Here is a 144,179-nt window from a genome sequence, read left to right as displayed (position 1 = left end):
TGCATTGCATTGCTAAAGAAAACTGTTGTTATTGTTACGTATCTGCAAATCTTCACCAACCGAATCTTATCGAATGCGTTTCTCAGCAACCGATCGTGAGGTGGTTTGCATTCCTGTCCCCTTTTTTAGTACATGTCACTTTCTCACTTCTTTCCTTACTAAAAAACAATGTTTGTGGTTTTCCCGCTGCAGGGTTCGACGCTTACAGACGCATGCTCCTCCCTGCTTATGGAACTAAACTCCACTGCGTCATCTGTTTCTTTTCCACCACAGCTTGGTTTGAATTTTCCAACCCCAACATAACTCGCGACGGGGAAGGAGAAAAAGTTAGTTGCTGAAAAGTATAACCATTATCACAAAACGGGAACCATCGACCAAGGGCTACGCGGGGAAACTGTCCCGGTCGTGGAGATGCTCCACCTCGACCCAACGATCAGGATTGGCTGTAGTGGAAAAAGTGTACTGATAACTTCATAAAATAAACAAGCAGAAACTGAATTTCCATTCATTTGTTCCACCGTAACACCAGGCACGGTGATGGTTTGTATCTGAAACGGGGTCTGACGATTGAGAGCAGGCTTATTGCAACCAGAAGCATGGTTTTATATTTTTGTTTCCTGACCGTTCCCCTGCGCAGCGACGTTGCGCTCTATAGAAAGACAATGTTTTTATTCCTTTTGCTCCTATTTTTATACCGGATCCAACTGGAAATACAGTAGCAAGTTGCGATCGGTGGATTATTTATTCTTCTCGACTTTATACCTTTTCTCCTCGTTCCATTTTTCCACCCCACGATGCTTATACCTTGATGGTTTGTACGGGTAGAAGAAACCCAAGCACAATTGACACAATGTGTATTCTGCCTGTAGGACGTTTGTGCCGGAGCATCGAGCAGAAGGTAAAAATGTCGCACCATTTTTGTTGTTGTTTTTTGTTGTGCAAAAAAAAACGCGTTCGAGTTCTACAAGCCCTTCTTCGTTCGCGTCCGTTTTCGGGTCCGAGTTACATTCGGTGGTGCATTTTTACGATTCTGACTGGTGGTCCCGAAGGCACGGTTCGGTATTACAAAATTCTACCTTCCCCTGAGTCCTCATGGCAAGATGTGGAAAATAAGAATTGACGTGCAACGTTGAGCTGGGTGGAAAGGATCACCGAGTATCGCTTTCCAAACGCTTACCGGAGCATTCAATTGAAGCAATTTGATGATTGGAGAGTAAGGAATAGGAGAAAAGAGCACAAGACTAAGAAAAAAAAAACATCTGCACCGTTGCCGTTGGGCAACTCTGGGGCAGCTTTTGTGGAGTCGACTTTTATTTAAGCTCGCATGGTTCGTTTTTAAAGAGCGCTTATTCTTCGATTTCTGCGCTGGAACATAAAGAAATACTGATATTATACAGATCAATCGAAGCCATTGTGAAACTGGAAGCGCACGAACCGCGCGATACTCTCTGTGCGCGGTGTAATGTTTGACGCTGGTCCAAACGCAAGCAGACGTCCGGTGGCGGGCGGATTTGCTTTGAAAGCTTTCATAATAGGTACTTGCTGGCATTCCTTTATTACACATCCCGAACCGATGTGCGGCCCTGTTACGGTAGCGAGGGGATTCTCTCGGGCATTAACTGCTGGGGACTGCTTTTCGGAGGCAGATTGTGCTGGCAATCACAATGATTTCTCCTGGGAGCAATAGTTAGGAGATCGTGGCTTTTGGTGACTCCACCTGTGATGTATAATATCGCTTTGCTTGCAGACACATGTTGGAATTCTGTTGAAGCGATGGGAGTAGCATGTTTTTATTGATGTTTTTGCTGTTAAATTGTTATCATCAGCAAAGGAGTAATTGAAAAAAACGGAAGACTTTCTCTTGTATATTGGGGAACACACGAACATATTTTAGTTTTTGAACATTTTATTATCATAAAGTCACGTTATCATAAAGTCAAAATATGTACCACATCGCTCAGAACATTAATAGATTAAACACAGACAATTAAAATACGATTTAAATTATGTTATGTAAAGAACTAATTCGCAATAGTGAAAAATAGAATTTTCAGCATGGAAGCCAAACTACATTACAATCAAAATATCCAAATAAATTTCCGAGTACAGTTTTCGAGCTCGTTAAACGACACCGGATAACTTTATCATAAAATCATTTATAAGAAAAAAATACATCATTGTGTGCGCCATACTCTTTATCTACGTATGATCATTGCCTTCCACTATATATGTCATTGTAACACAAAATGGCTACAATGTTCCGACGTCCTGTAAGAATCCCCCAGTTCTGATTGGTATTGTCACGTACAGTAGCCTCATGCCCGGCATGCGTCGATAATGCTGTTTGCCATAAACCAAAAGTCTATAATCTTGTAAGTACAACAATATATCGAATAGTATTTATGGCACGCTACACGACTTTCTGCCGTTCGGCCGGACGGTCTGATTCGGTTATATCGGTACCGCTAACACAGTACCCCGCTAAGCATACACACAAATCGACATGACACAAAACGGAAAGCACTACGTACACACACACACACACACACAAAAACAGGGCTTGCGACGATACCGTCCTCCGCAATAAGATGGGTACGCCCAGGAGGAACTCCACCAGTGTACGATACTCTCGGGGCAAGTAATATCCTCATTTTTATTCAATCGTCTTATCTCGGAGTCTGGTAATGGTCCGTGCTGATCCCTACACTCTATTTCTTTCTTCCCTTTCTGGTGGGTCCTGGTGTTGTGAGCGAAGAATGCAAGGTAAACATGCAAACTCCCGCACATACACAACCACAAGGAAACATCATCCCCCAAAGGTAGATTTTTTTTTCCACAGCTTCTGCCACACCACACAAGGTTCGATTTTCACTTTAACAGAAGCATTCGGTGACGTTGACTTCGACTCAAATCATCCCGATGCGACTCCAGCGGGAGTATAGAAAAGCATACGAAGAAGACCGAACCAAGCTGATGAACTTCGAACAGGCATAGAAAAGTCACCGGAGAACGGAATAGGAATGTCTCACGTACCGTCCTGTTGGTGATGTCCTTTGAATGTTCTTATTTTCTTATCCCAAGAAAGTAACTGCAAGCCGCAGGCCATGGGTAGCAGAGTAATGTTGAGTTGTTCGTGTTGTTACCAAGATGGCAACATGAGAAGACACACAACATGGTCCGCTTTTGTTGACGTCCTTTGGAAAAGGGACATTACGAGAAAGATGGCAATACTGGACCTGTGTTGCGAGAAGTCTCGCATATATTCAATTCCATTCGGAGGCACAAAACCCTAACAACAAACACACCTAACGGCGTGTGAATGTGTTCGCCGAAGTGAAAGAATGTAAATAACATAGCGAAAATTCTTGCACCACTTTTGCACGTTGCTTTTCCTTTGGAAATGCGAGCATATTCCACCAAACCACCGGCGAGCGAAGTTGAATTGGAAAACCACTAGACTATGACTATTTCTCACCACCCTCAAACCTTCTCACCTGAGCGTCCAACTGCGGTAGATTTATTGCGAAATATATTTCATAAATGGAGGAATTTCACTCGCCATCGCCAGCTCGATATGGTGGTCGGTCGGTTGCTAATAGAAACAGACAGCACTTCTTTACCGGCACCGAGGCAGGCTTATGGGTTGCTAGGTTACGCCACGGTGTAAAAGCCCTGCTGGCTTAACAATTGATAGTGTCGCGGTTTTGGTATTTGAAAAATGTTTCCCTTCCAGCGCTGCGATGTTCAGTGGTGAGTTGTAGAGGGAGAACAGAAAATACTAAGCTTGAGAATTACTAAGCGTGTATTGGGTGTACTTCCATTCCGCTGCTGAGTAAGTGTAGAAATAAAATAAAATTATTAATGATTCTCCTATTGTTTCGCCGGGTCCATCGTTTGAGCTAATGGAATTGCTGCACAGGTGAAGAAACAGCGCCGAGTTAGCCAAGCGATGGCGTCTCGGTGATCATTTTTCACCGGTTCATTGCTTATGTGAAGTTACTTTTCTTTAACTTTCTTTCTGCATAAATTTGTACGGTGCAAAAAAGGGTATGACCGGTGTCTTCGGAAGGCAGGGGCTTCTGCCGGTGGCATTGCATAAAAACAGCAATTTTTCACCAGTTGGAGGCTGCACAGTGGGAAAATGTTGGACAAAGTTTTGATCAAATAGTTTGTAATGAACTGAGACAATTCCATGTGATTACTTTATCAAATGAAAAACGTATAAGTCTGGCATATTGTCCTACGAAAAATTATATTCATTACAAACATAAACTTATAATAAGTATTTCAAGTCTCATATTATCCCACTGTTCAGAGGATACGAAAAAACATCTTTTTAATAAATTTGCACCACCCCGTTGCCGAACTAAACCATCGAGCACCGTATGCTTGGAACGCCAACGCCATTTGCAAATTGAACCATTACCGAGCAAATGCGGGCAATGATGAAACTTTTCGAGGACAGTTTTTCCGCATTCCACGCCGGTTTTCATATCATCGTGCTTCAGTTGTGTGTGCGTGTGTGTGTGTGTGTTTCATTTTTTGTTGAACAATTTTTAACATTCCATTTCAACCTTCCCACAGGCGTCATTCTGCTCGATCTTCAGGGACCAGTGTTTTTGAGCGAACCACCGTACAAGGTAGAATTCTCCAACAACTCTGGCGGCCTCATCGACTGCACCGGACATGGTAGCCCTCCACCAGATGTAAGTACTACGATTGCTTGTGTCTTTTGTTATGTTTCCCCTTCATCAGTGATCAGCGGAAAGCTTTTAAGATTTGTTGGCGTTTCTTTTACTTATAGTTTATGCTTTGCCCGTTCCTCCGTCCTTAAAGTTGAAAGTCTCCTTTATCATGTTATTCCCTTTCTTGTGACCCCAACTTAGATAAGCTAGCAGAGCGAAGTGAATGGTCGATCAATTTCGGTACGGCATCACATTTTCCAGCGCGCTACGGTTGATTTATGATTTTCTACGCTGCGATATTAAATCATTTTACAATTGATTGCAGTGCGGAAGAACGGGTAGCGCGAGAAGCACCGGATCGTGCGGTAGGCTTTCGCATGGCCGCTTTTACGTTAGCATTCCGAGAAACGTCTCATCGTTGAATTGCTTACGGGCCCTTTGATGGTATCATCATTTTTGGTGAATTGGTGTGAATGTGCCCTTGCCCGCCAGATATATCAAATGTAATGGTGAAATATTAGATAGCATCAAATAGATGGCACAAAATGTAACGGCACGGTGAAATGAAATATTTTCCGGTCCAGTTTGGCTTTGGTGTAGTTTTCAGGCTGAGCTAGGCTTCATTTTGAATAGAAATTGGATGCTTTGAAGAGTGTAGAGTTAGTGGGAAAACAATTAACTTAATATCTGGTACAAGGTTATTTATGCTTGCACGATGCGACATTACAAATTGCAATCTTACATTATTTATTAACCAATCTCTACAGAACATAACAGTGCTGCAAAGAAATAATATGCCAATTGTAACAATTTACCTGGTACACTATAGCTTGTGAATATACATCACTCACTTACAAAGGAACTATTAACAATAATTGTTGATTAGTAAGGTACAATAGGTTTGCTATCATCTTGTTAATTTATGGAAAATTCAATTGAACACTTGAATTAGCTGTTTGTTGTACATCGAAGTTTCCCAGTAAATTGTTACCATTCTGTACATGTTACGTTTGAGAATAATTAATGCTTGGCATTAATTAAACCTACTTAAAATTTATTATATCATAAAGAACACAGATGCATTCTTTTCATGGAGGCGCATGGTTGCTTTTCATTTGCAAATGGAGACGCCTAGTAGCTTGCAAAGTTAAATGGCTATTTCCAAAAAAAAAACAAACCCTTTGCTGTTGGAATGTTTTCCACGAATCAATTCATTTTTATGGCTTTAACTAAAGGCTTTTTCTGGAAGGCTTTCTCCAACGAAGCATGAACATAATCTTTTAAAGAAGGATTAAACTCAATAAGTATTTTAATTAAAATTCATAGAAACGCACCTCGAAGATAACCGGAAAGGTCATCCGAGCACGTCTTACAAAACGGAAATAGTTCGTGCATGAAGTTAGTAGTGCAATGAGCAAAAAGAAAAATGATTCATACAAATACACACAAAAGTCACGGCTAACTAATGCTGTAACTCTAATTTACTCTCCAACCCGCTACGGCGCGTCTTTGTGTAACGCCTCGGTGTGGGACAAAGGAAATCGAACCTTACCAATAGCGAGCAGGCATTTTCCACCCGGCTCGGTGAGGATTACTCGTCAGTGCAAATGACTGCTGCGAGTACGTGCATACAACGGCGTGGTCCCATCGGCAACGGGTGATGAAGTTTGCCTTCGTCGATTTTTCTTTCCATTTCCCAAGACCGGGATCGTTGGCTGGAGAGGGACGCAAGCAAAACCTGCACATCCTTTTAATCCTTCGATTGATTGACGACAATAATTTCCTATTAATTTTCTTCTCATCGCTTTCGTCGCACGTGTTCGTTGCCTTGTCTTCCTTCCTGTTCCGTCCCTGTAATTGTCATCACGCTTTGTTTTCGTATACCGTGCGGTGTGGGGAGAAAAATGGAGGAAAACTCCATCGTATCCTTTTCCAGAGATTTTTTCTTCAGCCACCACAGCGTTGCGGTGCTGACGTGAGGAAATCGATTCTGAAGAGGATGCTGCTGGTGTGGGAAGAAATGGGCCGGATAGGGAAGTGATGTAAGCAATGGAAAATGTGTTCCACCAAAGCAAAACCACAAGACGAAACCCTTCGTTCATCTTCATTGAAAGTCGCTTCCAATTTCAATCGGCTGGATGCGGGTGGGGATGTGGAAGAACGAAAACGTGGGACCAAGAGAAGGTTCAGGATGCTTTAAGGGAAGGAAAAACTTCAACTTCTCTACCACCGCTTGAGATTGGTTGCGTGGTTGGCGTGAAGGTCTCAGAAGAAGCCTGGACCGCGTTGCGTAATTGTTGAATTGAAATCTCCCATCGTTTCCATGCATTTGTTCACGCTTTTCAGGACGTTGCTACCGGGGCACGTTTTGGTCTTCACATGATCGCGAAGCGAAGCAAACGGAGGATTATTTCATTTCATTCGATGGGAAAAGCAAAATACGTGCAAAAAAAAAAAACAATCATAAAAACAATACACCAACAACGATTTTGTCCCTCTTTCCAGAGTGTGGACAGGAATGTGGTCTTCAGATGTGTAAATCTTTCAGCCTTTTCCCTTTTGGTTTGGATTTGGTTCTTTTTCTTGTTTCGCTCATATACACGCATACACACACACACACACACACAGAAGCTTTTGCACCGTGCAACATGTGCCGGGAGCGATTAAAGGACGTGGCTTTCGGGAAACGGATTTTAGTCACGCAATCATAACCCAACCTTGCGGTGAGTCGGATTACGGGACGGGACCAAATTCAGGCATCGCATCGAAAAATATCATCATAACCATAAACGATCATGCTACCGCCGGTTTGCGTTTCCTTTTACGGGACAACCCATTTCCCAACCGTTACCCCCTGCACCATAATGGGTTTTGGATCACTTTTTATCCAGCAGGAGAGGGGAAAGAAAGAAAGAAAACTGCTAACAAAACGATACGACGCTTCCTTTTCGGGTGAAGGTGCTTGCTGTCTTTGTTTTTGACTTTGTTTTTTTTTTGCTTTTTTATTAGCAGCAACGTAACGCATTTCTTCTGTTTTCGCATCAGAAGGAAACGATCATTGACTCCATCGTTGTGCACGCCGGTCTTCGACTATCGTTTCCATGTACATGTTTGCAAACACGATTGGCAATTCTGATTAATCTTATTTGAAACGTGCCGGATTAGAAATCATTAGCGAGTGTCACGGCCGTCATTAATGTTACGGCAGGATCAACAAAATCATTACGCCCCACCATGGTCTGCCGGTTCCGTCGTGAGCATAATCTGCTCAATCGAGGAAATTAGAAGGCTACGGCCGATTGGATGGAACAAGAAGAAGTTCTCAAGAAGTATATGGCATTTGTATGATTTTCGTTCATTTTGGTAAATGTTTGTAGCATATACGATCAAGAGAGTTGGATTGTTATGTGTTGTAGTGGTGTAGTTTTTTAGATCACTTTAAAGAAAGCTTGTAAAACATTTCGTTTTTTATATTGTTGTAATGATTAAGAGTGTACAAATAATTAATTGGATACTCCTAATCGATAACAAAACAAAATTATTTTATCAAAACCAAATTTCCTCTAATCTATATTATATTTAATGCTTAAGATTAGTCTTATTTAAGAATTGCAAAACATTCGACAATGTATTGTGCTAGAGCCTGATATCTTTTATTTTAAAAAAAAATGTTTCAATTGTTATGATTTAATTTCACTGGTCTTGACGTATTTGTGCACTTTGAACCATCCATTTACGAACCATGTTATGAAACCGACTGTGCTAAATCCGTATTCGTATCAAGTGGGCATTAAATGGTTGTTCACATTCCCTCAAATTTACCCAAGTGCTCTTATGTCCCGACAGTACACATACTGTGCATTTGAAATCCAACGGCAGCTTAACACCGTTATCCTTCGATTCTGCGACATATTCTCTTTAAACAGCTATCATATCCAGAAATCGTTTGTCTAGACCAGAACCCCATCACCCTGACCCCCCATCGGGAAGGGTCATTCACTCCCGAATTCCAGTTCCCCTCCTGCCAGCCTGTCACCTTTTCCTTCCGGATATGCTCATCAATTTTTCACTTTACCGTACGGACGGACAAACTCAAACAATGTTTCTCATTCGATTCTGTGTTTTTTGCTTCTTTCTCTTTGCATTTTTCCTTCAGGTCGAGTGGTCGGTAGCGACCACCAACCACGAGCTGGTCTACACGCTGCCGAACGGAAGTCTGATTTTTTATCCATTTTCTGCGGACAAATTTCGTCACGAAGTTCACTCCACAGTGTATAGGTAAGTTGACGTGTGCGCCATTTTCCATTTTCGGTACAGTACGGTAAATGGGGTTTCCTTTTTTCTGCCCAGTATCCATTCGTTGGCTTTTCTTCGTTGACAATTCTTGCGCTATACCGGGCCTGCGGATGATAGCTCACCGCTGGAAGTGTTTTCCCTTCCCGGTTGCACTATTTCGCACCTCCTGGCAATCCTTCGGCTTATCCACCCTTCACGAGAAGAGGTTTCAATGGTTGCCAGCAAAGACCATTACAATTATGTTCTTTCTCTGGCTTTTTTTCTCTCGCCACGTTGATTTCTGCCCTTGTTTCCCCTTACGATAGCAATATGCAAATGTCAGCTGCATAAGGCCCCGTGACCGGCTATGAACATGCTGATGATGATGATGATGATGATGACGGCGATGCTATCACACAGACCTTCTCCAAAACGTGCCCACAATGTTGGGACAGGCTGCTCCGGTAGCTATTAAAAAATGCAAAAAGAAGAGAATGGAACTAGTGGGCAAGGTTGAAAGAAGAACGTTTGTTTCCGTGGCCAGGGTCCGCTCCCGGATTTATGCTTCGACAGTCGCGAAGTAAAACGAGCGGAAAACGCCCTAGAAGAAGATCAACCGACGAACCCGAAAAAAAGACGCCAAGAAAACGCTCTCTCGCTTCAAAAGAAATCTCCCGTGCGTCACCTGAACATGACAATGGCTGGACGACCACCGGGGAGGAAGATTTGTCCCCCTCGCTACTTCACGTTCCGCTACTTCCTCGGTGCTCATTTCGGTGTCCTTTCATGCCTGCGTTATGGTTAGCCGGTTGGATTCCTACAGAAATTCCGCTTCTGCTTAAGGATTTATGTGATATTTCTTCGAATGCTTCACGCACACCACTGTTCCACCCGCTTATTCCTAGAGTCCCGAAGAGTAAACGCGCGGGACGATGAATTCCTTTGTCTGATTTGCCATCATTATCGTCATTTGTTATGTGTTTTCTTTCGTGGGAAGCTTTTTTTTGTGTCCACGTGCCAGTATCAGATGCGGGACTGGTGCAATATTGTTTGTCCTTGTTCCGTTGCCTGAGGTTACTGAGAGATTTTAGGGAAAAGCCACCGATTTACGGCTCATACATAAATACGCGACGCGTACAGAAGCAAGCACTGCGCTTGGAACGAAAGGCTCTCTCTCTACATTACTGCAGGACAGTAACAAACGGTTGTAAATTGTTGTTGGTGAAAAGAACCCGTGCTTGGTGGTTGTTGTAAAAGTTTGCTAATGGTAATGTCAGCAAGTGAACGTGAGATGTAAGCTTGCTAAAGTTATGTATAAAAGAAACGAACAATTTATGACAATGTTGGTATGTATTGATCTTGTTTGTATCACTTTTTGTTCCTTCGTGGTTCGAGTTCCAGCTGCAAAAGCTAGAGCCATTTCTAGATTGTGATCAAATTGATCCGAATTTTATACAGGTAGATATAGAGTTCGTTCAGTTTGTCTCTCGAGAAATCGTTGAAAAGAATCTATTGCGGCTGTTAACATGTAGGGAAGTTTTCAGATCGACATCGGCACAATCTAGTTTAATTTGAAACATATCGCTTAAGCTTTGCTTATTGACTCCGTGCACCTTGTAAACCTTTTTAATTATCTCAAGTGGCATATCGAAGCAGCTCGACCATCCCTAAACGTCAGAGAAGTACCGCTTGATTCCAATAGAGGGCGGTAACAATCGAAGGATATACACGAGGGATTCAGAAGCAAAGTATTTCTTCTTCAACGAGAAACAACTGAATCCATCACTTTATGCGGCAATAAATGCGAACAACTTTACATGAAATTATGATAAGTTAAGTTGTGCTTTTCCATCACCCAAAAATCCGAGAAGGCATTGTACAAAATTAAAAAGAAGCTACACGTCTTTTCGTATTATCCATCTTACGAATAATAGACTTCAACATGAGTGAAAACCTGCTCTGATACTTGGAAAGATAATCCATGCTTATAAAATCCGCTTCTATAATCCACCATTTTAAGGTACAAAAAATAATCATCATCTGCTTGCCACATCCAGTGAAGCGGACATGAAGACTTAGGCGTGTTTGTTTTCGATCTGTCTCTTGGAGGTATAATAAAAAAGGCAAATGTTCGTAACACTCGCACTCAAAAGCTACCCTATATTCTTGAGTGGCTTGAGCAGATCTTACTTTTCGAAGAGATTTTAATTAAAATCGACCCTATAATTTATCGCATCCACGTGGTATTATTTCGCGTGCTCTCGACGCCTAAATGTAGGCAATTGTTAGGCAGAGATAGCTTTTTTGTGTCTGGTTTTCTGACAGTTTATCCCGACCCGCACAGACAGGCGCAAACCTTGTAAAGGAATGTAATAAACAGTTTTCACTTGAGATAGAAAGCAGATCGTGCAGATGAGACGTGTTGTTCCGTTAATGAATTAGGCAATGATTGCTCATCGATAGCTGGTCATGTTTGGTACAGAGCTACACCATCATCAACATCATCATCAGCACTTTCCAAGGCGTTCACAGGGACAGGTGTTGGTGTACGATCCCTGTCCACCTTTAATAACTTTAACCGATTTCCGTTCGCTCGTTAGGCAGAAATAATAATGTACTTGTGTTCGGTGGCTCTGCGTTACCGGGTAAGCTTCCCACATTGCCATAAAAACCGCAATGACCAACCAGCATCCAGAGTGAGAGGGAAAGAGAGTGTATGAAAGAATCGTAGAGAATATTGCTACTCCTGCTTTGTGGTTGACGGTGGATCAAAGGAAAAGAAGAAATACTGGGAAAAGATCCTTACCTTCGCAAGGCACAAGCTGACCTGCCTGTTCGCTTCGTTTGCCCGGGGATGCTTTTAAAGTTTTTAATTAAATTCCAACCGATCCGATAACTGATTGTGCTTTTGTAGTTTTACATCGTGGTTGCAGAGGTTGTATCGTGTCTCTTTTATTCTCTGTTGGACATTTTCACCACCACAACAGCGCTCGCTTCGGTCGGAAAGTAAATCATGCTCCGTTTTCTTTTACTTTCAGATGTAAATTAAAAAACTTAGTCGGTACTATCTTAAGCCGGGAGGTGCATGTTAAAGGAGGTAAGTAATGTAACCGCAGAAAAGAGCGACAAATGCGGCGAAACCTTGTTAGTCCTGCAGAGTAAACGGTTTTCCCAAGTACTCGATGACTTAACGCGATGGGCTTGTTTAAAACATGTTTCATGAAATGACATTTGTAGTGTACGTTGCTTTCGTTTTAACTATGTCATAAGAGGCTTAAAATCAACATTCGAAAAATTAAATCCTCTCTATACTAATTATTTGAAGCTAGGCCATTGACAGTGTTTCCCTCATTGTTTGACCCATTTTTGACAGTTTTTTCCTGGTGGGCTTAATTCTATGGGTGAGGTTTTTTTTCTTGTTCACTCCTCCCACAGTTATACCACAGCGAGAGTTACTTCTGGAAAACTTTTACCTAATTAAGGGACGGCTTCATTAGCGCGGTCGAGTCGAGAGTTGGCAAACAATTTTCAGCTTCAAACCATTTTTTTTCCTCCCACTCAGTTGGGCGATCGTCCGTTTCATTCGTTTCGTTGTTTTGTGGGACGGTTTTTAACAGTGAATAATTTTATTTTTACTCTTCCTGGTAGTTTGTCGTGCTTTAGGGGATTGTGATACTGCCACCACTTGTTCACTCTTCCAGTGTAAATGGACGAAAGGCATCAATGAACACATCTGTGGCGAAAAACCCAGCTCCTCCATGAACTCCGAGATTATTTAGCAAAATTTATTAGAACAACGAAGCACCATTGAGTATTCAGATCGATGCAAAAACAAACCTACGCACGCCGTAGTAGTGCCACAGAAGCGTTTATATTACAGGGGAAAAAATGCCAAACTCGCCTCAAATGTGTATGATGACTGGAAACACTCACTAACAACTGAGGATATGCTAATTGGATGAAAGTTTGTTTGATGAACGAGCGTTGAGTGATTAACTTTTCGAAGTTTTCATGCGGCTGCGTGGCGGTGTGCTGAGAGCTCTTTCACAAAAGTACACCTCCAGGTCTGATTTTTTAACATTTCAACTAAATATCTTTTTGCGAGGGAGCTTATAGCGCAATTTGCATAATAACTTTTAGTGGAAAGGAAAATTACATAAATTGGGGTAAATTAAAATTATTTTTCCATTAGACGATGCTGGTGTTTGTGCTGGTTGTTGCTATTAAAAATAATGTTTTACAATCAGTTTGATGAAGTATGCAAATGTAAACTTTATAAGACAATTGCCTAATTTTAGGTGTTCCCATTTTCATTCAAAAAATTGTAGTATTTCACTAATCATAATCCATTTTTGCCAAGTGTAGAACCATTTTTAGACAGTTATGTTATGTTATATTTTATGTTCGTGCACAATCAATAATTGACAATCTGCAGGAGCACATTGAAACTGTCTCACAGTTAAGATTTATCATTTTAGCTCACTAATTAATTTTTATTGCAATTTCAATCAAAAGAATCCCTTTTTCAAATCGAACCAGCTCTTCTTCATCGATTAACGAATGAAGTGTGTACACAGCATAAATACAATCCGATGTAAGACACTTTTCAACGGTACTGCATTAACTGTCTACGTTCATCGTTTTCCACGAATAATGGTTGTCCGCCCCCGTACATCCAAACGCACCTCGAAAAACAAAGGAAAGCAGTGTAATCCGCAAACACCACAAACAACATTTCGTCCTCCTAACGAGCGCCACTCTTGCACTTACCGATTGCGGGCAATCCTTTTCTATCAGTTGCTTATTTAATTATCGTATCCAGCGTTCCGCACCGGCGAAAGACAAGAAAACTTTCGTTCGCGCAGAAAGCAGCTCCCCGGGTTGGTGGATCGATGGGAGGATCGATGGGAACATACCACCCGGACGGGGAGCTGTGCGGTTGCGAAAGAAACAGTCCGACAATGCTGAATAATTCACGAGACTGTGCGAACTGGAAAGGATGAATGAACATTGCTGTTGTAAGTACACAGCGAATCGGGACGCGGGTTGCGGCGGGTGGGTTTAGAGACAGTGAAAGCTGGATGGAGGAACAACAATGGCTATGCTTGGCAAAACACTTGCGGCTACAGTAACACAAGACGACGAAATAATGTTGCGATACGCGTATTTTCCAGCGATAATTAAAATCAGTTTGGCCGCACTGCTCTCTTTTCCGTTCAATCGTTAGCCCAGTTTCGGCAATGTTGAGTTTATTATCTCTAGCTTATGAAGAGTTATTTGTGTACTAACCACCAGCTGAAAATTTTGTTTATTTAGGCATGTCTTCGAGAAAATACGTCACTTGTAGCAGAATGAAATATAGGTCACATATCTAGGGGCGTTTTAAAATTATGCTAAGAATAAATCTGAATTGAAATCGAAAGAAACGGCTCACGAAAGCAAAGCGCAAATGATCACATTCGTCGCCATCTGGTATGGATGCTTAATGGATCCTTTATGACGATCTCACCATACGAAAAAGAATGAGATCAAGCTAGGGTTTAAGCTACGTATGCGTTCTTTTCATATGATGCCATACGACAACAAACTCCCGCTTTGGACCATTGAAATGCATTCGGATTATCGTAATTGCTGTTCATTATGCTTGCGCTATCTTTTCACCACATCGTTTACTTTTAGCACCACACGTTCTCGTTCTTCTTAAGCTGTAAAATGAGAAAAAAGGGCCCGGAACGCACGATCGCGTTCGTTTGTATAGCGCTTATTTCTATTTCCCCACTGTGACGGCACCGTGAAAAGGATGTGACAATGATGTGAATATATGTGGGGAACGTGCTGCGTTTAGAGAGCTTTTTTTTGTCACGCCCCACCACAGTTTTCTTCCGCTCGCGATTCACCGCACGAAGCACACCTGGAACAGGAAATTTATGTTAACTTGGAGTGCGTTGCCCTGCGTTTCCACACCAAAGCCATCGGCAAACGGGTGCGAACAACGGACAAATGCCATTTCCGCTCGGTGGCCATTTTGTATCGTACACGTACACGACCCGGAACGATTAAAAGGAATCGTAACACCCTGTGCGAGTAAAAAAAAACCTCCCGAAGCTCTTTAACTGCCCACCGGGTGAAGGGAAAATTCATTTTCCAAATAGAAACGCCATATAAAAACTTTTATGTTTCGTTGGAATTTTTATTGAACCAGCCACGAAAGCTTAGCAAACGCATTAAAATGTCAAACTCACCCAACGCCCCTGGCTCCCCATGGAGAGGCCTGCCACTGCTGTATGACCCCAATGGTAGTCAGTAATTATTTTACACGACACACTGTTGTGTGCTTGTGCCGGTGTAATGTAATGGAAAAATGTCAACCTAATCTGTTGATGAAGATTAGCTACAAACGCAGGGGAACTTGCAGAACCATCAACACAAAAAACTAGCTCCAAATGTCCTCACCTTATCTGTGGGGTACATCTTTCCACCATGAAGCGCATGGAGCGCTCAAAGAGAAAATTTAAGTAAAAGAAACTGTCACACTTTGTGTCGTTTGGCGATGGACAAGAGGCAACGCTTTCACCGACTGTCTTAACAGTTATTAATACCGTCGCGTTCTTTACACAGTGCGCCTAAAACAACAGCCGTTTTGGTTGAAAGTGTGGCAATTCGTTTTCACGAGCAAACACAATTTAGTTCTTATCGGCAAACGTTGCTCCAGACGAGGCGCCCGTGTCTAACGAGCAATCTGAGGTTTTAGGGCGAATTTTTACCAGTCTCGAGTGAACGGCTACCGTTAAAGAGCAGCCAGTCTCCGAATGGTCCCAAATAGAGCAGCGCATCCATTTTCGGTAGCCGTCAGTACGAAACCCGTCTTCAATTCCGTCGACGCTGACGGACAGTCGGATTGGTACTCGGAATGGATTGATAGGCTTCCATTAGGGTTAATGGTGATAGTAACGGGCAACCAGATGGATGCCGGATTATGTAACGAGCTGTGTAATGGTTCGAGGCCGAGTTCCTTTCCCTTTCGGGTCGCAGGAGCAAGTGGGCAGTGGCGGGTGAACTTGAAACAAGTCAAGATAGTTGAATTCCGTGTTCTACCGGTATATTGATTTTTCATCTCAGCAAAAGGGATCGTTGCGTGTGGTAGTGTCGGCATGGGTGGCATGGTCCCTTGATGGGCAGATAACATAAGGTAAAGTACCATTGACTGGGAAAAGGCGTTGAGTGCGTTTAATTATCGTTCCAACAAATGAGAGTGTCTCGATTGAAGGCTTTGTTTGCAGTAGTTTTGTCACCGGTTCATTTGTGCATGGGACATTTCATTGTAACATTGCTCCCGGCAAATGAGCAGCTCTGCCTAATCTCCCTGGTTGCGTGTCTGCAAGGAAATTAAATGTTAGCCTTAAGCTTCAACTTAATGTTTGGTAATTCAAGAAAAAGCTTACGATATTAACTACCAACATAGGATACAAAATTCTTAAACGGATCTTCCATTGTTATGTGTCTTTGCATTTATGCTTCAATGGTTTGCTTCGTTTAATAGATTTGATTATTATTTCTTGTAGCCCCCATGGCAGAAGTTGATATATTACATCATCTACTATTGTAAACTGGGCAAACTACACTTGAGGTTTGTAATTCAAATTTTTTATTGCAGTTTTACAACTTTATAAATTAATAATAAATCAGACCAGTTTCTTGAAAATAATACGAATTACTATTCCTTTAAATTATATACCCGAAACAGAGCTTTTGAGGATTTTAGAATTTTTTTTTTGAGGATTTTAGAATTTTTTTTTTGAGGATTTTTTTTTTTGAGGATAAATGTATATTATATATTATTTATATACCAATTTTTTACAACATATGAAGTTGATCTGCCTGAATAATTCAAGTTTTTTTTAAGGTGCATCAATTTAAAAATCGAAAAACATAAAAACTCTATCAATGCGGCTTTTTCTTAAAAGCGCTGCTCTTAAAACGTTAACAAACAAACGATAAAACTAGAAGCTTTCGGCATCGCTTTGGGATTTGTTATTTCACTTTAATCAAATCCTCTACATCGCGTCGAGATGAGCTTTGTTTGTACACAACTACATCGAGCCGAAAAATCTCATCTATTTTCTTGAGTGAAATTGAATAGAAAATATCATTTCTCTGCGTGTGTCTGTGGAAGGTTTGTCTTTTGACCGCATCAAACACTGCACCACGAGTGTGGAACTGGTGTACGGTGGATATGGATTTACGGTTTGGCAACTAGCTTCCGCTATTCACTACCGAAGGCCACCATGTTTTTTTTTTGGGGTAGCTCGAAGCGGAACTTGAAGCTACACAAAACTTTACCATCACCATTGCCACCCAACCACGCGCACGGAAGGATGGTGGATATATATATGGATTTATATATATTTCTCCTTTTGCTGCCCTTCACGCTGTCATCCCGATGCCACCGAAACCAAGTATGTCCAGGGTGATGTGCAAGCACCAACAACAACAACGTCCATCCCAGACCGTGGCTCGGAACGTGTAACGATTTTTTATGATAACATTGCACCATAAATTATGCCTTTTTATGTGTTTATTATGGTTTACGTACTTTTAAAAGCATCGCATCGTGAAAGTGTATCTGTAACAGTGCTGGTGCCGTTACTGGTTGCAAAAACAAAAACAAAAAGAAAGCGACGAAAAATTACACGAAGGATAAAATAAACCCCAAGCTCGACAAAAGCGAAGTTAAACACTAACTCCAGAACGAAAGTCTACCGTCGTCCTGATGAAGGCAGACCCAGCGCGAGCACTAAACTCAAGCAGGAAAGTCGGCCGTATAATGTGCAGCAGCGCACTAAAGTCAAGTCGTGACGAGCCGGTCGGAAGATGATACAAAATGGTCACCGTCCCAGTCTCGCCATCTTTGTTATCGCCCGTGCGATACGGAGTGCTGGGCGTCTCCATTTGGTTGAGCTTTCGAGTTAGTATCGCAAGCGTGGAAAAGCTTCCTCCTTCGGCACCGGGTGTTACCACCCGATCTTTTGGACACTGTGCTCCTATCGTCTACGGCACCGTTCAGTGCTAGCGGGAAGAAAGTAAAGACTAGCAAAAGTGATGCCGGTTCCGTGTGGATGTTTAAAACGGAAAAGAAACCCCCGTCTCAGCGGCTCGCTTGCCGGCGCAGTTGGAATTGACTTTTATTGTGAAAGTTCTACTAGCAGCACAACAACGGCCGGCAGCACTGAATGAGTGTGCGAGTGGGCAGCCGAAAAAGTTACGCACCAGCACTGATCTTCCATCCGGAATGACTTATTTTTCCGCTATTTCGAATGACAGCGAATGAAAATGCCACGGGGTGGGTGATTTTTTTTGTTTTGTTTCATTTTCTACGCAAGAAACGGTGTTGGAGCCGATGTGTAAAATACGATGGGCAGAACAACAGTGACAGCGTCCACCATCAGTTGGACGGGCTTGCAGTCAATGAGGGTGGTGTGGTGTTAGGAAAGCTTTTAAAAATTTTACACTCGAATTTCTTCCGCACGCAAGATTATTGCTTTATCTTTTTTAGTGCGTTAGCTGAGCAAAACAAGAGGGAAAACGAGAGGGGAAGGATGCGGTAGAGGTGGTGGCCGGATTACGAGCTGCACTTTGGAGTTGCTATTAACATAAAACCAAAATTTTTATGCCTCTTCCTTTCAGCTCTTCTTTTACACCCCTATAAGCGACATTATGCAAATGTTAAGGAAGTTTAGAATTATCTTTGCCCTTCCGAGTGACAAATTGAGCCCTCGAATCATTTTGTGGTAACTAGGAATGGTAACTGTTTGTTGTAATTTAAACAAACACTATATAGAACGGAAATTGGGAAAAGGACGTGTCCTTTAATCGAATTTTTAAAGCCCTACCGTTCGATATCAGCATTTCTAAATCTCGTTCCGTGTCCTGTTACCAATCAAACCTAGCCAAGCTCCTTTGATCGCTCCAGCCCGGATTATTTCACATGATACCCATTTATTTTCCAATCACTGCACCGATTTCGAACTTCTCGCTCACACGCCCGCTGCACGCTTGCCTATTTCACTTCCCACACGGCACGGTCTGTCTAGCTTTATCATTTCATGGTTGTGGCAAAAGTCATCATCGTTTATTTGTGTCGTAATAAAGTAGCGAACGATCCCCTTTCCCTCACTTCCCTGTGCTTAAAGCGTGACACTTGTTTTTGCTATAAAAATTGCACATTTATAAGTACGCTGGCGTTCGCCAGCGTACACCGTTGGCCCGAAACCAAAAAACCATATGGGATCGTTCTATCACACATTGCCGGGAAAGGAGCCACAAAGAAAAACATACACCGAATGGAGTGAAATAAAATTGAAGACACCAGGACATAAAAGAAAAGAACCATCCCAAACTCACTCCTCACAGTTCACGGGGCGGGTTGACATTGAGTGTGTCGCAAATAAAACACGTACTTACGCGCACCGGAGACGCAATCTGACCCGGTCTGGTGAGAAGAAAAAGAAGCCAGCAGCCGTTTGTCGTGTTGCGTTAGTGACACTGAAACGTCCGGTCGGCCCACGGTGACGATCGGTCGTAAGGTTAGATACCGTCAGCAAATAAACTTCACGATAAAACCAGTGGGTTGTTTTTTGAGGATATTTCAAATGGTGAAATGGTGCTTGGAATCGAATAGACGCGTGAGAGATGGTTGAACATCGCTGCATTCAGATGTCTCGACTCGATTGGGAGTGTTTTGATGGCACACTAGTACCGAGCTTTACTATTGCAATCAGATCAACACATTCTATAACCGTGGAAATGTTATGAAACAAGAAAACAAAAGATCAATTTTGGCAGTTCCTTCGTTAACTATCAAGAAATTCAATCTAAAACTCTGCTGATACGAATTAAAACTGAACCATGATGATGATTTGATTCCTAAATTCTTCTGATTTGTTTGTTGATTGACTGTCGGCCATTTGCTTTCGCTCATTCCGATCCAAAAACATGCCCCACGCACGTGACGAATCAATGAAGATCAGTAAAACATCAACCAACCAACGCAGTGGTGATGTGCAAGCGGGGTCACACGGTGGTCACTTGAACAGCGCAACAACAAAAAAAAAGCATAAACAGCCCGGAAGATATCAACTTCAGTGGTTCCCTCGTCAACCTGTCCCCCACAATTTCACTACTCTCAATGGTCACCTGTTTTGTGCACCCCGTGCCAGAAGAAGATGGGTTTTGCCTTGATTGCTTCTGTCATGATTTCGGACCGAATGTGCCAGGGCTCCAAGCATCCGTGTTAAGGTTAGTTTGGCGAATGGCGGAGATTTTCTTCCCTGACGGACGTACATCAAAAGCGACTCTGCTCTGGACACGAGGGCACGTTTGTTGAAATAACGAATTTAGCAACGGACACGTTTTCTCCTCCACAGTGAGGCTTGTTTATGGTTGAAAAATGAAACACATACACTCTGGACCGGCATCGGAAAGCATGCCAGTTTTATGGTGTTGACCGACGTCGAACGACTGGAGGGATGGTTTAGAAATACCGCTATCAAGTCCTGCTGGAAGATGATATTGGACGGAAAATAAATTTTGTGTTGCGTTACGTTGCGAGCAGGAAGCAAGGTTAAGTTGATTTTATACTCTTATTGTATAAGAGCTTAACTTGCTAATTGCTCATGACTTGAATGAAATTAATGTGCGCTGTTATTATAAAGTACCAAACTACACGATATCATAATTTTATTTTAAATTTCATTTTCCTACACATTCACACCGTTAACGCTGCTTACGAACATCACCTCTAATCGGCAACAAATCATTGCAATTGAAGCTGATATGAGCCTGATTGCTGACAGTATGCTCACCAACCGATATAACACTTCCGCATAAGACTTCCTGTTACAACACTGCGGCCTGCGTACCATCTGAGGCGTGACATGCAGCTTAAAAATAATCACCTTCCTGTACGTTACCGGGCGGTAGGCGCGTCCAACAAGGCACCAAACAGAACGACGCAGCATTTTGACAAGTTTGAAATGGTCCAATTTTGGCGGTAACAGCGTTGAAAAGAATCATCGTTCCGTTTCACCACCGCCACCGGTGGAGGATTTGTCTGCTTTTTTTTGTTCTTCCTCTACCAAGAGACTTTCTTTCACCGGCTTACCGGTGTACAAACCGTAACCTTCCGAAACGGCACCACAGCTCCGGGTTCGGGTTGGATGCTGCAATATGCTAATGGTTTCGCTTGCGACAGCACAGCATGGGGTGCTATGCTGGGGGGACATTTTTTGTTGTAGCGATGATGGCTCCGCCGTGCTCCGCTCAACGCGGTACGCCTGTCAGTGCAAATGACAGCACATATTCCCTAACGAGCAAGAAGGCAAACCGACTTCGCACTGTCGTCGACATTGACAGTGAAAGAAAAAAAGAAACGGTTGGGCCGAAACTTGACGCTGAAGCTTTGTTGGTTTGTCCGGCCGGAGATTTTTTGTTTGGTTTGTCTCACAAAAGCGAAAGAAAAACTCACATGGTAAAGTGAAACAAACACTCACAGGAGCTAGGGGGTTTTTTTTTTGTTGGGTTTGATACGCATTTTGCTGTCGGACGGAACAAAATGTCTCCGGGAAAAATCGGTCTTCTGTATCGTCCCAAGAGCTGGCAAGTTTGTTCGTAATTTTCCACAATGTTGCATAAAACTGTGCCTTTCGTGTGTGTGTGCGAGTGTTTGGAGCACATCAGCCTCGAAAAAGAAACGTCCGCGGCGAAAGTACCAGAATTTAATTAATTTTCACACAACATTTCCTCGATTGGATTATACAACGAGCGGCACTAACAGTTCCTGCTCTGCTTGTCGACTGTCGGCAAGCCAATCATTGTCAATTGCAACCGAGCAAGCGATGACTATTTTAAGGCCGGCGACGTTTCTTCCGACAGTACGGATACGAGCTACTGGACAGTAGGCGGATTGCAACTTCCACCCATGTGTTCAACCCCTTCGAAACATCGTCACCGAAAGCACCGAAATCCCATTTTCCATTGTGACACGCCTAAACTAGCTCCCGGCAAGCGAGTGGAAAATGGAACGGTTTTCGATTAGTAAGTGAAGGGTCTATTCCAGCCACCCACCAACACTACGCGCTTCACGAATTTGCTTACACGTTCTCGGCAAATGGGCACTCACACAAACACACTACTTTTCCTTCGAACCGGCAAAAGACACTCGCACACCGACAGTCTCTCATTAGCTGTTTCGCGTCGTTTGCCCGCTTTGCTGGCGGTTTGTAAGCGATCGTACCGAGTTCTATGATTTTCTGTGTAACCCGACGCGTGGAAATGTAGTGGAAAATTGGAACGCGTTCTGTTTTGCCGGGTTCGGTTGAGCTCGGAGAACTCTGAAAACACCGCACCAAAATTAACTTCCATCCACATCCCGCAAAGGTCGAAGATATGTCGGTTGTTTCCTTTATGGGTACGGAGCGGTATGCTTCACGTTGGGTGTGTTGGGTGCGCAGCAAACGGCACTTCAGCTCCACAAAAACACACGTGCCATCAGTCGGAAAATTCCGTACCAAATTGTATCATTTCAAGTAACGCAAACATGGCCACCCGGAAGGAGAAAGATTCAACCGTACTGTCACTAATTAGCTGCACTGCTAGTTGAAGGTTTGCAATTATTGTTTACTTTCAAGCGCACGTACAAAGAAAATTGTGCTAAGCCGGCGGCTTGACACGAAACATAACCGTGCACTGATTGATGACGATAGTTTAATTTAGTTTGTGATTTTATCAAGCTTTTGCTTCACATCTATACAAATGTTAAGTTGTTTGAAGTATCAGCCGTATAGAAACGCTCATTCTTCTATTCATCATTGCTTTGGGCAACATGGAGACGCGTGGTGTTTTGTATGAAATGAAGCAAAGATGAATTATGCAAAAAACCTTGATGATTCATGTGTGAAATAAACAAAACACAACCACACAACTCCTCAAACAATCTACAAAACTTGCTGGAAAATTATTCCCCTTTTTTGTTTCAAAACAAGGACGCCTTGCTGGAAGCATCTGGGGTTTACCTTTAGACAATCAACACCCATATCGAAGTACTTCCGCTTGGCCCGTCCAATATGCTTACGCCAAAAAATGATGTTGCTTCAGCCAGCCCACGCCACACAGCAATGAGATTATTATTTCACGCTTACTTACCACCTGTGAGAATTTCCAGCGATTATCTTCGATAAAATATGCGCCATGATGATGCTGGGCGAAAAGGAAAACTTTTCCACCGTACATTTCCTGCTTCCCATCTTCTTTGACTCCCCACTGTATGGGCGTGCGGGAATGCGTACACTTTTCATAAACAAGCATAAAATGTTACTTTCTTTTACTAAACGGGAGGTGAAACAAAAAAACAACACAACCAAACAGCATGAAAGTTCTTCCGTTGCCGTAGCAGCGTGTTCTCCACTCACCGGTGTAAGCGTGCATAATTTATTGTCGCAGAATGTTTGATGACTACATTTTACGTTTCGTATGTGTATTTGTGTGAGTGTTTGTGTGTAAAACGCAACAAAAAACAACAACAAAAATGGGAAAAGGATCCTTTTTTCCTGGCCAAGAATTGGTACTTATGGCAAACTTCATTCACTCCCACGTCGTATACTCGGGCACAAAATGAGAGTGTGTGTCATTTGTAAATGATGAGCCAAACGAACATTTGTGTTTCTTAAACTTTTTTTTCCGAATGCCAATAAAACGAGAACCCAAACACAAGGAGTCGAGAATGAAAATGAAAGCAAACGGCTTCTCTCGGTCAAAGCGTGGGTCATGGTGACAGCTTTTCGCATTCCACACGCACACACAAAAAAAAAACAACATCCTACACCCAGTTCCAGTTCCAGGTGAGCAACTCCGGTCGGCTTTTACACTTTCGTCCATTCTAGTCCCCAGTTTGGTTGTATCTCCTGGGGGCGTAAAACTCTCTCCGGAAGTGGTTTAGCTGATGCAAAACGGCAAAAATCGGCCGGCCCAGCGTCAGGCGATAGTGAAATCATTCCTCTAAATTGAATTTGAGATCAGGTGCCTTTCGGGCGTAGAATAGCCCAATCGAGAAGATGATGCTCTCGAACCGGGACCGGCACCAGGCTGGAAGTCAGGAAAGGAAAGGTTGCGAACAAGTAATGAACAACGCAGTATAATGATGACCTTTTTTTTACCAGACCCGTTTGCTGTAGCTCATTTTCTCTTGCACTCTCCCATTCTGTCTTAGCCACCGTGCCAGTCGAGGGGTATCTTTTATAAAACCCACTACCACGATCCTACGGTTGGGGAGGTGGGTCCATTACTTACTTGTTGGGACGAGAAAAATTTGTTCAAAAGGCAAGTGAAAACGACAGCCATCAAAAAACCATCAAACGACAAATGGAAAAGTGCTGAAGCTAATTATTGCAAATTGCTATTGAGTGAGTCGGTAAATCATGCCACAGCTTTTTACTTTACGATGCAAATGGCGAAATTCACAATTGATTTAATGTCACACTTTGCAATCACATGATGTTAAGGTTAATGAGAATGTTTAAACAATGTCGATAAAAGGAGTTTTTTTACGTAAATATCAACATTACCATTAAGAATTGTATAGCTACAGAAACAAGGTTTTATAATACGGAATAAACTTTTAACCAATGGTTTTCTTCTTTTTAATATTTTGTTTCAATTCATCGTACAGAAACCCAAACTTTGTCGTCAGAAACGACTACGGATGGCACGACACGCATAAAGTAAGCCCATATCTTTTACATTCACTCCACTAACGGGTGACATATGATCACCCATTTGTTGGACAAACAATGACAACCCCTATCCTAGCTTCCCCAACTAACTGAGACTCCTATCAAATGAAGCTCACTGGTGAATATTTCCTGATGCGGTGATTAACATCGTTAGAGTCTCGAATTTCATCCACTAGAGGTTTCGTGTTTTATTAATTATGTTACTTTTATATAATTTATTTTATGTACGTATAAAAAAAATATAAAAAGCAATAAACATTAATCCACAGTCGTAATTTGTCAAGTACCAGAAACAAAACCTGATACACGAACGTATCCAACATCTCTTGGATCTTTAAAATGTTACTAAACTGACAACATTTAAAGACAAATAGCCCCAACCATACGACAGCACAGAATCTCATTTATCGTTCTTAAAATGATTGAGCAACTCACCAACTGCAACTCACGTAATGTAGCCCCACACCGACGTGTATATAAACGCTCCCCGTCTGGTAGCGACTTATCAACATCAACCACGGAAACCAATCTCTAATCTACCCTGCAATATACCGCACGTTTACCAGCACTCGTACCGTGTGCGTGAGCTGCGTGATATCATTCGTGGCTCGATACAGGGCCACTCAATCTTAGAACTAATTACAACCATCCTGCCCGGGCTGCGGGTGCGTCGTCCGCCCCTCCTCGGCGGCGTTTCCATCTTGAACGACTAACGTTGGTTTAGTAAGTTTGCCACGACGGTAGGCAAACATACCAGTCCATTGCGCCCGATCGAAAATGGAGAACAGACGGGGATGTAGCACACCGCAACGATCGCACATGTAGCTGCGGGCACGTTTTTGTAAGGCAATTAAAATTACGGCAGGACGGAAATTCGTTTCCAATTTACGTCGGGTTTTTCTATTTACTAACGTTGCAACCGACTTCCCGCCGTCGTCGTTTACTACTTGCTCGATGGTGAAGCTAAAACTATCGTTTCGTTATCGAATCGTAGCGCAGCGCACAGTACCGACGCACGAAAACCCGGCACTGATGGAAAGCGGAACTAATTAAATGGAAATATTCATAAAATTAATTGCCCTCCCTCCGTTCGCACCTGCTCTTTTGCGGGAGTGAAAAAGAAGCGAACAAGGATAACCAAAGCCCTCTGTCTAGTGTGCACGGTATTCGCGCTGCGAAGAATGCAATTCTAAAGTGCAATTTATTGCATCGTTTCTTTGGCTTCTCATACCGTCTCGGCCATATGCACGAAGCAACGCTTCGCCACAATCGTTAGCTTTTGCGATGCATTAAACTAGACGTACGGGGACCCAACCGGCTTCGGATCCGGTGTTTAATTTGTTATACTGTATTTAAAGTACATTATCCCGCAGCACTAAACGGGTGCATCCAATGGGCGCCCATTGAAATGAAACTTCCGATTTAGCGAGCGTAACGAAGAGTTGGGCACGGCATGGGACGGAATTATTTAGCAAGCCGTTCTGGGAACGATCCCTCCCAAGGTTAGGCTCCCCGGAGGATGTGTGCATGTGTGGTGTGTGGTGTGCCCGTTTTTATTCACCGGATTTCACACGCAAGCACGGAACAGCACAGTCTCTGCGAAGGATAACAGGACGGATTTCCTCAGCGTAATGAATTCAGCGGCATTCCAACGAGCGCCGAATGCCATTAAAATGCCGACAACGAGCAACCGTGAGCGTAAAAACCGGTGGTACGATTCACCACAAACAACCCGCTGCTCCTTCTCAACAGTTTTTTTCGTGCGAAAGAAAGAATTTTCACTAAAAAGAAATGCTCAGAAAGAATAATGAAGCCAGAAGGATGCGTTTTCCAGCCGACCACAATCCGATCTTTGTGGGGTTTTTTTTCTTTCCTTTCAACAAAAGACATCCTCAGACTTTTGTTTTTGTTGCTTCCGATTTTCTCAACGACTAGCACTACTAGCCCAATCCGGCACACACAAAATGTTGCCGAAGGAAATAAAAGTTCCACTGGTGGAGCTGGAATCCACCCATTTGCTGCGGCCATCCGGCAGACTGCGTGGTGCACATGGTGCGCACAATGGAGTGCCATGTTTTTTGTTACTTTATTTCCTTGCTGCACAATAAAATAACCATCAAATGACAGACGATTTGAATTAGTAATTCTCTAGTTGGTAAGCATTGCATGCTGTATGGAGATTTTAGCTGTATTTTTGCTATTCTACTAACTGTCCTCTTCAATCCGATACTATTTTTATTGGCTTTTGAATTTAGAAGACGAGTAATAGCAATTGCAAATTGCATGAGTTAACTGCACCCTTCTTGGAGAAAATGTTAATGTATAAGTAATGTAGAAAATGTTTTTGAATGGTTTTATCTAGCCAGGGTGAAAATATGAAAAAGCATTCAACACAACCATTCCCATCGTTCATACCAGAATTTTTAATTCGCAACCTTAACCATTCCAGTGTATTTGTTTAATGTATCTTTAACAAGTATCGTCAGATCGCATAGATCCGAGAATTTTGAATAACTGTTTTGGATTCAATAATTGATTACAAATTGGTACACTAGTTGAACCATTTCCAAGTTAATTTAGTGTTTTTCTTTTGGGCAAAAGTTTCAGCACTGTCAAAGATAAAATTTTGATTGACGAATTGCATAAGTTTAGGCGTTTCATCTATATACAGTGGTGAAATCTGAGTTTAACTAACACATTGCAATGTTTTAGTTAATTTTTTTATCAGCTTTTATTTGTTGCATTTCTTGTTAAATGCATTATATTGAATATTTATTTTATTGTTCAAATATAGCTCTTTAAAATTTAACTCTGATGTCACAATGATTACGTTGACCCACGCATACACTGGGAACATGGGCAAAGTCTTATTCGAGACATATAATTAGCTCAACCACAGCTTGGGTATCACTCTAAGCCTAAACCTTTGGAAAACACAGGTGGAAAAACCTTTTCTGCGGTCTACCAACTATAATGACAGCCCTGACCCTCTTCTCAGCACAGTAAGCCGCCCTTTGCTGGCAAAAAAGCTTTTCAGTTGAAAATAAGTTGCTTTTATCATACTGTTTGCGGCAGACATCCGGCAGTCTCAGCTTGCAACCCTCAGTCAGCACCAACATCGGAGGTATAAATTTCAATTTCATCTCCTCGGAGCAACCATTCTTTATAGGCGCACACGGGTTCGTAACCTTTGCTACCGGGGGAACCCATACAACCCTACGTAAACCCATCAAAAATAATACATTGTGTCATATAATTTGTATGAAAAAGGGGGCGGTGGCGAAAGAATAAACACTCGGATGCGTGCCTGGCCGACCTCGTATTAGGTTGTCATCGTTACAATGCAAGTGTAATGGCGTTTTCGCTCTGCACAGCGGAATTGTTCTTCTCCGAGGAAGACCTCCCAACGACAGGGTTTTTTGTTGCTGTTGTTGTTTGGACCGTGCATCGATTGATGTTTTCGCCGAATGCTCTCCACTCTGAAGCAAGATTCGATCTTTTCGTGTTCGGTTCGGTTCAACGGTGCCGTTGTGTGCGCTATTACCAGCAAGTTCCGGTTCGATGACGATAAATACATTGACGAACCGGTTTGGAAAGTGGGGGGGTTGTCAAGCAATCGGGAAATTTGAGTTGGTGACCGTCTTTGTGGCAGCGCTTAGTGACAGATGCCGCAAGAAGGCTGTACAGAAGAAGTCAAACCACCCTGAACTGTACACCACAAGGGGTGGAATCACATTTTTTATTAACAACGCGCTTCTTATTTCGTACGCCAAGTTTATGTCGGCATGAGGTTTCACTTTTCCTCTATTGGGACTCTTTTTGGATTTTGCTTCCGAGGGTTTGCATTTTTCCCTTCGAGCAGGAATGGCGGGTTGGCTTTGGATGAGCGCTTGCTACCTAGACGACTGAGAAGAAATGTTGAACCGAAGCAAGATGTTTCTTGCATCAAACTATGAAAGAATAGTACCAAATCACGGAAAAAGATACTGATGATGAATATTTCACATCGCAACCGACGTAGTTCCATGCTGGCAGTGCACTGTGACAAACCCACAGGACCGGAATTCAGCACACAGATACCGACCGGGCCTGAACAAACGAACAGCAGAAAAGACCACCAGAATGCCAGATAATTGAAGCAAAGGAAAGAATAGGCTTCCGAAGCAGGGGCGGCAAGGACGGTGCAAGTAAACGGGGAGAATGCTCAGAAATACAAAAAGAAAACCTGTGTCCCCATCGTCGCACGGAAAGGCTGGAAGGATTTTCTTATCCTTCGGTATCCAAATTTCTTTCCCATCGGCCGGCTCTAGACACTGCCACCCAATGGAAAGCATTGTTTCGTGTGAAAGCGGATGCAGCCAAGCACAAATTCTCATCACTGCCGGAAGTTGTTTAATCATCGCCCCATTCATCCTCTCAATAATGATCTCATTAGGCGCGAAAGAGTTGAGCGGTCGTGTCTTTCGGGAATGTGGTCCGGGTGGGATTTTTTATTTGCTTTTTAGAAACCCCTTTTTGTCCCCGCTAGTAATCAGTTCAGTGATACTGTGGGATGTTGGTGACGAGAAGCTGCTGAGCTCGTTTCATCAGCCAGTTGTTAACAAACGGAGTTGTGGAAAAACGATTACTTTGCATACATTCAGGAGTTAAAGGATTTACATTTTAGCAAACACTTTAAACAATACGATGCTCTACGAAATTTGCTCTTTTCGATGCGTTAACTGACCGCTCAACCTATCAACAATAGGCAGACGGCTCCTTTATAAGTGCTTCACCCAAATGTGCATGCATTGTGCATGCTTTGGTGCATCGACTAATTGGCTATTTCTTTTGTAAAGTCTCATGTACCTGTGTGAAAAAGCTCACCGAAGCAATGCTTATCCTCACACACCCTATTCCTGGGGTAAACCCTTTCAAAAGCCCATACCAGATTGAGGAACCTTTACCATTTTTTCATGTAAAGCTTCCTTCTCCCACAACAGTAAATGCAAAGTGATAACGGAAACATGAAATGATTGTATGCTGCTGCTGCTGATATGTCGAGAAGCTAAAGCGTATACTCTTTTCCAGTTGTAAAAAGATCCCTTCTGACTGCTAGCTTCCTCGTTAGTCGGACACTGTCATAGTCTTTGCTGTATAACTTACGGTTTGTGTGGCACACAACGCTGAATGTACCGTCGGAGCCAAGGTCTCCCGTGGCTAATGTTTCGTCCATTTTCCGGTTGGTAGTATGGCTACACGAATCTGAACACGACAGGGAAAGTACAATTAATGAAAAAAAAGCTGGCAGAAAAATATTAAATCTCATCCCGGGACTAGAAAGTAAAACATACGTCTGCAGGCGTCCTACTGTTTGTGTCCCTGTTGAAGGTTGTTAATTTGCCCGCACAATCCGTGAATGTGCTGTTTCTTTCCGTCTGTTGTTTTTTCTCCTTTTTATACGTTTACATTTCTGGGCAGCGTCGTTAAGTGATATCACTGTGAATGATAGTGTTGAAAGCAGCTGTTGTTATTTGCGTTGGCTGTTACGATTTTGAGAACGTGTTGAATATGCTAAAACTTGTTTATATTTCTTGTAAACAGCTAGATCGCTTTGCTAATTGAAAGTAGTAAAATAGGTTTCAAAAAGCACAATTGAATACTAACGCAAAACTAAAACAATGTTTTAAGATTGCATACAATGAAGGGTCACTATTCGCCTAAAGTTATGCAAATAATACCAAGGAGCCTTCGAGCAGTAAATTCAAAACAGTATATTTTAGTTTCTATTAAAACTACCAAAAAATTAGATAATGAAATAATTTCCTTCGATCGATTTTTTTTTTAGTTTTTAGTAAAACGATCAGCGTGTGGTTGTGTGGTTATCATGCTTCTTCTATCACCATTTAACGTTTTACCCACCATCGACAAATTGAATTTACTTTCACAAAGAGATTATCAGTGAAATTAGAATGAAATGCTCAACATATCAATCACCTACGATGGTGCTGTTTAATCAAATTTACAAGATAAGACAGGTCATAAAAATGGTTATAAATTTATTATTGTCTGCATTTCAATTACACCACGAAAACCTCTCGGTTAGTTCATTAATCCCGCAAGAAACGCCGCCCAATAACCCTGAACACTTGGGCCCAGCATTATGGAGTGAAAAATCGCAAATCATTTGTATTCTTCCGTGTGACACCATTGAAAGCTGTCGAATCTGCCAATTCATCGCCATTCTGTCGGTCTGTTTGTCGCTTGCGCTTCGCACAAACGGACGCACGCCGTGAAAGGAAAGCACTTCTTGGAACCGTTCGCGTAGGCCCGCTCGAAACCATGTGGCGCTATATATTTTAATTCCACCCAAAAGGCAGCTCAGCGGGGAGACGCGTTACGCGGCTCACTGCCGGATGATTAATTAAGCCGCTTTGTGATTACGCCTAAGTAATTTCGCCCGAATTACCTAACGAACTGTTTCGGTTTCGCTTTGTATCATCCAAACCGGGGCACATGCACCGTAGCATGGACGAAAAAAGCGAAGATGCCCCAAAAACACAAACAGCTTTCGAAGTGCGGGAGCATTTTTTTCCCCTGCGGATCGAGGCACACCCAGTCGCTCACTGTCCACATTCATTTGCTTCAACATCCGCTTTCAGCCGGTGTCGGTTTTGCCCAAGAGACCAGTTGAGAGACGCCGTGACAGCAACATTCTAACGGATCATTTGAGAAATGTTACTGTCATCTCCGTTTCATTCTCGGCCCTTTTGCTTTGCGAGGAAGCGCCGGAGACATTTAGTTTCGTTTTCTGGCACCAGCTTTTTTGTGGCCATCGTTGTTGCTATGCTAGATCCCTTGGGTTTGTAAAGAGCAGAGTTTTGCTCTACAGAAAAATACCATTCGAATATATGGTGGCTATTGTTTTTGCTAGCAAAAATACACCGAGTGGCCGCTCTAGTGCGGATCAGACAGACGAATGGTTATGCTTTGTGCCTCTCTTTCGTACGTCCGGTTGTATGTTTGATCGTGCTGGATTAAGGAGGTTTTGCGAGCAGTTGTGAAAAACGATTGCATAATGAAAACAAAGCAAAAAACAATTCCAAAAATTATCGTTAAGGCTACAAAAAACCTAGTTTATCTCTGGTGTGAACATTCTATCTTCTTGCCTCCTGTTGTTTTTTTGTTCACAGCTAGAACAAAAACGAAACATTTCAGCATTTATTTTTTTCCCGCCATTCGATGACCTCCAGCTCAGGAGCCACAAAGGATTCCTCAAAGCCAGCGATTAACATGCCTCGGACAGGAAACGTGAACAGATATAAAGCGTTCGGAATCATCACCAAACTCTTGGGTGAAAAGGGAGAGAGAAAAAAAAAACGATACATAAACATTCAATGCAGCAAAGAAATAAATCACTCGCACGTATTCTTGGATGCTAGTTGCGTGCTTTCATCGATTAATTTAAGCTTCTTTGCCCTTTGGGAGCGCCCTTTCCCCGGTTGCGGAATGCTACGAAGCTATTTTTTTTCGCTTGTTATAAAGTATTCATAATTCAACAAGTCGAAATGTCAATTACATGCCACATTCTAGCAGAAAAAAGTTCTTGCGTGTGTGTTAACAATTCTTGGAGATTGAAACTTACGTTAGCTTGGGATATATTTAATGATTAATCAATTTGGACCATAGTTTTGACTCTGCCTTTTCTTAACGACACTTTATGACTTTTTCAGTCTTGTTTTTACTGGCAGAATGACTTGCCTTTTGGCACTATATATTCAAAGGCACAGTTATTAAATAGCATTTAAATTTACAGCATAAGTTCGTATTTTTTACAATAAATTAGCTTATATATTATCTTATTTTCATATACATATAAAATTATATATACGAATATATAGTTAGAAATCTTAAACAATATGTTTTTGGAAACCAGTCACAACTTCTTCACCTACCTATTCTGTAACACGATTTACATAACTTTGGGCGTTACGTTCAGGGGTTTAGCCTGCTCTGCATAATGAATTCGCCTAAAAGTATGCAATATGTTTGACAGAAACAATATGGCTATGCAAAACAGAACGTCCAACTATTTGGTTTCCTTTTTTGCTCGTTTCTTTTCAAAAGCAACATTACACGAGTATGCTTAACTAGCCCGTGGACATCTTTAAGGGTTCTACTGGATTGAATTGTACAACAGTAAAATTTGTCCATATTTTTAGTTTCACTGAAACGTGCATCACGTATTTGTGCTTTTGCTGGCTCTATTAAAATATAAACTTGCACTTCAAGGAAACATAATTTAAAACTTATCATCCTGTGTGGGTTGAAAATTTTTGAAACACCATACGGCCCCAGACGCGTACAGAGTGACCGTTTTTATGCATCCGACAAACACCACGTCAATTGCAAAGGCAACCAAACTTTCAGAAGTGTCATTCGTAGGTTTGTTTGATGAACATTGAAAGTTGTACAGCCGTCTGGGGAGTCATTCGCATCGTGAAACGAACGTTCGGTGTGGTCAACTCCCATTCGACTACCAACGCTCCTTCTTTCCGTCGTGTACATCCTAATGCGAACGTCAATTAGGAAGTGAAAGCATCAGTACCTAAGTGAACATAAGCCAGTATGCTTGAAATTCAGTTACACTTTTGCCCGCATAAAACGTTTACTCGTTCCCATCCCGTGAAAGGTGACAGTAAAAATCGATTCCCCGGAACAGTTTGATAAACAAGACTCGACAACAGATTTTCAGCCCACGGCTGATTTTCGTAAGATTATCTGACTCGCTCAGGACTCATTGTAGGTGATGACACAAAAGGCAAAGGCAGCTTGAAAGCCCCACCAAAGGGCAAAAAAGATTTCGATGGCAAGATAACAGTGAGGCAGGATACGAAATGAGCTCCCGGTTGCTGCTGCACGTCGGTACTATTTAGCGAAGCGAGGGCAACAAGCACACCTTTCTATTGTACCGTGGTGATATGGGGACAAAAAGGCACCTTTGCAACGAAAGAGCAAACTAAGCGGTTCTAGTTCTGTGTAATTTCGGCCCAACTGCAAATCCTTTGCTAACAAACAGCAGAAAAAAAAATCGCAGGAAGCCCGGTAAGGGATATGAAAAATACAACGGAAAATCCGGACGCGACAAACATTGAAATGAGTTTCATTGTTTCATTATTTGCCTTCCGGACCTACCTGCGCGCAGCACAGCAGACATCTTCCTAAAAAAAGGAACAGAAGTTCTCTTCAAAAGAGATGACAAACCGCTCCACTGATGCTCCCGGAAAAGCGATCGTAATCGGAAGATCACTCAGCAGAACCGAAAACAAACAGCTTCCTCCATCAGCGCAGCAAATAGACCGGATGCAGGTGCGTTTGCCGTGAGCACGAAAGGATGATAAAGTATTATGAGAAAGGTTTAGGCCAAACTGAAATGGGGAGGGGGGACCTGTCCGTGACAATGCAGAATGAAAATGGGCATCGGCTCTTTTATTCGGTAACAACGTAAAACAAAAAATCTTCCAGCAAATCGTGCCTCGTTTTCGGTGATGGGGTTTCGGGTGGTTAATAAAGCCGCCAGCGAAAGTTTGATGCGCCGACCGGCGGACCCCGGTTAGGGACACGGACAAAGTGTCACCTCCGGGTGAATCGGGTGTTACTTAATACCACCTACTAGGAAGCGTCCAAGCGTGAAGCGGCAAAAAAAAGGGAAGGAATAGCCCAGGAAGCACACAAAGGAAATGGATAAAACAGATGATTAATGGTTCGCCAGGTACACCGCACAGCACAGCGGTAAATCTCTTCTTTAGCGTCTGTCGTTAGTTCTGAAGTGCCGTTTATGTTCCTTCGTCCTGCATCCTCCTATCCCACAACCATAATTGACGCATAATGTTTCCCCCCCGGGGAGGAAAGGTTGGTTTGGACAAACCTGTGCGAAACCGACGCATAACGCAACGGCAATAAAAGAACAATTTTGTCCCGTAATTCAAACATTACTACGCTTTGCTTTTTCGATTCGTTTCATACGCAAGCTAAAATGACATTACATTCCAAGTACTTATATCGTCTGATTATGCTTTTTAAAAACACGATCTCTCAGAATGCATCAATGTTGAACGATGAAATGATGTTAATTCATGATAATCCAATTATAAAATGCCGTGCTTTGATAGCAATCGCTTGTAGTCCCAGCTCTTGGAATTGTTGTGCGCAGATGCTCAACAAGCGCATTGGATGTCATTTTCCAGCAGAATCATTTTCCTTCCTGTTTGCCGTGTCAAATATAAGGGGCAGTTCATTTGAACTATTTTTACCGTGCTCTTTTGCATGCTGTTGGAAAATTCCATTACAATACAATTCACTGATGAGCTGTTTTTTTCCAGCAGATGGCGCTTCTTTTAACTAGCGATGTTTTGAGACGCTATAAACGAGTGTTCGTAACAAGTTTTTTTCTTTGTGTTATCAATCTTTTCGATCATTCTAGGCCCAGCATGCCAAAATACTTCCCCATGTTTTGCATTTGTATCATAACGATAAATGATATCAGTGATATGCATGTGAATCTCCGATTATTCTTCCTAAACAGAGAAAGAATAGAAAATAATTGCCCTCAATCCTATAGTGCTAATAGACCCTTGTTGTATGAACCTTGACGGTTCTCCATCCACCTAGCATCTGTCGTTGCTCATGAGAATTCAATAATGTTAGATATACTTGGTCAGAATACTGCTGTCACTTACACTAGCTCATACGTATGGCGTATGGAGTAAGATGGCTTTAAACAAAAAATTCAATTTTCCTCATCACTTATTAATTCAAACGTGAAAATGCGCCTGAAAAGACACCGTTTAATTTTTCATACCATTTGTAAGCCACCTTTCATCCATCACCATCATAAAACTCGCCAGCCTAACACAGTCATATTCGTAGTCCATTGACCGTGAAATGACGCTATTCGGAACCGATTGCTCCCACCGCACCTTATCAATTGCAGCAGCCAGCTCGTGTCTGAATGATTTGTCCAATTTAAATGTTTGCTTTCCCAACGCCCGCTGCACTGCACACGGGAGGTGTGCGCAATCTGTCCGGGAGACTCCGAACCAAGTACGCAAACCACCTCGGGGACTATAAATTCGGAAGGATGGGCAAATAAGTTCCACCATTAGGGTGCTAAAAACCAATCGTGGATAACGGGCGGTTGTTTTTTTCTCTTCTCCCTCCCACTCTCGGGTGCCAATCCGCGAACTGAAAGCTGCGAATCCGGCACAATGTCCAGATGCTCGGGAAAAGTAACGCAATTTGCTTCATGAATACATTATAAACAATTTACATATAAATTTTGCACAGTCAACCGAGCTTTCGGGTGGTTGGGCGCCTTTTTTTTTTTTTTTGGTGCAGGTACTGGGTCGGATCGGGGAGCTGGCATTCAGTTTGATAAAGTTTTTCCGGCTGGGGTAAGCGGGAGCAGCATTTACTTGTACTCCATTCATTCGGTTAGTTACGGATACCAGCGGTCTGCGACAATGCTCCCCGTCCCAATGTCTCGGGAGACAAAGGCTTTCCCGGGCGTTCTTCAGGATGAGGGTACCTTTTTATTTTTGGTTCATTTTCAAACAGGAAGGTTGTTTGAAGTTGATTGTTTGGTTTCATTCCGGTTGGACGATGATGGTTGGAAGGTGGGTTACGCTGGTGGAGCAAACAAGTGCAGTTTTTAGGACGGAATAAGAGGTACATGTTGAAATGTTTTGCTTTTGCAGCGGCAGGCCGAAACCGAAATCCAAAAAGAAGAACCGTTCATGGCCGGTTCGTTTTGAAACATGTTTTTTTTTTGTACACTCGTACTCTAGCTCCATCCTAGCCCGCAAGCAACGTTTCCCATAGCACGCACACAGGAGTTTAGAGCTGCTGCTTTCAGAATTGAATTTCCCCAGAGTATCGTAGTGTGGCAGCAGGGTGGGAAGATGGCAGAATGGGACGGAGATCCGTACACGGATTTTCCATTCATTAGCATTTGCAATAAGTTAAAAACTCGGTGTGCCGAACGTGGACAGCAGCACGTACGACCGCATCTTCCATATCTGCCCGCACGGAGTACCGTGTGCGAGAGTGGCTGTATAAGGAAATGTGCCAGATTAAGCGCTCCGTTGACGACGTCAAAGTTTGTCAGCATCTTTCACACTCGGAAATTCCTCCTACAGCGTTAGTCAAACTGTCTTCGGTGATGACTGTGACAAACTCTGATGAAATGATGGATTTTTTGTTGCAAAAAAAAAACACCCGGGAAATGTCGAAACATTAGCTCCGTTCCTCTGTTACCGTTGGGATAGGCAGGAAGTAGCATGCAAATCTGCACCCACTATACGGCACCATGTTGATAATCCTCAAAGCTCACAATTCACGAGCTTCCAGACGTACGAGGTTCTGGAAGTTTGTGCGCGTTTGATGAAGTTGTGAAAATTTTCGCAACAAGCCAGTTTCGTCAAACGGCAGCATTAAGCCTAGGCTCCTATAATCGTCTACCGTAATCAAAGAGTTGGGTGAGTGATGGCTTCAACAGGCCCACCTTCCGTGCCGTGTTGACAACGCCAAGCCGCACTGTCCGTGGCATGGCATCAGCACCACTCATCGCATCTCATCGTCAGCATTCGACGATCGTCCCGGTTTGCCGGGAGTAGTCGAAGTTACGCCACCACGTTCGTGATTACGTCGACGATCTCGGCGAGCCCGGCGAGATAGTCAAAATGGATAAAGTTTGTCATAGTAGTTCCGTAGTTCCCAACGCTTGCGGTACTCGGACGGGCGGTGCGGAAGCTACACCGGAGAAACCAGAAGATGATGGTGTTGAAGATATTTACTCAAAGTTACCACTTGCTTCGCCTCTAAGCTCCTGGTAACGGGTAAGCTTTATCCTCCGAGCTGGTCTTATCTGTTTCTTTTCTGGTCTGGTTTACGTTATTCCTTCTCTTACTGACGACCGTACGTCACGGGAACTCCAGTGAGACTTCACCATCAAAGCAAACGAAGGGAATAGTGGTGAAGCTACTCATAAGGCGCAACTTCAAAACTGTTGTAAGGTTCCACCGCAACGGATCCTGTTACACGAAAGCAGAGACATATTTTTCTGCAGACGGTTTCCCTCCCCCTTTAACCCTAGGCTCCCTCACTCTCGCTCTGTCCGGATGGTGAAAGTTTGTACCTCGAATCTCCCATCCTTAAGACTTTCTCCTTCTGCTACTGCTGGAGTCGCTTGGGAAAGTTTACCCAACGGTAGTCCCACCGACGTTCGACCAGATCTGCACAGGCGCACGCACGGTAACTACCCTGGTGCCTGACGATGTGGATGTTACGAGACCATAAATTTGCTCCGTAAAACTGAATAAACAAAGTGAAGTGAGTCTTTGCCATGGAGCGTCACCGGTTCCGACAGGGCTTTGGAGGTTTGAATGTTTCCATGTTCCGTTTTGCTCACACATTCTTTCATCTCTGTCTTATCGCTACTTATGCCGGTTGAAGCAGCCGGATGACAGGACAAGAAATTATCTCCGGCCGGTACAACAGCCACCGACGGCCCTGCCGATAGTTCGCTTTCATCTTGCAGTCTGCCGCCGGTTGGGGTAAGAAGGAAAGTTTTATTCAGCTGCTGTCGCTTTGCGTTTTACATGAGTTGAATAATTAAATTTTAATCCGGAAGTACAAATTCTCGTGCACAAACACACCCGCACTGTGCACTTAGAGACGCTGGACTTGGGGGTTGCAAGCGTACCAAGGCTTACAGTGTGTTTGCTCGATGCGTCAACGCTGGGTGACAAATAAACAGTGGCCACTCTGCCATTTCTGTAGCCCGGCTTCGGTTCGAACCGTCGGTCCGGTACTTAACATCGTACCAATCGTATCATTAGCCAACCCCTTCTAGATGAACGCACACGGAACCAAGCTCCAGTATTTTCACTTCTCAGACACCGGTGATGTTTGTGCATCCCAATTCCTGAAAGGCTAGGCACGGAAACGATTTTATCAGGCGCTTATGTTGCTTTATCGGTTGAGTTTGCGAAAGAAAATGAAAGAATATTGAGCAAAAAAAAAAAACACACACACAAACTTCTCTCATACTGGGCACCTAAACCCTCAGGTTCGGGCATGATCTTCGCTACGCAGGCAGTCCAATTCCAAGTTTCGCTTATCAGATTAAGGTTTTGTTGACAAAGTGTTTGATGTAGAAAAACATACACAATCCAACACCGGTTCCGGGATTTCGTACTTTTCGAACGAAAGAAACGGGATGTAAGCGGACTTACCCAACGAACGTGCACGTACGTCGGTTGAGGCAAAAGCACACCCCATGTGTTGGATCGTTTAACCCACCATTCCATTCCTGTAGTTCACCAATAGCTCATCCAATTCTAATAGTGATGATGATGATCTAGTGAGCTGTCTGCATCCTTCTTCCCTCGTTTCGCTTCTTTCGGCAGAAACTTTCAGATAGCCATATCACGTCCACAATCACACATCCACACATGCTTGGCCAAGCACGAAGCGAGACATGCGTGATGGTGAAAGTTCCCAGGGCAACCTTACCGTCCGCTTGCACAGAAGGCAAAAAGTTTTCCGTTCTTACCCCACTAATCGGATAAGCATTAACCGTTTTTATTGATGGGTTCTCTGATTAAGCGATAAACTAATTCATTTAAGATCTTCGTTTTTCCGGTTCGGGGCACGCACAGTACGTGGAAAAAATCGGAAGGAAAACTTTGCTACGCCAACTAATCCTTTCGCTCCGCTTTGGTCTCTGTTTTTCAGACCTGCTAGTGCGGTTTGCTATAATTTGTAGATCATCTCTTCGGTGTTTCTATGATGCTTGGTGCATGGTTGGGAGAAAAACAAGCTTTCTTACCGCGTTCCGAATTACCTGCTGGATTTACCCGATGCACGAAAAACACCGAACGAGCACCTATTTGTTTTTCCTGCTGATTGCATTCCGTTTGTTTAATCGAGAGTGAAGAAGCAAATATGTGAAAGAGAAGATGGTAGTGTACATGTTTTCCTTATGCTGATGAAATTTAAATACGCTCAAGCTGTTGTCGAGAGTATTGCAAAAATTAAGCAACCGTTGTACAATTTTATTTTTGTTCTGAAACAACCCCTTTGTGGAATGCATAATGCACAATACACGAGCACATTTATGAGCTGATCAAATTCAAAAGACTTTGTGCCTGAGCCCTTTAGCCCATACCACGCCTGGAAACAAACCTCTTCATTATGTACCGATCGAGCAGGAGGACTTTTCACCATCCCGAAACTTTCACCACTGTCATAAGTCTTTGCCGATTACATCTACCGCACGCTGCTGCACACGATGAAACGTTCGCCCTTCGGGTAGACCTCGCTTCAGACTCATTTAAACTTTTCCTCCAGTCGCTGGACAAAAGCGATGGACCCGATTGCAGCAATCAGTTGATTGCGGCTTACCCCGGTCCAGTGGGATGTGAGCATCATGCATCCACAACTGGGAACATCATCGCGTCTGGGTAGACATACACGTGGAAAGTTACTTTGAAAGTTTGCGAATAAGTCTGATGCAGGAGTGCATAGGTTAGCCGGAAGCGTTTTGTGAGGCTGGTTGGGAAGATTTGCTTTCATTCGCTTTTTCAAATGCTACCCAGGTCCGTTCGGTTGGGAGATCATTTTCAGAACGGTTGGCAGGTAAGATTAATGATCGGAACTGTTAGCTAAATGAGTGAAAGGGCTTACGTACTGTGGAGTTACAAGTGAGTGCATCTGATGCATACACTTAATTGAAATGATTCACTGCTATGCACTGAGCACAAAGGATATCTTTCAAACTTCCCATCATTAGAACCTCAAGCTTGCTCGTAACGATTCCTGCTAGATGGCGCTAGCTGTTTCACTAAGCGCACAGTAGCTGTCAACGATTCAAATCTACAATTCAAAAGTATTATACTTTAAAACACAGCGAAACGAACCCCCATTCCGGTTACTATTCAAGCATCTCTTACCATGCTTAAAAAAGAGAGCAGTTATCAAACAGCATAGAAGCGCTATTCGTACTATCTATTCCCAACGCCATTACTGTGTATCGTTAGCGGCACAGAGCATCAGCTAGCTACCATGGGGAAAGAAAATTTAATTTCACACTCGATTTGAGTAGGTTAATGGTGTGATTTGTGTTTCGAAATAAAATTACGATTACGAACTTTTTGCCCGAAAGAAGCAAAACTTCGGGCGCGTACAGCAGCGCAGAAGTCACAAGGGGAAAAGAACAACCTCGGCTCTGTCCCGCTCCAAGCAGTAACAGTGTGCCTTAAGCTGTCACGTTGTGTCCCGATCGAGACGGCCTTGTCCTTGTAACAAATACACTTCCGCAGTTAATTGTTGCGCTGTTCTGAAATTGTGTACGAGGGCGTAATGCTTTATTGTACACGTTTCTTCAACACTAACACCGTCCATTCGATGGCCAATGCACACATTTTATCGTAACGTTTACTTTAATGTTCCAACCTGTACGGTACCGGTACCAATGGATTGTTCTTTTTTTGTACTGTTAAATAATTACATTTTTTTCACATCTCTCTCCTCTTCCTTTCAACTCCACAGTTGTGAACCAAAAATACAACATTCAGGTGCACGACGAGTATGTGATGTCGGGTAATACGGCCGTTTTGAAGTGTCAGGTGAGTGTCAGATATATTGGATCGTATCGTTTTATCGCGCTGTAAAAGGGCAGCGTTCTTTTTTTTTTGTTCAGCAAATTAAGTTTTATGAACTCAATATGGTCCTTCATTTGGGTGCATTCGGCATAAAAAAGTATATCTAAAAATAAAACGAATCAATGGAACAAAATGGCAGATTCTCGTGGAACAATTTTGCGCTATTGCAAGCTTTCCGTGTTTGAAAGTGGTGGAAAAAATGCTTTCCCATTTTTTTTCCCGGAAGGAAACCATCGTACAACAGCCATCGGTGTATGTATTTCTACTGCCCGAATCAATGATAGCTTCGCGGAAGGTTCGATTAAATCGGGCTGCTGTTAAAGCTTTTGAGATTGAGCCCGAATTAATAAATTGGTTACCATTCTTTCCGTGTCGTACATTGTTGATTTCCACTGTTCGTTTGATGAAGTATTTGTTGAGTTAATATTTACAGGAAGAGATAACAATACTGTTCCAATCATTATTATCACCAGCTCAACAAAGGAGCTTTATGAACAATTTAAACAATTACACCGTTCGTGGGATTTGAAATTTTAGCCCTTTGAGTACGCTAGATTTTCCTATCGATGATACATTATTTTATTTCAGTATTTCATCAGATATTTTTATGTCCGGCCCATGATAACGCTGAGCTATGTATCAATCACACCCCGTTCACGTTATCAAGCGGACGCGATCCGTCTCCTTGACAGCTTCGGGGACTTTAAAGGAGCTGTACTGTTAGTCCAACAAACCGGCCTCCAGGAAGCATATTTTTCATCAACCAAGTGGTTCTAATTTATTCTTCATCCTGTGACAACCTCCGATATTTCTTCCGATATCAAGATCTACTACAGAGCTCGGTACGTTGATTTTACGCATAAAAACAGAGGAGACAACATTGTGGTAGTAAAATTAGCTACTGGGTTCATCTTTGGCCCAAAAAGCCTACACCGGTGTGTGCGTGTTTAAGCGCTCCTCCACCTTCTCGACACCGCGCCTCTAGAGCCCCTACCGGTCGCCCCTTTGGTGCCGAATGTGAGGAAATTGAATGAAAACTGAGAACCATTCATCATTTTCACCATGTCGAGGCCATTTAGGCGTTGACTGGATCGGCTAGAAACGGCTACCTCCACACCAGTGGCACTTGGTCGGAGATGGACAGTGCGACAGCTTACGAAGTGTCTGATGATTTATGATGTTGCTGTCGCCCCCCATTTACCCCACTAGGGCGCACTCGCCGTCCCGCTCCGTCGGTATGTCTTGGGGAAATAAATATTCATCACAAGCCGTCGTTGGTCATCCATTCTGCGCCAGGCTGGCCCAAAAGTCCTGCTTTGCTAGTCGCGTTCCAGCATCCAGCATTCTTCGCCAGAGGACACCACACGGTGCTCCTTCCCAAACCGGGGTCAAGCCGCCCGGTTTTGTTGCCCGTTCGACATTTGACCGGTTGTCGGTTGACATTTGTTATGACAGACCGAAACATCACGATAGTCACCGAAAGCTGTATCCGAAGTGCGCTTTCTGTTGCAGCAAACTTCATCTGCATGAACTTCACTTTGTCAGCAGCTTTGGCGGCAGCTGCACTTTGCAGAATAGCACATAGACCAAATGCAGCTACACAAAAAAAAGAACAAGCGAGCCCAAGTACGACAACGCAATTTATGAGTGACATTTTGGAAAACTGTTTCTTTACCTTGCTTCTTGTTCACCCGCTTGAGCTCGCCGGTGCCGAATGACCTTTTTTTTTTGTTAGGAAACGTTGCTAACGGACCATTCACACGGCAGATAACATTCCTTGCTACCGTTCGCACGTTTGGTCGCCCGACCCGGGTACGCCCGGCACGGATGTCACGTTTCATAATGCTGTAATTTACATAATTTCATCACGTCTCAAGGATAGGTAATATAAATTTCATCACAAACCTGTCAAGGTCCGTGGTCCGTGGATGGTTCCCTCTGCGTATTGGCGGAATGGAATGGAGCAGCACGCGTCCGGGAAGTTAAGCATCGTTTGACGTCTGCTCATTTCGTTCAATTCTCCATTTCTTAGGAATGATGAACCAACGACTTGATGATGCCCATTTTGCAGAGAAAAAAGTGCCAATTCAAGGCTTAAGCGGTACGCATTATGATCGGGGTGAAAGGTATATTAATTAATTTTCGGCAACGATTCTGGGTACAAGACGATGAAATTGTTATTTAAACAAATAATGAGTGAAAATGTTGTCTGTTTCGAGGCACTAACCAGTTATGATTTTATTGTGAATAGTGTTCCGGGACTTCCAATTAATGACACACCTTGTTTGCTCTAGTAATAAGAACATAAACAACAAGTCAATAATTACTTTTGTAATAGTAATCTTAACCATTTTAAATGTTTAATCATCATCCCTCATTTCCGCCTCTTTGAAACTCGCCCGACGCAAAAAGAATCATCTACTGCCGCGAAATTCGAGTCACTTAATTCTGAAAACTTGCTTCTAATTATTATTTCAACCACGATCAGCTTCCCACCGTGCCAACCGTTACATAAATTCTTGAAAATTACACTTACCGCTCGTATTTGCGATAAGCGCTGCTAACGGCAACTCGGATGAATATTAAATTTTGCGTAAAACATCACTTCACGGAACAATCCAGCACCGAGAACTTTAGACGCACCGAAACCGATCGATTGTGGGTGCGAAACCATTGGAAAGCAATAATGGCCATTAGGAGATGAGATTGATGGTGGAATGCCAACGATGATTGCAATGAATTATGGCTTCCAGGCCGTTTACTTTGCGTTGCGTATTTGAGATTGTTGCAGCGGTGGCAAACAATGGCAGTGGGAAGGGACATTCGGTAATTTAGAATTTGAACTCAGCTATCGATCGATCGATAATATTTACAGAAATAGTTTTGCTGCGAGTATATTTAAATACTACCGCACGGTACCGTGCATCGATCGATTTAAATCTGTTAATTGTCAAACTAACATTACGCGTGGCAAACCGTACAACTTACCACACGGAAACTAGTTTTCGAAACCCGATGGTATGCTGTCCGTTTTTATCACCACTCGTAACGACATCCCCATTAGCAGCAGGAAGTGGCGTGTTAACCGCAAAATTGCTTCATAATTAAATTTCCCCACCAGGGCCGGCGCTATCCAACGGTCCACATTCCACCGTGTTACAAACTCACGAACAAACAACACATGCACACGCTGAAGGGGTGGCGCGGTTGGAACTGTGTTCGATTCCCTATCGATCGTTACACATTCGCGCACGGCTGGTGCCTGGTGGCCGGAAGCATTTTCAAGATGACCGCAAAACCCATCAAGATGGCAGGAAACCCACTATTTCGCCCCCCATACCATCGCGTCTGTACCAGGGTTTCCCCGTTCGCGAAATACAATTAGTGCAATTAAAACGTTTTTCACCACTCGGTGCCCGTGGTGATCGGGAAAAACCAGACGGTCACACACTCGGGCGCTTATCGGTGGCTGCTGTTGAAGGATAGGAGCTTGAAATTGCGTGTATTTTCCAGTTGGAGTTTGATTTCATTGCGAGCAAAAACGATGAAGAAAAAAAGCACTAAAGCCCTCCAAACGCCTGGAGAAAGATGTCGGAGATCAGCCGAACTGTGTTGCTATAGCAACCCTTGGGGGGTTTTAGATTAATATGCCATCAGCAACAGTTTACCCAAAAAAAAATATATATATAAACACATCAAACATAACACAAGATCATAGGTGCCGTTTGAAAACTTACTGCGCAGCCTCAACAGCAGGTGATACCATCCCAATTTCCTATTTATTTGGAAAAACTATTATAAACTCGTGAAGTTCGTAGAACAGTTAGTACTTGGAGGGATAAATGGACCCATTTTACACCTCACAACCACAATGCGTATCCGATGCTACTACCCACACCACCACCAAACATTCCTTCGACCACCTGAAACACCCATCGCACGCAACAGTTCCAGAAACACGTGTTTGTGCGGTGAAAGTTTTTCTCGGAAAAACAACCCACATCCCACACCGGTTACTTCGCTCCACAAATAGGCACACACGGAGCAAAGCGTTCCACGCGCGGGTTAAAACGGTGCGGTTCGTGATTGTTTTGCCAGAGACAGGGAAATTAAGTTTTCCCTTCCCTGGTTCGCTACTCTTCCCCGGTGTGCCATTTACTGCACAACCACTGCCACCATCATCGTCGTCATCGTGTTTCCGTTTCCGCTACAGTCAACTGGAATTTCGATCACGATTAAGATTTAGCTACTGCACGAACGGGAAAAGTGTGTCTGTGCGAGAAACATTGTACTGATGGTAAGACTTACAGCAGGTTTACAAGAGCTTCAGCGTGTATGTTGAGGATAAATTGTGCGGAATGTCTTGGTGATGGAAATATTTCCTGTCTCCCTTCGTATGATCTAATACACGTGGAGTAATTTTGCGTAATTAAATGTGATGTTATTTGCGGTGTAGCATCCCGCTGAACCGTGTCGATCGTGCGCGATGCGTGCGACAGACGACATACTCATGTCACTGCAAACAATTATTAAAATATTATTAATTTCCCATGAAAACGAACACGATGGTTCTGTACGCTGCAAGCTTAACATCTTGTTTAACCAAATAATTCATTTGTCTCCGACGAAACCATCCCGAAAGGAGTGTATTGAAATGATTTTTGTTTGTTTTGTTCTTTTTAATTGATTGCAGGTGCCAAGCTACATACAAGACTACGTGGTTGTGACGGCCTGGGTACAAGACTCGGGCGTCCATCTTTACCCGAACACGGACATCGGCGGCAAATACATCGTCCTGTCGAATGGCGATCTGTACATCAACAATGCCGGCGCAACCGATGCGTACAAAACGTACTCATGCAGAACTGTAAATAGACTAACAGGTAAAAAATTTCCGGCGAATCTTGTTGATACATTATTTAAAAGATATTACAACTAATTTTATATTTAAAAATAATTGTAATTTATTGGAACCATGTCGTGGTGATTATCATGTCGAGCAGGTCAGGTCGGTCAATAGGAACGATACTGGGCGCCTCCATTGCATTGTGTCGATTCAGGGGTTTTCTACTTTTGAGAAGAACCCTGTATACCCCCAAATGTATGCAATAAACGTTTGACGCATAAAAATAGTTCCTGTTGCATGACCCTTGAAGGATTGAATCATTTTCATACACTAAATTTAACCAATAATTGGTAGCTAATGCAACGACATACTGATTATTAAACTATGTTTTAATCATTTCAATCCGAATTATTTCAAAAGTTTTAAAAGTGAAAGGCCTACTATGAGCCGGACATTTCAACATTACATGGCTTGCGATGTAATTTTAGAAATTTTCCGTTGCAACATTTATTCACTCCACCAAAACGTGCAAGGTAGTAAATATATCCGCTGTTCTCCTTCCTTTTCGTAACCGGCAAACGTGTGCCGCAGCATTCCATTTCACCACGCAGGATAAAAATATCTTATTTCGCTCGTGCAGCAAGAAACCCCATTGTCCTGTGTCGTACAGGCGCACACGGTTACCCGCTGCTTGATATGCATAACTTGCCGACGAGTGGCGTTCGTTCCGAGCATTCGAGCATTGCAGTCACGTAGCGTCCATTACCGAGCGACAGTAATTACCGCCGCAAGCCAAGCAGAAATCGATCTGCGAAAAGGCACCAACCGGACCAGTGTTGCAGCGGCGCGTTGGTGTGCCCCGGTGTGACCTAGTGGATAAGCGTATATGGAGGCAGGCTAACCAAACAGAACAATGTGCATACTTGAACGCGAAAAACTAAAGAAAGAATGTGAGCGGAATTGTAAAAGAAACGCTCCAGCTTGGAAACAATATGGTGCAATGTGTGGGTTGCAGAACAATAAAAAAGGATCCGAATCTCATGAGTTTCCACGCTTTGTATCGCATTACAATCGAAAATCCTTCAAGATCTACCCATTCTATCTACCCCGTTACGTCCGATCGATCGTGCCGGGTGCGGGCACGGAGAACTGTGGTTTTGTTCGGTTGCTACTTGCCAAAGTAATGCTTGCCGCTACTGATGTGCAACGTGTACCGGCAATGGTTTCACTGCTTAAGGGATATTCCCTTCTATCCCACCGATGCCACGCGTACACTACTTTGCGCGAGAATGTTTTGACCAAGTGGTTGAAATGGTTTGCTTAAAAGCTACCAAAGCAATCGTTCCACATCGCTGAGTGGTAAATGGAATTTCATTTTCACGGCACCGACAGACGGTGGTAGCAAATATGCAGTCTGCTCGTAGCACGCAGCAATGCATAGCAATGTGCTGCAATTGCATCAAAAGATGCCACAGCAACACTAACACTCGAGCACCGAGCTTTTCGAGCAGTTAAATGCGCCCAGGTAGGGATTAAATTCTGTAAGCAACCCAGAGAAAGTCCTCACGTTTGCCGATGCTCACCACAGATACAATGGAGATAGCGTTTTTTTTTTCATCTCCCCATTCCGAAAATAGATCATTTACTTCTAATTAAAATGTTGATGGCATAATGTTTTTCGGTGCTGTGGGCTCCAGGGTAGTGGGGAAAACAAACTTCAAAGGAAATTAACAGGAACCGCACTGCAGTGTAATGGCTAGTTTTATATTGCAATTTGTGTTACTATCAATTCTAACCACATAGGTGCTTTCGTCTTTCTTCTTTTCTCATTTCCCGGTACAGGTGAAATACAAATTTCAACATATCCAGGTCGAGTGATAGTGACCGAACCGAAAGGATTAGTACAACCTAGAATTAACGTGGAGAAACACTCACTCAAGCACGTGGTAGTGAACGCGCCCGTTACCCTGCCCTGTGTCGCCCAGGGCCATCCAGTACCGACGTACCGGTGGTTCAAGGAGGTAAAGGACCAAATCATGCCGCTGCAACTGAACGAACGCATCAGCATCGTGTCGGCGGGTTTGCTCAAGATCGCGAAAGCACGGCTCGAGGACAGCGGGAAGTACCTGTGCTGGGTGAACAATACTGCCGGCGAGGAAACGATCCAGGTGTCGTTGACGGTGACGGCACCGCTAACCGCCCATCTGCAACCGCAGGTGCAGACGGTCGACGTGGGCAAGGATGCTCAGTTCCAGTGCATCATATCCGGATTTCCGGCCCACGAGGTGCTGTGGATGCACAACGGTAAGCCGATCGTGCGGGACAGCCGGATCGAGATCTATACCGACGTGCCCCGGATAGTGATAAAGAATGTGCAGAAGGAGGATCAGGGCATGTACCAATGCTTCGTCGCCAATGAGTGGGAGCAGATTCAATCGACGGCCGAGTTGCAGCTTGGTGGTAAGCCAATTTTTAAATAAAAGTTACTAACCGACATAGGAGATGTTAACTCGCAATAGCTCGCTTAGACTTCTGTAATATGAAAAATGATCCAAATAGGACTTGAGGCCGTGTTGAATCTTAGACCTTCTTAGAACTACAAAAAGTCGACATAGTCGACATAGCCGTTATGTCGTCAAGTTTTGCCGAGGACAAGGCACATCATTGGTTTTCATCTTACACCGAGCTAATTCGTATCCTGTTAAAGCGCATTTTCAAGAATAGTGCAATAAATTATTAGCCTTACTGAAAAAACGGCTAAATATCCCAGATGTCAGGCTTTAATAAGCATAAACTCAAACAGAAAATGACGCTCATGCTTTTGAAATTCATGTTCCAAAACAGCACCGACTTTTATCTTCAAACTCATCAGAAAACTGTGTCAGATATGAAGAAAAATTGCATCAAGCTCACGATGCACCACTGCACGAAGGTGCACAAGAAAAAACCTTACTCTGTGCCAGGAAAGAATATTCATCACGCATCATCCATAATTAGGACAGGGAACATTATACCCCTGTTTCCTTTTCGACCATTCACCTCCCATTGCACTGTGAGCTCTTCGCAGAGGGAGAGAGAAAGAAAAAAAAATCGAAGGCATACAAAACACACTCTTTTGATCATTCTACAGAGGAAAAGCAACCCCTCGAGTAAGTACTTAGCGTTCCTACATTCTACCTTCCAGATGCTACCCCTGAGTTGCTGTACTGGTTCTCGGAACAGACGCTACAACCAGGACCGACCGTATCGCTCAAGTGCGTGGGCACTGGCAACCCGCCGCCGCAGTTCACTTGGAAGCTAGATGGATTTCCGGTAAGTAGGGAGTATGATAGTGCCGGTACCGATTGCCCACTTCTACGCCCGCCCTATTCCGACGCGTAGGAAGGAAAATTGAAACGAAACTTAATGGAGGTATAATACAAAAAACAAAAAAAACGTACGCATGCCACACTTCTGCACTTCACAGATTCCCGATAGTCCCCGGTTTGTCGTCGGCCAGTACGTCACCATCCACGACGACGTCATCAGTCACGTCAACATTTCCAATGTGAAGGAAGAGGACGGTGGCGAGTACACGTGCGTGGCGCAAAACAGCATAGGAAAGTAAGTAGTGACACGGTTTCGAGCATTCTAGCAGTCTTCCAGGTTGTAGTTGTGGATATTGCGGGAACTGGCTTATGTTTGCTAAACTCCCCGAAGGGTTGCTTGGATCCACGGTTTTGCATGGTGATGAAAAATGCATGACACAATCTGTGCCAATCGGTGGCTCCGGGGACACAATGTTTGGATGTGACCGATTGCAGAGATTAGTACCTCTTGGCTCATCTCCTTCTTTCATTCCAATCCACCCAAAACCAGAGTGTCACACAGTGCCAAAGTGAACATCTACGGGCTTCCATACATACGCGAGATGCCAAAAATAACGGGCGTGTCGGGGCACGATCTCATCATCAAGTGTCCAGTGGCCGGCTACCCGATCGACAAGATACACTGGGAGCGTGATGGACAAACGCTTCCGATAAACCGACGCCAGCGGGCGTACAACAACGGTACACTCATCATCGAGCAGCTACAGCTGGCAGAGGATGCCGGCACGTACACCTGCATGGCACAGAACAAACAGAAGCAGACGGCACGGCGAAACGTCGAGATACAGGTGATTGTACCGCCGAAAATCATGCCGATCCAGGCAATGACGAATATGCTGCGCGAGGGTATGCGTGCCGCCATCTCGTGCCAAATATTGGAAGGTGACCTGCCGGTAAACTTCCGCTGGGAACGTAATGGGAAACCGGTGCTCGGTACCGGTAACGAGGTGATCCGTCGGTTAGACGAGTACAGCACGAGTCTCGTGATCGAACACATTACGTCGGAATATTCGGGGAACTACACGTGCATCGCAAGCAACGTGGCAGGGAGCGAGAGCTTTACGGTGCCACTTACCGTGAACGTTCCACCGAAGTGGATTCTAGAGCCGAAAGATTCGAGTGCCCAGGCTGGGCAGGATGTGGCACTGCATTGTCAGGCCGGTGGACATCCGCAGCCCACCGTAACGTGGAAGAAAGCGATCGGTAACACACCGGGAGAGTACAAGGATTTTCTGTACGAGCCGAACGTTTCGCTGCACACTAACGGGACGCTACAGTTCCGCAAGATTGCCAAAGACTCGCAGGGCCACTTTCTGTGCGAGGCGAAGAATTCCATCGGTACCGGTGTTAGTAAGGTTATTTTCCTTAAAGTTAATGGTAAGTATATCGGTAGTTGATTGGTTGTTGTCTTATTCCGCTAACGCGGCATGTCTATCTGCAATTCCAGTGCCTGCTCATTTTACCACCAAAAACAAACAAATAACCTCCCCGCGAAACAAACAAATCCACATCCAGTGCAACGTGCAGGGTGACAATCCCATTGACATCAAGTGGAAGATGCAAAGTTCCCAACAGCAGCTAGACGAATCGCTCGACAATCGATACAACATCCGGGAACAGGTGCTGGACGATGGGATGGTCTCGGAACTGGGTATCTCCCACACCTATCGGCAGGACACCGGCGTCTACATCTGCCAGGCGTCCAACGCTTTCGGTCAGGATGAGATGTCGATCCATCTGGTAATCCAGGAAGTGCCGGAAGCACCAAAGAACCTGCGCATTAACTCGCAACAGTCGCGCACACTGCAGCTCTCCTGGAGCCAACCGTTCGCCGGCAATAGTCCGATCGAGAAGTACAATGTCGAGTACAAGCTGGTGACGGAACCGTGGCAATCAGCGGAACACATCACGGTTGCCGGTACGCAAACAGTTATCACACTGCAAAATCTTAAGCCAGCCAAAGCGTACCATTTGCGTATATCGGCCGAGAATAAGCTCGGCGCTTCCGAGTACTCGGAAGTGATCCAGGTGACTACGCTGGAGGAAGTACCTTCGGGACCGCCGCTCAACATCAAGGGTGAACCGAAGAGTTCCACCGAAATCTTTCTCTCCTGGGAAGCTCCCGACCGGGATCAGTGGAACGGGAATCTGCTGGGCTATTACGTTGGCTACCAGGTGGCAGCTAATCCGAACGAACGTGAGATAAACCCGACGCAGGGCTTGAACTTCAAGACGGTCGAAGTGCGTAGCCACTTTGGTGGCGAGACAACGCTGCAGAACCTAAACAAGTGCACCAATTACAACATAGTCGTGCAGGCGTACACTAGCCAGGGTAGTGGACCGCCGAGCAAAGAGATCTCGCTGGGTACTCTCGAGGATGTACCGTCCAGTGCACCGGACAGTCCGAAGTGTGACGTGCTCAGTTCGACCTCCATCTACATCACCTGGTCACCGCCGCCGGTTGACGGACAGAACGGCAAGATACGAGGTTACAAAGTTTCCTACATCGAAATGGATGATCTTTATGGTGAGTGTCTAGTGGTGGAGTAGTAGGTAGTAGTGACGCAGGCTACTGTAACCTCCATTCTATCTTACAGAGAAGGAACCGTACACATCGAAAACGAACAACCAATATCTAACCCTGGAGAACTTAAAGAAGTTCACCAATTACACGTTTTGGGTGCTGGCATTCACTAAAGTAGGAGATGGTGTGCGGACTAATCCGTTTCACTGCATCACTCAAGAGGACGGTACGTTGGGCTCCGGTGTGTCAAATGGATCTGCATTTAATCCAACTTCACCACTTTTACGTTTCTTGCAGTTCCAAGTGCCCCGAGTGCACTGAAGGCGGTCCCATCATCCAGCACCAAGATCATCATCTCTTGGTTACCACCGGCCCACCGGAACGGTCTTATCACTGGCTACACCTTCTACATGTCACTGGTGGATGGTGGTCGTGACGAGGGAACTCACAAACGCTCGTTGGTGCCGTACGCCGAGAGTCACGAGACGGTACGGTTGCAAGAACACGCCACCTACCAGTTTTGGCTCACCGCCTCTACGAAGGTGGGCGAGGGTGAAAAGTCCGAGGTGATCACGGTACCGCCGAACAACAAAGTGCCCGCCAGGATCGTTTCCTTTAGCCAAGAGATCGTAACACCCTGGAAGGAAACATTGATTCTGCCCTGTCGGAAAGTTGGTGTGCCAGCGCCGGTCACCATCTGGCGGCAGGACGATCAACCGATGGATACTGGGACGCGCAAGCTGATCGCAAAGAACGGTACACTGTACATCAAGGACTGCCAGCACTCGGATGCGGGCAACTACACGTGCAGCGTAGAAAACACCTGGGGCCGGGATGAGATCGTGTATCGGATTCGAATTCGTGTGCCACCGGATCCACCTACCCTAACGATCGTCAACACGTACACCGACAGTCTGCTGCTGGAGTGGACCGACAATCGGAACGGAGGTTCGCCCGTGCTTGGGTACGTCATCAACTACAAGCGTGAGAACGGTGACTGGGAGGAGTTGCAGATTGACTCCAAAACCAACACACATCTGCTGGTGAACCTTTGGTGCGGTACGCGCTACCAACTGTACATCACCGCGTACAACAAGATCGGTACCGGGTTGCCGTGTGACATCGTCCATTCGCACACGAAAGGACTGTCACCGGTGCAGCCGAAACATTCGCAAATGATCACCAACAATTCGACTAGCGTGACCTGTTGGCTCGATTCCTGGGGTGATGGTGGTTGTGGCATACTGCATTTCTCCATCGAGAACCGGCTGTACGGTCGGTCGCAGTGGAACATGATCGCTAGCCACGTGGAAGCTACGGAGCGCATATTTACCGTGACCGAACTGCAACCGGCCACAAAGTACCAGTTGCGCGTTACGGCCTACAATAATGCGGGGGCAACGATGGCCATTTACAACTATACGACACTCACCGCACAGGGAGGTAAGCCGGATGCGGATGTGAAGTACGTTGTGAAGTGTTCTAATTCCAACTCCATCCCCGTTTTCCTAGTGATGGTGTATCCGGACATAACTAACCCAGTGTCGCCACACATGGGGGAGAATCCGTTCTATGCCAACTTTAAGGTCATCTTACCACTTTGCCTATCGATTTTGATACTGTTTGCCCTTGTCGCTGCGGCGCTTCTGATACGCAAGAGAAGTAAGAACGGAGGCCGGAAGACATTGAACCGATCCACTAACTCTGACTTCTACTCTCGAAACACACACAGAGCTCCAGAACCAGAACCGCATCCCGTCAACGTCAATGTCGGAGTCACCGTCTATCGCCAACATCCAGAACAAGCACAACCGGGACCAGCAGTATCTGGCGGTGCGGGCTCAGCAGGCAAGCCGTAACAGTAATTCCGTTGACTCGGGCAGCTATAAAGCCGAGGGAAATGGTAATCGTTATTCTTTTCTCTGTGTGTGTGTGCCGCTAACATCACCTCGATCCCACATGTCCTTCGCGAGTTCCTTTCCCTACAGCTGTGTCCCTCTAGCGGGAAACGATTGAAACCCTCACCTCATACTGACCCGTGCGGTTTCTTCTCCGTTGCAGAGTATATTGAAGACATTTGCCCGTATGCAACCTTTCAGCTGAACAAGCAAACGTACAGCGAAAGTTCATACAGTGGAAATGTCTACAGTGGACCATATCACTCGGTAAGAGGATCATTTGTGTATCATGATGTTAAAACCGAAAGCTATCATGTAAGTTTAATTTCTATGCCATCTCGCTTTTAGTCTTCCGCAACATCGTTTTCCTTTTTCGTTCGAATAATCATAAAACGACAGAGCGCACACATTCAACCACCCAGCAACCGATCGACCTCACCCGTTATGGTTTACTGGCGTTTTTTTTTCTCCATTCATTCCATCCATTTCCTGTCATTGTCCCATCACCGTGTCGACCGTCCATTTGCTTCCCGTTGCGCTCTCATCTCATCTCTGTGTTCATTCTATCTTCTAGCCAAAGCGATTGTGTTCGTTATAGTGTACGCATTCTTCATCTCATGATTCGTCGTCTTCACCATACGTCGTTGGCCATACGAACTGCTTGGCCTTGACTTCTTGCCTTGACTTTTTGGAAAGTAGTACATTCCCGGGTTTGCTCACGAATCCAACCCGTACAGCTCTTATAAGCCTTCTGCTCATTACACATCCACATTCACTAGTGCTAGGCGCTATGTTTTGCCAAGATTTGCTCTCACCTTCAACGATATTGATGCACTGCATCGCCTTCTTCTTGGCCGATTTCATTACGCCTCGTTCCATTCCCATCGATCGTACGATCATATCATCTCACATCAAATTGGCACTAGTTTAATTTCGCTTTCATTTAATCTCGCCCTACGTTCATCTCACACCGTTCACTGTGTTGCGACCGTCTGCATTCATGTGCGAGGCGAGCACGCAGAACCGAACCGAGAAAATCAAATGTCCCAAATGGTGTTTTTTTTTTCTTTTTCTCTTTCTTTCTATCTCTTCTCTTCTCTTTCTTTCTCTTTCTCTCTTTTTTCTCTGTATGTTGGTAATATGAAATTGCAATAAAACATAACGAAAAACTATGCCCATCCACAAATCAACCCCCCTGAATATCCCTCGCTCTCGATCGGCTTCGATAAATGATACACTTCGCCGTCGTGCTGTCGTTCCCGGTTTTGTTCCGTTCCGTTCCGTCTTAACGATACGTCTCTTCCCGTTTTTCCAAACAAATGACCTGCGCCCGCACGTGTTTCACCCCTCATTTCGCTGGAACACGTCCTCGATTGTGTCCTGCCTGCGGACGAACCGAAATGAACCAATTGAAACTGTATTATTCGAACTGATCAACAATGCCAAAAACCAAAAACCATCGAACATTTGTTACGAACCCAAATCGAATCGAACAAATCCAAACACACAAAAAAAAAAACAAACCATCAACGTTCGGTAGAACAAAGAGCCCGAGTACACGAAAGTGCGCAGAAAGGGCGGATCTCGGCTCCGAGATCCGGCCACCTCGGAACCAATAGGTGAGTACGCTCGCACCGATAACCGTTTGATGTTTGCTCGCTGTCTTGCTCCATAAAGCCGACCATTTCTAGATATAAATCAATTTATAGAATCAGACAATCCCGGATCCACAGATTCCGAAGTTAGGAAGATACTAACACTTCATATACCGATTACAGAATATGATACACTCGGTTCCGAATCTGACAACGATATTGCCTCGCGCTCCAATCAGTCCAACTACCGTCACCATCGTGGTACGTATGCAAAACGCGTGTTCCGTTCACCGTTCGTTTCTGTTTTTGTTCTATTCGTTATCCGTTTTCCACTTTCCCCCATCCCCCTCCCACCACCCCCTTCTGTCCCCGGTACCCACCCTCCCGCCTGGCCTGGCCGGTTCCAAATTTACACGCGTGTTTTAATTTCCAGCAACGGTGCTCCGTAACATTGGCAAACTGTCCGAAAATCGCGCTGTGTTTACAATTGTTGTTGAACGTGACGCATTGTAAGGAATGCCCTGTTATTCAACCAACAATGAGCAAACCAATGTTGAAGATGGTTTCAAAATTCTGTTAACTGTATTATTATTTTTTTCATATATATATGAAATAATATCCACGCGCAAATGCTTCATTTTCGCTTTATCACTCACACAAACACGCTCTTTCTCTCTCTCTCTTTCTCTCTTTCTCTTTCTCTCTCTATTTTCTTATCTTCTTCATCGTTGAATTATGATTTACATTGGCTTTGTTTCATTATGTTTGTTTGTTTCCAAACTGTTTGGTGTGCATTGGTATGGTTCGTTTACCATTTCTATGATTTACTTTACAATCTTTCTTTTGATTGCTTTTTGCCTCAACTTTATGCTATAAACTTTTGTTTGTTTTTATTCGTTCCCTTTTTTATTGTTTCGTATTTCTACTCTGTGTTTTTTTTTTATTTCTTTCATAAAATAATCTATCCTGCACAGACACGCAAGACGAAACGTCTTCATCTTCCGAAAATTCTCCCTCGAGCATATCGAGGAAATCTAAACCACCCTATCCACCGAGAAAGTCTGCCAAAGCACAGTCGCAAAACCTACCGAAGCGGCACGTGCGTAGCTCTAGCGGGTACTCTAGCCACAACGAAGAAACTACTTTCAGGTAAGCGGCAATTCATCCTTCGGCCAATCAATTTTGTCATATTGCTGTGCCATTATCTTTACTTTCTGTTACCGTTTTATCCCTTCCACGATTACACAGTATATCGAACTATCCGAACTACTCCGATCATATAACACCGCCGGCCCGGTTTTCGGACCTGCTCGGCCGGGACGCAACGCTGGCCGTGTCGTCCGTTAACCCATCCAGCTTGGGCAGTGCGACGGAGATCGGCAGCAATGTGGTGGGCAAAAAGTCGAGCAACCATTCGCCCCGACCGCGCGCCAACCAGAAGCTGCAACGGGAAGCGTTTCAGATCAATGTGTAAAGCCGGCCAAGCGTCATACTGCCGCAGTACAACGAACGTACGACGAACATCCCGAACACGCTACATCTTCCATCTACAGTCGGTCACCAGCCAAAAAAAAAAACGACTGCGCCAGATGTGCACACCACTGTTCGCATTAGCATTAGCGTAAGGAAACTCGGACTAAAATTAGCTGAACTACATCAACAACACACATCCTGGAGACCTACTGTTACTGTTCCCCTTAACAACAACAACAACAAAAAATGCCAAAATGAACAACGTTTTGATCACCAGCCAACCTTGGAAAATGAGTGTTTTATACGTATATTTTTATAGCATATTAACAAACTTCTGCGCGTAAGGTACATAAAACACCCAAACATACACACCTCAGACCGAGCCGCTAATCAACCATGCATCACTAGCGTTCATTTTGCTTTGCCACCAAACGTAAATAGTCCACAACCAAGTCAAAACAGCAAACCTACAGAGTACGAGAATTGAATATACAAACAGCGAGGAAGAACACACTAGCGCAAGGAGCACACAGCGACGAAAAAACGATTCCAAACTGATAGTATAATTGGTAGTGAATGAGAGACTAACCGATGAGACCAGTCTAGCACAAAGTAAAACTAAACAGCCAAACGAAATATGATAGGAAAACGAAAACATGGAGCAAAACCCGTGTAAGAAACAAATGACATACGTATATAGGAAAATCCCCAAACTAGATAGTATTGTTGGAAGAAGGATAAACAAAAATCGCAACAACGCAGAACAAATTGATTAGAACTTAAAACCGATCATACACAGCCAAGCATTTAGCTCTCAAAGAGTTATGTAGACTAGTGAAAGGGAAGCCGGATGTCCTATGCACAGACTCTCTTCACCGATTGGCTCATTATCCACACACTTCATTGCGCAGTGTTACGTTTGTGAAACTTGTCCAATAGTTTACTACGCAATGTGTTCCGCTACTAAATACCGAACCAAACGTCTCCGTAAGTTACAGTTTCTGCGTACCGCAACCATTAACTCTGGCGCGTTCGTCGGTCGATCGAACAGTTTTACAGGGTTTCTCAACGCGCAATGTGGCGCGTTACGTTGAACGCTTCGGCCCAAAATCTTCCTTAATATAATGCCATATATAAGGTGACCGGAAAAGGGTCGCGCTTGTTATGAAAAGCACTCGTTATGAATTGGAAATTAAATGAGATTCTTGAAAAGAAAAGGTTACACGCCCAAAAACAACCCATGTGCACATGTTTTCAAACAAACTATGAAGAAGGGAATGAAATTGCTGTGTAAAGTTTAGCTAAAGTTTTCAACTAAACCTTCACCGTAATGATGAATAAGAGAATCTATCTCTGTATTACAATAGCTTAAATGTTTTTGTTTTAATTCTTGCCTGTAATCATAATTGACTTTTTGTACCATGTTCAATGTACATATTGGAACTAACGTTTACTAAGGAAATGCACGAAACCCAACATAGCGAAACAAGCGAACAAGAGCACGATACATGAAAGACTTAGTTGCTTCTCGATTTAATTGTCACAAATGGCATAAAGTGGCTTTGGTTAAATTAATTGTCTTATCTACCATTTTAGCAGTGCCTTGTACCACAAACACATGACAGCTGACTTGTTGCACTTGGGCAAATATGGAGTTTTCGCTACTTTTTCTTCCTGCCAACAATTGAATAAGGAGGCAAAATGTTTGGGCTGATTGGCATTTCAAAGCTTCAATCAAGCTTAACGCATTCTCACCTGTTTCGGAACATTTTTCTAGCATCGAAAACGAATAGTTTCTTGTCGGGTTTTGAATCCTCACATGTGCAACTCACTTAACTTTCTTTTTTTTAATAAAGCTTCTTAACATATATAAATAACATCTTCATCTTCACTCCAAGCATTAGTTCCCTGGAACTGACAACTGACAACATAAAACATTAATAATCCATCTACAAACAGTAAACCTGTACTCAAGAAGATACACCGCACAAACCCACTACTCGGAAACTAACATATCCCGATGAGATGAACTGAAATTCCAGTCACATATTACATTTTTGTTACAATTTCTCGTCCCTTTCGACTGTTTCTCCCTATCCGGATAGCTTCCTTTTTGCTTTCATAACCAAACCAGCAAAGAAACAATGGCTACACAGCGGGTGTTGTAGTTGCATGAAGTAAAAACAAATAATATTGAACCTCTAACTCCAACACACCCATGACATATAACTATTACAACAAATGCAAACTCCAAAAGCAGACAACCGCAAGCCTAGCGTATCTGTGCGGGTTGTAACCCACTAGCCAGTAAGTGTTTTGTCATGTTTGCAGTGATCGACCAGAGAGAGAGAGAGAGAGAGAGAGAGAGAGAGAGAGAGAGAGATACAGACAGTTAGTAGATAAAGCTAGCAGCAAATTGGCTACGCAACAAATGTCGGTTCGTGTATGCAAAACTAGGCTAAACAAAGTAAATGACAACAATGAGACAATATCGAATGAACCCATTCCAGGTGTGTAGCGCGTAAAACATGTAAAACGGAACGACTGTTTTGAAAGATCTGTTTGTTAAGTTGCTAAACATTTTCCGTTTTTAATCGATCGATACGATAAGATACATGTTATATTTGTATATAAATATATTTATAGAACGAAAGGTGAGGAATGAAACATTAAACACTGGGGAACGCTCGTAGTAGGAACAGCAAAGGGCACTAAGAGATAGACCTTCAAGTCTGCGATTAGTTCTTTGGAAGGATTTGGTTCCATTAACATTACGCAAAACAGAAAACGCAAACATTACAATAAACAGATTGCCAACCTCAGCGAGAGACTCTTCTACACCGAACTACAATATTGCAAACTAACCAAAAGAAGCAAAACAAAAAACTAAGGAGAACGAACATATTAAAAAGAATGCCATTGATTTTTTTTTCTTCTGCCATCTACATGACACATCAGCATATAGCCAAACGACAACGTACCATTAGCCCCTTCCGGCGGAACTGCTTGCGATCATCACAACACATCCACGAATCATGCTATGTTATTTGAAATGGGCAAACGAAAAAGGAAACATCTTTCATGTACATCTTTTGCAATGATTAAACAAACCATTATGTAAAATAAACGCATAAAAAAAACGATCGCAGACGAAACTATTGAACGAATCGAAAATACACCACAACCAAACAAACGAAAGCTATATGTCGTGGCATTTTGAGGGCAGAATGATGGGAAACAATTTAAGGAATCGATTTTAAATGGATGCATGTCGGAACGTAAACGAAACTACAAAGAAACAATAGATCGAATATCAGTCTACAAAGGAAAATGATCAAATAAAGCACGATTTAAAAACATGATAAATAAGAACATTTTAATGTGTTTTCTTTCCCTGCTGGAATATGGACCCTTGACTGGTATCGTGTATTAGTTAAATTTTTCAATATATATTTTTCTTTTCCATTGCACATTATCTAACAATGCTCACAGGTTTGCTTCTTCACTTCTAGCAGTCAGCAACAGGAAGGGGAAAAGGAAAGATGTATTAGAAGAAGTAGAAAGGATGCACCGATAGCTTAAAAGTTAACACTAATAACACACCATTGATGTACACTCCACTGTGAACCAAATCTTTCTTCTTCGCTCTCAAAACAAAACATAAATCAAATACACACCCGTATTTCACTGGAAGGGACTGATGTAACGCGAAGGTAGTTGGGTTTCACTGTGCGACCATCTCGCTGCCTTTTTCGCGCTTCGTAACGTGCTGTGATGAACTCGTGAAATATTTCAACGTTCAAATTGAAATGTTTCACCAAGCATCAAAGCACCGCGAAAACCGTGATTTTACCGTTCGTCTGTTTGTTTGCTTGCTTGCTATTGTTTCTTTACTTTTGTCCTATCTGTCTCTGCTGCAAACGTGGAGCAGGCACAATAAAACCGAATGCTAATGTGAGAATCTTTGTGTTACCCTGGAAAACAAGTGAAAACTGGCAGTACCATTGCTCCGGTTCCCTTCACAACCATTCCCACAGCAGTAGCAGTAACTTGCGCCTGTACAGCACACCAATGGAAAACCCATCATGTCGTATTTTACAATCTACGCGACACCTATCACCCTCACATAATGCGTTCAAGATATGTTCGACAGTTTCGACCAGATTCTGGTCGGAAGCGGGAAATTTATCGTTTTCACTACTCAACCGCTGACCGACCTAGCTACAACAGCTTACATCCGAAATTATTTCGGGTTAAAATTTTCGCATTGTGCCCCTGCGACTGCTTAAATATTTCTACTCTCTCCGCTTAAACTTCTCGTAAAGCTGTACCGGTACCCTTAACGCAGCACACGAGCACGAAGGAAATAAGAAACATAATGCATGCGTGTGGTTTTTTTTTGTGTACATAAGTACACATACATATATAACAACATCTAGATCTCTTAAATTCTAACAAAAAAAATATATAAACATTATAAACCAACCAAGCCTATCCTGTTCAAGATTCTAATACATGATCGGTTTTGCTTTACATTGGTCAACAACATATCCGGTGAAACGCTTAAGGAACTTTGGATATTCTTTCTTATAGATAGCTCGCAGCACGGTCGCTGGGGCCCAGCCGCCAGGATTTACTGTTTAGAGACGAGAGGAAAAGAAAAGACACACAACATTAGTTGCTAATATGAACCAAGAGCTTCTAAAATATGCCAAATATATGCTTTACCGGTGGAGCAGTAGGTAATTTTGCAGGTCAGATCATCTCGCGTTGCCGTTTTGCTGTCCTTGCCCGGTGTCAGGTAAGTTTGGCAAACTAATATCACCGTTAGATAGATTCGTACACATTTGCCTTGGTTTGCGGGCTGAAAAATAAAGCAATCATAAGCTCATATTAGTGACAAGCGAAGAAAATCAAAAGGAAGACATCAAGGTGATAATAGGCACTTGGGAACCAAATATCCTATCCACGATATGTGATTGCTAAAACATCATGTCACGTTAAGGTCAAATAGAGAATGATACTTTAAACTAACAGATCATATCAAACTGTAACACATCCTACCGTAATGATAGGCTTTTTATATAACGACACGTATGTGCAAAGATAAAATCGAAAAACTCTACGGAAGAGTGCACAAGATACGCGCACCAGATAACAAAAACAAAAACCTCCCACCAAGCGAGCAATGTGACACACAAATAGCGCACATTAACACTCGCATGTTACGTGGCAATTAATGCATGTAACGGGCCCAAACTTACCAACCACTGACTCCCCCCATACCTCAACAACCACTTACCGGATACTCTTCGTTCTGATTGGAATGATTGCACACGATCCACACATCGTTCGCACCGGTGTCCACGTTATCGGTGATGCGGCGCATATGCGACCAGAACAGTGCATCCCGCTGGCTGGCGGGCCAGATGCGTTTGTACGTCTGCAGAAAGACGAACGTGTCGGGTGCAACGTTATCCACGATCTGCACATCCTCCAGTGTCGTTTCCCAATCGTTCCGGTACGCCGGATCGAAGAAGTAATGGCACATTTCCCGGGCAGTAACACCCTTCACCACGTGGCAGGATTTTAGCGGATCGATCACCATACCGTCCACCTCCTCTTCGCGCCGGTACATCTTCATCTCGCCCTCGTCGGCAAACAGCTGCCAACCGTTCCCATCCTCACCGACACCTTGCCGCGCTTGCGTCAGTTGCTCGGTGCAGATTCGATCAATTTCTGGCCAAAGCTTGTGGCTCTTCGCTTGTGCACCGGTACCGAAATCTTCCGACAGCTGCGGTATCTCATCCTCCGCTTCTGCGTTCGGGCTGTGCAACGAACTCACGTTGCTTATCTGTGACTGTGGTGGATCAGGGAATGGGAAATGAAAACGAAAACATTAGCATCTCGTCATGACTATTTCCAACTCAACCATGTTTTTTTTTGCATTACCTGTTGCGATTGGTACTTCAGCCGCACTCGCAGCTGACGATCTTCCTCGATCTTGTCGAGCCCAGTTTCGACCGCGTCGAAGAATTCATCCTCGGGGATAGTTGAATGCGGTCCTTCCTATGTGAGGCAAATGGATAAGATACACACATTGTTAGTAAATTTTAGGCAGAGCGTAGAAAACGCTAACTATGAACTGATATTCGCACATGGCGTTTAACTATTTTGCTGGTTGAAACACTGACTAATTGAACAATAGAAAAACTGGGGAAAAGAAAAATTTCTCAACACTCTACGAACATACCCTAACAAGCATCTCTCTATCTCTTGTTACCCGTCTACGCAATGAGTCACCCTGTAAGCAAACGTTTGTCGGATCTAATTGTTTAATCATATCGACGCATCTGCCATTCTTTACACAGTGAGTCTCGGGTCGCAAGAAGAAATGATACCGCGAATTAAACATTCTCCACACAATGCCGCCCAGGCTCGTGCGAAGCGCGAAAAGAATGTTTCCTTTTTTGGGTTTCGTTCAAAACCAAAGCAGCATTTCTATTTCATCCCGAGCTATTATTCTGAGACGAAGCGAAAATATTAATGCATTAATCACTGGTGCTTTCATAACCGTCGGACAAACTCGCGGTGACGACATCGTTCGCCCAAGCATGGGCAGGGTCGTGGACGGCGCGCGTCATTGGCAACGTGGCGAACATAGGTGGAATATTAAACGTTAAGCGCACCAACTACTTCAAACATAGACAAGATGACGCTCGATGAAAAAAAAACGATTTCTTTTACGTTGAATGCTAGTATATCCAAGGAACCGGAGTTATTTAACACGAATCCTGAGCTTCAAGGTTTCCATCACATCACCCTGTCAATCAGTTAGCTTCCATTCGGAAGGATATATTAGCAGCAGCAGCGGCTTTTAATCACCCAAAATTATCTCGCCTAGACCTTCGACACGAAAATGTAAACCGAAGGTTTGACACTACTAATTAATCAACTCTTTCGCCTGCTAGTAGCCTTGTCGTGCCTCGCTTGAGATGCACTGTCGATGCTGTCGTCTAATGCCGCCTGTGTCGTGTCGAACGGAGCGAGTCTAGTGCAAAAGTTAGACGCTAGAGTCACCCCGGTGGATCACCAACATGTGACCATCGAAGCGATCTATCCGGTCACACATCGCACCGGCCTCTTGCCGGGTGATAGTTACGTTTGCTTTTCCGGATGATCTTCCGAATGCTTCAATGCGTAGTGAAGGCACGATAGCAAAGGTGGAGGTTCGGCATGGTGTCCGTGCAGAGAAAACACACCGTGCGATATGACCTTAGCCTTGGCTTGGTTTTGAGTCGCGACAGTTTTATTGCTCTTTTTTCTATATCGCACCATGAAGTGAAGTTTTGCATATCATACGAATTTCCGGACACCCAACACCCGGTGATCTTGAATAATATTACGTATGATTGTTGAATCACGATCTGGTGTGATTGTTGGGCGAAAAAAACCAATGTTTAGATTCAATATAATGTAGTTTAATGAAGTTTGTATCATTTTACGGTAATTTTATTTGTGTCCAAACATGTTGAGTTAAGATACATCAACAAAACCTAGAGAAAAACAATTGAAAACAAAGCTGTCTTTAAGTAACAACAAAACTCAAAGATCATAGCTCATAACTGTTGGACACACTTGGTTGTCCTCAGAACTCTTTAGCTCTTAGTTATCGTTAATCTTCAGCTGTTATTTTACAGTTTCTAGGTTTACTGATAATGAAGTGGCATTTTTCTTGAGAAGTATTTTTAAATCTGCAAACGAATGAATAAAAGTAATTTCAGAAAATAATCTTCAGAGAATAACACATAATTTTAGTTAAAAGAAAGCCCCCCCCCCCAGTAACAGTGTTTGACTGCTTCAGCAGAGTTATAATGAGAATTTGTTGAACAATTTCTCGCCTTCAAGTACCATTTTTACATTAGAAGTCGCAATTAAAAATCAAAGCAACAAACAATAGAATAATATAGCTCCCGGAACAAAACGTCATTGCCAGAATAATATCAACATACGCTTATGTGCACTGGATAAACCACTAAACAAAAGCACGCTCGAAGTAAACAACACATCGCACAAAGTAATCGCACCCTCACCCGACCGGACGGACCTTTTTCGACGTACACAGCCAAGATCGAAATTTACATTTCAACCGTCCGCCTGGCGCTGTTATCGGACACCAGCGCGCGGAATAGCCATGTGTGCCAATGGTAGACGGTAAAATTGGCGGGCCAAAGCCAATAGACATCACCCCGAACCTTAATGGAAACCCCGCCGACGCCAACTGGGCCAGGGTTAATGCGGAGCCAACGCAAAACTCCTCCCTCCCTCCCCCCAATGGATCGTTCGGCGCCCGTAGTGTCGAAAACAATTGTTTACATTTTGGTAAAGACATTTTCGGTTCCTTCGACCACACCACGTCAAGCCGCAGGTTTCTTCAGGGGAAGCGAATGGATAATAATGTGTAGCAAATGGTAATGGTATGTTTCGTTAGGATTGGGAGATATTAATATTGATTGGCAGTGATCACTTCAAACGCATCATCGTTACATCATCGTTAAGTGACATGAATACCGAATATTTGACCCGAGGAAGGTTAACACTAATCTTCTGCACGAAGTGAGGTTTAAGACCGAGAAATTTCGTGCAGACACAGAGACATTTGGTAAATAGATTCTTCCACAACCCTGTAGACACGTGGCATTAATTCAGCAAAGTCTAACAAGACAAACCCCAACACTTGCTGAATTCGTAATTGGGAAAATGTCAACCGAGTCTTTGTTTATATAAGAGCTAAAAAAAATATGTACACAGCTAACAGCAGCATCATCCCATTTTTCACACTTCAATGAAACACCTACTATTTCCTTCCTCAGAAGCCCTTTAAACAATCGAGCCGTTGTCAGCGATGGCATGGTTGGCTCAAGCTGGATTCCACCGAGTGCCCGTACACTTTTCGAATGAACGCCCAAAAAACCGCAACGACTGTGCACAGCAAACTGCAAAACTGGTCACCAAACTTCACAACTTCACTCTCGCGTACACGGAGACGCTAGCTCGCCCGCGATGAATTCGTTACGAAAACGGTGCGCTTTTGGGTAAAAGATTTCCCAAACCCAAACGTTCGATCACCGAAAAGGTACCGAAGGGAGGTACCTTTCAATGTTTGCGAAAAGCACAACTCGTAATAATTCGGTGACAAACGCTGCACTACACACTACACACGGGTTATCTTCGTCGGTCGCATTGACAACAATCGATCAACTGGCACGCACAGAAACAATGCAACCACCCCGGGGGGGTACGGTGGAATTTGAGCAAAATTTACGGTGAGAAGCTTTCGACGGTAAACAGCGCAGCCTGATCCGAACGACGGCACGACCGAAAGTGACAGTGGGTCTCATAACGACCGCAGCGGTTGACGCGCTTGGCTGTGCTTGCGTCGCTGCCCAAACAACGCGCTCAACCGACGGGAGGGGCCGATCGAGATCGCGCGGTGAAGTTGGAAGGTAGTGCCGGGACGAGATTAGTTAGCCACCGTTCGGTCCGTTCGGGAAGTTTACCATCGCCGTACGCCACTTGCGCGAGACGCATTGGATGCGCGATGCCGATGGCTTTAACAGACCTCAAGTGTTGCAACGCTGCGATTACAACAGTGCGTTACATCCGACCAAGCACGACGATTATTGATTTATCATTAACAATTCACTCCGATAGGGAGTGATGCGGAAAAAAAAACATTGCAATTTTGACATTTCGGTTATTAGCAACAGAAATGTGAAACATTTCAGGGAAATGTGTTGAAGAAAATTTTCATAAAATGCACAATCAAAAGCTCATTTCACTAAACTCGCTTTAACTGATCTTGTTGTGTAGTCGATGAACGCAATTCCCTACACATAATAGGATTATTCAAACTTGCGTTGCGTCTTGGTTCGAAGCTTGACCCAACGAAATGATGGATCTTCATCGTCATCATCTTTTCAATGTCCTGTTTTACATCCAAACATAGCAAAAATCTCACCTCATTTTCAACGTTTAATGGTTTCTTAAGCATTCGGCAACGGACCAAGAGGAACTAGAACTTAAGTTGAATAACATTTCCCGCTAGGTGCAACCAACGTTATTGGTGGCACCGATGTAAACACAATTGTAAACAATTCGGCATGCATCTTGCACAACCAATGCAGTTGTACCCGCTTCACTTTCATTACAACGCTACGCCACCAACGAACTCACCATCTTGGCAGTGTGTCCAATCGAATCCCCCCCCCCCCTCCCCTCTCCCCTCCCCCTTTAAATCCATTTTGACGCCCTCTTTAAAAACAACACAATAAGTCCATTCCGAGGCGTGTGTCGGTGCAAATTTAGAGAGACTGTGCCGCACGGGACCTGGCTAAGGGTTGTAAAGCAATTAGATTCGCGCTGCAGTGTTGGGACTGCTCGCCGAGTTTTATGACAAAAATATCAATCATCTCAATTCGCTCAATGTTTAATAAAGTTTATTGCAACTGAAAAGAACAATCGAGTAGTGGTCGATTGCTGCAATGATTGAAGTCACTCTCGAATGGGGTGGAAATGGAAGTACTTAATGGACAAGTGTAATTACGAGTCCGCTGTCTGTCTACTGAGTGGAGATGGAGTAGTGTGCAGTGACTGTTGGATCCTGTGAGATTGAATAGATCTACTTTCCACACAAGTGTTCGATGCCAGAGGTCCTTGAATCGATCGTACGATCGGCTTTTTGTACCGATCGCAGTGAAGATGGAAACATTGTTCTCCTTTTATGATAATTTATATTACGACAAACCATAAAGTAACCATAAAAAAAACAATTAGTAAAGTATTATCAAAAGCGATAATAAGGTTACTAAATCATAATCCATTATCTCTTCATCCAAAACCCACTGCACGCCGTCATGTGGAATACCATCCAGGCAATTACATAACTATTGTTTATAACCCGAACAGAAATGTCCCCCAAAACAGCGCGCCCTGCGCTAAAGGGAAGGATCGAGAAAATGAATGTTAAAACGCGTATCACACCAAACAGCGGACGGCGAGTCGCAAAGTGGATAGCGGCGACACCAACGAAAAAAAGACACACAGAAAGAGACCAAACAAACAATAGGGGTGCCCATCCAGCAGCTGGATTGTTGCCGCCGTCGAGATAAACGAACTTTGGGGACACGTATCTCGTTCAAGGTTGCATGCAACATGCGCTTTTTCCTCCGTTCACCAAGAAGATGGGGAAAATTTGCTGGATCCATCTCGGTCTCGTTCGCGATCACGGTGCACGGTGGTATGTAATAATAAAAGGGCACAAGCTTAACCTACGCTACCGCTAGAGTTGCGCGAGGCGGTGTGCCGAATTCGAGGGAGTTTTGCACAAAAAAAAGCAGATTACCGACGAGATTCATTATGATGGCGTCCGAGATGAAGCCTTTTGCGAAAATGATCCATCTCATCGGTTAATACACACGGTTGTAGCGTGAAAATTTTACAAAAAAGGAAGATAAAAATTGCGCTTTTGGCATGCATTATTCGTTAAAATTGTAAATAAAATGCCGGTTTTTTAATGTAACCGAGAAACGGCGATGTGAAGAAACACCGCGAACAATTATTCAACATCTCTCACTTTGACCTACATTCTGCCCGTTTCGACATCCTTTCACTTTCAAAAAAAAGCCAGCGTTTTTAGGGACAATGTATTCCTGCGCTGAGATAGGAATATGTGCAAGACAGTACTGTTACGTACCATAAGATTTCGAGATACTCAACGAATTCTGGACAATAACGTTTAAAAGTTCCCTAAATAAACTACTTTTATTGCTTTAAGATAATAAATATTACTATTATTTATTGTAACATAAAACCCTCCAATCTATCCATTTATTTGTATGCTTTGATCCACATTCATGGCACCGTTGAAATCAATTCCCCGAACCCTCCTGTTCGTCTTCGATAACCACGGAACCAATCACTTCAACATTCAAAACCGTCCGAAATTGATCAATGTATTGCGTCTAGCTGCCTGTAGCGAGCATGTAAAACTCGTCCAAGTGCTAACGACCTAAAATCGGGACGTGCGAGAGCGCGCGTATTGGGACGGTAAGTTTACAAGATCGACCGGGAGCAGATGTCACTGGCACGGGAAGATGACCGAACTCATAAACGCTCCACCAAAAATACTGCCGCACACACGCATGCACGCGTACATTCACCAAGACATCCAATGCGATTCGTCCGATTACGCGTGCGGCCATGCATCCAGTCGCGTACCATCGAAAGCGAAACGAGGCTACGGGCGTTAGGTGAATTTTAAGTTTGACGGTCATCGAACGCCTTACGATCGTACGATACTAGCGGCCCATCAGTGAGATGACAAACAGGTTTGTTGGGTTGTTAAAAGTGCAATACTACAAAAAAAAACACACACCCAGAGCAAATCATTCGATGAGTTCCAACACATATCACCACTACCGTCGGTGGGTGTACAACATAAAGGGCAACATGTAGGGCAACACCTCTAAGGCATACAGTCAATCCGTTTGGATTGTCCGAAAAAAAAATCACCGGGAACCATGACCTATAATCGGGAAACAGGTTTCCGTTAGCCAAGCGCAGGTCGTCGAACAGAGCCCCCAGCACCAGCGCGCAATGCATCATTTCCGATGCTCCCGACGCGTGCCATTGCCCTTCGAACACACGAACCAATTCACATGTTTGGGTGACAAAAAGCGCTGCATTGCGTTTGCCTCACCGGCCACTGTTTGCTAACCGCACACGGTTTCGGCACAGCTCAGGGTTAGTTGTGTTCGCACCGCGGCTCAGCTTTTATCGCACTCGAACCCGTTTTCGCTTATCGGGCGAGGCGCATACTTAAGTAGGCGCAGTGACTAGTAACGTTTGGTCTCTTTGCGAACAACATTTGGCAGTCCGATCTTCACCGATCGTACCCTGCATCACGGCACAGGGTCAAAGACGCTGAAGGGCACGTGGAATAGGTGTGAGAAAATTCCCAATTGCATTCGTTGGGTAGCACACTGCAACACTACCACCAAGCACGTATGTGTGGGTAAATTTATGTGGAAGATTAAGCTGAAGCGCGAGGTTATAAAGGTAGATTATCTACGTGCTTCGCCGAAACAATAAACAAAATGGTCTCTTACTTTTAGCCGAACCATTTGAGAGTCGTGTTGATCGATCGACTAAAGATGAAGATAAGATTTATCTAGCATTGGATTAAATTTAACCAATAACGCTTCAAATATTGCCACTTGCTTATTTAGCTATCGACCACTGCCTAGAGGCTTTCCATTTGTTGGGAAAAGGTAAGTGTTTTGCCTCTTTCGTATTTTAAAACAACATTTGCCTACGTAAATGCCCCCATCATTCTAGGGAGCATGTTTAACGTACACTTGACCATGGATTAAATGAAAAAAAAACAAACGAGCGTGTGACGTAGCAAGAATCTCAACATTAAACGTAATTCGATAGAAGTACGAACAGGCTCGAGAGGTAGTCTTGGTCATGGAACAATATTTCTTTAGAAAAACTGTATGACTTTTAACAACTGTCGATTGTTGATTCAAAATTCAAATTCATGACTATATATTAAAGTTCTATGCGGGCGAAAATCAAAAGCAAATTATTCGTTCGTTTTTCATTCCACATGACAAGATTTTATAAGATTATAAGATTAACATAACAAAAGCTGTTTCTAGAACTCCAAGCACGAACGTTAAACAATCACATCAACCCAACGTATCGTCTAACGAACGAACAGATAAAGGTAAAGAAATTCTATCGATAAAGGGTCAACAAAATATCGAGCCATTCAGTGGCCCGAGCAAACGATACCGCTTATCAGTCAGCTCCAACGCAACAGTTTGAACGTTTTTGAATTTGTTGAATCATACGCGGCTTCTGGTGAACACGTTGCAAAACGCTATCGTAAAACGTGCACGTTTTTTTTTTTTTTGGTTCGCCAAGTCGCAATTCACTGAGTAATGTGCAACAAGACGCCCACGTTGGTAATAACGTTGCCCAACTTACCTCTAGGTCTGGTCCAGGAATTACTGAATTTCTATTCTTTGTTAGCTCATCTTTACAAGCTCTGCAAAAATAAAATGGAAAGAAACATCGTTAAACATCGTGGATTTTTTCCGTTTCGATTCAGTTTTACGCACCGGTACAATTCTTCCGCCTTTCTCCGCCGTTCCTGTTCCTTGTCGAGCTTTTTCTTGAAGCTTTCCTCCTTCTGTGAGATAATATCGAGGCAGTGCTGCAGTGTGATGATCACACCGGCCGTCGTTTCGCGGAACGTTATCGCTTCGCCGCGGAAATCTATCGGTTTCAACCCATCGCCCAGATCGAGCGGCGGCTGGTCTTCGTTTTTGGCGTGGAGGGCGTCAAAGTAGCTGCAAGATAGAACCGGAGTTGAGTATATGTGAAACTAATTCGCTTCAAGCGCGTCGTCGGACAGTGTCTTCTTACCGCTGCAGTGTGTCGATCTGTCCGTAAAGAATATCGCGAAACGTTTCTATTTCATGCAGCTTTTCTCTTAGACCTCGACTAACCCGTTTCAGACTGCTACCACTTGCCGTGGACAGAGTATTGGATTGTAACGAGATTGTGCTCCCGTGTCGCCTTAAGCTAATCGTTTCCGGGATGTCCGTTTTGTACGATTGCAGTACCTCGATCCAATTGCCCTTATCTTCCTGCGTTTCGGCACGCAGATACCACACGTTCTGTCCAATCGCCACATCGAACCGGCATTCGTCAAATTCGTGAGACTGTGGAATATGAAGGTTAAAGAAGGAGACTATTTGTTTAATCATCATTCGCTCCACATCGTTCCGATGCCAGGAATGCATCACCATGCAGAAGAGCTCATGGACAAGAATGTATCAGGGTTAATAGAGTCAATTGCATCGGTGATAAATATACGATCCCTGCTGGCTTCCCTGCTCGACTGGTCTTGTAATCGGGCAAGAATTTTCGGTGACTTGCACCTATCGCATTCGACCGATACACACCACTTATCGGTTTTGATGAGGTCCGGGTCAGATCGATCGTACGACCAATTGAACTTTGACTAACCAAGATAGGGATCGCAACGCCCGTTATGGTCTGCTTACCTTGATCGTTGCTTTCTGTAGACTGATCGCACCCCGGCATCCAAAATCGCTATCCTGTTCACTTTTGTAGTACGACAGTGTGCCATCCTTCAGCACAATGAAGCGTGGCTGCCAACCGTGTATGTAATTTGTCCACTTACTCAGATAACCCTTCAACTCCGGGCTACTCAGGTTCAGTTCTACCTCTGAGTCATCACTGTTCGAATTGTTCTGCCCATAGTAATCGTCGGCCATTGCAAGTGCGAGTCAATTTCGTCTGCCCTGCTACTTTTGCTGCTCCGGCACGCTCCGGTTAGCGGTATTGAGTTTTCCACGACTTTTTACCACACTCTGCGTACCGCACACTGCGCTCCGTTGGTCAATACTTTCCCAAAAAATAACAGCCCAAAAAACTAGCTTTCCACAACTTTCTCTCTCTCGTGTTTTGTGTACGGCAACGCTGCTATCAGTATGCCACTTCACCTTCCTTCTTTGCTGCCGTTAGCTTCGTTACGCCCGGATAGTGCAGAATGCAGAAACAAAACAAAACCACTCTTGACGAATCAATTTCGTCCACGGTATGCAGCGGTGACGACGCTCAAGGACTGCATCAAAAATATACCTTGGTACAATGCAGGAACACTTTCAAACGCTTTGACGCGCTGGCAAACACATCCGGACAGTATTTGCCTACGAATAATTTGCGTAAAGATTAGATTCTGCGGTATTATTATTGTTTAGAAGTTTCCACCTTGCTTTTAACGAAGCCGCTGTCACAAACGGAAAACTGGACGAAAACGTCAACAGTGTCAAATTTTGACGAAGGTTTTCGGTGGTTCGATTTTGTTCAACCGGACTATGCTGAATTAGGGTGGACATATTTCGTTATTTAATCATATTAAGTATAATATTTTCACTAAAAATAATTAATCACTTTAATAATTCTCATTTTGTGTTATGGGAACCACACGACGAAATTTAGAAAACCAAATATCGAAATGTTCATTGCCAATATTCTTCTCAAACGCTCTTTAAAGGCTTATTAAAGATTCCCCAAACATGGGGGATACAAAAAAAAACCTGTGTCAGATCTCCCAGACAAAATTATTCTACAGACGAGCATGCACTCCAGAGGTAAATTGTTTTATTCAATACAGCAATGCACTTGTGGCTCATATGTACACGACTCGGTTTATTTTATTCCTTTCCGTCGTTCCCTGTCTGTTAGCGACTAAATCAAAATTATGGGCACCTGTTGCTGCAAAACGTTACAATAAATAATAAAAACAACAATGTCTATTTCACGTATGACCGCTCACAATTGGCCACTCTGTGACAAACCATTCATACAAATTAACAACGTGCACCTGCAGCAACGTTTAGGACTAACAAATAGGAATAAATTATTAATCTATCTAAACAACGGAGCACTCCATTTCTTCGCTCTCTATTACGCTAAGATTTACATCAGTAACTCTCAATCCTTCGACCATTCCTGCTCCTTAATACCCTTCAACCACTTTGTAGCACCAGAAACTACAATCCCCCGAGATATAGTGGCCCACAGCATGTGTTGGCTCCCGTTTAGTTCACTACATTGCCATCTCCGCGAGATCGTGCTGCTCCAGCTGTACGATCGTGTTTTCTTTGGTGTTGCTGCTTCGCGAACTCGCGGCCCGTGGCTCACGCACCGGATATTCCGTTTCCTCCCTGAGATCGCGCGGGATCTCATTATCGAAGTGCTCCTCATCGTCTAAATCACGATCCCCGTCAGATGTTCGATGCCGCTGCTCCGGTTGCTGATACATATGTTGGAAGTTATTTGACGAACGGAACAAACTTCGCGGGCAGTCCTTGTAGTAAGGGAAGCATTCCCCAGGTCCATCCTGGCCTCGTCCAATCTTTTCCGCCGTGACGTACTCGTCTAAATGCTCGGAATATGGCGACAATGATGCTCTGAAGTTGGGTAGGGGAAAGAACATTATTACTTAACCATGGAGGATGGACAACTCCTACTGAAAACTCTAACCGAAAACTCACGTGAAGAATAGCTTCAGCATCTCTCCGATCAGGCCGAACTTTTCGATTGATTTCGAATGGACCTCGCATATGGCACGCAGCATACATGCTCTCCCGTCCAGACCAAAGTTTGCAATGAAATCTTCCACCACCACGTACAGGAGCGCTCTGTTCAATAGGAAAATGTCAACAAAAACAGCAGATGGGTATGGAATTATTCATGATTTACGAATATAACCTCCTTCCTACCGTTCTCCACCATGGAACGCATGCTTATGCTCTGCCGGAAGCTGTGGCATTGACTGATCTCCATCCTCGTCATCTAACCGGTTGGTGGTGATCTTGAAGTGATCATTCGAAGAGCTGGGAACGCTACGCTTCCGTCTCTGCAATCTCATGTAGTCCGACACATAGTCCGCCAGTACTGATCCGGCTGCCTGGCCCATCGATCGGGCAAACAGTGGCGGCAACACACCGAGCGGATTCTGGTTATCCGTCAGGCCCAGCTTATCGAAGTCAACTGAAATGGACAGAACGCGTACAAAAAGGGGTTTGGAAACGTTGGCTACCAGACTGCCCGACGGGTTACTACTCACTCGTTATGGGCAAACTGATCGAGATGTTGGACAGAAAGCCGGTCGGTGGGTAACGCACAAACGGTAGCGCGATCGTCGGCGCAATCGTTAGTGACGTACCGGGTGGCAACGCTAACCGACCATCGTCCGTAACCCAGATCAGGCGCTTCTTTCTGCTGTGCGGTTCGCTGGATTTGGCCGTTCCACTCGTTTGCCTTTGCACGGTATCGCCGGTGAAGCTGGACGGGGCAGTGCCGGCGGTGGTCGCCGACTGTTGGTCGGCGTGTGGCATCGATTTTCGATAATCATCCTCGGACACGTACTTTTTCCGGTACTTTTTGCTTTCCTTGCCCAGTAGGCGCTTCTTGGGTGTGTTGTGCGTGGACGAAGGCGACGACTCTGTGCCAGCACGCGCAGCAATTAGCTCGTCGTCTACCAATCGAAAGTGACCGGAATCGGGATGCGTGTCGCTTTCTACCCCGGCAGAAGGGTCCCATTTGCTGGGGGATGCTCTGGGAGGGTTTTCCAACTTTTCGTGCTGCTTTTGTTCTTTCGACGATGCACGGATAACGGGTATGGTGATGAGAATTAGAAGCAGCATCAGCTTTAGATTGTACACCCACCGGATCTCCATTGTGGAAAGCTCGCTTCAGTAGCGAGAGAGTCTTTACCTAGCGAGCAGTAACAACTACTGGGGGAGAAAAGAAGACCCATGAAGGAATATATTAGTAAGACCGGAATAATAAACTAACGTAACTACCAGCCTCGTACTCCTAATTCATTTTCTTACATCAGAACAGATCTGGTTCACTTTCCGTTTCCTGTTCTCACTTTTTCACACGTAACAAACCATAAATTGTGTGCTCAACTATCATCTAATGCACAAACTGTCCGCCCCCGAAGCGACCCCAGCTCATTGATCATACCGTGTGAAGCTATTGGCACGTCTGTCCCGTCGGACACCTCCCACCGTTTTGTGTTTGCTACCAGATTTTCACGGCAGCACGGAACCAATATAATCGTCTATTGGCAGCTCGCGTGTGCTTCCGACATAGAAGTGCTGCTGAAAACTTCATCCGTTCCCGGTTGGCCAACATCGCCAACAGCCACCAGATGAACGGGTCCGGCTACGGACAACGAAACGTACCGGTGGAATATGTCCGGAAAAACCAGTTTTCCAGTCACGATTCCTAAACGATACGCCGGCACTGTCGGCCAGAACCTACATTCCCAGGCCCGCACGTGTGGCAAAGCTTGATCGAGCGAGGAGGACGATACGATACCGTGCCGCCTTCTTGTTCTTGTCCTCCACGATCCGGGTTGGATGCAGTGAAGACGAAAGTTTCTTTTTTGTTCACCCGTTTGCGCGGTGTACACACGCCGGTACTGTATGGGATCGGAACGCGTACCTAAACGTCCAGGACGAGAAGACGCTTTCATCGTCCGTTACTTCCATTTTCCCTTTCAGCATCCAGAGCCCCATCTTTGCCTCGGCGATTTCTGATCTATGACACCAACCATCGGCGGCACTTTCGTTTTCCGGGTCATCTTTACACTGTGCCGCTTTCTTTACTTGCTTTTTGGTGGATCCCCTCGAAAAAAAAAGTCAACAATACAACCCCTGAAGCGCAAACTTCTGGATCAGTGGAAGAATTATCTCGCATGTACGCTTGTTTGGCACATCCTGCAAGTGACACACTTTGCAGCGTGACCCTTGGAGGTGAAATTCGAAATTTAGGACGAATACCACTATGACAGGCTGCGGCCGGTATTAAAGTGCAGACGGCGAGGAGGCGACTCTCAATAACTCCTTGCATGACCTATTTATTTTTTGGTCAACAATTTCACCTTCCCGGTGGTACATCATGTACGAACCGGTTGGCTTTAAAAGCTCGAGATTTAAAAGATCGACATTGTGGATCGTGACGCACACGAAAACTTGAGCTACTCGTCCCCAAACCGCTATCGACCTTGAACTTGACACCAATGTTGCTGCGGCTCCAAGTTTATTTTGCTTGCCGATCGTAAAAACGCAAATTATGCTGCCCGGAAGTTAGTAATTTTTATGAACTTTCGCCTCCAAAATGAAGCATGCAGTTTTACCGTATGGTTGCATTATTGCCGTGCAATAAATTGGCTTCGTCTGCGCCTATCAATTATGGACAATTTAGGATGAGCTTCTTATTTCACAGGTGAATTCATCACTGTACGCACGCTTCTTCGGTGTTCTCATCCGCAGATGCGCTTCTGGCGCATGGAAGTCACTGCCATGTAGGGAGAGGAATTCATCTTTAACCGAACCTACCCGATGTCCATCGCGGGCCAGAGCAGGGAACTTAAACGAGGGTTGAAGCAACAAAAAGAGAAACCAACCAACGTCACGGGATGCATTGTGCTTCCCGGCGCGATATCAATTTAATCCGATTGAGCATGAAATGAGACGATAAATTGCGAGGGCTGCGCACCATGATGCACCTGAGAATGGAGGGGCGAGTGCGAAAAACAGAAATGAATAATGTTTCGAGAGTTTTTGGGATTTTTGTTTTTTGGAAGGCTTTTAAAATTCCCTCGTATTTGTGTCAATAAGTGTACTCGCGAGCATCTCAATCAAGAAGATTATTCAAACTCGAAGGCACACAATGTATGCAACTGGTGTGCAAGAAGTTTGCTTGCCTAATGAATAGTAATCAAATGTTCCGTACTAATGGTAAATAAACTATAAAACATGATCTAATCAGCTGAAAGTGTGCGAACAGTTTTCACCTTACATCCAATCATCGTAAATAACTCCACGAAGGTGCAATTCTAACGCAGCGGTGGAACGTTGCAACTGCACATTTAATTGATTACACCCAATGCAGGGAAGCCGCTGCATTAACCGAGACGGTGCCATATGGAGGACAAACCACCCCGTCTTAACCTATGCACACACGCTAATGAGGCAAACATTAGCACCAAATCGAGCGCAATGACCTACCGGACCCCATTTGGCACACGCATAATGTCCGGAATGCAATTCGACATCCCATTTGGGGGGGTGATGGGGGTGAGGGGGGAGGGGGGATCACTTTCACGCATTCGTCTCAAACGTCCGGCGAATGACGTTTTGGTGCATCCCAAACCAAAGTCGTGCGTCTTATGCCCAACCTCGACAGTCTCTTAAGCACGTTTGTGTGTGTGTGTGCGCGTATGTGCAACGCCACCTCCCGGAGTCACTGGATCAAACCGTCGGCTGTAGTTGGGTCAAGGTTTCCACCCAGCCCGCGTACAAGGCACCGAACCGCTTCGAAGGAAAGTGACTAACGAGCCAAACACCGGCACAGCCTAGCGCCGGAAGCCGGAAGAGTTAGGTGTGCGGTGGAAGAGACACGGAACGCAAGTGCTGGTAGTTACCGGTAGTGACCACTGGCAGCATGGGACCCCCAGGACGCACAACGGTGAAGCGCAAGCGTTGCGTGTGCTTGCACGGATTGGGACGGAAACGAGTTTTCCAGCCCTCGGACCATCGGCGTCTGTGTTTTTTGTGTCTTCTTTTTGTTTTTTTTTGTTGTTGCTGTGTTTCATTTCTACAGCCTCATTGCACTTGCACTTGTGCGCCATGTGCGTCGCTGTAGCGGTAGAGAGAAAACCCACTTTACGTGCATCCCCGTTTGATGCCGTCTTGTTGAAGGTTGATTTATTGCATTCCGAAAAAAAGAGCTTAATTTCCCTCTTTAAGCGAAGAACGGTTTAATGGGCGGATTTGTTTCCCTATTGAAGAAGTCTTTATAAACATCAATTTTTAAAATGTTCAAATATTTCAAGGATTTTTAGTATTTCTGTAATTTATTAAGTAAAATAGTTGCTCAATTTCATTCGTACTATTTGTTTTTGCTTTATTTTTCATTATTTTACTTTTCTTCTAAGTATTTTTCTATACGTTATATCATATTAGTTTATTTTTCATTTAAGAAATGTATTATAATTTAAGAATTAAAAATAATATTTAATAATAAGCATTTGAAAGCAAAAAAAATTAAAACAACAACAAAAAGTAACACATTAGAACGCATTTGTAAACAAAAAAGATGAATAAAACCCATTTCTGTCACAAAAGACTTCAACGCTTCACAGGCAGGAAACCCCCCAATGAAACAATCCAACACAACCATCAATCGTCAACGTTATGACCTAATGATATGTATGTGTGTGTGTGTTTGATTCTGGCCCCAGCTAACTGGCCATTTTCACCGTGATCACAATCGAGCGAACGAAAGCGACACTCTGCTGATGATGATGGCCGACATCGGTTTCACTCTCGTTGCACCAGATCCGAAGATATGTCGGTAGGACTAGATACTCCAGATACCGGACAAGGTGTGTGATAGGAAAACTGTACACATACACACACGCACACACCTTTTATTCGTGTTATGCTGCTTGTAATTTTTCACCCCGATAGTGGCGCGCGTTGGAAAACTGTGTGTGTGGATCAGATGGGGAACTGGATGTGTGATTGGAAATAAGTCATCTAAAATAGGGAAAATCCTCCATTGGATTCCGGATGTCTATGGTGGAGCTTATGGACAAGGCACCTTTTACGCTGAAATACATCTTTATCCGGATAGTGCAACACGGTACCAGAGTGGGACGATTCCTTTTTTCCAAGCTTTCATACTATGCACGGAATTCCCAGAGTGCTTCGACCAGGGAAGATCATCGTGGGCAAGAGTACACTTACACTTTCTTGCTCGAGGATGTGTCGGCCGTTATCAGAAAGATGCCTTTTTTATGCGTTGGCCGACTTGTTTTACTTGCTGGATCGGGTCAAACACACTTCTAAGCGGACGGAAATTACGATATCACCGGCACACACGTCGAAGACTTTGTCGTAGGTCTTTGCTTAACTGGGTCACCTTGTGAAACTGATACTACCACCAGAAATTCGCACTCAATCCCGTCAGCAGCATCCGAGTGCACTGTCGCGTTGGGTTTATTACAAATCGTGGTTCAAGTCAAATTGTGTCACACCGTGTCGTGGTTCTACACCATCACACGTCGTCTCCTGGCCAAACATTCAATTATTCGCGATCGTTTTCACACGCTGAGCTTCATCGCACCAAATTGGGCTCCATCCATTACACGCCAATGGTTGTCTCTGCTCCGGCCCTGTCTTTCTCCCACACACCGATAAGACTCAACAGGACGGTTGGCAATCAATCGAGCGAAACGTTGCTGCAACGATTCCGGTAGCACAAAAACCGCGGTATCACGAACACGGAAGGCACAATCATACCCAAAAGATCGAAGAAAAACAGGAAATAATACGAACGCACCACAAACCACAAACTGTTGCCGCAAGTAACCGCGTACTTGCGTACCGCTTCGCTATGCGCTCCGAGCTCGACTAAGACGCGTGACGGCGGGAAAAAAGAGTTTAAGTGGCTCCCGTGAGGTCCGCACCGTTCGTACGATCGATCGTGCGAAATGAACCCGAAGCAACGAGCGTGGACTGGCGGCGGTGTTATGGACCGGTTAGGTGTGCTGATTGGTGTGCCCTCAGCTGCATATCACTCTCTTGTGCACACTTTGCCTGCGCCACGGAAGATGCACGACACCTGGCGACCCGGGTGAGATGATGGCGCATCTTCGACGAAGCAATGAGAATGATGCCGAGCTGAAGAGAGCGAATCAAGAATCCTTCCGCTGCTGGTAACGTTTGCAAGGGCTTAACTTTGTGGGTTGGTTGATAAGTGAAACAAGGCCGGAATATTGAAATTCATTAAATCAAAACGATACAAATAAAAATGTATAAACCAATGAATAGAAGCAAATTAAACTAGTCTAACTACAGCCGTGTGTCAGCAATCGATGTCGGTAAACAGCACGATATCTGCCGAAGACGTATCGAAAAACAGCGAATGTTCACCAGATAACATTCGATATCAGATCACCAATCAATGCGCGACATTGCTCTTTGGTTGGAGTTCCTGGTCCGATTCTGTCAGTATCATTTGGGCAGTGAGCTAAGGTGAATGTTTTGATTGTTACGAGGTGTCCCCAGGGAAGAACACAGTTGATGGAGCACAGTATGAGCCGGTCGATACGCAGCAGTCGACTTATTTCGTACGATGACACCGCCAGAAGTCCCCCAATGGCGGTTCCGAATAGGAGTCGCAATACGGAAGGATCTTCGTACAGGAACTCTTACGATGCCAGCCACAAGCGGTGAGTTGAACGGTGGTTTTTACACAGGAGGAGCTTTGGATAACGATAACCTTACGCCTTACTCCAGTGATCACATGTCTAAGACCATCGAACAACTGTTGATCTGCGGAATTTGTGAGCTACGTCTAAATGTGCCAAAGATGCTGAACTGCCAGCATACATTCTGTCTGGAATGTCTGGAAGAGAGTATCCACAAGCAAACGGACAAGAGTAAGCATTCTTCGTGCCTCATCTATCCGTGATAATGTTTCGCTCACCGTACCTTATCGCAACTCCACAGCCTACATCGGATGTATTACCTGCGGTACTAAGCAACTTCTCAAGGATCCGGATCTGACCGTCCTTCCCTCGAACCTGCACATCGACAACATGTTGCTGATGATGAATCCAGCACCTACTCGTCCCTCATCACTGATTCGCACCACTGTGGGAAGCTATCAGTTGGAAAATGTACGCACACGCCATACTCATCTTATCAGAGACATTGTGTTGACCATCAATTAATTGGTCACTTATCAAGGTTTTTGGGAGGGTGAGGAGAGGGGGGGGGGGGATAATGGGAAAGCAGGAGATGGGAAAACATTCTTCCGTTATCATGTTTGCAAACCAATTTGGACCCAGAATATTGGCTGATGGTACGCATTTGTGTTCTGGATTCTTGGTGCTTGTATTTACAGAGCCTGGCCCCTACGCTACAGTGTTCCAAGTGTCAAACTGTGTCCGAGACGTCGCTGCACAAATGCGATCACTGCATGTCGGTAAGTAGTAGGCAAATAGTAATTGATTAGTATTTTCTTATTTTCTATGTTTTGTATTGCTATACCTTCACTGGTTAGCTGCTGTTTAGCTGATTCAGAAGTATATTTTTTCCTTTTTTATGTACTTTTCAAACTTAAATTTTACTTTCTACAAAATTACTTGCTCATTTGTAATTCACACAGACGCTGATTGGTATGGAACTAATTACAAACTAAATTGACTTGATTGAAAAGGAAATCAAAGAACAACCCGCACGAATTTCATCGCCGATTTCTTATTGCCCTGGAAACCACCCCAAAAATGGTTTGCAGACTTTCAAGAAAAAAGTTTAAAAACAAAATTCCAAAAACCAAAACAAGTTCTTGCGTGATAACAAAATGAGAACAGACATCATTAGCACACATGGCCAAAAATAAATGCACGCCATTCTCGTTTTCGTTTGCAGATGCTGTGCGCAATCTGTTGGCTCGCTCACGTGGACGAGCTGTCGCGCCAACTCGGACAGCTGGAGGGTCAGCTAAAGTCGGCCATCGAAAAATTGGATCATAAAATGATCGAATATAAGGTAAGTAAAATTAACGCCAAAATCAAGCCGGTCCACGCCCAATGCTAGCCCAGGGCGGGTGAGTGTCAATGGGTAATCAAAGCCAACCACTCCCGGGGTCTAATACTTCCGAGGATCCCGAGACCAAAAATTACGTCTCGCTCCTCCTCCGGTCCGGTGGCAATCAAACAACGTTGCGCCGCACTCACTCGGACGTGGACAGAAGGAGGATAAAAATGTCGGGGAATAAGGAAACTACGACGGGCAAAAGCGCACACATGATCGACCGCACGCCATTCGTGTGATCGAGAGTGAAAATAAGGTCACGGTGGATGACAAAAATCTTGTCTTATCATTCGATCGGAGCAGCACAAAACGGTGCCAGTTTGCATTGCACACGAGTGCTATCTTTTTAATCAGCAACGACCTCTGCCGGGCGAAGAAAGTTTGTGTGCAGGCGGATCTTAGTTGGCGGATTTGTAACACGAAAGATAGTCCAAAGTAATGACAAACGCGCGTATTTTGTGCCAACCATCGATGTCAGGTGCACGCACTGGCAGACTATGGTTATTTAATGTAAGAAATAAACTTTCCTTCATATTTGGTCAATGAGAGAGCTTTAACGGACGCCATGTTGGAGTGGTCGCCATTGGTAACGATACTCCCACCATCCCCCCGCACGTGGGCAGCGTTATTTGAACGAAACGCACGTGCGAGGCATTCAAATGACAGTTAATCGCGGTTTGATTTTGGTATCGATGTACGGAAAGTGCAGAAGCCACTTTCGGCTTCGTTGATCGCTCATTGCGAATGCAAAGTATTGCTTCCGTGCCCGCCCGGACGTACAACGCGCGGCCATGTTGTCGATAGGGAAAAGTTGCAAAACCAAAACGCCGCAACCGAACCGAAAGTTCCGATCGATTGTTTGTGGAGAAATTGTTTGATCAATGTAAAGTGGGTGCGCCGGATGGAGTAGAATGTTAAAATTTTGACCGTCTGGAGCGTTGTCATATGTATGCTGATAAATTAGGTTAGGTTTAAGCTAAGCTTTTAAATTCCACATGCTGATTTAACTTCCAAGCACGTGTGTGAAGGTTCTGTGTGAAATATTTAAGTTAAACGTAGTGCCAATTTCAATATTTTCTGTAACAATGTGGCGCTGAGATCTTTCTTTCGCATACAGAAAATATTAAACAAGCTCGTAGAGAGGTTTACTAATCATATTAATTTATCACCTACTGGAGTTAACCTCCTCATATTAAACATTCTGGAACCGTTCTCACCAGCAACGACCAACCAGCACGAACCAACTCATTATCGCAAGACAACAAACCCTCAGTTATGCAAATATATTACACTAACCATCATCCAATTGTTTGCTGCTTTCAGAGCCGCTTTTCCGAGATCAACGTCGAGATAACGGACTGTTTTCGCGACAAAATCCTCGCCCTTCAACAGCAACAAACGGAACTATTAGGTGAAATTGATTGTACTTTCTTTTGCAAATTCTCTTATCCACCCCCGAAGGTTTAGCGCAGCTACCGGAATTCGATCGCAATTCGTTGTTTGGTTAACGCTTCCTTACCGATGCGCGGCACGTTCTACTCTGCTTTAGCTTATTAGTGTCCTCTTTTCTGTTGCATTTCCATTTCACGTCCATGCGTGTGGCAAAACAATATCGCACCAAATATGTCACGTCCGGTCATGTCCGGCGTGCCACTGGTTTACGCCAACGCGACCGATCCGCCCAACACCACCCGCAAGATTCGTCGCAAGGAATACTAAACGATGCGGTTTGCTCGCACGAGATGGTGCGGGCAAAAATTGACCAACTGATGGTATCGATTGGGCGCCCGATCGTGGGATCGTTGGATCCGGTCCAGGTGTACCTGAAGCTACACAAAGACCTGTCCATTGTTCTGGAGGAAGTGTCACTGTGGGGTCGCGAACGTGTCATCTTTAATCGGGTACGGATAGACAGCAAATGCCTAAAGAAGTACATTACAAGTTGTGTCCGTTATCTTCCACAGGAGAAGCTCAAAGTGGAGTCGATTTTTGACACCCAACCAGTACCAACCATTAAGCCTAGTACGAGTGTCAAACCTTCGGTCAAGCATCAGCTACATCCGAACTCGTCGGAGACTTCAGTAATTCAGTTCTACAAGTAGGTTGTCAGTTTTTCCAACATAATATACGCAAAGTAACCAGGGATTGGGTTCATCCAATTTAGAACTCACGTCTATAAACCTAGATTGCTTTGGAATCACTGCCAACGACCTACCGGTGTTGGTTTTGCACCCTGGAACCATGAGGAATTGAAGAAACCGTTGCTGTACGTCGCGGGATCTGAATGTCGTATCGTTTTTGGAATCGATAAGTGGGTATCTGTACCGAAAATGACTTAACTTCCCTACTACTTACAAACAAGCTAATGTTTTGCAGAACCAATGGACACATAGTGCAGAAAATATCGCACGAGGAGCTTAGCTATCCACAAGGTATCACGTTCGATCCGGATAGGAAGGAACTGCTTGTTACGGACAAGTGGAAACACTGCATCTTTGTGTTTTCCCAGGAGGGTCAACTGCTTCGAAAACTATGCTCGAAGGGTGATCAAGCTGGCCAATTAAGGTAAGTTCTACGTACTGTATATGTTGGGTAGTAATAACGCTCTGCTATATTTGTAGATCACCCGAAGGGATCGCTTTCTGTTCGAGTGAGACCATTTTCGTGTGTGACACTGGAAACGATAGAATACAGGTGAGAATGGTCAACAATCTTCAATGCGTAAAACATATCTAATGCATTATTACCTCCAAATGTGTCCTCCAGTGCCTCAGTACCAACGATGGCAAGGCGCACACCCAATTCGGACGCCTGACGAAAGATCAGCTCGTGAAGGCAACGCAATCGAAAATATCTTCGCGTATGGTGGATCTGAAGAATCCCACCGACATTGCGGTGCAGAAAGACTCCATATTAGTGCTGGACGCCGGCAATCGTAGGGTGAAGCTGTTCAACAAATACGGTGAACAGTTGCTAGAATTCGGCCAGACCGGTACGATCAACGGGCAGTTTCAGTATCCGGAGGTGATCGGTGTCGATCCGGCCGGATTTATTCTCGTCGGTGATGGGGGCAATGCGAAGGTTTTAGTTTATCGCCCGAACGGACAGTTTGTTACGGCGCTCGGATCGCGCGGTGATTCCGCAGGGAAGTTCAACTGGATTTCTGGCATCTGTGTTAGCAAAGACTGGGAAATTGTCATCAGCGATTATAAAAACCATGCGGTGCAGCTGATCTTCTAACACGTGCAAACATTTACCACCGGATGCTTATTAACAATGCAATTACCAATTTCTACCGAATGAGAAATTTAAAATAGCGCTATATTTACACAACTGTTTCGATCTAAAATAGTTCCATCTGGGGTTCCTTAAATAAATAAATAGCTCGTATAAAATATGTAATTGAGTTCTTTTCTATGCGTTTTGCTCAGCGCTCATAACGTCTAAGCCTGGTTGTTCGAGAATCGGGTAATCAAACGAAAAACTATCGTTAATTCAATGCCATGGAAGTGGAACTTGCACACAGCCTTCCATGGGTGTTATGGGGTAGCTACAAATTAGTTAACACTCATGTATCTCATGCCAATTATGTACAGGAAAACTGCACCATCGCCATTCAATGACGTGCGCTCTGAGAAAGAATAAGGAGAGATTTTAAAATAACGCCATCGAACATCGGATTTTAGCCTAAGGTACTTTACGTATTAGCGCAACAGTACTGCTGTTGCGGCTCAATCGCTCATAACAATGGCATTTAAGACAGTGGCGTACCTCAACCGATGGGTCAAATTAAAGGAGGGATTATTGTTTCTGCTTCTTCCGCGCGTTTGCTGTTAAACAGTTGTGTGAGTTCGCAATGGTCCTTTGGCTTTGACCAGGTATCAGTAGCTTCGACCGAATATGTACTTCTTCACGTTAAATTGCACAGCGCGTTGCATGAATTTGTAGATAAGGTTTTACTCTGACCGAGCGTAATACCTTCCTCTTCTTCGGACGCACTTATTCCGTCGTGGCGTCGCTGTAATCAAACAAATGAAGTTGTGTAATTGCACACCAAGATTAGGAGGTTAGCGTTCGGACCTTTAGTTCAGTTGCTAGCGTCATAAATGCGTCCTCGATGCAACGATTGTCTTTTGCCGATGTTTCCATCACAAACATCACCTCGGGGATGTACTGGCACAGGTTTTGGGCTTCGGAAAACTCCACCTCTCGTATTGTGTCCAGGTCGGATTTGTTTCCTATCACGAATATCATCACGTTAGAGGCCGTGTACTTTCGCACCTCGTCAATCCATCGCTGCAAACTTAGAAAGGACGATCGCTTGGTGATGTCGTACACTGAAGAATGGAAAAATCGAACCATTAAGCATTTGGAGCCCCACTTTGCCATCTGTCTCGTTGGATATACGAACCAATCAAGACACCGTTTGCCGAACGATAGTAACTTTGCGTGATGGTACGAAAACGTTCCTGCCCAGCTGTGTCCCATATTTGCAGCTGAAATAAAGCGAAATGATTAGAATATGCGTTTTGAGGTCGGGATTGCCCTTTGGTCTTTATAATCCGCAGCGGGATTAGCAGGTTCTTATCTTACCTTAACCTTCTTCCCATCGACGGAGACGGCTTTCATCGAGAAGTCGACACCGATCGTGTTGCCGTGGCTTTCGATAAAGTTGCCCGATTTGAACCTCTGCACGATACATGTCTTACCGGTGCCACAGTCTCCGATTAGAACGATTTTGAACAGGAAATCGAAGGATTCATCACCAGCCGTCGATATCAACGATGTTGGTCCTGAAGCAGACATTTTTGTTTCGGTCCGTTTATGGCGCGGCACTGATTCTCGACGTGTAAGAGAAGATTGTTTGAATCTCTCTCGGGGTAGGTTATTTAATCGTTTCTGGCACTTTTTTAATTAATAATTACTCAAAATTGGAACTGCTGCGAAATGATGATTGTTTTCTTTGTGTTTTGTTATGAATTTGGACGCAAGAGCACGCTGAAGCAGCGTGCACACGCCTCATTGTTGTGACAGTTGTTTTGACAGTTTGAGATTTGTTCAGGTATTGCATCGTGTAGAATGGTCTTCATCTCCCTTGAAACGTCAACAATATTCACAATTTCGCATGAAAAAAGCAATATAAACAGTGCGTACAGAAAATGAAAGAATTAGGAAAGGATGTCCCTGTCGTGCCCATTCAAGGAATTGCAGAATTTGTTCAGGATGTTCGTCTACGGTAAGGGTCTAACCTTCTTTTTGAATTGGTGCACTAATTTGTGCTATCTTGTAGGAAAATCTTCGGAGCTCACAAGCTCACTTCGAAAACATTACGACTGCTGATGGATCTCGTGTCGAAAGAATCATGGAGTACGGCCGAAGAACTGCTGACGTTGATTCGTGGTCAGGGTCGCTTTCTGGCAGAAGCTCTTCCTCATGATATCGTAGTAGCGAACACCATTCGTCGTGTAATGAAAATAGTGCGCGAAGAGTATGATTCCTCCCACTTCGACGACGGTCAAAGCATACTTTCACTGCACAAGCTTGTAACACAGGCGGCTGATCCGGAACGGGACGATTACTCGAAGCCGATGCCTGGTCTAAAGAACGCATTGGTGGATCATTTATTGGAAATAGAAACCGAACTGGAAACGACAGGCGACAGCATATCTGCGCAAGCCGCTGAACACATTCATTCGGCAGAACTGATCATGACGATCGGGTACTCGCGGGCGGTAGAGAAATTCCTCCGCAAAGCAGCCGAAACTCGTCCTATCGAGGTAGTTGTGGTAGAGTGTGCACCGGACTGTCGAGGACAGCAGCTGGCAGCCAATCTTGGACGGGCAAAGATCCAAACGACACTTATTTCCGACGCGGCCATCTTTGCAATCATGTCACGCATCAATAAGATCATCATCGGAACGCATTCGGTGCTGGCGAACGGTGGTCTACAGGCTGTTTGTGGAACATACAGCTTGGCTTTGTCTGCGAAACATTTTTCCGTACCGGTGTGTGTACTGGCCCCTACGTACAAGCTGACTCCGGTGCATTTATGCAACTACGAACAGGGTGACTTCAATATTCTAGGCAACACGGAAGCGGTTCTGCCCTTCAAAAGCTTGGCGGCACGATTCACAAAAGCATACAATCCGCTATTTGATTACGTACCGCCGGAACTAGTGACACTCTTCGTAACGAATAAGTATGAATGGATTGCACATCACTGGAGAAGAGCTTTTATCCACGATTATTTTTTGTTTCCTTTTGCAGTGGTTCAAATGCTCCTTCATATATATATCGTTTGATAGGAGAACTATATCATCCGGACGACAACCAACTATGAAGTATGACTCACAGGTAAATAACGATGTAATAAATGAAAGATGTTGTATGAATAGAATGTTGAACGGTTGGGAAGTTCTTCCGCAAACATGAGAAAAATTCCCGGTATATATCACTATTGAATAATTTGAAATTTATACTGTTTTATGCGCAAGAAGCACGATTGAAATTTAAGTCTCCAATTTTCGCTGTACGAAACCCATCGAAGTTTAATTTTAGCTCAGGCATGAACCTCTATCGACTGTTGTAGAGCTCTGTCGTGAATTGTCGGAGTACTGTCAAAATAACACCTAAACAAAACAAAACAGTGCGTACAAACGAACCATTCCGTGCATTTTGATCGGACCCTAAAAAGTGTTTAAAAATAAGTTTCCAGCATGAGTTCGAAAAATTCTGCACTTGCTTCGCTCACCGCTACCTATACAGATTCGGAAAATGAAGATGACCGTCGCTCAGACGATGATTCACCGCAATCGGATGGAGGAAGTTCCGTGTCACAGGTATGTTTGGCCTGTTCACTAACAGGCTTCGATGAAATGAGTCTTACATACTTGGCATTCTTTTACAGATTCGTTCTCGCCAGCAAACACCTTTGCGAGAAATGTCCGAGAGCTCTGGAACACCCGTCACGCAAAGCAACACCGCAAGCCTTCCATTCAAATCAGCAGAACCTAGTGGTGCTAGCGACAACGGAACACCCGGACCACCGCGTAAGAAAGCACTCCGCCTCGTTAGTTACATCGACGATACGATAGTCGATACGGATGATGAAAATAACTCACCGGCACATAGCGACCAGGAGGAGGTAATCCTTTCCGAACACGAACCAGAACCACATCGTAGCCCTTCGCCGGAAAAGGTCGACCGAGCGAAACTGTACGGTTTCAGTTTGCCACCCGAACCAAAGGGCAAGTGTTCGCAGGAACTGCAGGATAAGATAGCCGCCCTGTATGAACGGATGAAAAATTCCAATATGGACACGAACCGCATCATTCAGGAGCGCAAAGAATTCCGCAATCCCAGCATCTACGAAAAATTGATTCAATTCTGCGATATAAACGAGCTGGGCACGAACTATGCGCCGGATATATTTGATCCCTTCCAGTGGGGCAAGGAGTCGTACTACGAAGAGCTAGCGAAAGCACAAAAGACCGAGATGGAAAAGGTGGAAAAAGCACGCAAGGAAGCGACGAAAACGGAAATACAAACCGGTGTCAAGCGTGCCGATCCGGACGAGTCGAAAAAGAGAAAATCGAAATGGGACCAACCGGGTGTGTTGGGTGCGGCACCGGGTATGCTGGGAGCGGCAGCTGCCGTCGCCATGGCCAATGCCTTGAAACCGGCCGGAATTATACAGCAGACGCTCACAACGACGGCTACCGGTACGAAGGGGACCGTGATATCGGCGTTTGGATCACTACCAAAGAAGCCCAAGGTGTAGTGGCGAACTTCACGGATATTACAACACATAAGACAAATAAATATACTTTAAAGATACAATGCCTTTGCGAAGGAACTTGTTTTTTACCGTAAATAATAACACTGTTTATAATTAAAACAGTTCTTTATTCGAAACAGTTGCATAAAATCAATTACAGTCGTATGGAAGAAGACTTACGCTAAAACACAAATTGGTCGATCGTTTTAAATAATCAAAAAATGACAAAAAAAAACAAAACATATTCTGCACTTTCGTTCGTGCTCCGAGCTAGTACTGTACACGGCCCGGAAGCATCCGAATGTCGAAATGATGAGCAACTTCAGGCATTTTTTTCCTAAACTTATGAACTTACAGGGAACAACTCTACTTAACTCCCGTCTTTCACCTCTCCATTAAATAAACTTGCATGTCTTAGTGGTACTACAACGGAAAATAGGCAGTAGCTGGGAATGCCTATACTATATAATAATTGCTTATCTTAACCAGTAATAAAGGACTGTTCGCTTGCAATAATATTACCAACAGTGGGTATGCGATAAACAACAGCGCAATAGAACGATTGGAACAGTCTGTATATGCTCTAACACGAAATTTGCTAAGAATTGTTTAAGAAAGATACAAAAATATAATTGAATAAATATGTATTAGATAAGGATTGCTAACAAATTAACTACTATTAGCTACTAATGTGTTGAGGAAACCTGTGACGTCTGGATGTGAACGTTTTGCATTGGTTCCTAACATGATTTTTTTTTTGGCAGGTACTTATGAAGCTAACGTCGCCCGAAAATCTCTTTTTAATGAGCATCGGCTGTAAGCAATGCGGACATTGCATTGTTGCAAATGTATCTTATGACTTAAAACACGAACGAGTTAAAACTTACTTACAACCGCACCTAATACTACGATACTTCCCTGCGTGCAAGGATGTACGCGAAGGTTATGATAAGAGCCAAAAGTAGTGTGTAAGCCATATTTGGTATTATAGCCGTGATGTAAGCTACAACTACCATACCGTATCGATAGATGCTACAAAACTTACGAAAACAAAACCGTAACTCTAGTGTCCGACTGTAGGATCTATTGCATCATTCCATTCGACTTATGTACACACTTACGCTTAAACACTAAAACCTTAACACGGATTGTTGTATTTTATTGCACATATCCGGCCTAGCGTGTAATGCAGACAGGCACAACCCTAAGGGATGACCGCCGTACAATTACGGAGTTCCTTGCGGAATGGTTACATCTAAAATGTTCGTTAAAAAAACAAAAATTATCATTGCCATTGATTGCAAACGACGTGCAAATGCATGCCGCATATCACATTCGATGCTAACGAACTGCATTTTCGCTCGTGAACGGAAAACATTTAGAATGCAAATAACAAAGCAAAAAGAATACACAAAAAACAAGAGGTAATGAAGTTAAAAAAAATAATAATAACATAAGAATAACAAAACACAACAAAACTCAAGACAACGAATCGAAAATGCAGCACTAGCAGAAGAACTCAACAGTAGTTAAGCGTAACGAAAAAAAAAACACACACACAATCAAAACTCTACCATTCCTTTCATACAAACACACACACACACACATACATACAATTCTCTACAAACTTTTCAAGAATAAATATTTAACTTAAGTAACGCTTAAGTACAAATTGCACAGTTGCCACTGATTGTTATGCTCTAGAACCTATTCTACGCGGCTATCCAACGTCGGCTTCCATCAATAGGATGAAGAAGCTGAGCTCCTCTTGCGAGGCAGCGGACAGACGCAAGGATAAGCTCAATACTTGTGGAGGTACAATAACTCAATAATCTCGAACGGTGTGCGACCCAAATGGATGTGTTCCCGGGACGAATGTAATGTACAGCGCCTAGCCTTACACATTGCTAGAGTTGAGGTCTACTTTAACTCTATCTTACTTACTAGCGATGAACTGTAGTAGAGGATTGCAATATTGCACAAATTGGGAAAGAGAGTTGCATTTACAGAAGGGAAAAAAGCTACCCAGTTCCTAATGAACGGCGGCAGCCATTGCACGATCTGCACTCGGTGCAACCGTCAGATGCGTTGGTTTGCGTATGTTCTTGAAGAACACCGAATGCGTCTCGACACTCTCCGCCCCGGACTCGGAGATGTCGTCCAGGTGTGAGTCGAGATCGTCCTCATCCGAGATGCAGGACGCATCGTCACTACCCTCAAACTTCTCATCGTCGGACGAGTACACCCGCACGCTGATAGCGTCAGTGGTGTTGAAGAATACGCCGTTCGGAGATTGGAGCCTTTGATGAGATGGACCCGCTTCCATCTCAGCCCGGTTTATGGTCACCGTCCGAGCGATCGTCGTCAAGGAAGAGGAGGGTGAGCCAGAGGAAGGTGGTGACGGTGGAGGCGGGGGTTTACTGTGGGGTTTTTCGATCACCTTCACGGCACCACCCGGGGAGGTGGATAGTTTCTTCGTCGGGATGGTAGCTGTTGGCGGTGGAGGTGGTGGTGGGTTCGGTGGGGGAAGTGGCGGTGGTGGTGAGCGAGGCCGGGTGATCGATTTGTCCGCTCGCGACCCAGCCGCAGAAGATCCACCCGTGGACGACCCGCTACGGTTGGTGCCGATTGCTTCCGGCGTTCCGGGAGCTTTTTCGTTCGATTCCTGAAGCGCACATATTTCGTACTTGTTTTCCTCAAGAATTGGCCCATCCGTGCCGGTACCGTCGGGAGATTGAGAGCTGAAGTTGAACCGCTCATAGATCTTCTTACCGTTCAGCTTCGATTCGCTCGAATCAGCACTCATGTAACCGCTGTCCTGTTCCTTCGTGCTTGATCGCGAATTACTCCTCACGATCGTTATGGTGCGCGAGGTTGTTGGCTTCTCGCCGTCCTCTGCCGATGGTCCCTGCCCGGAACGCTTCCGATGGTGATGATGATGATGAGAGCGAAGCATCTGCTGCTGCTGGTAGTGCGATCCATATGCGCCACTACCCGACGAGTCATCGATCAGTGACGATATACCTTCGTCCTTTTCGAGAATATCGGACGAATCGGAAGTCTTCTCCAGGTCCTGATCACCCGTCTTCCCGTTGAACTTAGCCGTGGCTATTCCGATGAACTTTTTCCATGCATTCTTCAGATCTTTCGATTTTTTCACGCGATCCCGTAGCCCCATGGCGATCTGCATACCGTTTGAGGACTGGTTCAATTCCACACGGAAGACTTTTGTGGTAGTGGGCGAACCCGAAGGCGTGCTTCCGATTGGAATAGGTGCACTGATATCGTAGATGGTCGGTTTCTCATCTTCGCTATCCTTCGGATTGATTGACGGTCCGTTCCGATTGATCGGATAGCTATAGTTGGAGAGCGTTTTCGTCGACAGTACCTCGATCTTATCGATGTCCTCGATGAACTTCGCCTTACTCATCACCTGCTGATGTTGCTGATGCTGTTGCGTTTGGCGAGTACGCAGATCGTATATCTTACTGTCCACCTGCTGCAAGAAATTCTTACTATTCATCTCCCCAAGCGTCATATAGCTTTCCAAAATTCCACTCAACTCCTCCTGCGATGTTTGCTTTTCGTCGATCCTCGCATACTCCGACTTCTCGGTGATGTAAAGCGACTGATCCGCGGGATTCTTGTGAACGTGGCTGTAGTTGGGGAGCTTACTCTTCGAGTTACGATTCTTGCCCGTACTGCTGCTATTACTATTACTGCCACCGGACGCCGTACGATCGTTGTCCGAAATGCCCGTGAACTGAGTGGAGTCACTTTCGGCCGTAAAGCTGTTGATCGATTCGTAGTTCTCGCTGTTGGTACAGAAGTTTGGTTTCGGTGCCGGCCCGGTCGGTGGGTTGGACAATTTCTCGCTATTACTCCAGCAGGCTAGATTTTTCGCTGCAACACCATAATCTTCCACCTTCTTCAACTGCAACCGCGGGTGATCGTACAGGGTAGGCTGTCGCGCATTCTCCGGAGGTATCAAATCCGGCGGTACCAACTTCGGTACCGGTATCATCGCATCGCCAACATTCGTACGCTGGCGTCGCGAGTGTCTTGTCTCGAGCGTAAGCAACTTCCCCGATTTTACGTCCAAATCCGACAGATTGTTCAGCGAATTTCGAATGACCGCAGGGGCGGTGGCTTTAGGGTTCTTGGATTCGTAGATCTCCCTCAAGCTACCGAAGGTTGTTTCGTGTTTGAACGATCCGGTAGACTTCAGCACAAAGTGGCTGTTCAGATCGGCCGGCAGTGAGGTTAGATTCGACTCGATTGCACTACATCCACTGCGGCCCCGTTCGCTCTCCCAAACATTGCTTCGATGGCGACTAACCGCGGTCTTCGGCTGTCCATTTTTCTTAGGCTTACGGTCGAGTGTGTCCGGCTCGAACTGATCGCTATCCGTCGCCGACAGATCGCAATCGTCGGGACTGTGTTCCACCTCGATCGTGATGCTCCCCTGAAATGGCGTGTCACACTTGATTTTCGGTACCTTTTTCTTCGTCTTGCCACCCGCATTTGCCGGCAGCCCCGTGCCCAGTGATGAAGCCTGCGGAACGTCTTCATACTCATCGGACAGGATACTGACGGCTTCGCGTTCCGTCTTGATCGTGTCAGTATCCTTTCTAAAACCCTCTACCCGATCGTATATGGCATTGCGTATCTCGACCTCCTCTTCAAGTGGGAGCGCGGTGCTGAGCGAGGGTGATGGTTGCGAACCCAGATCGCTACTGTTCGTCGTGGAGGTGTTGAAGCTCATCGGCGTCTTAGAGGTGACCCGCTCCAAGCTATCCGTTTCGTAGTCCACGATCAGGTAGTGAGGCGATTTGCGTGAGTAGATCGGTGAGTCCGGCTGATACTTGCTGTAGGAATTCTTCCCCGACCGGTTCCCGAGCGTATTACACTCCTGGTCCGAGTTTAGAAAGTCGTGAAAGAACTTTTCGTTCCGATAGCGTTCGTGACGATCGATGCTGCTAAAGCGACTGTCCGAGGAGTCGACATTGTAATCCAACGATTCCATTTGTGGCATCAACCGATCAGCATGACGTTCTGACCACGATCGAATCTTTCGCTGATCCATAGCGAGAGCCTCGTATACCATGTCCGGCATCTGATTGATATTACGCAACTTCATCGGTTTCACGTTTGCATACTGGTCCTGTACCTCTTGGCGACGCTTGCTGGAAGAAGCGGCGAGTGACGCCGAACCTACTGACGGTGCTCTGGCTGCTGCTGCCCCGTTAGGGATTAAGGGCTTCTTGCCATGAACGTGATGATGATGATGACTCGAGTGTGTTACCGCAAGCTTCTTGTGTGACATCACCGGCGACGCCTCAAACTGAGGGTTGTTGTAGATCTCACTTCCAGCGATGCTGTAAAGATCCCGCTTGTCGTACATCTTGTTCGTGTCGAGGTTCGCCACCGAATTGTTTGTATTCTTGATGTACAGATCCTGGTTGCTTGGTTGCGCCGGCCGGCTCTCCTCGTAGATGAAGCTACTGTTCTTCATCAACGCCCCAGCACCGTCCTGCATAGCGAGCTTGCTCATCTTACTAGCCAAATCCGACTTCAAACTGTGGGACACAATTTTTGGTGCCGAGCTAGTGTCCGAGCGCACCGATTTGCTGGCGGACGGTATTCGCACGACAGAGGATCGTTCCTTCACACTGTTTGCTACGATCGTTTCGTTGTCCGACGTTGACGAACTGTCGCTGTGTAAACTCCCCGTCTTTGATGGTCGGTGACTTTTCGGTTGCTTCTTTATATCCGGCCGAATCGGTAACGAGTCGGGTGCGGTCGTTCGGTCATCTTGCGATTTGAGTGACTCTGTCTGCTGATCACCTACGAAACCAGCGTTTGCAATGCCACCGTCCGGTTTCGGTGTTGGAGTCGTTCCATCCGTTTCGGATGAACCACCACTTGCAAGGAGATTCGATTTACTATCATACAGATCCACCTCGGCAATACCGTCTCCGTGCGTAGAAGAAACATCCTCCAGCCATTTGCGAATGCTGTTCTGCTTATCGCCACAATTCTTGCAGTTGCTCGACGGTACCATCACCGGATCGGATGCGGCTACCTTCTTCTCACACCCAGGACACCCCGAACAGGCGCTCTTCCTGGAGCTATCCTTACGTGAACTGATTAGGCTACTTCGACGACTTGCCGGAGCCGTTTGTACGGCGGCGTACGTCTCTGAACCGGCTGCGTGCTGCAGTTCCTCCGGAATGATGTTAAGCGATGGTTGAAACCGTTTCGAGGACATCTTGTACTTGGCGATCGTGATCACTTCGCGGATCTTATTCAGAAACTCGATAGCTGCCGGTGGAGGTGACTGATATGGGAAGGGAGAGACAGAGCAATAGAAGACACTTGAAAGGATGCCCCGGAAAAAGAAAACTGTTGTACAGCACTAGAGCGTTTACTTACAACTAGAAGATGTGGTTCGAAGTAGGCGGGATTGAAGTACAGCTTCCGGCGCATCGTACCGTTCACGATGGATTTCATGCTTTCGAGCTTTTCTTCGTTGTTCAGTTCTTCGACAATGGATACATTTTCCTCGGGCAGGCACTCCGTATCCTGGCCACCGGAATTCAACGGATCCTGCTGGTGTTGGTGCTGCTGATGCTGCTGAAGATGATGGTGATGATGAAGCAGCAGAGCGGACTGCTGGGATAACTGCTGCTGCTGCTGAAGGCGAAGTTCGCCATCCATTTCGGTACGCCCTGAGAAGTTTTTTGGCTGATGTTTGCCGGTTTGCATCTACGAATTAGATACGAACGGGGGTCCAAAAAGGTTAATCATTTAGCTGATGTGGCCAAAAGAGTATGGACATAGTGAAGACCTACCTGCTTCTCAACGTCGGTCGTAATATCATCCTCAAACTCCGACACCGAATTGGAATTGTCACTGATGAAGCCCGAGTTGTCGCTCAGGTTCGGAAAATGCTTCAGCAGCGGATTGTTCTTCACGATGCCCATTTCTTCGGCGTGCAGACCCACGCTCGTGAGCCCACGGTGTGGTCCTACGGTTGGTCCACCGCCCTGCCGTTGACTTCCGCCGAGTGCATTGCGTCCGATGAAGCTGGCCCGTGCCTGTCCACCGAAAGGGCTAACTGCGGCACCCATGCCAACGCCGAACGTGACCTGGTCGTTCTGTTGATAGGTGGAGTAGTCATTCTTCAAACCATTACCATCATCGTTCGAGCCCGATCTACTCTTCCGTTTCTTCATGTGGATGTAGAGAAAAACCGAAGCGATATAGATCAGGCCCAGACACAAGCTGCAGACCGCAATCACGATGTACTCCTTCGTCGATAGACCGGACTGCTGTTCAATATGCGTTTCGGAGGCGAACGACACCTCAGTCACATCTGTAAGATAGAAGAAGTTAATAAAAAATAAGTCACACTCCCAAGCATTGCTCTGTTCAACACTTCTCCTTTCAATGGTTTTGAAAGTTCTTCACACCACCCGAATGGTACGCAGTAGCATAACACTAATTAACCCGCCATCAGCATTAACCTTAAGGGAAAGTAGTTGCTTACTAGGGCCCTCACCGTATTATGGCGCACGTACAATCATTCATTCAGGTACCTTATGTCACCATGAGCTTATCAAAATGGCCCATAAAATGATACGTACCATCGCCTCCCAGAAATTGACAGTCGAAATTATTTTCCACTCATTAAAGCCTAATCATGGTATGCTTGAAAGAAAACTCATTAAAAATCGGTTCCTTCCCGAAAGGTACACCGGAAAAGCGATTGAATAGCATGGGCTCACGGTGGTTACGCACCGAAAAATTACATTTCCCTTCAGAAAAAGGGGAAAGGTTGCGGGTGGCAAGGGTTGGGTTGTTGATGGGTTTGCAGTCACTCTATCGTCACCGATTTTCCACCCATTTTTCCGATGCATTTCGGATACGAGTCCGCTGTGAATCTTACAGCCCAAGCGTCGTATCAACTGTGGGTCGGTGTTAATAAATTGTGTTTCGTGGTTGGCTGGTGCTTCATTGGTTTCGATCGGTCAGAAAAGGCGGCTAGCAGAAAACCGGAGGGTTGCATCACGTTGCCCACAGACAACCCACCCAGTATGTACTGTTGCACGTGCGAACTGATTATTTCATTGGCCAGTCCGCTGATAACGTTATCGTGCCGGAGGGAGGCTGAGAAAAGTGAAAGTTTTGTTTCCAAACCGGCCACCATCACCGGGCGGGTTGAGTAATAATATTCATAATTGTGTGATAATACTGCGAAACCGCAGCACAGTGGACAGTGCATAGCCATCCGGTCGGAGCTCGCGAGGTGCGAGACACACGCACACACTGTCGACTTCACACTTACGCCTTTCAATCTGAACCCGTCCCGAAGGTGTGTCGTTGAGGAAAATCCCTTTCTATTGCGTGAGCTGCTTAGAAGTGTGACCACACAAAGCCCAGCAGGTCACAAGATGTCAACTGGACGGTGAAACGGCTTGAACGTTTAAAAACACAACCGCCGCTCGCGTACGAACCGCCGGTCGAAATGAAAATGGGAAAAAACGACACCATTTAAGGGTGTGTGATTTACGATCGCGAATCGGTCCGTCGGTCCGCGGTCGGTGAAGATCGCTACAGCACAAACTATAGTGAGACGAGGGCTGGAAGCGTCTTACCAACACAGCCGCATCGTTCACACGATTAGCATAATCTGTGATTTAAAAGGAACCCCAGCGTTTCGGGAGACGGTTCGTTAAAACCGCGACGAAGGAACACATCGTTACCAGGATGAATTATGACATTCGCGACCCACCTCCAACACCTCCCAGTGCCGTGCGGAAGACTGGCCGCAAGAAAAGCCCGGCCCGCACAAGGGGGTTAAGAAAAACACACTGTCGCAATGCAGACAAGCGTTAGTTTCATTTTCATTTCGTTTTTCTCCGCGATGAAAGTGAAACTTCTGCGCTCACCATCAACATAGAAAATGCTTAAATTGCACATGAAGTGTGTACCGTTTTTCATCCCCACCACCCCCCTCCGTAGTAATGGGTGGGAACGGAAAAGCGTTAGAGAGATTGACCGGCCGCAAACAAAACAAAAAATGTGCACGTTGAATTATGTGTGTGCATTTTTTTGTTATTGTCTTTGTCTGTTTACTCATATTTTGTTGTTGTTGCTTGCAAAGCCGGCCGTTCCATCGTCTTTGATGTTGGTCGGACGGCACAGTGTTCAAAACAATTTCGACCACTTCGCAAAGCGCAAGACGATATTTAAACAGATGGAAATCGGGGTAAAGAAAGGCTCGCTCGATTGCATCATGCCGGTTGGTGGCATCTTCCGTTTGGAAAATGGTTCGCTTCTTCCGGTGCGGTTCAATATTATGCAAGCCATACATGGATCTCGCTGCGTAACGGAACAAAAGGTTGATAAGGAGGACTAGATTGCCATAAATTGGAATTTTATTTTAGACGCTCGTTAGTAAAGAACCTAAAAACATCCAGTGCTTGACATAGCTATACGGCCAATGGTGTGTTAAGAATAAATGGGATTTTTTTATGTAGTTACGACATTTTACGAACTTATGAAGTTAAAAAAAAACAATTTGAAATTAGGGTAAATCTACCAGTTTTCTCATATTATAAAAGTACATAAATTTAAGAATGAAAAGGGATTTTTTTTAATATCCAACAATAAAAAATCTAAATGTCCCCTCGGGACCGTGGAAGGATGTTGAAGTCGGTATTACAAACAGATTACGAACGGAACCTCAAAATAGTCTCATTTGCAATACATTTCAAAAATACAAATGTATTTTTCTTGTAGTGAAATAACACGTAATAAAAATTCCTTGCCTAATCTCCACAAAGCTGTCCAATGCAATCGAACCTATGCTAAAACGATGTTTAGCGGTATCTTTGCTCGCCGATTATAACCTCATTCGCGCGGTACTAATCGCCAACAGAGCAACGGTGCAAAATGTTTTTACTGCCCTTTGGCCTAAACGATTCATCCAAAACACCAGCGGAAATCGTTATGAAATCACCAAATCAACAACCGGTTGATCTTGTAAATTTGCACCGCGCTAAAACAAAAACAACACCCAATAAAAGAACAGGCGGAAAACAGTATTTAGCTGTCGTTTCCCAGCCCAGCTCCCACCGCGAGACAAAAATGCCAAAGAGATGCACCACGCCAAAGTATCGATGTTTTACCGACCAAGAACAACGTGTCCAAACGTTCCTACAAATGCTTCCCAGGGTAAACTTCCCGCCTTGGAATTGGTACGGCGATTCGATGGGGGGGTTTCTCGTTTTGTAATAATCCAATTCCGCTCGCACTAATAAACAAATAAATGCGATGTGATATAAAACCGGGTTGGGAATCGTGGCTGTGAGTCCGCTTCCATCAAACAGGGAGGGGGGAAATTGTTCCCCCTCGACATGCCCTCAACATTGTAGGCAAATGGACTGATCGCTAGCATTTGAGCTATTTTTGATGGTTGCTGTATGGGTTTTAATTTGTAAAAACGACACAAAATGCAAATGCAGCTCCTGCATGCTCCAAATTAGACCGGTTGCATCAGCGCCGTACGGGAGAGCATGAACATAGGGACTACCCTTGCCATAAACTTCTAACGGTCGAATACCCGAAGATGCTCATCAAATATTATTAATTAAGACACAACCGGATTCATGTTGGACGCAAGCGTTGTGTTGCGTTTTCTTTAGCACAGAACACGATGTTTCGTTTTTCCTTCATGCCATGTTTTATCTGCTGGACAAAGGGTGCGTAAACCGCTACCACTAGCCGACTGTTGACTTACGCATAATTGGTCGTTATCTACCTTCCTTCACCCGGCATCGGACGAATTTACAACACTTTCAACACAGCCCATCAATGTTGCGGGTCGTAAAACATTCCCGGAATCGCGTCGGTCTCTCCTTCGCCTTCGCTTAAACCGTTCTAACGCTAAACGATTCGATCTAAATTCCCGATTGGAAGGCATTAAAAACCCGAACCCAGAGGAATTTATAACACCCGGCATCTGGATCCTGATCGGAACCAGTTCGAGCATAAATACATTTACGAGGGGTGTTGTTGCGATACTTCTAATGAGCGATCAGCATCGACCACTGAGATTTATCCGAATCATGGTTCCATCCACGTAGTACAGAATACGATATTGCACCAAGAAATACATCAACAATACCAAACAACCCTTCAACCTTACAGTGCACCATTCGGTGTTAGTCGCTAAAGGGCTTGGAACTCCCCCCGATACATGTACCAACTTTATTTCGCACCTTCAATAGGTGGTACTTAATACCGTGCAATGCGAATCGAACAGTCGCTTCCGGGATGCATTGCGGCAATCATGATGGAACACCTTCGAACCATTGCTGAGATGAGCGGTTGCAAATCGATACCATAAATTAATAGTAAAATTTATTGCACCTATTCCAAGACGGTATGCACTTGCATCGCACCAGACGTTTGATAGAAATAGGAAGGCAATCTAATTGGTAGGGCGCGATTGAGTGCTCAATAAATGTCCCGAGGTTGTGCATGCTGTTCCACGTACTTACCGGATCGATCGTTCCTTTATGATCGATGTTTTATTCGCGTTGAAATGCAATCCCTTTCGAGCCACGTTTATTGAGGGTGTAATAGCAATTTTAGTGCATTTCTGAACGATCACTTTAGTGGTTAAAGGAAGCAAAGATTGCCAATGAGTATCGAACATTATCGGGCTTATAGTTTAAGTCTTCCTAAGGGATTACTTATAGATGTACAATTTTCCTATTTTTCAAGTGAGATGTTGTTTCCAGTTTTATTTGTAGTTTTTTTCTTCTTCTAATTCCCTTCTAAAATTGTCATTAAAAATGATCTCTTCATGCTTCCATATGAAATTTCCCGGACCATTGCTTCCAAAATTGGAAATTCCCCATTCTAGTTTGGTGGCTCCCCACTTCTCATTATGCGTATGCGGCGCCTTCTTTTAACAAATTCTTCACGCACTCTAATGCAAAGAATGTGGCAAAACGAATTGAGCCGTCGGTTGAGAAAGACGTCTCATAAAGTCACACTAATGGGACAATAAAGGAAACAAATCACCTTCCCTCCGCGCGAGGTTCGTCGCTTGCTTGCGCGCTGAAGTCACCGGCAGGAAAATCACCTTCCACAGCGACGGATTAGCTTTGGTCGTGATAGAATCGCACTTTATTGGCCACAATCGTTCTCACAATTACACCTCTCCCTTCCCACTGCTTCATTCCATCTGCCGCTTCGCCTCACCCCTGTTTCTTCCCGATCGTATATTTGTGTAAATGATCTGCCACATATTCATACGGGGGACGTTCGTGAGAGAGTAATTGCTTTCAAAGGGTTGAAATATGAAACCATGAAGAAGGAAAACATTACCCACGCTAAGGGACCTACGGAGATGGAAGACGGAATTGAACAGCCCATTCATAATTTATGGTCATTCCAACCGAATCGGGGAGGTCAAACGCGATCAAGTGCTCGGGTTTTGTCGTTCTTTGTGGCGCTCCTTTGGTAAGTAGAAAATTGCTCGCATCGTAACGACACATATTTACCTCACCTATTCCGTAAACGTACAACAATAGAAGGGCTTGAATGAATAGTGTTTCATGTTCATCTTTCAACTACTGTGCGCCGGAAAAGGGGTGGACCATCTGGTACTTTAATTTCGATCAAACCGATTTGGATCGCTTTTAGCTTCACTTTCCGCACGCCACCGATGGATCCACTTTCGCGAAAACATTTCCTCCAAATAAGGAAAAGGGAGGATGTTTTCCAAAAGGAATCAACAAAAATACAAAAAAAAAACGGAAAAATAAGTGAAATCGTATTTCAAACCTCAGCTCAACTACTCATTACACCGCCGGCGCATGATCGTTCGTTGCTAAACGATCGTCGCCGGGTTCCACCGTCGCAAGGAACCGTTTGGAGGGCAAAAGGAAAACAATAACCACCCCCAACCAAGCGACGATGAAAGGGAAATAGAAATATGTTAAAATGTACCCCATCGCACCCGTACGCATATTATTACTATAAAACGCGCGCAAATAGTTTAGCGGCGTGCGCAACCGGAACGAGTCGGTGGTGGAGTTCTTCCTAATTTAGCCACCGTATAATTACGATGCAAGCAACAAAAAAAAAATCCTCCTTTCTCCTTTAATTGGGGCTTCGATTTTTTCGCTTTCATTACGACGTCCTTTTAAGGGTGGGTAACACACATCTTGCCAAAGCGGAGCACAAATCATCACCAGCCAGTGTGAGGCTGTAGCGCCGCGCTAATGTACCCATCGAGATGTGCATGCCCTGGACCAAAGCACCTACACTTAGTTATAGACCCTCAACAAATAAGAGGCGTTCAATGTGTGTGTGTGTGTGGATGTTTACTCATATGCGGGAGGATATTTGCATACAATGTTATTATTTTTCCTAGTGAAGAGCTGTTTCATCTCAGTTTGCTCTCCTCTGGCGGAGGCAAACGACGCGCAAACAATCGTGGCGGCATCTTGAAACTCGCGCAATGCCCAGCAAAGCAAATATATCAATTACATGATTCAGTGAACATCTTCGCGTCTGCGTATCGTGTTGCGAGATCGCGCCGGGGTGGCCGATTGGCACTGTGGCCGTCCGATGAACTTGCACGAATGATTATTATGTATTTTGGCGTGTTGGAGGCTTCGCCGTTTGGTTTGCGCGTGGAGTACTCCATCATAAAGCCAGCCCCGATCCGTGTTGCCAATTTTTTGCTGTAGTGGTTGTTGCTTCCCATATGGCAGGAAGTGATTAACGCAGCTTTGGTGGTTGTTTTAAGCATTGAGCATAAATAATGCAACAAAGAAATAAAAAAAAAACAGGCAACAAATCGTCCGAATCGAGCGACGTCAATGATGGGGCAATGCTTTCGCTTTTCCGTGCATCATGCATGCCAGGTGTGTGCCGCTCTTGGCAATTAGACAGATTTTTGGTAGACAAATACCGGCAAGCTTCCAATTTGTTTTTAATTGGGATTTATTTGTGCAGTGAATTAATTTGTATAATACATTTTAGTTTTATTTAAAACAACGAATTAAGTTAGATTTTTAGTGAAAGTTATCGTTGAAGCGTTATTAGAAAACAGTTTGAACCTAAAGTACAAATAATTAAGCAAATGTTTCAAGGTTTAAATCAAACTCCAAAACACAAAAAATCCGTTACAAATTTAAACAACAAACCATAAATGTGTTTATCGCTCCTGTCAGATATCTAAACGGTGATGAAAAACCGAGAAGAAAAGCGCATTTGCATAAGGAGTAAAAGAAAACCACCTGTAACATAAATTAAACAACCACCCGTGCGCACCGACAGTGAACAATCAGAGTAAACCATAACAAAGCGTAATGCAAGCAGAAGGCCAGAAGCAAGAATGGACAAACAAACAGAACGAAAGACACACTTACTGGTGACGTATTTGATCGGTGTCCCAACGACGCGGAAAGCGATGCACGGTGTGAAGATGTTTTGGTTCGGCATCTGCATGTCATCTGCAAGTGGAAGAAGAAAGTAGAATGAATGAAGCAGCGGTGGAAAAGAAAAAAAATACAGAGATGAACGATCGCGAAATTAGACCCACAACAAGGAAAGAGTGCAGATGGGAGCGGAGGAACGCAATGAGCGATGGAAATGGTGAGGAAAAGACAAGTTGAATTTATTACTACAACACCCTCAACCGACACGCCGGGCGCGTTGGTGTTTTATTAATTGTGATGCAGCCGTGTTGGATGCGATCGTATCGATCTGCATACTTCTGACGCTCTCGACTCCATTGCTTGATTGCAATGCTGTATGTTTGAATGCGTTGCTGAATCTTAAGCGAGGATAGTGTAATAAAATGATCACGATGCACCTTCCGTGCTGCTGCACTTACTGTCCCAATCCCTACTGCAATTGCGTCCAACAGCGGTGTGTCCATCGAGCGTCGCAACTCTGGTGGCAAACGGTGGCGGCAAAGATTTTTGGCGAACGATACAGAACGTATAAATAATAATTTTCTTCATCGCCGTAATAAATTTTGCTAATTTTTCCATGCTTTTGCTGCGGAGCGGTGTGGGTGAGTGCAGTGTAAATTGAAATTAAGACGAAAGATAAGGCACTAGCGGGAGGAAAAAAAGGTTAAGCGCATGCGTACATGGAACGGGCTACTGCAGCGAGCTCAAGCAGCGTGCTTGATCACGATTTGTACGGCAGCAAATGGCGTGTGCTCGATGGTAATGAGAGGTGGATGCGCTATTGCAAATAATAAATCACAGATCGCCACTATAGCTTTCCAAAACGACCTCATACTGGACACGGAAAAGAAAACCCGTGGTAGTAAAAGGACCCACACGAGCGATAATAAATAGAGCAAAATTAATATAGGAGCCTAACTAGGGGAGTCGCGGTTCGGACTATTGCTGGTGCATCTATTTTCTTCCGCACATGCATGCATGTACGCAAGAATTTCCGTGCTGCGAATATGTTTCCATGATTAGCCCTCGAGGGGCGTAAGGCGAGAGGGCACAGGGTGTGATCATAGACGCTGACAATAAAAAAAAAAAACCATCCCTTCTAGCCATTACACATGAATAAAGGCAAAGAGATAGCGAGAAAAAAGAAAGAAACGAACGGAACGATGCCATTAACCAGTCGGAACAGATTGCACATCGCCGTAAGGTGGCCGCCTACGAATCAACCACCAACATATGATGCTACATTTGCATTCCGCACACGACGTACGCGTTCGGATGCACTTCTGCGCAATGGGCTTTGACGAGCTGGTCAGATTCATAACGACTGCGCAATGGGCTTCCTTCATCATCCGCCCCAAACGCCGAAGGGCTCAATGTAAGACTTAGTAGCAAGACGGTGTACGACTTCCCTTCCGGCACGACACGGCATCCATGTGCCAAGAACCAAGAACCTCGCGAATAACTTACGCCACTGATTACAAAATATCAACGGTGTCATCCGTTTTTATCGCACCATTTGTTTGCAGTGATGGTCGGAAAATGGGCACTGAGAAGCGAATGTGTTACGCGACCGATACGCGTAGGTACTGTAAGCCCTTAAGGAGGGAAATGTTAAAAGAGTGTAGGTTTTTATGATGAAATTGATACGGTTGAATGGAAAATAAGCCACGGTGTGAGTGTGGTTACAGCATAATACATTTATGTTTGATAAACGTAATTTGAAGTGCTTAGGGGGAAGTGATTTCTCTTGGCGAATGGTACTTAATTAAAAGATAGACTCTTGATATATTGAGTTCCTTCAATTAGAACTGGAGAATCTGCTTAGAAATTCCAGAGATATATTGCTTAACATTAAACCTTTATATTATAACTAAATTTTGTGGGATATATGAACTTTTTTGATAAAAGTGTCCTCTATAAATATCTAAAAAATATTATCTAAAGTAAACTAAATTTGGTCTAAACTCGTCAAAAGTATCCCTCACATGACCCCAGCATTCTTCGTTAATATTGACCTCTCGAACATAAACTTCACGCCGGACTTGGGCGACTTCGGGAACAATTTGATGAAAATAGGGGAGAGAAGATCACCGATACGATAGGTTTCGACGGATCAGTCAAATTATTTATTATCTCAACTCCACGATAGGCAAATTTCCAGGGAACTTCATTGATCGGAACCAAAACCAGAACCATTTACTGCAAAACCCTAAGTTGATTGATCAGTGATTTATGTGTTCGGCTTCGTTTTATTTTGCTTAACCGCTCGAAATCCATAGCTTAAGTGTGCCAAATGATCTATTTTTTGCTCCATGTATTCTAACACTTCCGGCGACTCTGAAGAAGCGCATCGAGGTCCGTAGAAGCGATGGGTGAAATATTACGCTCGGCGGGAATTTGTGTGGCGGTGCTGATGTTTATCTTGCGTCCGGTTGCCTTTTGCCCTGGTAATGCGTTGAACCCACGCCTAGCGCGTATGCCCCATGACGTACGGTTTGTAGTAACTGCCCGATCTGTTATGAGCAATTACCGCCAGAGGAACGTAGGCAACAAAAAAATATTGCCCCCGATCTGGCCCCATACAAAATGGGATTAAAATTACCTCTACCGGATTGCTTTTGAACTCCCGAGTAAAAAACAGCTCCTATTCTTATCGATTTAGCGCAATCGGGTTCGAAAAGTCGAACAATCATCGCTGCTTGAAGTCGCTTGAACTACCCACAAAAAAAGGTACGGGCAGCGGGCAGTACCAACCATTTCACCAAGTATGGCACGTGTGGAGCGTGAACGAAAGCACTCCCCAACCAAACAGGCCGACGAAATTGAACGAGAAATAAATAAATAGACGTCGCGATAAGCGTCCGGGCAAACTCATCAACAGCTACAGAATAAGGTTCGGTAAGCGAGGAAAATGGTAACCTATTTACGGTGTTCCGACCGTGGCAAGCGCTTCAAAACAAATTCCTACTCAGCAACAGCACCGAAAGCCAACAAACTAATGAATTTATGGAACCAAAATAAGCGAGCACTTTGACCAGAATAATAGCACACGCGAGACGGGTGGGGTCGTCGAAGCAGAAACAGGTGCGCCCTTCTGCTGCTGCAGGGCAGGGTGCAGACACCATCGGCCGGGGTGATGTGGTGATTCATCATAAATTTATCGCGCTTCACTTTCCGCACCGTGCGCCCGGGAGGTGACCACGGTTGCAACGGGGAGCTTGGAAGTTGGAACGGTGCGTTGCGGTGAGTCCATTGTCTAAGATTAAGATTTGACATGAGCTCGCGCGCGCACGCTTACCCGGGGGGAAGAACACCTTCACCATATTGTACAACCGTGTCCGAGAGCAGGGCGAGAGCTCTATCTCGTCTTTTTTTTTTGTCTTTCCTTCCACGCAGAAGTGGAAAATCACAAGCGGTTCTAATTATTCTTCCTCACCTCATGCTCATGCTCAGGCGAGCGTGCGATATTGTAACACCGACTAGTCGACGAAGCCGCCAAACTTCGGCGAAAGGTTCGTGTCCCGCGGGAGCTTTAATGCCTACATAGAATAGCAGCCAGCAGCCCGGAACGGCACTAGCAACACCAACCAAACAGTACGGCATACCGGCAGACCGTGTTGGAATTGGAAATTGTAGAATTAATAAAGGGTACCTTACCGAGGTGAAGAACCATCTCGTGGTGATGGCTTTAGGGAAAGAGCTACACGACACGAAAAGCAAGAAATAAACATAACTCTGCGCTGTATCTCAAACGTACCGTGATGAAGAGCGGCCCGGCTATCCTCCAGCAACAGGCGGGGTGTCATGTCGCGGCACATCAGATGCACCAGCACCAGTCGGCCCTGCATCCGCTGGCGTAGCTCCGGTTCACCGAGCCACTGCAGGTAGATGCGGCCCTCGTCGCGAAACAGCCGAAACGGGACGTCGGTGTCGATCGGGTTGCGCAGCTCCGCCCAACCGTTGGTGGTAAGGTACTGGGCAGCCGACACCGCACACATCGGCATCTTGACACCTTTCAGCACAAACAAAATGTAACAAGAAAGCGATAAAAAAAGTAAACAATATGGGTGATTAGTTTGGTAAACAAGCAATAATCGTTATAATTAATGAAGCGCTATTAAAAGTAAAGAATGAAACAAACATTCGAAGTTAAATTGTATCAATTTGAGAAAAGAAAGGATACAAATACAAAGAACAAGTAGCAGCATAGCTTTATAAAATAAACAGTTGAAAATGGAAGTAAAATTAAAAACACAACCAAAATACAACAAAACAGAAATAGAAAACATACAGCATAAAGAAATAAACAAACTAAGAAGCAAATGGTATATTCCTTTGCTTTATTACCTCTCAATTATATTAATATGATGAAAGTATTCTATGCAATTTCATCCTTTTGTTGTTGTATGTTTCTTATTTGTGATTTGTTATGTATTATTTAAAACTTCTTAGTTTTCATTTTGTATGTTTTTTTGCTTTGTTTTTAATTTTTTATTTCATTATTAGTTTATTTTAGTACGAATTTAACTTCCAGTTTCGAAGTTAAATTTTTATTTGTTGTTTCACAATCTGTTTTACATTTAAATAGAAATGCCATAAAATGCAAGTTCTCTCGGTGCTTTATTGAGACATAAATTGGCTTCGATTCCGACAGATCCTAATTGAAAATACTTCGTTTGTTCGGTAAGAAGTCTGCGTAAAGGGCAATACCACCATTACTTAACTTTAATTCATGGTCCCCATGATCACGAGCGAAGTGAATCGAATTCTGTCACATACGAACACGCAAACACGTTAAATACCATTATTCGGCAGCAGCAAACAGTGTGCGACACAAACATCCGCCCCGTTTGAAGGTAATAAAAACGTGCCAGCGCACTTTCAAAATAATACCATACGACACATCGGGACGTGTGAAAATCGGCAATATTGATCGTCTGTTTTGTTTTGCTCTCCTTTTGATGCCAAGTATAATGCAATGGCAATTTTATTTCTACCATCGAATGCACTCTAGAAAGTACACTTTATCGGATGTTGGGAGTTGGAAACGCACTGTTCTGTGTGACTTTCGCTTATATTGCGCACCAACTTCTGCAAGAAAAAGTGTGCATTTTTTGGATCGTTTTTTTTTTCTTCGGATGGAATGCAATTTTGTGCACTGCCGGATCTCTTCTTATGCGATCGTAAAACAGTCAGACAAACACGGGTTCCACGCCAAACGTCTGCGTGCTTACGTTCATTATCGTTTTTATGAGTTCAATATAAGCTGGCGCTTTATTGAGCAACCTGTGTACGCAGTATGCTACAAAGGAGCTGAACGCATTAACCAGATTCAAACGAGAAAATTGAACAGGTTCCATTCGGGGTGAGTACAGTAATTTAGGGACAATTTCCCAAAGTTTGAACACATTCAATATCCTTAAACCTGTTTCGAATGTTTTTAATGAGTTGACGGCGGTTTTCATCCAGCCCACGCCTTTAATGCGCATGCGCGCGGTGTGGAAAGTTTGTAAACAATCTTCACACAATCTGGACGAATTCCGTTAGGTTGCGATCAGCCCGTCGGATTGATGCTGAAATATTCAACCCGCTCAAAAGCCACTTGAAACCAATCAAGGATCTTCAGGGTTCGATAGCGCGTTTTTTCTTTGCGCTTTCCTTTACAAACAACTTTTGTTGAGCGTCATTGTTTTGCGTTGGTTTTGTTCATGTCCCAGTAAGGTACCTCTACCATGCTGAAGTCTTCATTTGATCTACGAGACTCCACTTCGAGGGTATGCAGGAAAGAGGGTTTCAACTATCGAGTGCGGACACTTGACGGTTTAACCATTGTCAAGCGATAGCAACAAAAGGCGGGCGCGAAATTCTTAAGTGTCGTATCGCAACTTCTTCCTGTCGGTTTTGGAGATGAGCTAAACGGGAAGCGAATTCCACCTGACACGATACAACGGTTAAACTGCTCGGTGTCGGTGGCTTCATCAAACTGGAACCCTCCACGGGATCACCGCGAAAGGGAGACAGGGAGCGAGAGAGAGAGAGTAAGAAAGCTAACAGCACCAGAAGGAGTTGATGTACGGGTTTCTTGGCCTTTTTTATGTTTATCTCATCATTTCAAAACCATGACGGCACGTCTGGGCAGAGAGTTCTGTGCGATTATCACTGAACGATACGGGATGATTATTGCTATTATAGAATTACTGTTTTTTTCAGAGCGTTCGAGTCGAGAGCAGAAGGTTGTTATTATTTTATTAGTCGCTTCACGTTCTCCAAGCTGTCCCGTTTTGTTCGAGTTTTCACTCGAGTTGAAGTGAACGGCTCGAAGAAGGCCTCCCCCCCTCCCCCCTTTTGGGGCAAAGCATAAAGGGCGCTCGCTTTGTGGAGCTGATTTGCATTTGATCGCAACCAGATTTGATTTGTCTTTAGGTTGTAAACGGACTCATCCGAAGGGAAGTGCGTGTGTGTTTCTTATTTGTAGTCTCCTTTTTAGACCTCCAGATTTAATCTGGAGTGAGAAAAGGAACCTGTTCCTTTATCCTCAAGCATACACAAGCACACACTTTTAGCTGGCAAATTTTGCATTTCAACAATCAAATTTAGACCTAATTTGATTTCGCTGGTCTAGCGGCGTTACATTGTGATGTAGATTTTACCGGGACAAAACGAACGATCGAGACAATGGGCTAAAATCTACACACCTGGCATCACCGTTTCATCAGTGTGTTTTTTTCGGGGCAAATGAGCTTGAGCGAATCAATTTTTCGATGGATCCCAAATGTTTACTGACGCAGTGGCTTCGAACGATTCCGTGTGTGAGGATATAAATCATACCAACATTTTATGACGCACGTTTTGTGTGACCAGCTCGATGTTGGATCTCCAGAAATTACCAAAGAACTGTACCGGTTTGTGATAATCTTCTGAAACTTTCCAGCCTAGAATTTATGAACACAAACAAAATCCGTACCATTTCTAAACGGAATGTCCCCTCCTTCACATTAAAGTGTTGCAAACAACAACGCAACAACAAAACTGAAAAGAAAAGGGGAAAAAACGATCCACCCCAAAGTTGGGTGTAAAAATCAGGTTCTCGCGGATTGTTTTCCCCGTATTTGCGGATCCTTTTGATCAGTCCAAAAACTCAACTCACACAAAACTTTTAGCAGTTTATTGCACATGATCGTTTTATAGCGCTTCGGATCGATAAAGGGTTTTCATCGGGACGCTGTTCGCGACCGGCGCTAATTTATGTGCAGCAAGGCGAATTTTTAATCATACCCGAAGCAAAATAAATTTTTAATTATTTCAGCAGCGTGTTGTGATGCTGCTTTGAGATGCAATTTATGTTAGGGGATGTTTTTTCCCCCCCCGCTGTGTCATAAAGCGCATCTTTTTCTTTTCGTGCTATCGATACCTGCAAAAGGCTAATTTAATGGCTTGACGTGTTACTTTACGGTAAATTAGATACAGATGTAACTGAAGAAAGGTCAATAAAAGCACAACGCAATCGCGGGAAAGTTAAGACAATCAAGAGGCACTTTTTTACGCTTAATTTTCCTAACATCAACACATCACACCGCAATGTTAGATAACTGCAGTGGATGATCGATTGCTATTTGCAAGCTTTTGCTATATGGATGATTAGTGCTAATAGAGAGATTTTCTTTTTGTTCTAAAATCGAATGAGATTTGAGTGCAAAAAAAAACTGATTGCAATAAACATACAACATTGAAGGAGATTCTACATCCATTCGTCAGACTAGTGTGAATTGATTGTTCTTTAAATTATAATGATTGATTAATTATGAAACACGGAAGATATCGGAATTATTGAATAGCACTGCTGTTATTTGGTCTAATGGCCCAAATGAATAATTAATTTTGTTGAGACAAATCATCAAGAACCGCAAATTACAAACAAGCGATTCAAATTCGTAGAAATTTATATAAAAAAACAGCTTAATATATGCCAAATTTCGTCACTTGATGGTTTATATCACCATATTTCCCCACATTTCACTACCAAAAAAAACGAATTAATGTCCGATCCATCTCAGCTCACAGTTTAATGTTCTCGCACCGATGCAACGACTGACCATTAAAACACCGCTTCATGTCACCGGGACAGAAGCCTAAAACTGCATTCCGCGTAATTTTATGCGCATATGCGAAACAACGCACGCATACGACACGTTCCCGGCTACTGACCCACACTAATGGGGTCGTTCCCGGTGGGATACATTGTGTCCGGAGACAGGGCCACACAAATTTGTTTGCACTTCGCTCGTGCTATTCACCGGAGTGTGTGTCCTCATGTGCTCGCAAAACATAATGCTCAGAAGCAACAAATTTACCATGCGTTTGTCCTTCTTGTTTTTGTCCGATTCTTTTCATAATTCTCGAGCAAAGAGCATTTTTATTGTTTCGCTACCAAAGCACAGCACATGGCCACTATGTCACGCGTGTCTTCTCGAAACCGTCTCAATTCCGGGATGCATTCCCGGGCTATTACCGCGTATGCGTGCCACGCATGCGCGTAAGAGGGCAGCCAAGAGCAAACGGAATCGTTCCCGTCCGGTAAGTGTTTGTAACGGTGGCAACACCGTTTCGACTTGCGCACCGTCTCTGTGTGCCAATAGTGCACCGAGTGGAGCAACGAGAAGCAATCCAGCAAACACGCCATCGTTGACCACCCGAAAGGTAACAGCAGGCGGTGCATTGACACGCATCGCGTTCGACAAATTGCGCCACTTGACAGAAGGTTAAAAGTCTTGCATTTGTGCACAACACTTCGCACCTTCGCGAACAGGTGCGCTTCCCTGCGTGATCGTTAGAGAACACACCATTAGCAAATTTGTCTAAACATCTCAGACAACAGTAATGGGTGGTTGGGACGGGATGGAGTCCGCGCACCCGGATCAAGGTTCGTTTGTTTCGTGTTCTAACAAATCTTCGCCCATTTGAAAACCCCGCCAAAGCTCCCGGGAGCCTCTGCGTGAAAGCATCTCTTTTGTTGAACCCGGGGCGTAAAGTGAGGTGTAATAATTGTTTGCTAAATTAAAGCCAAGTGCCGTTGTACTGGTTTGTTGTTGAGTTGTTTTTTTACTTCATTCTTCAACCCTTAGCTTGATCGTAAGAGTTCAAGCAAGGGTCGAAGTGGAGATGGTACATTGGGAGAAAGAAAAAAAAATAAGCGAAAAGAATCTCCAACCGAGGATGGTTGGAAGAAGGTGATCGAAGATTAGGTGAGATCCTTTAGCAAAACTTACCGGGAAATCCAATCTCGCGACTCGGATGAACGATTTGGCCACGGTGAGGTAAAAAGACGAACGGTATCTTTTCCGAGCTTGATCCGCTGATGAACGGCGCAAGAGTGCATTCTGTATGGTGGATAAAAATGAGAAAGAAATACAAATGGTTAGAAATGTACAATTGCATGTTTAACAAAAAAAAAAAAAATATTTTTAAGATATAAGAGAAATAAAATAAATATATATAAGAACAAATCTGGCCGAACAACTTAAAAATATGATATTTTTCTTTATAAAACAAACTAACAAATGCAGAAAATCATTTGACATACAAACAAATAACATAAATAAAGGTCTTTACTATTTTTGTGAATTTACGTAACATACACTGGAATACTTTTTTGTTACATTGTTTTTGTCAAGATCATTAAAGTTTATGATCTAAACTCAAAAATATGAAAATATTCACAAATTATTAGAATGAATCGTTATCAAAAATCGATGAAATTGAGAAAATTATATCCAAATACTATAAAACATAAGAACAATGCAACAACCAAACTTAAAATATTGAGAGTTTTGGGGAAAAAAAACAAGTAAAATAGTTAAATATGACAAACAGCACAAAATTAGACATATAATAATTAATTCACGAACTAGAAACTTCCACCAGCAAAACTGAAGTGAGTAACTTGAAAAAGAAACAAAACAAAAGAAATGTGATTAAACTTAAGAAAAACGCTAGTCAACGAAGCATTATCATCATTCAAAGACAAACAAATAATAAATTTGAGCAAATGCGTTTGGTTTGAATTTATTTCAAACCACAGCATTAATATGCTTTTTTGTTTTGCTATGAAGTAGTTCCATACTTCGAATGTGAATTAAACATGGTCAAACACGCTCTGCTTACAATAACAAACGTCACCCCACCCTAACGAGTGGAGAATTTTCGGGAGACCCTAAAACTCTCGACCGTTTCAAAACGATTATAGTTCGTTTGTTAGTCTGGCTGCGTTATTTCGGCGTTCGACTACTTTCCATTTCATCGTCATTGTGACCAGCGTCCATCGTTAAAACCGCCGCAACTAAATATTGACCCCCGCGAAAGGCCACACCATGACCGGATTAAATAAAAACCAAACCTCAAAACCCGGAAGCCCGCGGCTGGCAAGTCACTCGAACGTTAGTCGCAGTGGGTTAAAGAGAGCGTCTGCTCTTTTGCCTTTTTCACCTTCACTGGAGCCATTTAATCAAATGAAATGTACATATTTTCATCATTCTATTTCGGTTCCTAAACTCTCATACTTTTCCAAGCACACAAACGCTAATATGCTGCACAAATAAAGCCGGATAGAGTGTGCTGGGAAGCGGGCAGTGAAAAAAAAAACTGCCAACCGGTAACGTTACTGACCCACGCAGGCTTACCCCCATCCGTTCGAACGCTAGCATTGGACCGATCCCGCCCCTCCCTAGCATGGTGGGAACTAATTTTCTCACACAAATTTGTTGCACGATGGCGCTGGCGGGAGCGATGAGTCGAAGTTGTCATCGGTGGGAAATATGGTAAGAAGGTTTGAAAGTGGAGCGAGTGGACGGCGAGTGGCGCGAAAATGCACAGCGAAAATGATGAGCAGAATGAAATTTCCAATGTAAACCAACTCTTACTAAACTACACCCAACGGGGCGGGGTGGGGATTGGAGGAATGGCGATGGTATACAACGGTGGAAGATCAACCCACGATCCGTTCCACTGGTTCATGCTAACGCGAAGCAGATCGCAGAGTGGATTGAATCCGGTACCGGTCGGGTTTGGAGGATTTCCGCGCGCACCGACGGTCGAATGCTGCCGCGAGCACCGATTTCGATGCGGTTCACGGTGAATTGAATAAATATCGACCGGGGGGTGGCGAGGCATGGAGAGAGGCGGAGGTTCACAGAGCCCCAGGTAAGTCCCGGGAAGTTGAACCCATCCCGGCACCTGGGTGGTACGGTTGTTTGCATAGCGATTTGGTGTAGCAAGCGAAACCCGCCCCAACCCGCCCCGAAGCAATGCGAGCTGGTTTCGATCATGTCAATTTTGAGTGAATCGTTGGGTTTTAATAGATCCGAATATTGGGTGTATGGTTGTGAAAGTGTCGTTTCGACCAGAGTGATGTGATTTCCGTCTAATGGAAAGTGCGGAATCGGTACGGGGCCGACCCTTGTGCAGCACGGGATAAAACATCCACTTGGCGCGGATGTGCAAATGCTTTTACACGAAACGGGTAAATAGAAACCGTGTTTGACACACATTTTATTAAACAATCACATACCAGATGCTAGACATCGGTGAATAAAGGTTTTTATTTTTTTATTGGTCGTTTATTTCCTAAAGGATAGCCTGGAAGTTATGTTTCAGCTTGAAAATGATTAACTTAAAAATAAGTACAAAAAATACAAATTGTTGGAACAATGAGGTACATCGATAATTTACGGCTCATACGGCTGCTGTTATAGTGCATACTGTTATACTAATATAACAAGTAGCAAAACAGCCTGAAACAGCTTAAAAAGCGATAATTTCAAATAAAGTTTACATTATTATTTTACATATTGCCACGATTAAATCTACTATCGTATTGAACATCACTGCAAATTTGCCCGCCAATAAAATTTCTACCACTCCATGCTACATAAACGCACAATAAATCTATTCCAATCAGCGCAATTGTTTGCGTAGTTTCTCCACTTTACTTTTCCAAACGTTTAATCCATTCACTCTCCTTCAAACAGAGTAAACCTTACCACTTCTGACAGAGCTCCGTAGCGGTCTGTGATATTACGAGTTAATTATTCACTGCCACGCGCACCAACAACAACAACAAAAACACACGGCAAACTGTCATACTAATGTCTTTCAGAAGTCACCTAACTTTCGGCCACTTTACACCAATAAAGTCCATTACCTTCATAACCTTAAACTTCACCCGTTGACTACCGCAGTCCGCTGATCGCTTTACGTTTTACGGTTGCCACCGGTTTGCGAAAGCAGTGCGAAATGATTGGCATTAATTTCGTACCTCATAAACAATGCTCTTGTTGCTTTTGTTGTTGTTTTTTTTGCCTTTATTTAGTTTAAACTGAAACCTTTGCCAAGATGCTTCCCGGGCTTTTGGCTGTTCATTTCACTGCCCAAAACCAACCACAGTGCACTGGAGAAGTACAGCGCAAAAAAAAAACTCGAATTAGATGAGATTTTTTTTTCTCTTCCGCACGCAGCTTGGACCAAATGTATATTTGGATTAATCACCGAATCTAGGCAAAAGAAAGCGCTAAATGCGTAGCAAAATCTCATTTCCTTGCCTGCCTTGCCCGGGTTACCCGAGGAGTTACCCGCAGCCAACGCCGCAAGACCAGCGCTCGTAAACGGGCTCGCTTTAATGAACATCGCGAAAGAACCGCTAGTTCGCACAACATCAGCCTTCCAGGTGTGGTTGGTTCTTCTCTCGGTCTGGAAGTGGCTGCAAGGGATTCCGGCAGGATGGACCTTATGGGATCTAACGCCCGGCAAAGTCAGCTGGGAGCAGCGTCCGACGAAGAGGTGAAACAAATGTGAAACCCGGCTTGTACTACATGCACCGAAATTTACGCTTCTCTGCATAATTAAGCCGTTTCTGTGGTGAATCTTCCGCCTACCGCACATACTCGGCTCGGCTAACGAGAAACCATGTTTGCCTCGGTTTTATTTCTAAGTCAATGGGACGGTAAGCGATGAATGTGGCATCGGTTGCAGCCGTCTAGTGTTGCCTAGCGTTACAAACTGTAGGCGCACGCACGTAAGTAAATGTTTCAGTTTTCAATTTTTGAACCACATTCCGGAGCTATATGGGTGAGAGATTCGGGAAGACTTGCAGGCGGGGTACAAAATTGAATTACTCCCGTAATGGTGCATGAAGATCGTTCCTGTTTTTTTTCTCTCGTACTACTGAACAATCGATTTACACTACCAAACGCGTTCAATGTATGGAGTTTTGGGGAGGAACATTATGTTTACACGACCGAAAGTGACCCAATTTCGGAGCACCAGTTTATTGTTGCGTTTGACAAAATTGGTCAGATGTGATTTCGTTACAAATGTTGCATTCGATGCTGCTGCGGCAGGAGGCTACACAACATACTCTACCTCCCCGTTTCATTGTACGCACGTAATCGATGCAAAATTGTTCCATTTCTCGGTTCTCAAACTCCCAGCGGGGAAGGTAATTTTGGGAATTGGGCCTCAATGGAGTGAAAAAAGTAAAATAAATGGCGTCAAAACATTTCGCCCTTTTTTCCCCCCGGAGATCAAACGGTTCGGCTAAAAGCTGGGCGTGGAGGGAACCCAATTTTTGCCCCTATTTTTATTTAATTTCATCGTTTGCCCACTTTACTGGCCCGTTGGAAGTAAGAAAAAAAAACAAGCAAGCCTCCCCCCAAAATAGCCGATGGTTTAATCATAACGCTTGGTGACTCTGAGCTTGATGATTTCTTTTTTCTGTGTGTGCGAGACACTGTGGAAAACGGCGCATATGGTCTAAATCGCAATAATCATTCAGAAAGTTAACACTTTAAATGGTTCAGCAAAGGGAGGAAAAGCTTTCGATAATAAATGTTTTCTCATGACCTGCAGGTTTGGCTTTTTTCTGTTTAGTTTTCTACTGTTGCAGCGCTTGTTTGAGAGCAACAAGAGAGCACTTGTTTGCGTGCGCATTTTATTCCTAATTCTTCCTTTCGAGAGAGAAAGAGCAGTTGCGTCTAGTTCCAGATGCACGATGGAAAACATTTATGGCACCTGGTAATCGTTGTTTTTGTGGTGGCTCCATCTTTGGAGATCTTGGATACCATCTTCTCTAAAGACGTACAGGAAAAAGCAAACAAGAATAAATCATTGAATCCAAAATATCCTTTGTTCTTCATTTAACCGCCTGTTGTAAAGTGGAAAGTACTCAAACCAGTTGAGTACTTCTGCCAACTGTGGACTTCCAAATCACCTGTCGATATAATTCGAAACACACTGGCGCTACCTACTTGAACCTCGTCAAATACTAACTGCCAAGGATTTCGTAATACGATCATCGATTTAATAAACGTGTGAAAACCTTCACCAGAGCACAGTGCCGTCTATTCTAGGGCTGCTGACGCACCTAGGAGGCTAGTGCCTACTAATAAACTTCTTCCTACGGTCAAGAATCTCGACTGCAGATTGCCGGTTTCGACCAAGAGATTGACTCACGGAATCGATGTGTCTAACAAGGGGTGAAGTGTAATTTTGGAGGGCATCTCAGCTCACGTCCATCCCAAACCCACCAAAAAACCCGAGAGGAAGTAGGGAAAAGTAATTGGAGCATATTGTCTCACATCATTAGAGATGTGCCGCTGAGAATCTTCACACCTGCACCCAGCACCGGATCGCAACTCGTTCACGAGTGGAGCAAATTGGATAGCATTAACGAGTGTGGATTATTGTGTGCCCAAACGAGTTGATCGGAACTTGAGCTGGGAAGTCGAGTGTGAGCTCATAAACACCACTCGTAACCCGGCAGTACGGCGCCTGTCTCTATCGATCTGGTGTGTGATCGAACTAGCCGGGCGATGGCAGGTTGATTTATTTAAACGTGCGCTGATCGTTTTTTTTCTTCTCGACGAAAGATCATTATGCAGGCAGATTTCGGAAGGTGCGCTTCTTACGCTTGTAATAAAATTATTTGTTGAACAATTTGTTACCACTAATGAGCGTAACGGCACTGGATGTGTGAGACGCGTTGATTGCTATTAAGAATGAAGTAAGCCGTTTGCCCCTATCTGGTGAACCCTATTTGACTTCCATGAGCAGCAGCATGCTGGTGATTAAACTCATCTTCTCTGTCTGCTGTGTGATTAATCCATTATGTTGAAAAATTCTTCCACCATTACCAGTCCAATAAGTGGGCAAATTCGCGTTTCAAACGACTTTTACGCCTTAAGAGTTTTCCGGAGATGATCTCCGTTCGCCCATGTTCGAACATGCATTGATTTCTGTGGCTCACTTCACGTGTCTTCATACATCTCCATGGCATGCTCTCTTACCGCCAGGCACAATTTAGCGTTAAGTTGTTCCCCGCGGAGGTGTGCCTTTAATTAGGCAAAGAAAATGGGTGTTTTTAGCAAAAATTCCTTACGGTCGCGCGTGCGACCACGTTCCAGACATTCGCCCAAACCCGTCAATCGGTGTTCGGCCTTGTACGCCTGCCAGCGATCAGCGAGGGACCAACAAACCATTTATCATCGGACAGAATCAGACACTCGTTGCAAAGAGACACACTATTTGCATTTCTGCCGGATTCATCTCATTTGGCTAAGTGTGCAAGCTTCTCTTGGGGGGAGCGAGTAAACGGAAAGGAGGTGGTACCGTGGAAATCAATTTCCCGTTCGACCCAGAACACGTACCGGGATTGTTGTTCGCGCATTGGTCCAGATTGTTGTAGGCTTTTCGCCTTACGCTTTTCGCGAACTGTTATGTGGATCGCTGTGTAAACATGCTCTTCCTTTATTCCTGTCGGCTTTTTTGTGGCATGTTTTCACCTTGGGAAGCACTCGTTCGGCGTGAACTTCACGTGCGACCTGCGTGTGTGTGCTTGTGTGGAGGATGCATTTATATGCAATTATATGCGAAACATGGGTAGGATCCCCACAAGCACACGCGATCTGGACATATCCCCAACAGGGAAGGAAAACTCCAGGCAAAGCAACCTTACACTTTCCGCTATCGCACGCCGCACATGTTCCGGAATCGAAGTAAACCAGATTAACACATATGATCGGCACGATCACGCCGTTTATGAGAAGGCGGCTGTGTTATTCTGTTTTGTTGCACTCTACCCAGGGTTCTGATTATTCGATTATGTTGCGCTCCTTGCGAACCCACCTGAGCAATGGGGCGCTGCCCGCTAGGAACCAGAGCAGTCAAATAAAATAGTCACTTTACACGCATCATTTTCCAATAAACAACCTACGAATGGGGGAATTCGAAGCAATGTTCAACCGGTAGGAAAGCAATCGCATCGTTTTGTATCGATTTTGCTACAACAACATGCCCTCATGTGTTTCATCCAGACAGGGGATCCGCGCCTTCAGTGGGTCATCGGACGTCACCGGCAATGGCAACATTTTAAGCTTAATCCATGTCCGAGTGGTTAAGCTGTTTGGCTAAAACCTCCGCTTACCGGGCGGGATAACAACCGTGTAACGCGGCCGACGCGCGCACCGCTGGATGCCATCGAGCTTACCGAACAGAACAACGTGCTTGGAGCCATTTACGATCGCATTAACAACGCAAATCGATCCGCAACTTGCAACTTCGTCCGCGCGATGACCGGGAAACGGAGCGTAATCTCGTGATCGGACGGCATAAATAGCGTTTGTCTAGTGTTCTATCTCCGTCGCGTCCGAAATAATAGCACATTGGCATGCTAACTTGTGGCACGGGATGGCGTTCCAGAACCTCCACGGACAACTCCAGGGATCCAAGTGTCATGTTGTTATGCAGAAGCAGCCACCTTCGAGCAAAAACGGGTGGATTAAATTTCAACCGTACGAACCACACGGAGATGCGTAGGCTCAATGACTTCTTCGGTGTTTGTATCGAAGGTGGGAGGGCAGAATGAAGCAATGTGGACGTTTGGTGATACACATTTAGCACTTTAATGGTCAGGGTAACGTTTATGCGAGCGATCGGTGCAACACACTACGCCGCTTTGAATGACTACAAGGTTGTGGACTCTATGTTTGGAGGGGAACAAAATTCTCGAGTAAACCGAGTAGGAAGTAATGCTAACGATCAACCGCATCGAATACATTTACATACGATGCAAGTGGTGAACAGACCTAGATCTGGCGAAAGTCGTGTTGCAATCGTTTACAAACATTGTTTGAAAATTAAACCAAAACCATCTCTATTACACACATGATCGCATCGTTACATAAACCAACAATGCTTTCTCAGCTCCAGCCTTCCTTATTACAAATCAAATATTTATTTACCAGTTTCTTTATTTTCAATGTCCCGCCCACCGAAGCGGCCTGCTGAACTGTAACGCTATTTACCGGACGAAAACAAATAAAACAAATCCTCCCAAAAAATAAAAACGACGTGCTCCATTGATTGCATCACAGATGGTCGCCGGGTTAGTGGCTGTTGTTTCCTGTGAAGTGGGCGCAAAAGAAAGTGGAGATGCGCGAAAAATAAACAGGCAACATGTGCGAGATTAAATTACTTCCACCCGGGTAAAGTACGCAAGGCTAGCAACTGTTATGTGGAGCTTAGACCTAGATTTTCCCACTGTTCGGTGATGTCAGTAGCGCAATGCCCTTGGGTTCCGCCTTAAAGACTGTTGTAAGGTTCCGCGGAGAAGTGATGCTTTTAATTGCATTTAATTTATTAAGCACATCTCGAATTATGAAACCAGTTTCAAAGTCGGCAACCAATCAAAGCTACTTAATAATTGCTACCATTACAATATGACTACGACATCAAGGGATTTTCCTCCCTTATTCTTTCCCTAATCAAGCTCCTCAATTGATCGGAAGAAAGTATTTCATTCATTCGATCGGTGATCGCTATAACCGTTTTTTTATGCAGATCATCTTCAACAAAGTTTCGTGATGAGAAAGCAGAAGAAAAACAGTTAAGTGATGTCGTCTTGTCATGTTGTACAAATCTACTCTGCTCTCCTACAAAAAAAAACTTGTTCCAATGAGACATAAATTGGTAAGCGCTGAGACCATTTGTTTGCCCATTGTTTGCCCCTTAACGGCATCCCAATCCACGATGGGCTCGTTTAATGGCACAGCGGTAACCGAAGCAGCAGCACCATACGCGTACGTTAAACCACTTTCCTTCCTGGTAGAAAAATTGACACCTTCCACACAAACGACTGGAGACGGTGCGTTTCACTCTGTCAGTTCTCCGGTCTCGAAGAAATTCCAGATTCTGTGGTCCGTAAGCATCGTAAGCTGGTTGGTTTTTATAATGTGTGAATCCGAGTCGCACATTAGTGAGAGAAACCGACCAATGCTAGATGGCTGTTTGATTACGGTGCCACGAAATGTCTTAATCTACGAACCTTGTGTGGTGTTTGTTAAATATTTTCTTTTCAATCATGTTATCGCTTACAGATTGTTTCGTTTTTCCTTAAATTCTGCCCGTTAGCGACTCCACCCTAACGAGATTTGTGTTCAGATTTAGTTGATAAATTATATACCGGGCCTGCGACGACATCGGTGGGACGGTTTGGAAGTTTGGAAACTGGATCGCACCTAAAGTGTCGAGGCAGGGCAGAATCGTGCATGTTTGGTTGCTTCTGATCGATTAAATGTAGATCAACGGATTGGAATGAGTAAAACCGTGGCCCTACCCGCCGGCATCTAGTTCACGAGCTGCATTGGCACGCGCGTCAAGGATCGAAACGGTCGACAACACATGTAATTAGTCCCATCCGGTGCTCCCGGCTAATTACCATAAGCATACAAACTTATATGGAGCGTGCGCCCAGGCTGGTCGTCGATTTCCGCACACTTTCATTATGTCGCCGGGAGATTCTTGCGTGAACCGCTTCCGCGGTTGCAACGCACCGTGGCAAATTGATTGATAGCGATGGGTGCATTTAAATCAGGACCAGCCCTGCAAAACGAAGGCTAATCGTAGCCTCACCCCGTCTGATTGGATCCTCGCCGCTTCTGCTGTGGCTCTCCGTTCGAAGCAGGTGTGATTGGCGGCCGGGTGAAGGTTAATGGCAGTGTTTTGCCTACCACCAGGATGGCTGGTATACTTCAACTTGGCTAGGCCGGGTAATTCTTCCCGGTTCAAGAGGCCGCCCGCTGACAGACGGATCGGCCGACGACATCCACGCGATGTTCGACTTCAGATACTGCTGCAGATGGGTAGCAGTTTTCACTTGTACAGTAATTATATGCACGCGATTCCTTTGCGATTTAGTGGAGTAGACGTGTGAAGGGCAAAGATCCACGATCTGTTACGATCAGCAAACAAACATCGTTGCGGTCGACTTGAGATCCAGACAAATTCTTCAGAATCGGCCCCGCGTCTAGGCAAACCGCACCTAATTCGTATGTTTTATACCGGCATCTGCTTTGCTCAGTAATGCCCACTTACGAGCTTCCACTTTTTGCTTTAACGACTTGATTCTACGCTAACGCGTCTGAGTTCTAGAGCGCGATGCTGAAGGCAGGGAGTCATCCCCACCGTACACACCTCATCAGGTTGTGCTCCTTCATTCGGACGTCCATCAACACCGTTCCGACTCGGAAGTCTTAATAAATTGAATTCATTACAGCGTCGATGCGTCGAAGAACCTGCCCCTTAGTGTAGCGGTCCGCTGAACCGAAGGCTTACAGACTGCATGCGTACGCATCACGTTACGCATCAACGCACTCCGTCGACTGTGGTCACGGTGATTGCGGAACCCAAAGAAGCTGACGGAATCCTTCACTATGGTGCTTTGCGAAATCACAAACCGATTGATGCCGACCCAATCGATCGTTTTCAGATGACGCTCAATGACAGGTCTTTCCGCTGTGGATGGAATCTCGGGTAAACATGGGCCCGCGTAACAAACGTTTCGCTAACGCCCAATTACCTCCCCGTGATCTTGCCGTGTGCGCTTATCAAACCGCAAGAAGCGATCGGTTGTAGCAGCATTTGCTCACCCCGTCGGAGTGGCCTGAACGGATTCCACCCGCCTACGATGATTGTGCAAGATGTGAAGCCGTCGCAAGCGATCGGTCAAGTCATCGAGTCTGACACGCTCATAAACGTCGTTGAGGTCGGGCGCATTCAGGCGCGTAATACGCAAGCACCATAAATAGAGCCGTAAACAGTCTGACTGTCCGAGGTGTGATGCTTTCGATGATGGCAATTAGACATCATACTCATACGCGTAAGTGGAATGTTTTCAAATAACCTCAAACATTCGGTGCACCCGTTGCTTGGAGAAAAAAAACTATCCACTGGTATACATTGCACTGCGAAAATTTATCGCTCCAAATTGAACGCTCGAAAAACGCTATCCACACGTAGTATCGCAATCGCTTGGATGGGACCATGACTTGCTGCCTGCAATGATCGGGAGAACTGGTGACTATGGAGCAATAAATCATGTCACAAAATAAAGCCATCAAGAAGTTCACACCGGCATCCGATAGCAGCTAAGGCCGTGCCGGGCAATTTTAGCCATCTAAAAACAAATGCGTTCGTATGCGAGCCCCGCAGTCCTAAAACTTATATCAACATCCATTTATCGGGTCTAACGCGTTCCCGGTGCACCCGGTAGATTTCAACGATGGAGCATGTGAGGAGCAGAAGTTACGGGCGAATAAATTTTGCACGATAAGAAAATATGTTACGAACACTTTACGCGGAACAACTCGGACCTAGAGCCTAGAGCATTCCTTCCCTTCGGAACAGTCGTCTGCTTAGAACGATAGGCTCTTAATGCTTACCCACTTAATCCTCCAGTGGGCACAAGAGCACACAGCTGGACCGTGCAGGCAACCATGGGCATCATAATTCATATTACCCGCAGTCCGATAGGAACCGCACACTAGCCTTGGACAACGAGTACCTACTCGATCAAATACATCTCCTTCCCTTGCGGGCAATCGCAGCTCGGCCCTTCCCGGGTGCTCGAACTCAACGAGGGAAGGTCATTGAATGTGCGAATCTCACCCGTTTGCCCCATTCTGCTCAGGTGCGTGTAGTGCCTGTATATTATCTCAATTAATAAATTTCCCAGCACCGAATGACAAGCGGGAATTTATTTAAGCTTCGCAACAGCGGAAAGCAAGAGACTGTGTACGGTGCGAGAACGGTCATGATTGTTTCTTGTTTTTTCGTGTGCAAAACAAGTACCGCAAGATTTACACCATAAAACCTATGACTGATTAGACGGGCGTGTGAGATAGTGGAAGGATTTGCCCTCACTCACCGGCAATATCGTGCACAATGGTCAAGATTCGCTAACGGATCCTCCGATATCTGGAGCCTGTAATTTATCGAAGGATTATCGGTGGTCACATGGTGTACTTTCCAGGTCCGGTACAACTGAGCAACAAACCTGCCGGAAAACCGTTCGCGTTTGGAAAGTGGAGAGCAATAAACATGATAACATAATTAACCCAATCAAAGCTCTTATTGTTCGCGGTAAGGTTAATAATGTAGCACGAACGCTACATTAAAGGCTCATTTTGGACGAGATAAAAAAGCAGAAACTAAATCGAAGCGAGATGTGTGCGCATGCGTACACATATGCGCATTCGATCCATTTCCTACCGTGGCGTTGTTTAAAGTTGCTCATGCCTAGAAAGGATCTCCCAAATCAACCCGATAAACGGAGCCATTCAAATGTATAAAAGGTATACCGAACAGCGGCGGTACTGGAAGTGAAGTTGTTAATTACGACTACCGTGTGCCCCTGCGGTTGCGCTCGTTTTAAGGCGCCGCACCTAATGTGGTCCATTCTTAAACCAAACCAAAAATAAAAGGTAACATCCCTCGAGGGGGATGACCGCGCTAATGTCTGTTGAACTGGCGTTGAACCTCCCCGATGTAAAATGGTCCTGTAGAAGACAACATCATTGGATTAATAACCACAATTTGAGCCTGTATGGCGTGTTTTTGGTTTGGAAATTGGACGTGTGTTCTGGTGCTGTTCTTTAGCTAACCTGGCGCGTAATACATTAATCCGTCATAGTTATGTTCCCGTTTTGTGGGTTTTTTGAGACATTTGGAGGTGTAAAAAACCCTCTCCAGGTGATGTTGCTTCTTTTGGGAAGAAGGATTATCCAAACGGTTTTTGGTATCGTACCTTTGCCGCAACAGGTCGGTTGGTACGTCCATGGCATTCAGTAAAACCACAGCGTACACGGTGACGGTGTAATGTGGCGATTAATGCTATTTAAGCTGGCTTTTACTCCGGCACGGTATGGATCCGAACAATCCTTTTCGGACGGTTCAGGTGAATCTTTTATGAAGCGGTTTCTGTTGTCTTCACAGCTGTGCGCAGCTGTGCGTATCGCCGCGTATCTGCGCAGGTTGTATGGTTGTCTTAATGCGGTTAACGAAGCGGATTTAACGTCTCCGCACCGTGTAAAATGTGCCCTTGCCGGAAGGAACCAAAGATGAGCTGCTGCAGCAGGTCGAAATAAGGGTATGGTATGGGGGTTTTGTTCTGGAGCAGTTACGCATGTTAAGTAGCACACTTGAAGAAACGGTATCGACGGTGGTCAATGTTTCGGTTTTGTTAGTCTGTTAAATTAGTTCATGTATATTAAGCCACTTAGCTTAATAAGCGTTTATTTAAAAAACCAAACAGGCTAAGGCGTATTGCTGCTTAAAATGCCGAAACATATCATTTATTTTAAAATATTTGTCGATCACTATCTTACGATACAGACGTACAAAAAAAACGCAACAGTCGCAAATTTATTCTTTTTTAGAATTCTTTTAGTACAACAGTACTAAATATTGACAAGTGTTGTCAAAGTGACAGAAGTACACTAAAAGCATTTGGTCGTACACATGTTGCACTTTATAGTAATTACTTTATATGACTATCTATCAATCCAATTTACGCTGCTACTGTAATCACCGAATCGAAGTATTTCTCGATTTACTTTCAAATGAATTGCTCACGCGATTGCTACTCTAATGGCTGTAAATTCAGCACCATTATTTCATCTCAACACGTTCTAGTACGCGTCGCGTGCGTTTAGCACCTATATTGCGAGGAATCTATATGTAATAAGACAAATTATTCACAAGATTATCTAGGTGAGGCATAAGGCACACTCCGACTTTAAACTGCCACCGCCGTTTTCCGGTGCAGATAGAAGATACGGACGTGGAAAGTGATTGGAATAAGGTTAGCAAATTATGGAACTAAATTATGGATGGTTCATATCTGGTGAGTGTGTATATAAATTTATGCCTCTGTCTATAGGTAGGTGTATCTTAGACACCACACGGTGGGTTCATTTTCTTGTTTTCCATGTTCACAGCAAACAGCGTTGGTGGTATATGGGGGATAGCATGCAGTGCGAGCGGTGCGATTGCGTGCCATAATGGAATAGGCGTAATAGAGGGCGTCCATATGAACGAGCCAACATCGGTTCATCTTCCCCAAGCGGAATGCAATCATGAGTGCAACAAGCATACTTCATGGTTCACAGTTTTCCAATTCGCTTTTCTCTCGCAACCCTTTTGTTGTACAGCGTATCGTAGCTCGCACATGCATAGGAAGCATATAGGAGTAATGACCAGCGGCCGATGCTGCACCGAGCTGCCACCGGTGAACTTTTGCGCAATGCCGTAGAGAAAGCGCACCTGGGCGAAGGATGGTGGAGAATTGTAATTGATTTTAGAACCGTTCTAGCGCGTTTCGCTCGGTAAACTTCCAATTGAAATGCGCACCGAGCGATCATAATCACCGGTGCTGATGATGCTCTCCCGCCTCCGTACACGTATGGTGGGTCCGCCACATTCCGATGGTATTCCGAGGGTTGGAATTCGAATGCAGATGCGCATCAAACTGGGTGTTTTGGGTGGGTTTTCTGGGAGGCTGGAAACAATTATGCTCCTTCCGTAACATTAAACTATTCGTTTTTCATGATGACCGTCCAACAAAGCACGCGAAGGAAAAGACTGATTATCGTTATTAACGATGAACGACAACAGTTTTGAAAAATGAGTCCCGTCAATAGACGAGCCCTAATTGGCAGTTGATCGTTCCGTCCAATGCTACCCAGCAACAGTGCTGCGATTCGTGTTGCCTGTATGAAATCAACAAAACAAGAGTAACAAATGGAACTCCACTCACCTCTAATGTCGTCCACACAGATGCCGAGATCTTCCCGGTAGGTGCTCAGGTGCGGCAAACATTGACACTTGCATTCGATGCCCGCATCCGATGACATGTCTGGTTGGATGAGTAAAACACGAGATTAAAAAACAATTTGTACTAATAATACACCCGCGTGTCAGGCGCTGGGCGGATAGTGTTTTATTTACCCCAACCAAAAAAAACCCGAAAGCCGAAAAGAACGAACCAAAAAAAAATTGAACCAAATAGATCACACCTAACGGAGTGATGCGCTCCGTCACGGCAGCCCCAACAGGTGGTGTAAACCTAATTAAACTGTCATTTCGGGTTCCATGGGTGGTTGTATATGGCTCAACTTACCGATTTCTTTGATGTGGTCCGTACTTCCGGGGATACGGTGGGGTCCGTTGACCGTACCGGTGCCGGTCCGATCGCCACCTATCGATAGTTCCGCCGTGCCGCTCGACAGCCCCACGCACGTATCTGTGTCACATTTTTCCGATTCTGAAACGCGAGAAACGATTCATTTTACCGTTCAGTGTGTTGCCATTCGGTATCGATGTGTTATTAATACTGATTCTGAAGGGGTTCCGCTTGAGTGTATGGCGGTGGTTTTGGGAATTGTGTTTTGTTCGCGTCAATATTTGTCTAAAAATAAGAAAGCCAACCACCATTCATGTCATTCGCGCGGTGTGGTAAAAGTGCGTTTGGAAATTGATATGTAATGAGGTTCATGCGTCTTTTATCGTTTTAAAGTGCTGCTCTAAAGAGCCACCCGATGCGGCATATTGCATAACCGATTGCGATCGTTGCGTGCAGTTTGCTCTCGTTTCAGATAAATCAATTTACTTTTCTTGCCTTTTTCATCACCTCGCACGCAAATGATGCTCCATGATCGGTCACAACAGGCGACCTCTAGCGGATTACTAAACTATTGCACAAAAACTGAGCCGGATACACCGGTGCTTCTGATGTTGCGTGTCACTTTAGACCGGTCGCGTGCACCATTAACGAATGAGCCAATCGTGTAAATGTATAACTCCAGCAAAAAAAAAACGAAATTAAAACGCAACACTACCAGGGTGACAACAAGATGGCAGTGTCCCGGACATGTGTCCCAGGGCAGTTGTATGCTTACCAAATGTATAAAACAGATCACCACTGTGAAGACGCGTCAGGTTCGAGATCCTGCTCGAGTCGGTCAGGCCACCCATACGCTTAAACATTGGAGGACCTCGTCCGTACCCGGCCAACGGACTCTTGATCGGTGTTGCCGCCGCATCACAGCCGAACCCGCTCCAGCAGATGATGACCAGCAGCAGCAGGCACCGGTGAAGATGTTGCCGGCCAGTTTTCGTCGTACGTGTCGGTAATGCGGTGTAATTATCACGTCCAAGCTGCGACCGTCCGGGGTGTCCAGCCCGGACCGGGTGACGGTATGTACTGCCCTCGGCATACCTTTCAGGCGCGAGGACTATCTGCCGCGACCGTGCCATAGTCAGCAACCGTTCGCTGCCGGCGGTAGAGGTTGTAGCATGGTTCGATGGCTTGCCGGTGATCATTCATCTACACCACACTGTAAGAAGCGATCCTTCACTATGGAATAATTTTGCGGTAATCGACCAACACACGGGGAAGCATGCCAATTGCTTTAAGCAGAGGTAAAATCCTAAAAAGAAAAGAAGAAATAAAACACAAAATAAATGACCAATAATAGTCAGATCAAGACAGAGGACCGGACGGAATGGTAGAATTGAGATTCTTATATTATTACATCTGTTTAATTCGCGTAATCGAGAGTGAGCAACGGGGATAGAGTGCCAAAGTTAAGCCGACAAGAGCAGTAAACGAACAATGCCTCCAAAGACACTAAATACCGTTTGAGAAGATAATTTAAGATCCATCAGCTTCTGCAGCGTACCTACCGACGGGAGGCACCAGCAGTCTCGCAGGTCGGAGGGCCAAGTTCAGCCGCCGTACCGGTAGATTCGTTTGATTAATGAAGCAAACCCGTAAGCGCATCAAGTTCCAGCGCTTCTGCCTTATAAAACCCGGTTGTAGCCTTTCATAATTAGTCAAATGATTTGCCAAAAGGCTGCGAAGAGCGACGGAGCAGTTCTGAACCCTGGTGGGAAATTCACTGGCCACCGGTATGTGTACCGAAACACTTAACGGAGTCAATCAATTTCCCGTCGAACACACGCGTACATCGACTGGCTGATGAACTTGTAAATCCAACCGAAGCGCAACAATCTGCCATCTCTTTAGCCTTGCTTTAATCATGTGTTTTGCTTTCCGTTCTACAATTTAAATGTGATCGATCTGACGCCGATATAATTTTTCCCAGCATCTTGGGTCATTTTTTTTATGTTGTGCAGACCAACATTGAATTGTCATGTGATTTTACTACTTTCGGCTCTGTTTACACCTTACCACCGAATTATACGAAATCTAGATCAATTAAGATTATGTAAATATTAAATTAGGCCTCCCAAAGGAAGCAGATTAAACCCATCTGACCAGCGTTTGATTAATGAACGGCCGTGTCTGTTGGAGAATGGTCGAACTTTTAGACAAGTGATACAAGTCAGTGATGGTGGTTAGCGTTGACTAGGTCTACTACACTATATAAATCTAGAACAAACACGAACAGGCCCATTAAAAAGCAAACGATGAATGGATTGTTACGAGTTGCCGAAGAATTTGAAGAACGGAGAACACCTGCCTTGTTAATGTTACTCGTTTTCCGTCCATGTTTGAATGTCAACCTGTTTGGGCGGTGTGTGTTGGCGTGCCAAAAGTGTGCCATGATGTTTGCCTACGATTGACAGTTGAACTAGGAACTGTCGTGTAGCCGTCACATTTCACACTAGGAGCAATTTGTTTGGATGGCAGACAAATGTGAGCTAGTGTACCAAAACCCGTGGTGATCACTCAATTTATTTGCCATTCTGTGGGTCGTTTGGGAGGGAGACAAAATTTCTCTTTTGAAACATGAGAGATGTGCTTGCGTCACTGTTATTGTCATCAATTAATTTACATTTAAAACTTTAAATATGCAACATGTGACAACTTGTCGTACCACGCGTAATACACAAAAGGTCTAATACTAATAGGCCAATATACACTTAACGCTCCCGGTTTATCGATAAAACAATACGAATAATTATCACCACAGCTGCTTACATACACGTTAACACGACAAATCTGGCCACCAAGAATTGACAAATTTTAATAAACAGCATGAGCGAACCCGATTGTATCATCCGCTTGCTCCCGTTTGCATAATTTACTCCTCATTAGTCAGTAAGTCCACCATTAATAGAGGCAAACTATTTTGTATCCGATAAGCAAATTGCCACTGGCGACCGGGTGAAACACTTCAAACAGTTTTGAAAATTTCCCTTCCACACAGTATCTGCCCCGGGTGGATGACATTGCACGTTCACTAAAAGCACCTCTCCGAAAGCTGTGGGCGAGATAAGAAGCCATTAAATTATGTCAAACCTCACACGAAACGAACCCGCTTTGGGGGGAGAAAATGTTCGACAACCATTGATGCGTGGATAACGCCTCGGTCATTCGTATTACTGCATCACGCTCTCTATGTTTGGCCGCACTAAGTATTATTGAATGATTTCACATCAATGCTTCTCGTTTAGCGATTAAAACTGTTCCCGACGCGATTGTTCCAGCAATCCCGATGCCAGCGGCTAAATTTCACCTGTTTTTTCTCCGCGAACAGCGCGTCTCCGCATAATTAATTAGTATTCCACGGCAAGCACCGACAGGCGTTACGATCGGGACCGCCTCAAACACGGAATCATCGTGTGGTCATCATTTAAATTGGATCTCATCTGATTTAACGCATTTTTCGAAGCAGTTTACGACCCGCCATTGCTGGTGATTGGTGCAGAAAAGAGCGAGAAAATGATGGACGAACCCCATCGTTCCGTTCACAGGTCGCATGAAATGTGTGAGAATCCGAAGTGCGCCCGGAACGGAGCGGGAACTCCTTAGCAATCAGCATCTCAATCTTTCAATTTCTTGTTGGCGCCTCGGATGCGTTGCTGGTCCCCCGGTGACGTTAATTTTGGATGTAATGAATTCTTGTCGTTTTAACGAGATTCCGCCTTGTCGATCGCGGGGTATGTTGCAATTATGCTTAAAGGGAAGATCGTTCTGCGATTTATATCTGATTGAGCTCAACGCATTTACGGTTTTTGGTTATTGTTAAGGCTTCCGTTTATTTAACCTTCATGGTGCAAAGCCATCATTTGTGAAGAATATTCATTCGTTCATGGGTTAGTTATGTTTATGTAGGGTGGTAAAATTGTCTTAAAATTTTAAACATAAATTTAAATGAGCGTTACCTTTAAATTTTCGTTTTGCATCCCCTTGAAAAGTTCTTTTTAAAGAGCATAAGTGAATTGAGTACACGTAAAATAAGACATAACAAATCAATCAAATGAGCATTATATGATTCATATTTTTTAAATTAAATAAAACGATTTTAAATGAGCCATTCAATTGCCAGATTCGTTTTCATGTTGTATATTGTATTAAAATGTATCTTAATTTAATGCTTAGCACGATCTCCAAAACAGTCATAAAATTAGCAAAATCTTATTTGTTATCTATTACTCGAAGCAATCCTATATGAAAATGCCATTTGTCAAAAAACACAAATCTCTTCCGAGTAAAAGACCAATGTTTTATCTTCAGCATATACAGGAGTGACTAAACATAAAACAAGAAACAGGAAATTAAAAGGGGACACTGAAACAAGTTAGTTTGTTTAACGATTTCGATGCCCTGCCCATTCGATAATTTCTTCATTTCACCCTCACAATCTTGGATTAATTCAAAGCATTCGAGAGCATTTGAAACTCGCCTCTTCTAGGCGGTCGAGTTGATTGCTGTTCTTTCGTCTACTACTACAAAGCTGGTTGAGTTGAGACATAAAAACAGCTGCCCACCGTTCGACAGGAACAACGCATAAATTTGTCAACGAAACGTCAGACGTCATGTGATACGCGATTGACTGGTTGGATTATTGTTCAACCACCATTATGCTGTCACCGCACATGGATAAGAAATGCAAACCCTCGCCGTACGGCGTGGACAAGCGACCTCGAAAGAATGCATTTCTTTTTGTGTGCTAAATCTGACTGCAGGAATGAAATTGTGTAGTTAGCTTAGATGGAATATTTAACATTTAATTTCCTCCTGAATCTAACGAACTGACATCGATAGCTGCGTCACATTAACACGGTTTGTTACGCGATGGAATAAAAATTCAGCGAAAATTGCACCTAGGGAAGGGTTCGTCACTGTCGGCGCAACTCGATCATCATAATCACCTGTCCGATAAACAGCAATTAATGCATACCCTTCTACATGTGATGGTGATTGCTTGTTCATTGGAAATGCACACTTTTTCCGTGTTCGCATGCAGATGCCAGAGTAACGCAATTATGATTGTCCCTAGTGCATACGTAGACTCCTAGCTCACTCCAGTTCATCCTGCCATTTTGCCATAGGGCTCCTACGTACCGCTAGTGCAGGTTTTCTTGCACGTTAATGAGCAATATTGAAGACTAGTTTTGCATAATTAAGTCACCTGCTTCGAGCGACATCAATCTCGGGACCACGCGCCGAACTCCTTACAACGGTCTGACAGTAGAGTTGCTTGTCTGCAGAGCATTGATGTCAGTAAATATAGTTACCGAAGGTAGGCATGCTAATAGGTTTTCTTCATAACTATCATTAAGCACTGAGCGTAGGAATGTATTAAACATTATATTCGGTCTGATAGCCTCGTTATTAAAATAAATTAATTTGAATTAGGTTTGTTTATTGTCAAAACAAATAAAAAATCGATAGTCTTTTGTGTGTGATATTTCGCTTCGTTGTATCAATATTAACTATAGTATATATAAAGATTAGTTTTACTTTCTTTCTAAAGCGATATGTTGTCGATATTTAACGATATTTTTACGACCTATCTAAATCCTACATCAACTTTAAATGTTTAAGTAAGACATCGTACATGCCCACACCACACAATTCCTAGAATCAATCGCTATTCATCAGCTTATATTTTGCAAAAAAGGCAAACTTCTTAAACTACACCTCTCTTGTCAACGATTCGTCAACGACGATTAAGCTGCCTATAAATCCAGCCTAGAGAAGCCGCAACATGGACCAGTACTGGTGCAAAAATAAAATAAAAAACCTTCTGGAACGACGCCGCTTGTTGTTGTGCTCCTTCTTACCCGTCCCCATATCGAGTTGTTTTGATCGTCATTTTATGTTCCGTTGAATAAAGTTAATTAGATCAATCGAGGACGTCGCTCGCATCGAAACAGGTTCCTGCGCACTCCCGAGTTGGACCGAGATTCTAAGGGACTGGTTGCTCGTCTCCCAGGACAGGTGCGTCTCCCCAGTTTTCCCGCATGATGCTGGCTTCGATTTTCCGCTTGTGCCGCTTGATTGGGTATTTTCTACACCAGTCCTTAGATCATCACACAACCCGGCAAACGGGCCACAAATCGGTCAAACTCCACCCGGTGACAAGCGTCGTTGCGGCCACCGGATTGTGAGCGATTGATTTCATCGCATTTTATTGGTTTGGAAGCATTTGGTAAGGGTTTGATTGCTGTCGGCGTACAGCCGGATGGTAGCAGCTCGCTAGACCCTCGTACCGTACCGATTACGGAAACAAACGGACAGAGAGTGTGGAATTATCGGGTCGGTTTTATTGGATCTTCAAACAGCGATTATCCCGTTAGCGGCTCAGTTTGTCGTAATTAAAAGTAATTGTTATTAATTGTGTGCCATTCCTTTACGCTGACGAACGTGAGCGAGGAAGTAACAAATCGATTCCCACCGGATAACAGCCGTTCGTGGGGAAGAGAATACCGCTAGGATAAGGCATTTGTAAGCTGAATTGTTTAACCGTTTATGCGCGTAAGTCCCTTTTGGAATGGTTAAGATTTTTGAGCAAGTCCTAAATTATAGTTCAGCATAATTCAAGAGCTTTTAGGTTCAATGTTAAAGTTAAGCCACATTTCTTTAATGAGTGTAGAAAGCTGACAAAATCATTAAGTAGCTGCAAAGAAAACACTTAAAACTGGTGATGAGTCTTACCCTATTTTCCTGAAAAAAAAGTCCTTAACGCAGGCAGAATATATATTTTTTACAACCTTTGAAATAACGTATAAATCTATTAAAAGATGATTGAAATATTTATTACTAAAAATATTATTCAGACATGTATTCCACTTAGTACACAAGAAGCACTTCGTCTAGTGTGTAAAAATAAGTTACTGCTAAGCGTTTGAGTAGACTATAGTATAATGTAATGGTATTTTGTTGCAGCTATTGTGACTTTTATTTTTAAAATCATTGTGCGAAATACTTGTTCTTTGATCATCGGCAACAAAACAGGAGAAACCGTACCGTCTACAATTGAACAATATTTATCATGCTACATTCAAACCTATCGCCACAGCCATAACTAACTAACCGTTTCTTCGCTGATTGCATTGGTATGAGAAGAATTTATGACGTACAAAACGAGTGCAAAACGCACCGTTCGACGAGGCAAAAAGCCTATCTTTATCTGCTTTATTGAAAGATTAAAATATTACATCGATAAGTGGCGAGGCACGAGTGAACCACCGCACTGCGCTTATCCCGTGCATCCCATCCGCCGTTGGATTATTCTACGATCTCTTCATGATAATAATCCACCGCGTGCGCCGTTTGCCACGTAGAATATTGGAACGGTTTTGTATCGCAAACGACCCTTTCTGTGAAAGGGTTCGGTGTTTCGATCGATTTGAAGTACCAGGAGCGCGAAAGCAACATACCGCGGCTGGTCAATAATTATCCCGGGGTACACGCGCTCGGCCAACTTGTGCCGTCGGACGCCGTGCACGTATCGAACTTTTCTAATCTTCAACAATTACCTCAGTGTGATATCATCGTACTCGGTGTGTTTCTTCGAACCATGGCAGAAGCTTCCGACGGTCTTACTTTAGTCCCTCCCGATGGGCAACGCAGTCCCAAACAGTACATATCGGGTACGTAGCAGGTTGCCATACTTCTATTCTTTCTTTCGCGCACAGAGCCGTCGCTTTGCTTGCTTTCCTTTTTTTTGTTTGACTTTGTTTGTTCTCACACACACACACACACACACACGTTACATTTCCGATCCCCGGGAGATGCTTATGGCAGGACGGGATTTTACGCCCCACAGTAATCGCGCACCGCACAGTTCTAGATTTACCGGTTTGGTGTCTGCAAGAAGGACAAGCTCCGGTCAGGTTCGTATCGTGCCGCATCATTGGCCCTACAATTGGCCTACAATCGAATCCACTAACGGAAGCCGGGACGACATGTTGCCCGTATGCGGCATAAGTACCCATTCAATGGCCAGTTCGACGGTTTTTTTTTACCTCTCTGTATTATTATTCCAGGCCCAAAGTGTGCCTGTAATGTTTTATCGAGCTGCTAATGAAGATCCACCGTATCCAGCCGGTTCCAATCCGGTGCAACGGGAATCGTTTTTCAATCGACTCGTAACCGTTTCGTTCGCAATGTATAAAGAAAACAGGAGGTTCGGTACTCGTGGGATGATGAGACGATAAAGTGCATCTGTCCACTGTGAGAAATCACGCTCTTGGTGCTCCCTATGCAGGCGACCCAAAAGTCCTCTGATCAACAACAAGAACTAGCGAAAGAATTCGCAAAAAAACATACGCGTATGATCTAGATTGAATGCGTACGGTCTCTAAGCACTCCCATTAAGCTAATTTGTAAAATATGCCGTGCCGCTGCCGCTACATTCCACACGAATGCTACCATTTTGGGCCGAGTCACGATCGCGCATTATCAATTTGTATCACCCCTAAACGCATTCCGTACACGGTCCGTATGCAAATGACCCAACGGTCCGGGCGAGTGCCGTCCATCGAAAAGGAAGTTGGCGTGCTCCAGTTTGGTGGTGTAATTTCATTTTCGATCGCAATTCCATCTCCAAACCGCCAAAACGATCGGAATGCGTGAACTCTTCTTTGCCCACCGAAGGTCCCTTCCGCGCTACGAGCGCAGGATTGAACCGCTTCGGTAAAACAAGACAGACAGACAACCAACGGGAAAGCATTGTGCTATTGTTAGGAAGTAAAATCCACAAACACAAAGCGCAACACTGATTAGACGCAACCGGACGATCGGAGGATCGGCGCGCGCTTTTGATTGGAAATGTCAATTTATTCGATTGACAGCAGAAACCCCAGCCAACGGTGAGACAAGAGCCGGAATCGAACTAATGTCAACTGGTGCTAAATCTCTGTCCGACTTCACCGTACAATGGGGCACCTAATTTTCAATCAGTTGGAGGTTCGTTTCACCACCAAAACATTTGTTTGCATGCAGATTACAGACGTCAGCAGGCACGGGCTCACAAACAGAGAGGGAGACTTTCTAATAAAAATTACTACACCAGACCGATGGTTGGTTTGATAATCTTCTCCAGCATATTCCGGATGATAATTCAATTTCGTCTTCCCTGTATTGGTGGGACAACAATGCAAGCATTCTGGGATCTTCTCACAACAGGGTGATGCTTATTAACATGTAACATACTTAAAAGTGTTCGTTTTGAGGATACTTTTATACGCCAAGAGTGTGTTAAGTGGAACACAAGTTGTCCATGTGAACTGCTCTGCAGTTAACTGGAATCTAACCTCCAAAATCATCTTCTCTAGTATTTCGGTAGAAGTAGATTCTTTAGAAAAGTTCCATCAATGCTCTTGTTAATTCCAGTAGAAAACAACTCTCTGTTTACCGCTAGCCATTCCCAATAGTGCTCCTTGGTCGGTTCTTTCCATACTAATAATTCTCACCGTACTGCATCAACCCTTGACCACTTGATGGTGTTTGAACTTGGAACCACCTGTGCTCATCGTTGACCCTTGAAGGTTAGAGTACCGACCTGTTGACTGCTTGATGAAGTCACTATCGTTCCGTACACGGAAGCTAATATACCAGCTGCGGTTGCCCACTTGCTACCAACACATCTCCGAGCCACAAAACCGTTCGAGATGTCTTCAAGTGAGCAATTGAACAAGATTCTTAGCAACTTCTTCAACCAGGGCCAAATGTCTTACCGCATCATTTCCCATGCAAGAGCTGCACCCGATATGAGGCAGTATTTTGTAGTATGTTCGATTATTGAGGTATAAATTGTACGATCATTGCAACGGCATCGGATTGGCCACTTCAATCCCCTAAAATGACCGCTCTCAAGTGCGGTTCTTCTGCGGTTACATGCACTATTAAGCGGAATCTTGTTTCAACCACTTCTGCCCAGCTTAGCACCGGTACGGCTTTCCCAGCATTACAGCAAATTAGTTGTTCTTGTCAGTTTACGATTATCGTCACCTTTCGGACTGAAGTGCCGACAGACCCCGGCGGACAGCAGTCAGAACGGGACTGTTTCTACACTTCGGCCGATCGAATTGCCGTTCCCGGACATCATATCTTCGGGGATTTCCGTTGCGCCGGTAGGTATTTGCCATGTGCGATTATCCAACCGGGCAAAAAGGGGGCTAAACCGGGCAGCGGTAGCTTCTGTAGAAGGTAGACGACGAACCCAAGACTACCGAATGGTGGTAATTTGAGCGTTTCATTGAAAGGTATTGTTGGTAATTGTGTTGATTATCTAAATTTTGTATCGTTAGCGATCCGTTTGATGGCCGCTCAGCTGCACGACCTGCAGAAAGATTAGTTTAAGTTCTCCACCTCGCACCGGTATCGGGAGGCATAAAAACAGGTGCTTTGTGAGGTTTAGCGTTGCCCAAGCTTAAACCACCTTCCGGCCGGGCGGTTCGTTCGTGAGGAAGATACTTCACCTTTTCGAAACGATAATCTGCAACACCGGTATGTTCTTGTGGTGCAGACAGCGAAAGGCACCAGCAAACTATTAGAATTATGATTATTATTATGTAGCACTTGATGATGCCAGTGCCCCGTCGCCAGTGTACCGTTCTCAGTGTGGTGTTCTTTTTTTATTACGATGATCCAGTCAAATCCACCCCTGCGCTTCGATTGACTGACGGCGACCGGTTTGCATAAAACTTGGCAACCTGCCGGGGATGAGTAATATGTGGTGCAATAATAATAAATCACTCAATTTATGGATTAATCTATTAATTCGTTCGTTTGCCGATCACGATCGTACACGGTTCACGATCGGTAGTGCCGGTTGAGATGTGCCAAAGTTGTTGAACTTTGTAACGCGCTGTGGTGCGTCAGCTACACGATCGTACAGGAAACCTTTTCCCCCCATCGACCATAGCTGTGCCATTGATAATCGATTTGTACAGCATACAGGTAAAAGTTTCACACTTTCTTTGCCGAAAGGTTTCACCATTACGGTAGGGCAAAACCAACGCTTCTTGAGCGTAGTGTACCCAGCACGCCGAGAAATGTATTTTAAATCAAAAGACACCAAGCGACGAACCCGTTTTCTGCCTGGCAAAATCTAATCTCATCACTCGTGCCCCGTTTCTTTTCCCATCTTCGTCCTGCAGGCATCATTTGATGCTGCAAATTAAAAGACCAAAGCCCCCGGAGGCATTCCCGGTGCATTCGTTCGATAACACCGTGCGGTGGACAGTTTTTTTCTCTCTTGCCAATAAAAAAGCAGTTATTGAAGTATTTACTTTTAATGGCTGTCGCCATTGCCGGTGGACCATTTCTTCTTGAACGTAACCTATCACAGTTGCTGTTACCGCCGCACTAGGTCTGTGACGTGTCACCAACCCCGAAACGACCCCTGCATCATCTTGAAACTGGGGATTTTTTTATAATACAATTTTTTTACCCATCACACGAGATCGACGCGATAGCAAAACGCAATCCTACGCAGTTCTTCTCCTCCTTAGCGGTCCACTACGAGCGGTCGAGCCATGAACGGACCAGCTATATCGACAGCAAGTGCAACGAGTTTTTGTGAAACAAGTTCCATCTTCCGAAGCTAAAGACCCACATCGGTTCGTCCGGTGGATGGGGAACGCTAGATAAGTTCACCCGTACCGATTGTTGCACTGCAAAAAGACCCGTTTTTCCCTCCCCTTGGATGGGTTGATGATAAAACCAGATTTTGAAATTGGCAAGCAGCCCAACAAGTTCAATGTTTTCGCTCCCCTTCCAGTGTCTCCCGGCAGTTCCATTTGCAAATCCTTTCCCGCCTCCATAGCTTGAAGCGTACGGAGCGGGCAGGATGAGCTAGGTCGAGCGTATATAGACATCGTCGCATAGCACAGATCCTGTTACTGTTATCCTCCTACGACGCTCGCCAGATAACACCGCTCACCATCGTACAAATTATGTTGCCCCAGATCAATATTTCAATCGGGACGACCACCGTCACTTTGGTAGAGGTACTCGGTAAAGCGTTGGCCGTTTTATGCAACGTCCCGGGAAGTAGCATTTCGACCCTATTTGCAAGGAATTGTATCACCATCCACCCGCAATCGAGAGCCCATTATGTAAATTAAATTATCTCCTTCTTTGTCTCCCTCCCGTTCACTCCCAACACGTACCGACACATACGTGCGCCGCCGAATCAGATTTCTGCAAATGGTTGTACGTCTAGTTACGGCATACGTTTGCCACGCAAACTTAGCGTACTTAGCTAGCGTGATCCCACGGGATCGATAAATCTGGTCCGGTTTCGGGTTCTACGGGCGAACGACAATGCGGCGTGCAATTGCTCTGTGGACGATTCTACGAACGTACATCCTACCAGCGGATGCAAACCGAAGCCCAATCGAACCTGTCGTCATAAGTGAAGGTCATAATTTATGCAACGTTTACGATTTTATTGTCTTTGCTGCACTGAGATTAAGGAAATAGCGGAAGGAACTATAGAAACGACCAAGAAGCCTACTCAGCTAAACGGATGGTTAATAACTTTTTTTTCGCCATCCTTCCCACAGCACTTGGCTTGATCGATCTGCCTCCGGGAAATTGCGAGACGCCTGTTCCCGGCACCACAAAAGATTGACTGGAAATTGATTGTCAATTGAGCTGAAGCGTGGGGATATGATCACGACCTCCATGCGATCGACCTCGTCGAGGCTTTCATCCGGACGCGCAACGGAGCTGCAAGGTATGGAATGCATAAATACCCTGACGTGCCATTCTTTCTTCGCCTGCATAAATGCACAATTATTCTTCCGGTACCGGGGGGTTGGAACGATGGATGGGACGGTTCAGTGATTGCGATCCGATATTTAGTGAGGAAGCACGGAACGGATGACGGAACCTAAACTGGTTATTTACCCATCATCGGTCGCCGTCATAGAGATAGGTAAGACTTGTTAATTGTCAACAGTTTGACGACAGATGCACCGGACACGATCACTGATTGTTTCTGTTGATTGCAAAATAATATCCAAAATGTATTCCTTTTGCTTCGTAGAGCTTAGGAATGGTGATTGAGAGATAGAACTGATTGAAACCCAGATCTTGGTGTAGAACAGGTGAATAACCTTATGTTAATAGACCTATTTGACGAACTGTATGATGAATTTTAAACATGTTTATAAAAAAAGACTTGTATGCCAGTTAAGTGACGAAACCCTCGGGTCGTGACGTTACAGATACAAGACTTCCACTTTAATGTATTCCAAAAGGATTCAATCTTTATCACCAGCGGAACTGAACCTAATTACACCACTTCCTAATGGCTCACTAATTAACGTATCAAGCTCATGTTAGCTTTATGCAAACTAGCCGACGTCTGTTGGATGGATGACCTACGCGAGTCGTTCCCGTTACCGCTAATATTAATATCTTCTAAACGGACACCACGCACAGAACAGCCGGAAACGATGCTCATGGCACAAAAACCATACACTGCGCTTCTGCTTAACGGTGCCAAACAGTACCCATCTTTAATGGTTTCTTTCCTGTTTTCTTCCATTGTGCACACCATTTTGCACACATATCCTCGCTTATCAGCCGATCGTACGGGGTTTTGCCGGGAACTACCTTCCGAAACCCCCACCAACCACACGCACAAAGACACACGGAATGAAGACGTTCACTTCGCGAAAGGACAACCCAAAAAAAAACTACACTGCCACATAAAACCCGGCCACGCGTGCAACCGCGCGCAAGCTTCTGCTGGCTGCCGAGAGTTAAAAGAATAAATTAAGAAATTAACGAACCAACGTAACGACTTTATGGGTCGGAAAGAGGGTTTGCAATTTTCCATCCCGTACGCGTACGCCTCGAGAAGTGCACCGAAATGAAGAAGCATCCCAAAGAACGCTGCCCACGGCGCGTAGACGTAATTGGAAAACAAATAAAACTCATACGTGCGCCATTCTCCTGCCCCGGGGTAGGAAAAATCTCCTCCGGTGAACTGGGCATGTGGAACAATAAATCAATTTTACTGCCGGTATAGGCCATCGGGTTTTGCAAGTGTTTTCGTGCTGGTCTGGGATCGGAACACTGTGGTTCACCACCGTGCCGAAGGTGTCCGTGAATGATCTCCGAGGCCAAGGGATCATCGCTATTTATTTTGCGATGCCGTGCGTGCCATCATTCGCTTTTCCGATCGGTGAAGTACGGGGGAAAAAAGGGAAAGCAAATCTTAATCCAATCCACACACCGATCCTATAGCTCTCTGTAACATCTCGCTCCACGCAAGCGAAGATGCTTGTTTTGTAACGCGAAGCGACACAAAAGCCGGGAACCAGCAGACACCACAACACCAAAGTGTCCAGTTTTTCCAGTTCAGAACGTACTGGGAGCATCGGCGGTTTCTTGTGCACCCGCAGTGTGGAAAGTAATTTACAGGATTTGTAGAAAAATCTTTCCCCCTTGGTGGTGGAGCTTGGTGGATTGACCCTGCTGCAGCACGCCGTGCATCGTGCGATGCCACCATCGTTTAACACACGACGGGGAGAAATGTTGCGTGCTGCACATGAAATAGGATATGGCATTATTTGTTTAGTCTGACATAAGGCATAAAACTAAACCATAAGCAGGATAAGCAGAGAACGGGTTAAATAAGGGACGGGATGTAATCCTGTTAGGGTAACCCCACGGTAACCCCCATTGACACGTCTTGGGGAGAGGGAGAGTTACATGGCGGCAGGTTCGTGTTATTATTTTCCCTGACCAAGAACTACAACTTGTTTGGAATGCGGAACAAAATTGTGCCTATTCCTGAATGCAACGCAATTTGTCTTCGCTACAGGTTTGGGGAAAGAATCTTATAGAAGC

General features: G+C 44.4%; 8 protein-coding genes across 8 annotated transcripts; 4 read left to right on the top strand and 4 right to left on the bottom strand.

Moving 5' to 3' along the window:
• Positions 1 to 41,364: 41,364 nt before the first annotated feature.
• Positions 41,365 to 57,153, top strand: LOC128715413 (cell adhesion molecule Dscam2). Its single transcript, XM_053810307.1, has 16 exons — positions 41,365 to 41,412; positions 46,142 to 46,331; positions 48,137 to 48,754; positions 49,479 to 49,606; positions 49,761 to 49,897; positions 50,153 to 51,039; positions 51,110 to 52,189; positions 52,260 to 52,412; positions 52,484 to 53,629; positions 53,699 to 53,848; positions 53,919 to 54,089; positions 54,248 to 54,351; positions 55,625 to 55,703; positions 55,794 to 55,940; positions 56,654 to 56,828; positions 56,928 to 57,153. Exons 1-16 carry the CDS (start codon positions 41,380 to 41,382, stop codon positions 57,151 to 57,153), a joined length of 5,424 nt encoding a protein of 1,807 aa, XP_053666282.1. The 5' UTR covers positions 41,365 to 41,379.
• Positions 57,154 to 61,643: 4,490 nt separating this feature from the next.
• LOC128711945 (ceramide transfer protein) lies at positions 61,644 to 72,526 on the bottom strand. Its single transcript, XM_053806835.1, has 8 exons — positions 72,293 to 72,526; positions 71,649 to 71,947; positions 71,342 to 71,572; positions 71,208 to 71,268; positions 63,105 to 63,221; positions 62,455 to 63,012; positions 61,881 to 62,016; positions 61,644 to 61,788 (listed from the first exon to the last, which is right to left on the bottom strand). The coding sequence occupies exons 1-8, from the start codon at positions 72,524 to 72,526 to the stop codon at positions 61,661 to 61,663; spliced, it is 1,764 nt and encodes a 587-aa protein (XP_053662810.1). The 3' UTR covers positions 61,644 to 61,660.
• A 1,337-nt stretch (positions 72,527 to 73,863) lies between these two features.
• On the bottom strand, positions 73,864 to 75,499 carry LOC128713391 (uncharacterized). The gene is made up of 4 exons (XM_053808249.1): positions 74,887 to 75,499; positions 74,540 to 74,810; positions 74,312 to 74,458; positions 73,864 to 74,227 (listed from the first exon to the last, which is right to left on the bottom strand). Exons 1-4 carry the CDS (start codon positions 75,497 to 75,499, stop codon positions 73,864 to 73,866), a joined length of 1,395 nt encoding a protein of 464 aa, XP_053664224.1.
• A 5,436-nt stretch (positions 75,500 to 80,935) lies between these two features.
• On the top strand, positions 80,936 to 85,681 carry LOC128714548 (RING finger protein nhl-1-like). The gene is made up of 12 exons (XM_053809423.1): positions 80,936 to 81,072; positions 81,140 to 81,282; positions 81,353 to 81,522; positions 81,750 to 81,830; positions 82,277 to 82,396; positions 83,765 to 83,852; positions 84,140 to 84,342; positions 84,406 to 84,539; positions 84,606 to 84,752; positions 84,818 to 85,006; positions 85,063 to 85,135; positions 85,208 to 85,681. The coding sequence occupies exons 1-12, from the start codon at positions 80,936 to 80,938 to the stop codon at positions 85,679 to 85,681; spliced, it is 1,959 nt and encodes a 652-aa protein (XP_053665398.1).
• Positions 85,682 to 86,351: 670 nt separating this feature from the next.
• LOC128711543 (ras-related protein Rab-43) lies at positions 86,352 to 87,247 on the bottom strand. The gene is made up of 4 exons (XM_053806424.1): positions 87,035 to 87,247; positions 86,853 to 86,937; positions 86,522 to 86,778; positions 86,352 to 86,459 (listed from the first exon to the last, which is right to left on the bottom strand). Exons 1-4 carry the CDS (start codon positions 87,245 to 87,247, stop codon positions 86,352 to 86,354), a joined length of 663 nt encoding a protein of 220 aa, XP_053662399.1.
• A 353-nt stretch (positions 87,248 to 87,600) lies between these two features.
• LOC128713578 (translation initiation factor eIF-2B subunit beta) lies at positions 87,601 to 88,781 on the top strand. Its single transcript, XM_053808439.1, has 3 exons — positions 87,601 to 87,677; positions 87,732 to 88,640; positions 88,709 to 88,781. Exons 1-3 carry the CDS (start codon positions 87,601 to 87,603, stop codon positions 88,779 to 88,781), a joined length of 1,059 nt encoding a protein of 352 aa, XP_053664414.1.
• Positions 88,782 to 89,157: 376 nt separating this feature from the next.
• LOC128713705 (SAP30-binding protein) lies at positions 89,158 to 90,221 on the top strand. The gene is made up of 2 exons (XM_053808567.1): positions 89,158 to 89,280; positions 89,349 to 90,221. The coding sequence occupies exons 1-2, from the start codon at positions 89,158 to 89,160 to the stop codon at positions 90,219 to 90,221; spliced, it is 996 nt and encodes a 331-aa protein (XP_053664542.1).
• A 2,029-nt stretch (positions 90,222 to 92,250) lies between these two features.
• Positions 92,251 to 130,429, bottom strand: LOC128711221 (uncharacterized). Its single transcript, XM_053806087.1, has 9 exons — positions 130,006 to 130,429; positions 129,228 to 129,371; positions 128,865 to 128,963; positions 113,992 to 114,102; positions 108,483 to 108,737; positions 104,678 to 104,761; positions 97,073 to 97,596; positions 96,654 to 96,986; positions 92,251 to 96,558 (listed from the first exon to the last, which is right to left on the bottom strand). Exons 1-9 carry the CDS (start codon positions 130,427 to 130,429, stop codon positions 92,251 to 92,253), a joined length of 6,282 nt encoding a protein of 2,093 aa, XP_053662062.1.
• Between the last annotated feature and the right edge of the window lie 13,750 nt (positions 130,430 to 144,179).

This window comes from Anopheles marshallii, chromosome 3, assembly GCF_943734725.1.
Source record: "Anopheles marshallii chromosome 3, idAnoMarsDA_429_01, whole genome shotgun sequence".
Taxonomy (NCBI): Eukaryota; Metazoa; Arthropoda; class Insecta; order Diptera; family Culicidae; genus Anopheles; species Anopheles marshallii.
The sequence above is the reverse complement of the archived record's forward strand: the minus strand, read 5'-3'. Positions and strand labels throughout refer to the sequence as shown.

Bases quoted from the DNA above. Each gene is read 5' to 3' on its own strand.
- LOC128713705 (XM_053808567.1), top strand. From the start codon at position 89,158: ATGAGTTCGAAAAATTCTGCACTTGCTTCGCTCACCGCTACCTATACA. The intron at 89,281-89,348 runs GTATGTTTGGCC...ATTCTTTTACAG, and splicing joins GAGGAAGTTCCGTGTCACAG to ATTCGTTCTCGCCAGCAAAC.
- LOC128711945 (XM_053806835.1), bottom strand. From the start codon at position 72,526: ATGGCCGACGATTACTATGGGCAGAACAATTCGAACAGTGATGACTCA. The intron at 71,948-72,292 runs GTAAGCAGACCA...CATATTCCACAG, and splicing joins TACAGAAAGCAACGATCAAG to TCTCACGAATTTGACGAATG. The intron at 62,017-62,454 runs GTAAGTGGTTGT...TTTATTTTTCAG, and splicing joins ATCAGAACGAAGAGTATCCG to CCCGCAAACCAAGGCAAATG.
- LOC128713578 (XM_053808439.1), top strand. From the start codon at position 87,601: ATGAAAGAATTAGGAAAGGATGTCCCTGTCGTGCCCATTCAAGGAATT. The intron at 87,678-87,731 runs GTAAGGGTCTAA...GCTATCTTGTAG, and splicing joins GTTCAGGATGTTCGTCTACG to GAAAATCTTCGGAGCTCACA. The intron at 88,641-88,708 runs GTATGAATGGAT...TTCCTTTTGCAG, and splicing joins ACACTCTTCGTAACGAATAA to TGGTTCAAATGCTCCTTCAT.
- LOC128711543 (XM_053806424.1), bottom strand. From the start codon at position 87,247: ATGTCTGCTTCAGGACCAACATCGTTGATATCGACGGCTGGTGATGAA. The intron at 86,779-86,852 runs GTTCGTATATCC...TCCATTCTTCAG, and splicing joins GGCAAACGGTGTCTTGATTG to TGTACGACATCACCAAGCGA. The intron at 86,460-86,521 runs GTCCGAACGCTA...GTTTGATTACAG, and splicing joins CGCTAGCAACTGAACTAAAG to CGACGCCACGACGGAATAAG.
- LOC128713391 (XM_053808249.1), bottom strand. From the start codon at position 75,499: ATGGAGATCCGGTGGGTGTACAATCTAAAGCTGATGCTGCTTCTAATT. The intron at 74,811-74,886 runs GTGAGTAGTAAC...TGTCCATTTCAG, and splicing joins GATCAGTTTGCCCATAACGA to TTGACTTCGATAAGCTGGGC. The intron at 74,459-74,539 runs GTAGGAAGGAGG...CCTATTGAACAG, and splicing joins GCGTTCCATGGTGGAGAACG to AGCGCTCCTGTACGTGGTGG.
- LOC128711221 (XM_053806087.1), bottom strand. From the start codon at position 130,429: ATGATCACCGGCAAGCCATCGAACCATGCTACAACCTCTACCGCCGGC. The intron at 129,372-130,005 runs GTAAGCATACAA...CTCGCGTTTCAG, and splicing joins TGATCTGTTTTATACATTTG to AATCGGAAAAATGTGACACA. The intron at 97,597-104,677 runs GTAAGTGTGTCT...TCTATCTTACAG, and splicing joins ACCGATCAAATACGTCACCA to ATGTGACTGAGGTGTCGTTC.
- LOC128715413 (XM_053810307.1), top strand. From the start codon at position 41,380: ATGTCGGGTAATACGGCCGTTTTGAAGTGTCAG. The intron at 48,755-49,478 runs GTAAGCCAATTT...TCTACCTTCCAG, and splicing joins GGCCGAGTTGCAGCTTGGTG to ATGCTACCCCTGAGTTGCTG. The intron at 55,704-55,793 runs GTGAGTACGCTC...ATCAATTTATAG, and splicing joins GGCCACCTCGGAACCAATAG to AATCAGACAATCCCGGATCC.
- LOC128714548 (XM_053809423.1), top strand. From the start codon at position 80,936: ATGAGCCGGTCGATACGCAGCAGTCGACTTATTTCGTACGATGACACC. The intron at 81,073-81,139 runs GTGAGTTGAACG...GCCTTACTCCAG, and splicing joins TACGATGCCAGCCACAAGCG to TGATCACATGTCTAAGACCA. The intron at 81,831-82,276 runs GTAAGTAGTAGG...TTTCGTTTGCAG, and splicing joins AATGCGATCACTGCATGTCG to ATGCTGTGCGCAATCTGTTG.